We start from the raw sequence: 142,403 nt of genomic DNA, 5'->3' as shown, positions 1-142,403 counted from the left end.
GGAAGGTTACTTATTTATTTATTTATTTTATTTATTTATTACACTTATATGCCGCTCCCTTAGCCAGGGCTCTCTGGGCGGTTTACAGAAATTCTAAAATTAAGATAAAAACGAGTATACAAAATTTAAAATTCTAAAACACAGAACATACACACATAAAGCATTAAAAACCGTTAAAAAACTAAACATGTGGGTGATTAGGATGTGCCGCCATATCCCTGGGCAAAGAGGAAAGTCTTAACCTGGCGCCAGAAAGGTAGCAGCGTTGGTGCCAGGCGAGCCTCGTCAGGGAGATCATTCCAGAGTCTGGGGGCCACCACCGAAAAGGCCCTGTTACAACAGCTAGGATCATGTGGAGAGGGAGACATTTTTCTCCCCCTCTCAAAATACTAGAACCCAACCAGGTCATCCCATGAAGCTGATTGGTGGGAGATCCAGGACAAATAAAAGGAAGTCCTTCTACCACAAGACGTGATGGCCACTCATTTGGATGGCTTTAAAGGGGTGTTGGATAAATTCCTGGAGGAGAAGGCTCTCCCTGGCTACTAGTCCTGACAGCTATGTGCTACCTCCAGTAGCAGAAGCAGTGAGCCTATGTGCACCAGAAGCAACCAAACCAAATAAGCAATGACATATCTTTCTGAAACAGGAGTCCCCAAATGATCCTCCGTTGCTGTCTGCTCTACCTTCCTTCCTAACAGCAATCCAGATATAGGCGTGCGCCAGGGGTGTGCCAGGGGTGCCCAGGCACACCCTAATAGCTGAAGCAATAAGTGCCAAATTGGGAGAATGTTGAGGAGGGGTCCAGACACAACAGGAACTGTCCTCTGGCTGCTCCGCTGCCCCAACAGCACGCCGTTGAAAAGAAATAGCTCTACCAGGAGCCACACTTCAAAGAGGACATGAGGAAGGGCCCGGAAGGCTGATATCGCCTTTTAAGCCCCTCCTCTGGCCAGTGTCACTACAAGTCCCTACCAATGCTAGAGCTTGAGGAGTGTCTCCTTAACCCCGCCCCCCCCAACAGCCTTCCCATGGTCAGGCAAACCGAACGCGGAGTCGGGCATCAGCATCTACAGTGTTTAATAAATAAACGAATAATGTCCTTTATGGTTGAGTATTCAATAAATGTTCACCTTGCCGGGGGGAGGAATCTGGGTGTGCCCCCTAATGAAGTGGCCTATGAATCCAGAAGCAAAAGAGAGATGTGGGGAGGAAAGAGAGGTGTTTAAAAATGGTACTTGGGGGTCAGGGAGTTCGGATCTTGACTCGAAAGGAGCTGCCCACCCAAACTAGTTGCTGACCAGGCATTAAAACCTTCACACACACCTCTCCAGCTCCTGTTGATTAAAAATAGCAGCACGCACATGATTTTCAGAAAACGCACAGGCACATATACTTTGGCCGACCGAGAGAGAGAGAGAGAGAGAGAGAGAGAGAGAGAGAGAGAGAGAGAGAGAGAGGGGTGGGTGGGGATTGCAGACAAAGGGACTTGTTGAGGTGAGGGTGAGAGTGCTTTGCTTTCGGTGCCAGCCCTCGAGCAGGGTAAGGAAAGATTTAGGGCAGCAAAATGAGAGACGGTCTCAACAGATTCTTGGAGCATAAATCGACCGGCGTGTTCTCCTGGATGCGCATTAAAATGAACAAAGGCTGACTAGGACCACCGTGGTGCTCCACATGTTTTGTGCGTTAGGACTCTTTAATTAGCGGAAAGGGGGGGATAGCGTTTGCTGAGCCTCCCCTCACCCTCTGCAAGACCGGCACCCCACTCATTTCCACCCCTCACAGTCCAGATGTGCCAGATGTTCCAGCCCTCGTATATTACGGCCTTGAAGAACCGTGTGCATGTTTTGAAGAATTAACCCTGCGGTTCTTTGCAGAAGGAGGCAGATGTAGCCAGCCCCGGGGGGGGGGGGGGGACACCATTAAAAGTGGGCCAACCATTTCCTTTTTCCTCGCCTTGCAGTAAGTTTTAAAACAAGAGGTAAACAGCAAAGCAGTTTGTGGCTGTGCTTGTGGCTGGCCACAGTGAGAAACAATTTCCAGAGGGGATAGTCATATTATTGTGCTGCAGCAACGCAACGCCCCCCCCCCCCCAACAAAGAATCTTGTGGCACCTTAAAGGTTGACAAATTGTTCTGGTGTAAGCTTTTCGCTTTATCAGGTGCTGCCTTCCCAGCAGGCTATAAAAGAGCGAAGTTAGCAGGGTTATTCTACCAGCACTGCTGGGAGACAATATTTTTCCTCTTCCCTCCTCTTCTTTTTTCCTTGTGTGTCTTTAGATTGTAAACTTGCGGGCATTTAAACCCGCCATTATTATTTTTAACTGATTTTATATAAGCTGATTCAGAAGGCTTTTTGTCTCAGGAGGGGGATAAAGATACTTAAATAAATAAGCAAACGAACTGTGTTGTCAGTGGGTATTGAAATGCAAAAACTGCAATTATTACCTTAATGGTTGACACTGTCGGAAATCATCGGCGAGTCAATTAACATATGCAGAGGTATTATCCACCATGGAAGGCACCACATTTAGCACTATGGAGCAGAAATCTATCTGCCTCTTGATGAAATGCACCCCCAAACGCAGAAAAAATAAAATGAAAAAAGGATGCCATTCTTTAACAGACTGAAGGTGAAAACCCATTTAAGTCCACATTGCCACACAGACAAGAGTGGTTATGCCACACTCCCTCCAAAATAAAGGTACCAAATTAATGATTATAACAGGACCTAATAATCCCATCCACAATATCAAGGGTTCATATACCTGCTAATTTCCCAACGTGATATATGCCATAATTTGCCAGTAATTCCCATTTTTTAAATGGGGTTTTACATTGGACAGTCAGGCCTGTCTCTGTGCAAAAGGATAAATTAGGGTGACCATATGAAAAGGAGGACAGGGCTCCTGTGTCTTTAACAGTTGCATAGAAAAGGGAATTTCAGCAGGTGTCATTTGTATATATGGAGAACCTGGTGAAATCCCCTCTTCCTCACCACAGTTAAAGCTGCAGGAGCTATACTGGAGTGACCAGATTTAAAAGAGGGCAGGGCACCTGCAGCTTTAACTGTTGTGATGAAGAGGAAATTTCACCAGGTTCTCCATATATACAAATGACACCTGCTGAAATTTCCTTTTCAATACAACTGTTAAAGATACAGGAGCCCTGTCCGCCTTTTCATATGGTCACCCTAGATAAATGGACACAAAACTGACATCAGGAATGGCGAAGTTCAGAAACCAGAGGGGTGGGGTGGATTTCAACCTGCCCCAAGACATTTTGTCAGTGACTGTAAGGTGGTCATTCTTGAACAAGGAATTCCAAAGAAAGCTATCAATGGGAAACAGTTGAAATAAATCAGGAGATTCAATTCTATTTCATGTGGTTTGAATAAAGACAAAGGTCTGTTTTTAACATCACACTCTGTATGTTAATCATATGCTAACCATTTCAATGATCTCTGTGTTATCACTGAAGGTTTTGTGAATAGCAACCATTTCTGTATTGGGGCATTTAAACGCCCTCTGACAATACAGTTTTCACCCCTCATCCCAATCTGAGCTTCCACAGAAGTTTATGCCAAAATAAATTTATTAGCTTTTTTGATGCTGCAAGACTCTTTCGTTGCTGCTTATTTTGGAAAGAAGACACTCCATAAAAAGGCTTTGGGTTTGATCCAGCAAGCCTCTTCCTATGCTACTGGTGCAGCCAGGCACTGTGCACGTTTACTCAGAAGTAAATCCCACCAATTGACTAGAGTGGTGGTTGCACTATTGTCTTGAGACCTGGGTTCAAATCCCCACTCAGCCATGAATCCCACTGGGTGACCAGGATCCAGTCGCTACTTTTCAGCTGAGCCTACCTCCCAGGGTTGTTGTACAGTCAAGAAAAGAGCATGAAAAGCCGTGGGAGATGGCTCGCTGATGAATTCACAACAGCCTACCCCAACCGTTCACATGATAGCACTCTTTAAATACTTAAAAGATTGCCACACAGAGGAGGGCCAGGATCTCTTCTCGATCTTCCCAGAGTGCAGGTCACGGAATAACGGGCTCGTGACAGGAAGCCAGATTCCAACTGGACATCAGGAAAAACTTCCTGAGTGTTAGAGCAGTACGACAATGGAACCAGTGACCTAGGGAGGTTGTGGGCTCTCCCACACTAGAGGCCTTCAAGAGGCAGCTGGACAACCATCTGTCAGGGATGCTTTAGGGTGGATTCCTGCATTGAGCAGGGGTTGGACTAGATGGCCTTGTAGGCCCCTTCCAACTCCGATTCTATGATTACTACAACTCTCATCTTTCATGCTCAGTGGCCACGGTGGCTGTTGGTTGTGGGACTTGCATTCCAAGGCACTTGGAAAATGCCAGATTGATTCATATCGAGATCTGGGTTCTAGTCCCCACTCCACCATGGAAACCCACTGGGTGACTTTAGGCTGCACAGACTCCCTACCTCACAAGGTTGTTGTTGTGAGGATAACATGGAGAAGAGGAGGATTATGTACGCCGCCTTGGGTTCCTTGGAGGAAAAAAGGCAGGGTATAACTGTAATAAATGTAATCAATAAAAAAAATAAGTAATTGCAAGTAGCAATGACTAAAAATATTGTTATACCGCCTGATTGGGGTAACCGATTTGACCCAGCATACAAAAATGGCTTTTTAAATTTTATTCTTAAATGCAGAGCAGCGGAAGAAAACACACCAACATTTATCACGAGGGATGACTAGCAATTTACTATATATATATATATATATATATTGTCATGCCATCTGGTTGGGGGTGGGGAACCCACTCAGCCCGGCTTTTAGCACGCCCAACGTTGCTTTGTGTGTTTTATTTTCAAAGGCATGCGCAACATCTATCACGAGGCAGGGCTTTGCACATCATGCTCTCTCCATTCACAGAACATGGCCCTGAATTTGGGGTCGACTGGATTCCCTCTTCCATTGCCACAGAACGGGCCCCCCAAATCCCAACCTTCAGCCTCAAGACCTCCCCCCCACTGCCAAAGCCAGGGCTGTGGTTGATGTTGCATGCATGTGCTTCAAATATATTTGCATTGCAAGCATATTTGCATATATTAGCTGGTGGGGGGGAGGAGGAGGAGGAGGACCACAGGGTGGGGTTCCCCCTCCCCTTCCCAGTTGCTATGGAAACTGTCTGGACTTGCATTCCCCCCCCCCTCCTTTGCTTTGCTTTGCACGGCTGGTGGGGAAGGGAAGGGGGGTCCAGAGAGGGGCGGGGCGGGGCGAGAAGCCCGGGCAGCTTCTGCGCTGCCATTGGCCGCGGCGCGCACGTGACGCATGCTGGAATGCTAATGAGTCCTGGCATCGCTCTCGCCCTGCTCCAGCGCGCGCTTGTCTGGCGGGGCTGCTGCGGGTGCGCGCGCGCGCGTTCTCGCTCTCCTTCTCGTTTGCACGGGGGGCGCTGATTGCGCATGCACGCGGAGGCCAGGTAAGCTGGGGGGCCCGGCTGTCATGGGTGGGGTGGCAGCCCTGGGTGGGGAAGGGGGCGCCCACCCTCCGTCCCTCCCCCTCTTCCTCCTGGGCCTGAGCCTTGCAAGGACTGGGCTGTGTGTCAATTGCAGTGCTCCCGTGCGGTGCTCAGTGCTCCCGTGCGATGCTCAGTGCTCCTTTGCAATGCTCAATGCTCTCGTGCGGTGCTCAATGCTCAGTGCTCTCCTGCGATGCTCAGTGCTCCTTTGCAATGCTCAGTGTTCCTTTGCAATGTTCAATACTCTCGTGCGATGCTCAATGCTCAGTGCTCCCTTGCGGTGCTCAGTGCTCCCTTGCGATGCTCAGTGCTCCTTTGCAATGCTCAGTGCTCTCGTGCGGTGCTCAATGCTCAGTGCTCTCGTGCGATGCTCGATGCTCAGTGCTCCTTTGCAATGCTTAGTGCTTCTTTGCAATGCTCAATGCTCTCGTGCGGTGCTCAATGCTCAGTGCTCTCGTGCGATGCTCAGTGTTCCTTTGCAATGCTCAGTGTTCCTTTGCAATGTTCAATGCTCTCGTGCGATGCTCAATGCTCAGTGCTCCCTTGCGGTGCTCAGTGCTCCCTTGCGGTGCTCAGTGCTCTCGTGCGGTGCTCAATGCTCAGTGCTCCCGTGCGATGCTCAGTGCTCCCGTGCAATGCTCAACGCTCCCTTGCAATGCTCAGCTGGGAATGATGGGAGTTGTAGTCCGGGAGGGTTGCCAGTGAGGGCACTGCTGAGCTACAAAGTGTGCCTCGGTTGCAATTTGAGCATGGCAAGGGAGCATTACCTGGGCAGCATTGCACAGGGTGGGGGTGAGAGGGAGGCGGGCTGGGCTGGGGGCGGGGTGCAGCCAGAATTCTGGATGTCCTCGGAGATGTGATATAGAGGCACTCTGAAACACCCCCGCTTTTTAAAATTAAATTAATAAAATATTAAAATATTATTATTAATATTGTTAAATATTATTATCACTGAGGTCATCTGAGGGCCTGCTCCTGGTGGTTCCACATAGACCCATCCTCCGATTGGAATCCACCAGGGGAAGAGCCTTCAGCGTGGTGGCCCCCCTCCTGTGGAACTCCCTGCCTCTGGAGGTCAGGCAGGCGCCAACCTTGTACTCCTTTCGGCGCCTCCTGAAAACATCTTTATTCCAAGAAGCCTTTCTTTAACATGCAGCCTTGGATTTCTGTTTTTGCTTCTTTTAAATTTTGTTTTAACTGTTTTATTCTGTTTTTATTTTCATTTTATCTTGTGCACCGCTCTGAAATTTTTCAATGGGGAGCTGTATATAAATATTCTAAATAAATAATAAATAAATAATACTGATATAATAATTTAATTTCTTTGGGGGGGTCTCTCCACGAAGTGCAGGTGTGTTGTAGAAATGTTATGGTAATGGTTAGCTACCGCACAGTGTCCCTTTTTGAGTATTGTGTTAGATTGTAAGCTCCTTGGGGGCAGAGAATTCGATTCCATAGAAATAAATAACCCAGCTTGTTTAGAAGAGCCCATACTAGACCCAAAGTTTTCTCTAGCTCTGTGGGTGTTTTCTACTGGGACTCCCATATTGGCCCAGACTATTGTCCATGCTGGTTGGGGATGATTGGTTTTGTAGTATTAAAAAACCATTTGAAGGCTGATAGGCAAACTGATGTGTCCAGTTAGACCAGAGTTAGCATGGCTGGCTAGGTCATGCTGGTAGTTGTAGGCTTTTTTCCAGTCTAAACATGCATAGGATTGTAGGCTTTTCTCTGTCTAAACATGCATAGGATTGTAGGCCTTTCTCTGTCTAAACATGCATAGGATTATGGGATATTTTCTCTTTGAACATGCTTAGTATCTCACTTTTAATCATGGCTAAGAGCAACGGATAGATGTGTTGGCCGTGAATTTAAGTAGTATTTTGTAAGTGCGTCAGAACAGCACTGCCAGATCGTTTCGAAATGGCTCTATCTAGCACAGGTTTCCCCAACCTGGTGCCCTCCAGATGTTCTGGACTGCAATTCCCATCCTATCTCTCCTCTCTTATCTCACACTATTGCCCCGCTCGTGCTCTTCGCTCCTCTAATGCTATGTTTCTCGCATGCCCAAGGGTCTCTACTTCCCTTGCTCGGCTTCGTCCATTTTCTTCTGCTGCCCCTTATGCCTGGAACGCTCTTCCAGAACATTTGAGAACTACAAGTTCAATCGCAGCTTTTAAAGCTCAACTAAAAACTTTTCTTTTTCCTAAAGCTTTTAAAACTTGATGTTGTGCGGACTTTATACTGTTAGTTTTACCCTACCCTGTGCCTGTTTACCCTACCCTGTGCCTGTTTGCATTCTCTTCCCCTCCTTATTGTTCTACTATGATTTTATTAGATTGTAAGCCTATGCGGCAGGGTCTTGCTATTTACTGTTTTACTCTGTACAGCATCATGTACATTGATGGTGCTATATAAATTAATAATAATAATAATAATAATAATAATAGTCATACCTAGCCAACATGGCCAATAGGAGAGCAGTGGGTGGGTTGCTTGAGGTGCCAACGGAGTCTGAATCGGGACCAGGTTCGTCTCAGGCTCTTGGCAACTTGCAACTCAGAAATGCTGAGTGTTTGGAGAACCTAGAAGCAGTCCTTTCTTCTACTTCCATATACAGGGCCTCGCTTGCGCCTGGCACCAAAGAGAAATCTCGTAGTCCTTCACAACGGTACGGCATCCTCTCTTTTGAGTCTCACAACGGCCCTGTGAGGTGGATCGCATAAGTAGGGGCATGTTGTTCACGTGTTGACAATAAAAAGTATTACCGATTAAAGCTCAGTGTAGGCCAAGCTCTGCTATATGTCTCTCTGTGTTCATTCATATATATATATATAAATACATTCAGGGCTACGCCTGAAGAATGTCTGGAAGCTTCAATTGGTGCAAAACGATGCAGCTGGAGGCTGCAAATTGGCGCACGGTATTGGAACCATGTTGACACCTGCCTTGAAAGACCGGCATTGGGTGCTGAACGCTTTCTGGGCGCAGTTTAAGGTGCGAGTTTTAAGTTTTGAAACCTGAATGTTTAGGCAGGAAAAAAGTCTGGCATTTCCCAGCACGCCCCAGCCAGCGTTGATGTAAGAGTGGCGGGGAGCATTGACGAATTGCCCGGACCTGGAGCCGCTCCGCCTGGAAGGGAAAGGAAGAAGAGGGGGTGGGTATATTTAGGCCCCCATGCCTTCCCCAATTCTATATGGACCCCTGCTGCCTCGGGGCCTGGAACCGAAAGCCGCAACCGGCCCACGCTGACATCAATCACATGTAGCGCCCATAATCTTCGCCATGATCCCTTTAACCTAGAGAACAAGCGGAGAGGGCGCCGGGTGGGCTGACGCCAAATAAATGGATTCAACTGGCTTCGTGGTGTAGGGTGGCCAGACTAAGGACCTTCTGGGGTCCCTCCTCTCTTGCTGGGCCTACCTGGCAGGGCTGGTGGGTAGCAGCAATGCTGCAACCAGCACTGGGTGCTCTCACTTTTAATTTCCCACAATGCCCCTGATTGATGTCACCTTGGGGGCATTCTGGGAAATAAAAACGGCTGCTAGTCCCGGGTGCTTCCTGAATTTATTTTAAGGCGCCGCCGGTGTCAGCGCTGGGCCCTGCTAGGGTGTCGGGACCCAGACACTTGCCTAATGATGCCGGCGGCGATCTCCTGATTTTGGGAAGAAGATGGGAGGGGTGTTTACTAGCATGTTCCTGTTTTTCCTATTTTGTTCCAAAAACTGGAGACGGGTCGGCACCAGTCACTGGAGGAGAGGACATCGACACACGGGCTAGAACAGGGACAAATGTCTAACAAAAGGAGTTTGTCCGCTTCCAATTTAAAAACACACACACCGCACAAATATACATCCATGGAGTTTGCGGCTGGGATTTTCATCAGCAAACCAATCAAACTGTTTCTCACGTAAAGCCCGCTACATCATCGCTGGGGTATGTTGGGGAAATCCCTAGACGTTTTTGTCTTGAGCCCCCTTCTTTCCTCTTGGCAAAGGGCCAAAACATACTCCTTTCGGCAACTTTTGGCCCAGCCTAAACTGGGCTTTTTAGCTTGCTTGGAGTATATTGTGATGGTGTTTTTTAAAAAAAGAAACTGTAATTTTTTGACCATTTAAAAACAACCGGATTCCGAGCGTCGCCCCTTTAGGAGGTAACTAGGCCGAAAGAGTGGATAGCAATGTTTTTAGTAAATTTCCAGTAGTCCATGGGTTCATTTTAAAACAGAACGCGATGGATCAGTAGAACTCTTGTACTTCAGTAGGATTACCACCGCAATTTCATAGTTTACAGCTTTCTATACTAGTTGATTTAGGCTTTCTAGACAGCTAGTCACCTGTGGTGGGCAGAAATATCTTGTAGGTAACCAGGGAAGGAGAAGGTACACGTTTTGTGTTTAACCCCCCTCCCCACTTTAGTCTAAACCTGTATAGGGTGACATATGTATCTTTAACAGTTGTACTGTTAAAGGGAATTTCAGCAGGTGTCACGTATGCATGCAGCACCTGGTGAAATTCCCTTTTTGTTGCAACAGTTAAAGCTGCAAGAGCTCTGCCCTCTTTTGTATCTGGTTAAGAGGGCATGGCTCCTGCAGCTTTTAGAGGGAATTTCACCAGATGCTGCATGCATACAAATTTCTATATAACTGTTAAAGATGCAGGAGCCCTGTCCTCCTTTCCATATGGTCATCTAAACCTGTAGAAGTGGAGGCAGGCAGCCTGTTTAAAAATGATTGTCGATTCATTTTGCGTGGTTGAATTGAGATATAATGAAAGAGCATTCTAAAATAAAGAGGTATTTATTTTCTGGGCTCAACAGTGCCGTGTGGTGTAATGGCTAGAGCTTTGGACTTGGACCCGGGAGACATGGGTTCAAATCCCCAAACTGGCAGCCTCCAGACGTGTAGTCCATCTGGATAGGGGAAGGCTGCATAGCCCACCTCACAGGATTGTATGAGGATGGAAGGTAGGAGACGGTGGGTACATCGGACGCAGGAGGCTAGCTAGTTCGCTGTAATGTGGTTCCAAGCAGCAGCGGGGGCACTCTATTAAAGTGCTTATTACTGAAGAGAGAAGCGTCCCTTGTGGCAGGACGTCCCTTGAAATGGAGATGAGATTAGGAAGTGTGTGTGTGTGTGTGTGTGTGTCTGGGGAGGAATGCAGAATTCGTAATTTTCACTTGATACCTACACCCCCACTAAAATATGGCAGGCTGATTAACTTGCGTCGAGGGTCTGTCCTGGCTCCTTCACGGCTAATGATGAGCTAAAGACAGTCTGGCTGGCTGTGATGACCTGATGGCGCCGTGGTGGGTTATTATTATTATTATTTATTTATTTATATAGCACCATCCGTGTACATGGTGCTGTACAGAGTAAAACAATAAAATAGCAAGACCCTGCCGCATAGGCTTACATTCTAATAGAATCCTAATAAAACAATAAGAAGGGGAAGAGAATGCACCAAACAGGCACAGGGTAGAGTAAAACTAACAGTATAAAAGTAAGATCAAAATCAAGTTTTAAAAGCTTTAGGAAAAAGAAAAGTTTTTAGCTGAGCTTTAAAAACTGCGATTGAACTTGTAGTTCTCAAATGTTCTGGAAGAGCGTTCCAGGCGTAAGGGGCAGCGGAAGAGAATGGACGGAGCCGAGCAAGGGAAGTGGAGACCCGTGGGCAGGCGAGAAACATGGCATCAGAGGCGCGAAGAGCACGAGCGGGGCAATAGTGTGAGATGAGAGAGGAGAGATAGGCAGGAGCTAGACCGTGAAAAGCTTTGTAGGTCAACAGGAGAAGTTTATATTGGACTCTGAGGTGAATTGGAAGCCAATGAAGAGATTTCAGAAGTGGAGTAACATGGTCAGAGCGGCGAGCCAAGAAGATGATCTTAGCAGCAGAGTGGTGAACAGAAACCAACAGACTGATGTGAGAAGAAGGAAGGCCAGTGAGAAGAAGGCTGCAGTAGTCCAACCGAGAAATAACCAGCGCATGAACAAGAGTCTTGGCAGAAGAGACAGACGAAAATGATCGAATCCTGGCAATATTATACAGGAAAAAACGACAGGATTTAGCTACTGCCTCAATATGAGGAATAAAGGAGAGCGAGGAGTCCAATATAAAGCCAAGACTACGAGCTTCCTTGACTGGAGTAAGTGTAACATCATTGACAGTTAGAGAGAATGAGAGATGAGGAGAAGGTTTAGGAGGAAAAACAAGCAATCCAGTCTTTGCCATGTTAAGTTTCAAACGACGATGAAGCAACCAAGCTGCGATATCTGAACGAGATACGATCATGAACATCAGGAGAAAGATCCGGAGATGAAAGATATAATTGTGTATCATCGGCATACAGATGATATTGGAGGCCATGAGATTGAATAAGATTACCCAAGGACAACATGTATAAAGAAAACAACAACGGGCCAAGCACCGAGCCTTGCGGAACCCCTACTGAAAGGGGAAAAGAAGAAGACGAGCTGCCATTAGCCAACACGCTGAAAGAGCGACCCGCTAGATAGGAGGCAAACCAGCTATAGACGGAGCCACAAAATCCGAGGTCATGAAGGGAATCCAAAAAAGGTCGTGATCAGCCGTTTCAAAGTCTGCAGTAAGATCCAGGAGAATAAGTACGGAATAAAGACCTTTAGACTTGGCAATAAGAAGATCATTGGTAATCTTAGTAAGGGCTGTTTCAGTGGAATGCAAAGGATGGAATCCAGATTGAAAAGGATCCAGAGCAGAGTTACTAGAAAGAATATCAAGACAACGAGAGTTGTAGAACCCTTGGAAGGGCGGCACTTTCGTGGGCCCAGATGCATCTGGGTTAATAATAATAATAATAATAATAATAATAATAATAATAATAATAATTTTACTTACTTCTTACCCGCCTCTACCTTTGGATCGAGGCGGGGAACAACATTAGTGCAGGAATCAACACATTTTTTAAAAAATCTTGATTTTACATTAATCTGCGTAGGCCTGCCGGAAAAGGCTAGTCTTCAAAGCTGCCTTAAAATCACAGAGGGAGTTAATATTATGAATCTCCTCTGGTAGGCCATTCCATAATCCGGGGGTGACAGAAGAAAAGGTCCTCTGGGAAACTGATGTCAGCCTAGTCTTGGCTGACTGAAGTAAGTTCACCCCAGAGGACCTGAGTGTGCGGGGCGGACTATATGGGAGAAGGCGATCCCGCAAGTAGCCTGGACCCAAACCATTTAGGGCTTTGAGGGTAATGACCAACACTTTGTACTTTGCCCGGAAACTAATTGGCAGCCAGTGGAGTGACTTTAATGTTGGGGTAATGTGCTCACCCCTAGATGTACTGGTGACCAACCTGGCTGCCATATTTTGAACTAGTTGAAGTTTCCGAACTAGGTACAATGGTAGCCCTATGGAGAGTGCCCTATGTAGAAGTCAAGCCTTGAGGTTACCAGCGCGTGGTAACCTCAAGTTTTCTGACTCTAAGAAGGGGCGCAGCTGGCGTATCAGACGAAGCTGATAGTAGGCACTCCTGGCCGTCGCTTTTATCTGGGCTGTCATTTGGAGCGACGGATCCAGGAGCACCCCCAAGCTGCGAACACAGTCTTTCAGGGGGAGTGTAGCCCCATCCAGAACCAGTTGTCACTCTTCCAAACCTAGGTCAGAGCCCTTGACAGCAAGCACCTCTGTCTTGTCTGGATTCAGCTTCAGTTTGTTTCTCCTCATCCAGCCCATTACTGCTTCCAAGCATTCATTCAGAGGAGACGCACTGTCCTTAGCTGACACTGTTGTCAAAGGCATAGAGAAACATATTTGGGTGTCATCAGCATACTGATAGCACCCCGCCCCGTGCCTCCGGATGACCTCTCCCAGCGGTTTCATGCAGATGTTAAACAGTATTGGGGATAGGATGGCACCTTGTGGTACGCCATACAACAACTCCTTTTTTGAGGAGCAACTATCCCCAAGCATCACCATCTGGAATCTACCTGAGAGGTAGGACTGGAACCACCGGAGCACAGCACCCCTGATTCCCAAACCCCTCAGGCGTTCCAGAGGGATACCATGGTCGATGGTATCGAAAGCCGCTGAAAGGTCCAAAAGTACCAGCCTCGCACATAGAATCATAGAATAGCAGAGTTGGAAGGGGCCTACAAGGCCATCGAGTCCAACCCCCTGCTCAATGCAGGAATCCACCCTAAAGCATCCCTGACAGATGCTTGTCCATCTGCCTCTTGAATGCCCCTAGTGTGGGAGAGCCCATAACCTCCCTAGGTAACTGGTTCCATTGTCGTACTGCTCTAACAGTCAGTAAGTTTTTCCTGATGTCCAGCTGGAATCTGGCTTCCTTTAACTTGAGCCCGTTATTCCGTGTCCTGCACTCTGGGAGGATCGAGAAGAGATCCTGGCCCTCCTCTGTGTGACAACCTTTTAAAGATTTGAAGAGTGCTATCATGTCTCCCCTCAACCTTCTCTTCTCCAGGCTAAACATGCCCAGTTCTTTCAGTCTCTCTTCATAGGGCTTTGTTTCCAGATCCCCTGATCATCCTGGTCGCCCTCCTCTGAACACGCTCTAGCTTGTCTGCGTCCTTCTTGAACTGGACGCAATACTCTAGATGAGGCCTAACCAGGGCCGAATAGAGAGGAACCAGTACCTCGCGTGATTTGGAAGCTATACTTCTATTAATGCAGCCCAAAATAGCATTTGCCTTTCTTGCAGCCATGTCGCGCTGTTGGCTCATATTCAGCTTGCAATCTGGCTGCCGGATTCAACCGTAGCCTCGGAGCGCTAGTCATGTCCATTCTTGCATGGGAAGCGGCGTGTCCTGAAAGCAGTTGGGCAGTGGTTAACACGTGATGGAAGTTACGGGGATGTTGCTTTTCCCCCTGCGCACATTGTCCTGGACCTCCTGAGCCACCTCCATAAGGATCTTTTGCCTCCTTAAGAGTCCCACCTTCCTTCCTTTACCTTCCCCTTCCCAATATCATGGGGTTTTGGCTGTAGACATGGGGTGAGTAACACTCCGGACACTTTAGAATAGAATCATTGAATCATGATTCTAGGTTTAACACAACGGTTTATTAGTATATTAAACAATCAAATTACAAGTCGAAGTATTGTGTTGATAGAGATGAGTGATACAATGGGCATTAAAAGAAACATTGCAAAAATGCAAAATCTTTTACCCTAAGCTGCACCTAGACTTCTTCAGGCTGCTTCTTCCTGCTCGTTCCTCATGCTCTGGTCTCTCACCATCTTCCCCCAAATCAGAAAGTACTGTTTCAACCTTGAAGAAATGAAAATTAAGTAGAGATATGAAACTTAACCAGGGAAATGAATCTTAGCTGGAGAAATGAAACAACTGTTCTCAGGGATCCACCCCTCCAAACAGAAAAACTCCAGGCCTCTAAGCTTGACTTTATTAGCTTGCCTCTGCAGGCCTCAAACCTTCACAGCTTCATTCTGTAGCTTTGCTTTCATTCCTCAGTCCTCCAGAAGACCAGCGATTTGAGGGTCCATCCGATTTCACCCGGGTTCTCTTCGATTTATTGCTCTGGATCGTTGCATAAGCAGTCATTTCTGTATTCACGACAAGCTCTTATTCTTTGCCTGCCTTCGAGGAAACCAGTACTGGGCTCAGCTAAGAATGATTGTGTCTCTTGAAACCGTCAAGTTTAAGGCGACTGCTCTAAAATTTCCAAGTTCCCACTTCTTTGCTCCTGATTGAAAGCTGAAGTGCACCACTGTACAGTCTGTGGCTGTCCAGTATTCCACTTGTGCTGCTCAGTAGTTTGAATGTGTTGTACTGTGTTAGGCTGCAGGCAGCAGGGCCGTTTTGGATGTAACAATCCTGGGTTTGTAAACCATGATTTAAGAAGCTGGGTATTCATATTGAGCCTGCGTAGCCCTCTGTTGTCCTTCTCTTCCCCTCATGCATGGCAACTTCTGTACTTCAGTCCTGGTTGAAATAAATCTAAGCCATCTGAAATTGAAGATGTGGGAAACTGGGTCGCATGACAGGCGGAGAGACACGAGGGACGAGCGGTCAGGCCCAACGCTCGTTCCCAGCTTCTTTTTTTTGTCCAAACTAAATCATTGACAAGCAAAGATAACTATGCTGTACTATCTGACCTGATGCCCTCACTAAGCCTCTGAGCAAACTAACACTGGCTTTTCAGGCACTCTGCCTCACTAGACGAGTCTAGGAGCACCTTTGGTTAAGCAACTGGCTTGGTTCAAACAGACCGTAGTTAAGATTAACCATAGTTTAGTGTGCTGTCCAAACCCTAAACTTTTGTTAATCAGAAGCAGAAGACTGCTCTCCTCCTTGTGCCTGAAGCTGAGAGCAGGGCGCACTCACAAGCCACCCCCCACAATAAATTATTGTGATGTCTGAATGCAGCCAATGTCTGTTTGAAATCAGAAGACAGAATCTAAACACCCACACCCTCTGATTCTCCATTGCAAATGTCTCTCCCTGGTCCTTGTGTTAATTTTAAATAGAATGGAGGGAGGGAAACTGCTGGCATTTTAAACTCGGTTTTGCCCCTTAAGTTGACAGGCAGTTGATTCAGGTCAGCCAAAACACGTGTTCTTTGTTTCATAATTTACTTAAAGAATTGTCTGCACAAGATCCAGTGATGAGCATGGGTTTAAAGTGACTTTCAAAAAGCTGTAAACATTTCGGAGGCGGAGAAGAGATCTTTCAATGGCTATTAAAGCTAAATGGAACCTCCACCTACAGGAGCAGTATACCAGCGTGCAAGGATCCTTAGGGAAGGAGTTGAAAATAAAGTTGCCGGTATCATGCAATCTATGGTGCAAATACACTTGGAACCCTTCGTACAGTTCTGGTCACTGTGCCTCGGAAAGGATAGAGACAGAGGAAGTGCAGGAAGTGATCCAGGGCCTGGAGCATCACCCCTATGAGGGACGGTCACAACAGCTGGGACTGTTTAGCTTGGGGGGAAAGGAGGCTCAGGGGAGACAGGATAGAGGTGGACGAAATCACGCATGGAAATTATGCCTGGCGTGGAGAACGTAGAGAGGGAGACATTTTTCTCCCTCTCCCATAATACTGGAATCCCATGAAGCTGATTGGTGGGAGATCCAGGACAAATAAAAGGAAGGACTTCTTCACACAGCGCTGAGTTAAACTACGGAACTCACTACCACAAGATGTGGTGCTGGCCACCCATTTGGATGGCTTTAAAAGGGTTGGATAAATTCCTGGAGGAGGAGAAGGCAATCCGTGGCTGCTAGCCCTGATGGCTATGTGCGGTCTCCTCTATCAGGGGCAGTAAGCCTGTATACACCTGTTGCTGGGGAACATGGGTGGGAGGGTGCTGTTGCACTCATGTTCTGCTTGTAGGTCCCTGGTGGACAGAGTGCTGGACTAGATGGACCCTTGGTCTGATCCAGCATCAGGCCTCTTCTTCTGCATCAGATGTTGGGGACCTTTTGCTGTGTTTGTGAACTTCCTGGATGCATCTGGTTGGTAAGAGGATGGATCCTGGATGGATCCTTGTTCCGGCTCAGCAAACCTTGTTCTGATCCATTTGTACTGCTAACCAAAGTTTTCATTTTGTAAAAATATATATAAACATTCCTGGAATTGCCTCTTCCTTCCCTGCTCCCAAATCCAAACCTGCAATGGCAGTGGGATTTCCTACAGATCCATTTCATGCCCCCATTTTGGCCACTTCTAGGCTTTTCTAGTTGTTTGGGGTGTCTTGACCTGCAAGTATACCAAATTTCTGTTTTCCAGGTGATCTGGAAAGACCATTTCAGTTTAAGGGAATACATATCCCCCCTTTTCTTTCATAGTAATTTGGGGTGTTCATTTTGGGGTTCACCGGGGTATGCTGCCCTTTTCCTCCAGCTTCTCTGCAGCCTCTTTTTGACTCCATTTCTATCAGCACTGGCCACGTGAGTTTGCTATTAGAGGGAGATATTTAGGAACACCTAAAATTTCATACTTGCGGCGGGGACATGAACGATGAACGTCAGCTTTCTTGATGGCGTGGAAATACCTGAGTTATTTGCCAGGTATTCTGAAATTCCTTGTTTTCCAGATTTTATTATTATTTTTACTCAAAATCTTCAGTGTTTTTCTCCCTAGAGTCATAGAATAGGAGAGTTGGAAGGGGCCTACAAGGCCATCGAGTCCAACCCCCTGCTCAATGCAGGAATCCACCCTAAAGCATCCCTGACAGAGGGTTGTCCAGCTGCCTCTTGAAGGACTCTAGTGTGGGAGAGCCCACAACCTCACCAGGCAACTGATTCCATTGTCGTACTGCTCTAACAGTCAGGAGGTTTTTCCTGATGTCCAGCTGGAATCAGGCTTCCTTTAACTTGAGCCAGTTATTCCGTGTCCTGCACTCTGGGAGGATCGAGAAGAGATCCTGGCCCTCCTCTGTGTGACAACCTTTTAAGTCTTTGAAGAGTGCTATCCTGTCTCCCCTCAATCTTCTCCAGGCTAAACATGCCCAGTTCTTTCAGTCTCTCTTCACAGGGCTTTGTTTCCAGACTCCTGATCATCCTGGTTGCCCTCCTCTGAACACGCTCCAGCTTGTCTGCATCCTTCTTGAATTGTGGAGCCCAGAACTGGGCGCAGTACTTTAGATGAGGCCTAACCAGGGCCGAATAGAGAGGAACCAGTACCTCACGCGATTTGGAAGCTACACTTCTATTAATGCAGCCCAAAATAGCATTTGCCTTTCTTGCAGCCATATCGCACTGTTGGCTCATATTCATCTTGCGATCTACAACAACTCCAAGATCCTTCTCGTTCGTAGTATTTCTGAGCCAAGTATCCCCCATCTTGTAACTGTGCATTTGGTTTCTATTTCCTAGATGTAGAACATGGCATTTATCCCTATTAAATGTCATTCTGTTGTTTTCAGCCCAGCACTCCAGCCTATTGAGATCACTTTGAAGTTTGTCTGTCTTCCAGGGTATTTGCTATCCCACCCAATTTTGTGTCATCTGCAAATTTGATAAGCGTTCCCTGCACCTCCTCATCCAAATCATTAATAAAAATGTTGAAGAGCCCTGGGCTGAGGAAGTGTCTGATATTATTGGCACACCAAATTCTAGGCTCATTGGTACCCTAATATATATTTTTTGTAATTTCATGAGTGTCTTTGTGGGTGTGTATATAATTTGGGCAAGGGGGGCAGCCCGGCTTCTTCAGCCCAGGGAGAGGAATTCACGCCTCCTGTTTGGGTGAGGAGGGTTCTTTCCCCTTGGAGAGATGTTTCGTCTTATTCTATTGTCTGTCGGCTTAGAAACCCCCGTCTGCAATGGCCTTTGGATGGGTTTGATGGATGGCAGATGTCATCGGCAGATTCCTCGAAATATATTTACTAGAGAGCAGACCTGACCTTTGAGATGATGGGGGTTTCGTCCGTCCCCTGTTTCACATTTGTGTTTCCTCCCGGAAATGGATGCTTTTCTGGAACAAATACGTTTTTAAATGCTTGATAGATGGCATCTTGCAGGAAATTGCTGGGCCGAGATGCTGGCAGCGATCAGCAGGGTAGCCGTCCACTACACTTAAAATGTAAGTGAAACTTTGGGTATTTGGATGTTGAAGACAAAAATGGAGATCCTTCGGGATTTATTTAGTTTTTAAAAAGAACAAAGTTTCTAGTTCTTATGGGTACATAGACATCTGTATTCAAGGGTCAGGGCTTGCACATGTCTCGGATGGCTGCTCCCTGCCCTGTATGAGTCTTGGGTTTTTGCTCAAAACATGCTGATATTTTGTTCCTTAGAGTTCTTAGGGGTGGAGCGAAACGCAGCCTGGAATGCAGCTGTTCTGTACTCGGTACCCATAAAATAATAATATTTGCCCGCATCTGTTCAGCAATGTTAATTGAGGGGGATGGTGAAGGAGAGAGGCTCTGCATGAGTACACCCTGCTTAGAGGCCGGTACAACATAATCAGCAGTGCCCATGTTTTCTTGTTTTTCCTCCTCCCTCCCCGCCCCTTTTTCCTCTTGTGCTGTGTAAGCCTGTGATCTGGAGCTGTTGTGTTTTTGTTCATCGCATGTAAGCCACTCTGGATGCCTTTTTGATTGAAGAGCAAATCACCCCTTTAAATAAATAAATAATGTTGTATGTGGCCGGGCATCACGTGGGACAGCTAAGGGTTCCCCAGACTGGCCAAGGAAGTTCGCAGCGTCGAATGGGTTTCCGTGCACTGTCCTCCGCTCTGGTTGCAAGTGAATAATAATTATTTTCTCATTTAAAAATTGCCAGCCGGCTTGGGATCAGGGAGCTGCTGTAAATGTCCGTGTTTTTAATCATCATCATTAAGTTGCAAACGCAGCAGCTGAGGATGCCCACGTGGAAGGAAGGTCTTGGCTGTAGAGTACACCCGACAGAGCCTGCTCGGCTGTGCTCTTTCCGGAAGATTTACGGCAACGGAGCCTGTAAGCAGAAACGGGCTGTTGCTGTAGGCTCATGGGGGTTGCTCCGTAATTGCGTTTTATGGAAGCTTCCTGGGGGGAAATCCTACCTCCAAGGTTTTAAAGAAAGAGAAAGCACCCAAAGTGTGTTTGTCTGGCCATTGCCTGCTAAGACCTCAAAAAACCCACAGAGCAGATCATTGCTGGGTATCAAACGCTGGACTGTTTGCACGTGAAATATTTTCTCTTCTGCTGTTGTGGTTCTTCCCTGAAGGATCTAGGGTGTGTGTCTGTTATACGCTGGAATTCCTTGTTCGTATGGTTGGGGGTTGCTGGTACAGGAATTTCCTAAATGTTGGCTGAAATATCTAGACCATGATTGTGTGTGTGTGTGTTGCAAACCCTAACGCGCATGGCATTGTGAATTTTCCTTTCCTATTGGCTGTACCCCTGAGCCTATGGTAAGTAGCTTAGCGTAAGAAAATGGGCGAGTTCTCCAGTTGAAATCTCCCCCTCCGCTACTGATGACTGAAGTGACCACAGGATTTTCCTGTCTCTTAGCCTTGGATGTCTTCTTATCCCAACTTGGAAAGGTTAAAGTGCTTGGGGCTTTTTTTCATTTGGGGGAAATGTGGGGCAGGCAAAGACAATTTAAAAGGGGAGGCAGGCTGGAATCTATAAAATGTAATCTTGTTGGGCCGAGAAAGTGGACGGAGCGAACTTTTCTTCTCCCGCTTCCGTAATTCTAGAATTCAAGGCCACCTTGTTGGAAACAAGGTGATGGGCCTTTAGTTTCAGCACAACATGGTTCTTTTTATATTCTTACGACCTGCTAGATTTATAGAAGAGCTTTTGTTGAGGAACGTAGAAAGCCCAGGAATATGCTTTCTGCCAGATCATCACTATCAACCTTCTTGTCGATACATGAAGGATCCCAAAAAGTTAATAAGGCAGGGCTTCCCTTTGCAGAAGCCATGCTGATTTCTACCTAGCATGGCTTATCCTTCTATATTTCTAACAATTCTTGCTTTATTTGGTTCAGTCTCCTCTGCACCTTGATTAAAGAGAACTGGGTTTTAGGGCCTGGGACTTCCCAGTCTTATTAGATATTACAGGTCTCAATGGACCAATTAATGTTTTCTCCCTGCCTAAGCAAGCTACCTATGGATTGGCTAGATTTGAGCTGTGTTGAACAGTAACTGCTTTTTTTATCCAACAAAAGTCTGGAATACATCTCTCTTTTTCCTACCCTTTTGCAAATGGACTACTTACCTCCAAAGAGCTACCAAACTCTAATTAATTTGCGTCTAGTACGTCTTCTCTTTCCTCCTCTTTGAAATGGCTAATTTATATGCTAATTAGCTTGATGGAAATCGATGTTGCCTGCAGATCAATAGGGGATCTTACGGGCACCACTGACCAGCCAGCTAATGGAATCCTTTCGAGGCCCGCAATGAAAATGGAACAATTAAAGGAGGATAAATGGGGCTTGGGTGCAGCGTGGGGTGAGCATATGGTAGGGGGCCTCCTATTCCACATATTCTCCCATAGGACTGTTCATAGAATCAGAGAATAGTAGAGTTGGAAGGGGCCTACAAGGCCATCAAGTCCAACCCCCTGCTCAATGCAGGAATCCACCCTAAAGCATCCCTGACAGATGGTTGTCCAGCTACCTCTTGAAGGCCTCTAGTGTGGGAGAGCCCACCGCCTCCCTAGGTAACTGGTTCCATTGTTGTACTGCTCTAACAGTCAGGAAGTTTTTCCTGATGTCCAGCCGGAATCTGGCTTCCTGTCACTTGAGCCCGTTATTCCGTGTCCTGCACTCTGGGAGGATCGAGAAGAAATCCTGGCCCTCTTCTGTGTGACAACCTTTCAAGCATTTGAAGAGTGCTCTCGTGTCTCCCCTCAATCTTCTCTTCTCCAGGCTAAACATGCCCAGTTCTTTCAGTCGCTCTTCATAGGGATTTGTTTCCAGACCCCTGTTCCTCCTTCATTGCATTCTCTGTAAGCTCTCCCTTTTCAACGCCCCCCCCGGGGAGGGGGAGCTTTCCACAAAAACACGACCAGGTAGTGAACTGTGGCTCAGAAAAGCCTCCCAAAAATCCAGAAGATGCACCAGCTGCAGTAGCGGGCGCTGGATCTAATTTTCTTTGAACCTCCGTTTTCGTGTTAAAAAGAAGCCAAGTTTCTAGCCCTGAAGCTACTGCAGATAGGCTTGAAAGTGGAGGGGGGGGAAGGGGGGAAATGGAATAAATTCTGCGTGACAGCAACATTGGGTAGGAGAAACCGAACTGCAGCTTCTTTCCGGCATAATCTATGCAAGGGTGCAGAATTCAGTTTTTCCAAGTTCGGAACTTGGGTTATACTGGTGCAGGGTTTCCGAGTCCGAAGGTTTGCTCCGATGGCATGTGGCGTCCTGCTGGAACTTGGAGAAAAATCCTCGAGGGGTGTGTGTGTGTGTCTGTGTGTTCCGGCTTCTGGAGAATTGTGTGACTGGCTGTATGTACGCGCACCCTCCTGGAATAGGATGGATCACAGCAGCTGGTGGGGTATCCCTGCTTCTCTTCCCCGCAGCTGCGTCTTCCTTAGGCTGTGCTCTTGGCTCTCCCTGGACGGGATGCACGGAAAACTCCAAGGCTCATATCCCCTATCCCTAATGCGTCCCGAGGGAGTAGCGCTAAGCCGCTTGCTTGGCTGACCCTGTGAGATTAAAAAAAAAAGGGATAAAAAAGAGAAGAACCCAACCCTCCAAAACTATTTGCATGAAATACTGCAGGCAAAAAGCCAAGGCCCTGATTGGCCGTTGCTAAGCGACATCATAATCATCAGGAAATTAGGTCCTCTTCTTTATTTCTCTCTCTCTCCCCCCTTTTCCCTCCCAACCTTGGAGTCTGTGCGCGATTGCCGGCTATGCAGAGGGCGGAACAAAGGCATATCAGCAGGATGCGTTCCTTTCCCCCCAATGACATCCTCTGAGAGGAGCACAGCTCCCACGGCAGGCCGCCCGCGCACTGGCGCACCTCCGTAGCTTAGGCCTTCCGACCTGCGCCTTGCCCCACGGCCGGAAAGGGCCCCCTTCGAAGCCAAGGCCGAAGAGGATGCTTTTGCATGTGTTTGGGCACGTGCGGTTGACGGGATGGATGAGGGTCCTGCCAGCCCCCCGGTGACCGCGTTTGCCTTCCGTCGCGCGCCGCGGACATTGGGCCATGTGGAGGTAGCGGAGGTAGGTGAAGAGCGCGTGAGCCGAGCAGCGTTGGGACGCCACGAGCTGTTTTGCTCTGGAGAAAGATGGGGGTGAGTGTGTTCTGGAGAGCGCGCATGTGCGCCCGAAAGAGCAAGCTCGGTGTTGCCTCGCCACGTAAAAACTAGCTCGCATCCTTAATTGGACCAAACAAGTTTCTAGACCTGAAGGTCTCCGAGAACTGGATTTCCAGGCGGTTGAAGGGTTTTGAAATTGAACCGGGCTTTGTTAGTTTGGGACTTTGGGCCCGGGTAATGTTTTATTCTTCCCTGGGGGATGCAGCCTTTCCTGAGGTTCTGGAGGGCGATATTTTTGGAGGCCTTTAGTGTCTTGAAAGTGGCTTGTAAATGGCCAGACGTACCAGCCAGAAGCGGGTTAGAGCCCCTTCGCCATGACAAAAGGCTCAGGGTCTCTTTTTGTTCAGGAACAAAAGCGGGACGAGGAATATGATGAAGGTTTTAAAAAGTCATGAATGCTGTGAATAGAGCAAAATTATTATTATTATTATTATTATTATTTATTTATTTATATAGCACCATCAGTGTACATCAGCCTTCCTCAACCTGGGGCGCTCCAGATGTGTTGGACTACAACTCCCAGAATGCCCCAGGCTCGGGCATTCTGGGAGATGCAGTCCAACACATCTGGAGCGCCCCAGGTTGAGGAAGGCTGGTGTATTATTATTATTATTATTTATTTATATAGCACCATCAATGTACATGGTGCGGTACAGAGTTCCCCCCCCCCTTCCTTGCTCTCCAACCTGGTGGCTTCCGGACCTCTTATTGCTCAGCTCCTGTATCTCCTTCAGAATAATAGATGCTGAGCTGAGCATAAATAATAGGGTCTAGCCCTACTTGCTTTGCATGCCAATGGGCCCGGGTTCAATCCCCGCCGTCTCCAGTTAAAGAAGTTGGAGGACTCAGACTGCCCATTGGAGTAGACAGTACTGGTCCAAATGGACCTATGCTTAGAATCATAGAATAGTAAAGTTGGAAGGGGCCTATAAGGCCATCAAGTCTAACCCCCTGCTCAATGCAGGAATCCACCCTAAAGCATCCCTGACTTACGCTTGACAGCTGCCTGGAGGCCTCTAGCGCTGACCGAGCAAGGTGATTTGGAAGCAGTCTGTAGCTAAATAGAACCTCCCTAGGCAGATATGGTCTACCCCTGAACATTCGATGCTAGGGTCCAACGGGGAAGGGATGCCCTTTTCTTGTTTTGCTCCTGAGTATCCAGGAAGCATGTAGCTGTCCACTGTTGGAAACTGAGTTCTGGGAAAGATCAGCCGTCTCCAACGCAGGGCTTTCTCATCTTCCCAGAAATCGTAATCTGTAAGATGGAAGGACCCAGACTAGAGGAATAGAATCACAGAATAGTAGAGTTGGAAGGGGCCTACAAGGCCATCTAGTCCAACCCCCTGCTCAATGCAGGAATCCATCCTAAAGCATCCCTGACAGATGGTTGTCCAGCTACCTCTTGAAGGCCTCTAGTGTGGGAGAGCCCACAAGGTTCTTTTTTTAGTTTGATCTAGCAGCACAGGTCTTATGTGCACCCTTGTAAATAAGGCCTCTGCAAATCTACTAGCCGGCAAATTATTTACTTGTTTTTACCAACCTGTGCCTGCTCGCTTGCCTGGACAGATTTTCTGGTCACCTATGGCGACCAGGTTAGTGCCTTACTTTCTTCACATCTGTGAAGTTGTGCGTATTATTGGATGTTGCAGGTCAGGTTGGGGAAATGGTGTGTTTCCCCTGCGTTTATTTGTTTGTTTGTGTGTGTGTGCATGCATGTGCAATGGGCACCAGAATTATTCGGGGGATTTTACCTTCCTTTCTCTTCTAATTTTAGTTTTGCCATATAACAGATATGCAGAGCGACAGAGGGGAAAGAAAAATGTCATTATTGTAAAACTAGTGCAAATCCCGTGCCGGGGCTGGTAATGTGAGACTGATTAGATAACAAATCTGTTTGCCCATTTCCCTTGCGACTGGAACAACTTTGCACTTTTAAAATAAATGTACTTCAAATGAGCCAGCAAAGGGGTGTGTGTGTGTGGGGGGGAATATTCTTTTTAAAAAGATCATTCACCATTTCTTGAAGTTTGAGGTCAAAAACGAGTGATGGAAGGGTTTTTTTTCTTTCTTTTCCCTCTGGTGTCCTTTCAGCTCCTTCGCCTCAGCTTCTCTTCCTCACACTATCACCAAAACTGACTTTTTCTCAGCCTGTTTCCCAACATTCTCTTCCTGTCCTTTCATTGGCTCAGAAAAACGTGTTGTGTCACATGTTACATTACATGCACAGTGTGGCGCTCCTGCATTAACCTCCCCTTTGCCTCATTCCCTTCCCTTCCCCACTAGCTTTGAACTTTTTCGAACTTTCAAAACACCACCGTATTCTTATATAAGACATGTTTTTCCCTCCTACCCTTCTAGTTTTCATGCTCCTTCCACGAATAAATGGTATTCCTTTACCCTTTTTGTGTGTGTGTGTGGAATCGAATCATCCGATTTATCAACCATCCTTGACTTGATCTGACTTGTCATTGTGGAACTGGGGATACTGGGAATTGTAGTTCGACAAATACGGAAGGCACCGTTGTTAGAGAATGCAGCTGGATCTCATGAACGTGTGGCCCAGTTTTCATGTTGTTGGAGCTGAGCCTTCCTTCCATACTCTGGCCAGGCAGGATGGCCCACTCTCTGAAAGTGTTCTCTTTGGGGAAGGGGTGCAAGAGCCCTGCTACATCGCCCTTCAAGATCACCCGGGGAGTACATCCCCAGACCGGGATTTGCACTCAGGACTGAACCTCTTGGTGCCTCTGCTTCTGTCTCCTCACAGCTGTAGCCTGCCGACCGTCACCGCCCCCTCCGCCATCTTGGCCTTCTCCCTTGCTTCGTGGCGGGTTTGGTACCCTGGATGGTTACCATGGAGAACCAGCAGTTGCAGGCACCCACTCCTATCAGCAGCGCCAGCACCACGGCGACCACCAACAGCAACGGGCGCCAGGCCGGGCCTCAAATCTCCGTGTACGGCGGGATCCCCGATCGCCAAACTGTCCAGGTAAGCGGGAGAGGGCGGGTTGGACGGCTCTCCCGTTGGGAGTCCTTGGGAGAGTGACAATCTGGTATTTCTGTACCTCCACCCTGCGAGGTAGGCTGGGCTGCAAGGCACGCTTTTGTTTATACTCTTCTGAGGTGCTTCTAGGCTTGAGCAGAGAAGGCTGAAGGGAGATGTGATGTCACCTGAGGGGCTGTCGCACGGAAGAGGGACGCAACCTGTTCTCTTTCATCCAAGGCAGTGGCACGGGGAACGACGGCTTGGGTTACGCAGTGGTTCTCAACCTTCCTAATGCCGCGACCCTTTAATGCAGTTCCTCATGTTGTGGTGACCCCCAACCATAAAATTATTTTTGTTCTTCCCTACACGATCCATTGTCATGGGATGGTTTGCTAATGAAAATAATACATAACAATAGCTTTAATAATGCAAAAGATGATACAGGACATAGTTCAGTCAATACAGTTTCCTAAGACCATCGGAAATATGTGTTTTCCGATGGTCTTAGGCGACCCCTGTGAAAGGGTCATTCGACCCCCAAAGGGGTCCCGACCCACAGGTTGAGAACCGCTGGCGGTTCTCAACCTGTGGGTCGGGACCCCTTTGGGGGTCGAATGACCCTTTCACAGGGGTCGCCTAAGACCATCGGAAAACACATATTTCCGATGGTCTTAGGAACCGAGACACCACTCCTCTATCCGTCTCCATTAAGAGTGTTACCCATGCTGCACCATGCTTCAAGACAAAATTTCATTTATTTGTAATTAGAAATAAATATTTCACAATATATAATTACATATTGTTTTTGTGATTAATCACTATGCTTTAATTATGTTCAATTTGTAACAATGAAAATACATCCTGCGTATCAGATATTTACATTACGATTCATAACAGTAGCAAAATGACAGTTATGAAGTAGCAACGAAAATAATTTTATGGTTGGGGGTCACCACAACATGAGGAACTGTATTAAAGGGTCGCGGCATTAGGAAGGTTGAGAACCACTGGGTTACAGCCAGGGAAATACCAGCCCCACAGACCTGACTTTGGGTGGCCCGACCCTCATCGCCACCCATCTTTTCAGCTGCGCATGTGCTTCAAAGTGTCTGTGCAATGAACAACCACTACGCACACACGCACACGCCCGCACACACACACACACCGGTCTTTGACTTCGGTGCCTTTCGGCAGTCCTTCCCAAGTTCTGTCGCACCAAAGGTTGAGAACCACTGGGTTACAGGAAGGCAGATTTCGGTTGAACAGTCGAACCGGGGCCAGCTCTACCATGAGGCATGGAACATGGAATGAGAGGTGGGGGGCGCCGCCACCTCGTCAGGTAGCAAAAAAGTCTTTGGCGGCTGCAAGTCCCAACTTCCAGGCTAGAGAAGACAATCAAATCAGCTTCAGTTTCCAGTTCAGTATAAAGGAGGTTGGAGGGAGATTCAGGGCAGATAAAAGGAAGTGCTTCTTTACACAGCACATAGTTAAACTATGGAACTCACTACCACAAGATGTAGTGATGGCCACCGATTTGGATGGCTTTAAAAGGGGGTTGGATGAATTTCTGGAGGAGAAGGCTATCCATGGCTACTAGCCCTGATGGCTATGTGCTACCTCCAGTATCCAAGTCAGCCTGTGTGCACCAGTTGCTGGGGAACATGGGTGGGAGGGTGCTGTTGCACCATATCCTGCTTGTTGGTCCCTGGCCAGTGGCCAGCAGTGCTGACGTTCTAAAGCAGCCTTCCTCAACCTGGGGCGCTCCAGATGTGTTGGACTACAACTCCCAGAATGCCCCAGCGCTGCGGCATTCTGGGAGATGCAGTCCAACACATCTGGAGCGCCCCAGGTTGAGGAAGGCTGTTCTAAAGAGAGTAGTTGAGAAATAGCCAGTTGCTTTTTAAAAACAAAACAAAGCGTCAAATTACATGGAGGCAGATTTCAGCGATGCGTCCGCCCTCTGGAAAACCCCTCCCTCATGCAGCTAGGGAGGCAGGCAACGTCATATCTTTTAAACGCCCCCTAAATTCATACCTTTTTTCCAAAAGCCTTCCCCGGACTGTAACTTATTCTGGGTTAATGTGATTTTTAAAGTTTTAATTGAGGTTGTTACATTAGGGTTTTATTTGTAAGCTGCCTGGAGAGTCTAGGCTGTTGGGCGGTATAAATATTAAATAAATTAATAAATAAACTTGGAGCCCTAACTGTTCCCCGTCTTTACTATCGGCGGTGCCTGTGGGCTGCGACGGAGACCCCCTGCTCCTCTGTTCTTCCTCTGCTGCTCCTGCCTTTCCCCTGCCTTCCTTTCCACAAAAATCCTGCCCCCTCGCACAATAACAGCCCAGGTCCTTTTTGCAGGAGAGGGCAAAACCTATGGCCACCCCCCCACCCCCCAATTGCAAGCATGCCAGAGAATGCAGCGGCATCTGAGCTACGTGCAGTGTGGAAGCGTCGCCCTCTAGTGGCCCTTGCGAGCGGCGGCGGCGCTCCGCCGATGCGCCGGGCTGTGCATGTGTTTGCCTCGGGAGAATGGAAAGGCGGTTGGAGGCTGGGAAGTCAAGGCCTCCTTTCAGCCAGCCACTTTTGCCGTTAGAAGTTTGGGAAAGGATGAAAATGGCCCACCCTGAGAGGGTCTCCTTGCCGCTGTTATTTCTGCGTGAGTTACTGTCCTGAGCACACGTCTGCTGCTATGTCCAGTATTCAAGGCAGTAAGCCTGTGTGCACCAGTTGCTGGGGAACATGGGTGGGAGGGTGCTGTTGCACCATGTCCTGCTTGTTTGTCCCTGGTTGGCCACCGTGTGAACAGAGCCTTGGTCTGATCCAGCAGGGCATTCCTTACGTCCTTAAGAAAGATCTCAATCACTCAGCCTTTAGGTTTTTCCAAACAGCGTTTTTCCATCGATCGCGTTCGGTCGTAGAGCTGGGAGGGAGGCTGGTGGCTCCGAGGTCAGTGGGGCGTTGAATCCGCTCCGGGTTTCCATCGGAACCAGCTAGAACTCTAAAAAAGCTCTCCATGGTCCTTCTGCTGTTCTAAGCTAGGCTACTGTCTTGTGCAACTGTTGGTTCGTTGGGCTTCTGTGGGTGGAGTTGTTGGGGTGGGGGTGGAGGAGACACCTTATTCTTTGCCACAGGCAGATGAACGGCTTGGGCTGGTCCTGTGACCACTGCGTGAACCGGGATGGGGTGGGGTGGACCTATCACAAGCAAATACCAGAAGGAAGTCCTGGACCAGTATCCGAAAGGTCCAGCACAGAGGCGATTGCTACGTGTTTCAAAAAGTTCTGCAGTTGCTGTAATTTGGGAACGCTCAAAGCGACCCTAAGGCATTTCCTTGAGGGGGGGGGGCTGGGCTGGGATTGGTGAGCTCCAATCCGGATTCTCCTGAGCCAAATGGAAACCCTATCCCTAGACTTCCCTCCCCCTCCCCTCTCACTTGTGGGTTTCGGAGACAAAAGGCCAGAGGTCATCTCTTTGTCCTGCTCGCTCTCAGACTTGGGAGAGGCGGAGAGGACCCCAGACAGGATCCGGGAGTGGGGGAGAAACCTCTCTTCTCCTTGCAACATCACGGGCAGAGCCGTGTCCGTGCCTCCCTGCCCGCCCGGGCGGGCCACCTCCTCTCCCCGTTCGAAGTCTCTACGTCTCGCTGCCCTGTGGATTGAGACCCGAGTACTCGGCCAGGCGTAAGTGCCCCATTTTCAGTCTGAGCTTTTGGTTAGGGTTGGCGGAAGAAGTTCACGCCAGAAAGTGCTTGGTGGAGTCCAGCGTCCCCTGTTTGGGGTGGGCATGCTTTGGAGTATATCGCTTCGGGCCGATTGATATTAACTGCCCACCAAATCCTGCCAGGAGGGGTGTGTGTGTGTGTATGAGAGAGAGAGAGAGAGAGGTTGCAAAAGTTATCCCACTACAGTGGTGGGATTATTGGCCCAAGTCGGACATCCGTTCCACGCGTCTCCTTCTCCGATGCAAACATCTGCTTTGTTTTTACTCGGTGCCGGCATTTCACAATCCTCCGTGCAAGCACAGGAAAAGCACGGGAAACGGTGCGCGGGCTCAGAATTCTGCCGTGTGAGGATCTTGGCTTTGACTTTGTTTTTAAAGCAAATGTCTAGTCCCTGTAGATAGTGGGAGCATTTAGGGGTGACATTGAAGGGGATAATGATGGGTGAGCTATAACGGTTTCTCTGCAGCTTTCTTGCTCTCCCTGTTCCTGCCTATAATGGCACCCCCAAATCTGCTACTGCAGGCAGCCTCTATTAGGGTCTGGGAAGCAGGGAAAGACCTGTGAAGCCCTTATTCCTCCTCTACTTGGCACTAGTGAGACCACACCTGGAGTCTGGTGTACGATTGTGGGCACCACATTTCTAGAAGGACGTTGACAGGTTAGAAGAACAGGTTCAGAGGAGGGCAACGAAGATGATGCAGGGACTTGAGGAAGGGCTTATTTATTTATTTATTACATTTTTATACCGCCCAATAGCCGAAGCTCTCTGGGCTGAAGGAACTTGGCATGCTCAGTCTGGAGAAAAGGAGATTGAGGGGAGACACATTGGCAGTGTTCAGGTACATAAAAGGATGCCACAGAGAAGAGGGTCAAGAGCTATTTTCCACAGCCACAGAAATTAGGACCCGAAATAATGGGTATATGTTACAGCTACCTGGATTTCGATGAAATAGAAGGGAAAACTTCCTGACGGTAAGATTTGTACAACAGTTGAACAGTCTATCAACAGAGGTTGTGGGTTCTCCATCTCTGGAGATTTTTAAGGAGAGGCCGGACAGCCGCCTCTCATGGATGGTTTATTTTATTTATTTATTTATTTATTTATTTATTACATTTTTATACCGCCCAATAGCCGAAGCTCTCTGGGCGGTTCACAAAAGTTAAAACCATAATAAAACAACCAACATGTTAAAAGCACAATTACAAAATACAGTATAAAAAGCACAACCAGGATAAAACCACGCAACAAAATTGATATAAGATTAAAATACAGAGTTAGAACAGTAAAATTTAAATTTAAGTTAAAATTAAGTGTTAAAATACTGAGAGAATAAAAAGGTCTTCAGCTGGCGACGAAAGGAGTACAGTGTAGGCGCCAGGCGGACCTCTCTGGGGAGCTCATTCCACAACCGGGGTGCCACAGCGGAGAAGGCCCTCCTCCTAGTAGCCACCTGCCTCACTTCCTTTGGCAGGGGCTCACGGAGAAGGGCCCCTGTAGATGATCTTAAGGTCCAGGCAGGTACATATGGGAGGAGGCGTTCCTTCAAATGGTTGAATTGGTTTTCCTGCACATTGAAGAGGGTTGGATTAGATGATACTTGTGGTACCTTCCAACTCCACAGTTCTATGATTCTACCCTGTGATGGACGGAGGAGAAAGCAGAGGGGAAGCTGGTCTGATATTTGACATTGGTTTGAACTCACCAGCCTGTTTTCTGCCTGTAGGCTTCTACTAACTCTGGAGCCATCGAGTGTTTCTTGTTGCCAGTAGTCCCACTGGCTAATAATAGCAAATGTCATGGCTTCCTGAAATCTGGGCGTAGATTTTACTACTGAGTTCTTAACAGGTTGTCCAAAGGCTAACACTTCCTTTACGTTGATTAAGTTTGGCACCTAGCAGTTTTAATTTGTGGAGCAAATTGTCAAATAGAGTGGTTGAAACCCATTTACAAACAAGACATTCCATCGTTTTGTTATTGGTTCCAAAGTCGTCCTCCTGTTTCCAATTTTTAAAAATGTATTTATATTTATTGCATATGCTTATGGGTTTTTTTTTAAAGACTTTACACAACTTGTAGTTGTAAGGGAAGAAAAGCAAAACAAAAATACAGGTACCGCTCTTGTGATGTCTATAGCGGGAGGTGTATGCGTGTGTGATTTAAGGCCAAAAGAAAAGTCTAGAATTGGTTGCAAAAATTACAGATGGGGAAATCCATCCTGTCCCTTCTTTCTGGCCTGCTTAAAAAAGAACACGGAATATTCTCTCATCTCTTTTTTTTTTCAATGGCCTCTCTGCTGATTTGATAGGAGATTTTGGCATCTTTTTTTAAAAAAATCATAATTGAAGAATTAATGCTGTTTTAACTCATTGTGTGTGTGTGTTGTGGTAGTTTTTATTTTTATCCCCCCCCCCAAAAAAAGGAGTAGCTATGTTAGGCTAAGTCAGCCTTCCTCAACCTGGGGCGCTCCAGATGTGTTGGACTACAACTCCCAGAATGCCCCAGCCAGCTGGCTGGGGCATTCTGGGAGATGCAGTCCAACACATCTGGAGCGCCCCAGGTTGAGGAAGGCTGGGCTAAGTCATAAAGTGCCAGACTTTTTGCAACAAAACCTGGAAGTTCATTTCACTAGATGCATAAAGGGCACAGCTGGGTGGGATATTCCATCTGATGAAGTGAATGAACGCCTGATCTACACTACTGCCTTTAAAGCGCTTTAAAGCACTTTGAAAATGTTTGGACGACTGTATGTGCCGTGTGTCCTGGGCTCCCAACAGTTGTCAAAACTGTTATAAAGCGCTTTAAAGCAGTAGTGTAAATCCTGCCCAAACCTCTGCCATAATATATTTGTTAGTCATTCATGGTAAAGAACCGGGAAGAGGAAAAGGCACCAGTTCTATCCAAAAGCAGAAGACCCTCGTTTGAAACGGAAGGAAACATTTTTGCTCCCTTTGCAAAAAGCACAGAAAAAGACATATCCCCCCTGCCTCACCCCCTGGAAGCAAATATTTCTCTGAAACGCGTCGGGGATATTACAGCTCCCCCCTGCCCCCCCCCCCCAGCACGCTTCTGCTTTTGCCTTTCAAGGCCAGGAAACTTATTTGTTCCTTTTAATGTTTTTATTGCAAAGTGCCCTTACATCCTGCCTTTCAGGACACAAAATGGCTAAAACGAATACGGGTTGTTTCACAGGTTACCGGGTGGGGGCGGAGAAAGGGGGTGGGGGCTTACAGCTTGTATTAAGCGCCCCCCCCCAATTCCAACCCACCCCCCAGTATATCACACATGAGTGAAACTTTTCCCCAGGCTTTTCTCATAAACAGGTTCCCTTCCGGTAGCTTCGGAGATAGATTGTGCAGAAACCTCTTTTTGCCTTTTAAAATTGGGTTCTTCTGTGCCACACACACACACACACACACGGGGAAGGGGGCAGATCCATTTCAGAGACTTGGGGCACGTGTTTTTCCTGCCATCATGCGTGGTGTGAATGTGGGGGTTCCCCCCTCCCCACTGCTCCGTGACATCCTTGGGGTACCGCTCTGGTTGTGCGTCAGCCTTTAAAGCGTGGCCTCGTTGAGGCTCTTTGGGCCACTATTGTCTTCCTGAAGCAATTTGGGGCGGGGGCAGATTTCAGGAAAGGTTTTCTCCGGACCCCCCCCCGGGGGGGCACGAGGGAATGTTGGCAGAGGGCAGAAATGATGGATGAGTCCTTCGCAGCCTGCAAATTCCCCGCAAGGTCAAAGTTCCCAGACCCTTGCTGACGCCGGTTAACCTCTGACCTGACCCTCTTCTCCCACCCCCTCCACTTTTGGGGAAGCGGGGGGGGGGATGTTTAGACAGGGGCTTTCTCTCGCTCCTCCCCCCCCCCCCCGTCTTCTCTGAATGCCTGTGGATTCCCAACCCCCCATAGGCCAAGAGCTGCTTTATATAAATACAGCAGTGTTCCACATTTCAAGCGGCTGACAAAACCCATTATGCACGGTGTGGAGACAGCACAGAGGGAGGCGTTTTCCTCCCTCTCTCGTCATACTAGAACCCAGTGGGGCCGTTATCCCAGGGAGCTGATGGGCAGGAGATTCAGGACAGTTAGAAGGAAGGACTTCTTCACACAGCGCAGAGTTAAACTATGGAACTCACTCCCACAAGATGTAGTGGTGGCCACCAATTTGGATAGCTTTAAAAAGGGGGGTTGGATAAATTCCTGGAGGAGGAGAAGGCTAGCTGTGGTTACTAGCCCTGATGGCTATGGGCTACCTTCAGTATCAGAGGCAGTAAGCATATGTACACCAGCTGCTGGGGAACATGGGTAAGAGGGTGCTATTGCACTCATATCCCACTTGTGGGTCTCCCATGGGCAGCTGATTGGCCCCTGTGTGAACAGAATGCTGGACTAGATGGGCCCTCGGTCTGATCCAGCATCAGGACTCTTCTGATGTGATGTACTTGCTTTTTTAAGCCTTCGTTTTGTGACTGTTTTTCATAGAATCATAGAATAGCAGAGTTGGAAGGAGCCTACAAGGCCATCAAGTCCAACCCCCTGCTCAGTGCAGGAATCCACCCTAAAGCATCCCTGACCGAGGGTTGTCCAGCTGCCTCTTGAAGGCCTCTTAACAACATTTTTATTTTAAATTTTGGGTTTCATTATTATTGGCCACCGTGATGACTGTTTCCTGGGTGGAAAGGCGGGCTGTAGGTCAAACAGAGACAGTGTGGTTAGAGTTTCAGACTGGGAGTCAGGAGATCCGGGTTCTAGTCCCCACTCGGCCATGGAAACCCTCTGTGTAACTTTAGGCTGCACAGACTCTCAGCCCAGCCTACCTCACAGGGTGGTTGTTGTGAGAATAACATGGAGAGGAGGAGGATTATGTACACCGCCTTGGGTTCCTTGGAGGAAAAAAAGATGGGACATAAATGCAATAAAAAAATAAATATAACTACGTTCAGAAAAGGGTGGTGGGGGGAGTGGACAAAAATATAAAATAAATGAAAATTCGTTGGAGGGTGGGAGGGGGGGTTCAGGGTAGGACCGCTACACTGTCCTACGCTGAAGCAGGTTTATGACAGGGTGCTGTGCGCCTTTCAGGCCAACAACCGAATTCTGTTTTGGAGACCTGCTTTCTAGCCCTGGGTGGGGCTTAGTGGGAAAATGGGTGGAGCCAAAAATACAGAAATGTTGGCGTCTTGTAGCATCAAGCCCTGGCTGCCTGTCGCTGAGCCTTCGGAGAGGGTTTCCCAACCTTTTTGAATGGGGTCAGTGGGTGGGCGGAAATGGCGCAAACGCTGGGAAAGCGGTAGTGGAGGGGAGAAGGGGCGGAGCCAGGCAGAAGGGCGGAGCCATCGGGGCATCCAGGAGGGCTGGTTTGCGCCAGCCGTGCTGATGTCCAACGGCCGCCCGCTTTTCGGCTTGCTCTCCCCCTCCCTGGCAGGTGATTCAGCAGGCTTTGCACCGGCAGCCCAACACGGCCGCCCAGTACCTGCAGCAAATGTACGCCGCCCAGCAGCAGCACCTGATGCTCCAGACGGCCGCCCTCCAGCAACAGCACCTCGGGAGCACGCAGCTCCAAAGCCTGGCTGCCGTCCAGCAGGTACGTCTGTGGGGCGAAGAGGGAGGGAGGGAGGGGAGGCTCAGAGCCCCAACCACAGCAGGGCAAGCGTGCCCCGGAAACAGTCGCGATAACGTCAGCACGGCCGTGAACCTCAGCGGTTCACACGTCTCCATGTTAAAATCGCATTTAAATGACGGCGTTTAGAAGCACGGCCTTAAATATTAAAACCACGTTTAAAACACAATGTTAAAAACAAACTCCAACCACAGTAGAAGCGATAGGAGGAGCAGCCTGAGGAGAGCGTCGCAGTTCATTGGATGGTGGCCCAGGGAAAGCCTGGGTGGACAAGTGCGTTTTCAGGAGGCGTTTGGAAAATGCCACATTTCCCTGCCTCCTGAACTGCACGAGGGAGGGTTTTCCAAAGAGTGGGGGCCACTACCAAGAAGGTAGCGATGTTCTGTTCGTTTTGGAATGACCAGCAAGGCCTCCTCTGATGGTCTTGACTCTGTGGGTTTCTCTATAACTCCATGGCCCCTTCTTTTTGCAAATGCGAAATGTCCTCCTCTCTCAGAGATGGAGCCTTCCTCGCCATCTTCCTCCCCGGCGTGGCATCCGATGGGTTTCCTCTTTAATTTTCCCTCCCGCTGTTCCTTCCAGGCGAGCCTAGCAGCCAACAGGCAGAGCAGCACATCCAGCAGCAATGGCCCCACGCAGACCACAGCTCAGCAGCCCACGGTAAGGCACAAAGAGTCTCTGCACAGCTGCCTTGGTAGGTCCCCCTTGCCCCACAGTATTCAGGCGCTGGTGCAGTGTTAGGCTTTCCACCTAGGGCAGGGGTGCCCAATGCAGCACTTATGGCACCCGCGGGGAAAATATTATGGCAGTCTCCTTTCTAGCCTCTCCCCCTTTGCCTTGCTCCCCCTCTCCCCTCTCCCCCTTTGCCTTGCTCGCCCTCTCCCCTCTCCCCCTTTGCCTTGCTCCCCCTCTCCCCTCTCCCCCCTCCCCCTTTGCCTTGCTCGCCCTCTCCCCTCTCCCCCTTTGCCTTGCTCGCCCTCTCCCCTCTCCCCCTTTGCCTTGCTCGCCCTCTCCCCTCTCCCCCTTTGCCTTGCTCGTCCTCTCCCCTCTCCCCCTTTGCCTTGCTCGCCCTCTCCCCCTTTGCTTTGCTTTGCTCCCCCTCTCCCCTCTCCCCCTTTGCCTTGCTCGCCCTCTCCCCTCTCCCTTCTCCCTTGCTCTTTTTCTCCCCTCTCCCCCTTTGCCTTGCTCTTTCCCCCTCCCTCCTAGCCTCCAGACTCTTTAGCTCGCTGTGTCTCCCCTGTCTGGCCTCTAGCTTTGGCTCCCTTTTGACTAGCCAGGCCCTGTGACAGCTGTCATGTGACTAGCCACACCCTCTTGCCAGAGCCATTTTGTGGGGGTGCCCACAGCAGTTTCTCAGATTCCCAGATGTGCTCGTGGGTCCCCAAAGTTTCCAGAGCCCTGACCTAGGGGATGGCGCTTCCGGGGGAAGGGAAGGGCCGGCCGTGCTCCCGGCCTTCGTGGGGTTGTCCCAGGCTCGCCTCACCTGTTCTCCCATCTCCCTCTTTCTTCTCTCCCTCCCCGCCCCCCAGATAAACCTGGCTACATCCCCAGCTGCCGCCCAGCTCATCAACCGGGCCCAGAGCGTGAACTCTGCCGCCGCCGCCTCGGGCCTTGCTCAGCAAGCGGTCCTCCTGGGCAACTCCAACAATCCCACCCTCACCGCCAGCCAGGCCCAGATGTACTTGCGGGCTCAGATGGTAAGTTCTTGCGCCCTGCCCCACCCTGCCTTGGAGTGGTGAACGCTGAGATTGCCCAGGGCCCCCCGGATGCGTTGGGACAACAAACCTCATCCTGCTGCCTTGGAGTGATGGGAATTGCAGTCCAACGCATCTGGAGGGCACCAGGTCGGGGAAATCTTCCCACGATGAGTGATTTGATCCCTAGCCACCGAAAGCTGGTTGGAGGTAAAAGCATCTGCGCAGGCTCAGACTTTGGCGCACCTCCGGGGGGTGGGAATAGCATTCCGAAGCTGGGAGGCTGCCGCTGAGCATGCTCCGTTTGCGCTGCGTCTCCCGGGCCTCCCTCTCCCCGCCCCGCAGTGGTGTCGTTCGAGGTGCTGGTTTTGTCTTCCCTCCCTTCCTGCCAGTCGCCCTGCTGTCCTCGGCTGTGATTTCTCTGCTGGGACGGCCACGGGTGATGTATAAGGGGACCCCTTTCCTGTGATTTCCAGGCTCAGCAGAGCAGTCTTGTGCAAGTAGCTAGGACCCTAGGCCGTCCTGTCCCTTTGTCCCCCCAGCTCATCTTCACGCCGACGGCTACGGTCGCGGCGGTACAGGCTGAGGGCGCCCCGACCACCACCACCACCCAGTCATCGACCACCACGGCTCAGGTAAGAACTGGGAGAGAAAGGGTCTGTGTTGGGGGAGGCGGCAGAATCCCTGTAAATAAGCCGTGGGGCTGTGCGCGGTGTCCCAAGAGCCAACGTGGCGCAGAAACCGATGCAGAGAAAGCTGCATTATTAGGGCAGATCACGATTTTAATATCTGGTCTTGGGCAGGCTCCAATAAATTACGTGATTTTATTCTGTTAAGCAGTAGAATTTTAGAATTGAAAGGGGGTCTTTGAGGTCATCTAGACCAACCCAGGAGTCGCAGCGCCAACCCAAACGGGTGGCCTCCAGATGGGTTTGACTGCAGTTCCCGTTTCTGACAGATGGCCCCCGTTTAAATCCTTCCCGCAAAGGATAAGCCCGTCACCTCCCGGAACACGGTTCGCTGCCGGATGGGCTCTTCCCGTTACGAAATGTCTCCTAATGTTTAGCTGCAGTCCGCTCCCCTGCAGCGTCCGCCCTGTTTTCCGCACGCGGCAGTCAATTGGGATTTGGGGAAATCCTGGCTTGTTGTCAGGGCGTGCCGGCTGTTCACACCGATTTCTCTCATCCCGCTAAACTAACCAGGAGACTGAACTGCGATGTTTGAACCCCAGAACCTCCTTTGCAGTGCCCTTTCTCCAAGCTGGGATTCATAGCACTCCAACCTGGGAATAAAGCCCCTTACGCTCAAAAGGCCCCCGTCTGCATGTAATGGCAGCAAACACGCTTTTGAGCTCTTCCGGTCTCCTGTCCCGCAGGTACAAAACTCGGCTGTCCGCACCCAGCTGACAGCAACCCAGGGGCTGACGCAAGCACCGGGCCAGCAGCTCCCCACCTTGGCCATGAAGCCGGCCCCGAGCGGCAGCAACCATTCCTCCTCCTCCTCCTCTTCCTCGCCGGCTTCTCAGGGCAAGGCTGCCGGGCCGGCTCCTGGCGCCAAGGCGGGCACAGCCGAGCACCTGCCAGAGCACCATAGGAAGGGCGAAGGCGGGACCGGCGGCAGCAACGGGACCGGCGGCAGCTCAGACGGGCGGGGGAACGCCACCAGCCGGACGGTGACCCCCGTCACGACGCATCCATTGATCGCCCCGGGTAAGACGCTGGCGGTGTTGCTGCGGGGCTGGGAGACCCTAGTGGAGTGGGCCCGGGCCGGAGCACACATCCAGCCCAGGGTACTGCAGAACCTGAGTGGACTGTTCGACTTCTGCAACAGGACCGTTTCTGAACTCCTTTCGTTCACTAACGTCCTGTAGCTCAGGGCTGCTGAGCTTCAGATCCGCTGGCCATATCCAGCCATCCTGGGGGCCCTGATCCACCTCTCCGGGATTCCCCAAGCGTCCATGCCTCCCCTTCCCCGCTGGTCGGTGTTTCCGCCTTTTGTCCAATCCCCCTCCCAAAAGGCAGAAGTGCCTCTCCGAAGGCTTTAGCTGCTGACAATCAGAGCTTTCCACTAAAACAAGCCGGCGTTTCGGGTGATTTTGGCCCTACTTTTTTGGCCTTGACTGTCGGCCGCCTGTGCCAGCGGAATGGGGCCCACGAACGCTTCTCCGGTATCGAACCCCACCTTCGCAGCGAAAGCGGTTCGAACTCCCTGCTGCAACGTTGAATGCGTGAGGGCATAGATCTGGTGCCTGTTAAGTGAGCAGGAAACCCACCCTCTGGTTTTTTGAGGCTTGCCTTTACTTTTCACATCCTGTAAGGACACAGATCAAAAGCGCCCCAGGACAATGTATGTGTGTACAATTATTATTTTTTTAAAAAAACAGCCATCAAAGACTAGAACTGCAACCAGTGAACAAATTTATTTATTTAGTTATTGACAAAATTTATATACTGCTCCCCGTTCAAAATTTCGGAGCGGTGTACAAGGTGAAATAAAATAAAAACCAGAATAAAAACGCATGAAAACGGATTTTTAAAAGAAGCAAAATGCAAAGTGAACTGGGGCTGGTCATCAAGGGGAGGCAATGGTGTTTTCAGGAGGCACTGAAAGGAATTCAAAGTTGGCACCTGCCTGACCTCCAGAGGCAGGGAATTCCACAGGAGGGGGGCCACCGCACTGAAGGCCCTGCCCCTGGTGGACTCCAATCAGAGGATGGGTCTGCGTGGACCCACCAGGAGCCTGCCCTCAGATGACCTCTGTGACTGGGCAGCTTGATAGGGGAGAAGGCGCTCTTTAGAGCGTGGATTATTCCCGGCTGAAGCCATTTTGATGCCATGCAGTAAACCTCTACAGCATTTTGGTTTGATGCTATGCAGTAAATTTGGAAGTGCAAGCACTCCTCATGGTGATCACCACAGCTACGCCTCCAAGGAAAGTCCAAAGTTGCATTGATCCGCATCAGCCAACCAGTTCTAGCATTCCCCCCCCCTTCTCTCCACCAGGAGCCGGGCTTTTTGTCAAGCAAATGGCCCTCAACTGCTCATTCCAGCCCCAGCCAGCCCCAAATACTTTACATAACAACAGGAAACAATCTATTGTGGTTGAGGGAGTCCATTTCCCTCCCAGTTATGCTCAGAGGGAGAAGGGAATTCAAAACCAGCACTACTAAATTAGGCTGGCCTTTGTTTTCCCCGCCCTAAATTCCTGGGATTGTTTAGCTTGGAAAAAAGGAGGATAATGGGAGACCTGATAGAGGTGTACAAAATTATTCCTGGTGTGGAGAATGTGGAGAGGGAGACATTTTTCTCCCTCTCTCAAAATACTACTTCATCCCATGAAGCTGATGGGTGGGAGATCCAGGACAAATAAAAGGAAGGACTTCTTCTCACAGCGCAGAGTTAAGTTACGGAACTCACTGCCACAAGATGTAGTGATGGCTTTAAAAGGGGGTTGGATAAATTCCTGGAGGTGAAGGCTACCCTTGGCTACTAGCCCTGATGGTGGTGTGCTATCTCCAATATTCGAGGCAGTAAGCCTGTGTGCACCAGTTGCTGGGGAACATGGGTGGGAGGGTGCTGTCGCACCGTGTCCTGCTTTGTGGGTCCCTGGTCGACATCTGGTTGGCCTCTGTGTGAACAGAGTGCTGGACTAGATGGACTGCTGGTGTGATCCAGCATCAGGGCTCTTTTTATGTTCTTAAGGAAATAGTTCCCGCTGTACCAATTCAGAACCAAGATGCTCTGGGAAACCATTGTCTTTTTTTAGCATCTTCCTTGAGACTGAGAAACTTGAGAGTGTTTGTAACCCCTCTCCAAGTCCTTCAAGGCCAGACGTCTGGGGTTTCCCACGCATTGCTGACCTGTGTGGAAAAGTAGCAGGACGGCCCGTAAAAAGCAGGCCGGGAAAGGTGGCGTCGAAGCCGTAGCCTACAGGAGATCGAAGCTCAGTCTGGCATCTAAGGCCGTGCACAGCCTGCTTTGACTGGCATGCAGTTGAAGACGTGTTATTTTGGACTGGTGGTGGAGAAACATAGAAAACAAGACTGTGTGCCCGGCTGGATGCTGGAAACCAAAGTCGTGCGTGCTTGGTTGACACTTGTGCGCAAACCCTGTAAGCCAGGGGCGTTGACCCTCTTTTGGAGAAGCTCTCGGGATGTGCAGGGCCAAAGGGGAAAGGGCGGAGATCAAACACCCAAAAGTTCCAACATATTTTAGCTGAAATCTGTTACTGCTGGTAACTAAACCTTCGGAATTTTTCTCCGGTTTCACTGTCTGCACCTTTTTCTTTGCCTCCCATTACGGCCTCTCTTTGATATTGAATTTTGGGTTTTAGGCTCCTTGGGGTGGGGACCTGTCAAGCAGCTTTCTCCCACCTGACCCCTGCCAGATGCGTGGGACAACAACTCCCATAATCCAGCTGTGCTGGCTGGGGGATTATGGGAGTTGATGTCCCACGCATCTGGCAGGGGTCAGGTGGGAGAAGGCTGATGTCAAACTCCCTGTACATTGATGACAATATAGAAATTTAATACGCGTGTTATGTGGGTTGCAGAGTTTTGGGGAGGGTTACACGGGTTGCGGAATTTGTAGGAGGGTTACACGGCTTGCGGAATTCGTAGGAGGGGGTTACGCAGGTTGCGGAATTTGTAGGAGGGTTACATGGGTTGCGGAATTTGTAGGAGGGTTACCCGGGTTGTGGAATTCGTAGGAGGGTTACAAGAGTTGCGGAATTTGTGAGGGGGTTATGCCGGTTGCGGAAACTCTGGCAGGGTTATGCCCGTTGCGGAACTGAGCATTGGGTTACAGGCAACCTCTGGCATTAACCGTCTGTGTCCTGCTGCCTGTTCTCTCCCCTCCAGCCTATTCTCAGCTCCAAACCCACCAGCTCATGCAGCAGCAGAAGCAGCTCCAACACCAGTTTGTGATCCAGCCGCAGCTGCAGCCCCGTCCCCTGCAGCTGCAGCCCGTCCCCGGGCCCACCCCGAGCCTCGGGACCCCCGCCTGGCCTGCAAGCCCAAAGCCACCTGCCAAGCCAGGGCCATTCCGCCCACCTGTCGCCCTGCCAAGCCGCCAGCCAGCACAAGCCCGGCTCCAGCCAGCCCGCCCAGCACATGGCGCACCCTTCCGGACCCCTGGCGCTGGGGCCCCAGAGACCCGACGGCAGCCCCACTAGCCGGCCCACCGGCTGCCCGAACCACACAGCGCAGCGGAAGTTCCAGCACGCTTCAGCCGTCATCCTCCAGCTGCAGCCCTCCGTCGGGACGGTGAGTTTGGCCGGCCGTTGCGCCCCGCTTCCGGAGATGGGGGGGGGCCAGGCCCACAGGACACAACTCCGCATAAAATCTGCCTCTGCTAATGTCTAGCTATGCGTGCCAATTCCAGGCTGGGTTTGAATTTCACAAGGGGGCAAAGCCAGGGGATGGATTTCTTCTCTCTCTTTCTCTCTCTCTCTTTTAATTTCATTAATTTTCCAAAACAAAATCAAGTAAAAGAATGAATGAGAAATGTCCACGCGACATTTAACATTGCGTAAATGGGGGCTTTATGGCTGCCATTTTCCGCCGCTTTGAAAAAACACAATTTCCGGAGGGGTGGGGGAGTCCGCCAGACTCCCGGAGCTAGTCGGACACCTGCAACATCCGTGTGGCTGCATAATTCAGTGATGGATCGCAGCGAGTTCTAGGTTCAGCACTAGGCGTCTCCTGCTGAAACGCGAGGATCTTGGGGACCAGGGCTGAGACAGGCTCATCTCTGCCGCCCCCTCAGCCTAGGGCTTTGGCAGTTCAGTGTAAGCAAGGGTAAGGTGATGCCCGTTGGGGCAAAAAAACCCAATTTCAAGTATAACCTAATGGGATCTGAGCTGGCGGTGACCGAGCAAGAGAGAGATCTTGGGGTTGTGGTGGACAGCTCGGTGAAAATATCCGCCCAAAGTGCGGCCGCTGTAAAGAAGGCAAACTCCATGTTAGGCATTATAAGAAAAGGAATTGAGAATGAAACGGCCAGTATCGTACTGCCCTTATACAAATCTATGGTGGGACCACACTTGGAATACTGTGTACAGTTCTGGTCATCACACCTAAAAAAGGATATTAAGGAGCTGGAAAAAGTGACTTTATACTGTTAGTTTTACCCTACCCAGTGCCTGTTTGCATTCTCTTCCCCTCCTTATTGTTTTATTATGATTTTAATAGAATGTAAGCCTATGCGGCAGGGTCTTGCTATTTACTGTTTTACTCTGTACAGCACCATGTACATTGATGGTGCTATATAAATAAATAAATAAATAAATAAATAAATAAATAAATAAAATAATAATAATAATAATAATAATAATAATAATAATAATAATAATAACTAAAATGATGAAGGGGCTGGAGCATTTCCTGTAGGAGGGAAGGTGTCTGATCAGGGGTCTGGAAACAAAGCCCTATGAAGAGAGACTGAAAGAACTGGGCCTGTTTAGCCTGGAGAAGAGAAGACTGAGGGGAGACATGAGAGCACTCTTCAATGACTTGAAAGGTTGTCACACAGAGGAGGGCCAGGATCTCTTCTCGATCCGCCCAGAGTGCAGGAAACGGAATAACGGGCTCAAGTTAAAGGAAGCCAGATTCCAGCTGGACATCAGGAAAAACTTCCTGACTGTTAGAGCAGTACGACAATGGAACCAGTGACCTAGGGAGGTTGTGGGCTCTCCCACCCTAGAGGCCTTCAAGAGGCAGCTGGACAACCATCTGTCAGGTATGCTTTAGGGTGGATTCCTGCATGGAGCAGGGGGTTGGACTGGATGGCCTTGTAGGCCCCTTCCAACTCTGCTATTCTATGATTCTATGATTCTAAGGTTACGTCAACTGGGATTGTTTAGCTTGGAGAAGAGGAGGCTGAGGGGAGACATGATAGAGGTGTACAAAATTATGCCTGGTGTGGAGAATGTGGAGGGGGAGACATGTTTCTCCCTCTCTCAAAATACTAGAACCCAATGGGGTCATCCCATGAAGCTGATGGGTGGGAGATCCAGGACAAATAAAAGGAAGGACTTCTTCACACAGCGCATAGTTAAACTATGGAACTCACTACCACAAGATGTAGTGATGGCCACCCATTTGGATGGCTTTAAAATGGGGGTTGGATAAATTCCTGGAGGCAAAGGCTATCCATGGCTACTAGCCCTGATGGTTGGATGCTCTCTCCAGTATTCGAGGCAGTAAGCCTGTGTGCACCGGTTGCTGGGAAACAAGGGTGAGAGGGTGCTGTCGCACCGTGTCCTGCTTGTGGGTCCCTGGTCGGCAGCTGGTTGGTGGACTAGATGGACCCTTGGTCTGATCCAGCATCAGGGCTCTTCTGATGTTCTTATGAGAGCACTGAAGTAGGCAGGCCTCACTTGCTACAAAGGTGTCCTGAAGATCCCGTGGCTCAGCTGCAGAGCGTGTGGTCTTTACACTTTGCATCACTGGTTGAAGGATCTCACGGAATCAGGACGGCCAAATTTCTCTCTCTGCCTGCCCGAGACCTTTCTCACTGTTTTTTCTCGCTTCCTCCGTCCACCTGCAGCCGCCCACCGGTGTCCAAGAGAACTCCAGGAAGGATGCCTTTCCTGTCGAGAAGCTGCCGGCGGAATCCCGGGCAGCTCAGCCGGTTCTGCCACCCCAGGGCACCGCCGTGACAACGACAACGGCTCCTCCCGAACCACAGGCCTCCGAGTGCATTGGGAGCCCGCCCCACGGTAAGCAACATCCCTTAAGTTGGGGCAGGGGGAAGAGGAAACGGCTTCTTTTTCACGTCTGGCAACCCTTGCATCTCTGCCCCGCCAGTCTTGTGGGGAACAGCCTCCGGAGAGGTGGGTTGTCCCATCAGAAAGCCTGGGAGGACCATTAAGGCTGCCATCTTTTGGGCGTCGGGTTAAGGCTGGCCTCTACTCCCAGGCACTTATTGCCACGCGAAGGGGCCTTCACCCCAGCTGCCTTCATCAGGTCTAGTGACTTATTGAAATTGTTTTGCCAGTTTAAAATTGCTTTCAATTTTGCGTGTGTGTGTGTCAACTGCTTTATACCGCGGTTTATGATCTTGCGTTTGCGGTTTGCCGTTTTTGTGAGCGGCCCAGAGAGCTCCGGCTTTGGGGCGGCATGGAAATAATGCATTGGAGTTGATTGGATAACAACAAAGTGCACTGATTTGCCCCAGAAGGTGTTTTTTGGGGGGGCCGTGCTCAGCAGGGGGTGCTGTTGTTTTGTTCGAGGAATGTCAGTCCTTGCTCTAAATTGGAGCAGGACGTAGAGGCCCTACAGAGAGGTTGTGGTCAGGGGAGGGGCCTCATTCTGCGTGTCACCCAGCACAGTGGAACAGCCAGGAGCACTCTTCCGTCACCTCAAATTGGCTGTGTCTCCTCCCTGCCCCAGTCTCCTTCCTTCCCCTGTAGTCTTCTTCCCTTCCGCCCGTGATGTTCTGCACCCGGAGACGGCCCCAGACCACAGACCCAGAATAGCTTGCTGGGTTTGAAAGCTGCATCCCATAATTTTGCTGTTGCATGTCTATCATTTTCTTCTCCCCACCCCCCACCAACACTGTTCAGTGGCCGAATGCGCTCGGCTGTGTTAGGCTGCAGATGCAGTGTCACGGAGAAGCTACCAACAGCGATACTGTTCTTCTGCCTGGCCCAACGCCCTCACTCTGAGCCAGCTGGAGTTCGCCTTTTTTCATCCTTCTTCAAAACATGAAAATAGGCCATGTCCCCAATCTGGCGCCATTCAGGCGTAGTGGGCGACAACTCGCTGGCTTATAGAATCATAGAATAGTAGAGTTGGAAGGGACCTACAAGGCCATCCAGTCCAACCCCCTGCTCAATGCAGGAATCCACCCTAAAGCATCCCTGACAGATGGTTGTCCAGCTGCCTCTTGAAGGCCTCTAGTGAGGGAGAGCCCACAACCTCCCTAGGTCACTGGCTCCATTGTCGTACTGCTCTAGCAGTCAGGAAGTTTTTCCTGATGTCCATGCACTGACTTCCTATAACTTGAGCCCGTTATTCCATGTCCTGCACTCTGGGAGGATCGAGAAGCGATCCTGGCCCTCCTCTGTGTGACAACCTTTCAAGTATTTGAAGAGTGCTATCGTATCGATAGGCTAACGTGAACTCTTCCCAGTGGTCTCTTTTGCGCCCCTGTCCTGGGTGCATAATGGAATGACGGAACTCACTACCACAAGATGTAGCGTTGGCCAACTATTTGGATGGCTTTAAAAGGGGGTTGGACAATTCCTGGAGAAGGAGAAAGCTGTCCATGTCTACTAGCCCTGATGGCTATCTACTACCTCCAGTATCAGAGGCAGTAAGCCTACATGCACCAGTTGCTGGGGAACATGGTTGGGAGGGTGCTGTTGCACCATGTCCTGCTTTGTTGGTCCCTGGTTGACAGCTGGTGGGCCTCTGTGTGAACAGAGTGCTGGAGTAGACGGACCCTTGGTCTGATCCAGCATCAGGGTCCTTCTCACGTACACTTTTCCCTGCATCTCTGGTCCCTCCTTGCTGGCAGCCTGACTAAGATCAGAGCTCTATAGGTAAAAATTCCATGCTTCCAAGTTTCTCTTAGAGCTCACTTTTTTACAGCTAGAAGCGCAGGAAACGCAACCAAAGGATGCAGCTAAAACCAAGAACAGGTCCACACGTTCCTTTGGGTGGAGGAAAAAGAGGCCGTACCGTCTGGAGCTAATGTGCCGTTCATGCTTCTGTTGGGGAAGGAGGGTGCGGTTTCTCTCCCCCCACCAAAGCATGGGGGAGGGAGTCCTGCCCCAGGCCTTTTGTCTAGCGGTGGGCCCCCACGAAAACTAGGTTTCTCTGCACTGGCCTCAGGGCACCATATGGTCATAGGAGACCGTAAGTGCTTCCATTTAGGGACTCGGCTCAGCGTGGCCAAAGACGGTGCCACACCTCTGGAAGGCACCAGGTTGGGGAAGGCTGAAGGATTGTTCCTTCCAGTGGCTTGCAAAGAACGCTGCTGTAGAACCTCCTTGCTCAGGAGCAGTGTACCTCCGAACAGCAGATGAGGGGAGAGACCCGTTTTCTGCCTTGAGGCAACGGTTGGCTTCGGAGCCCTCATCCCGATGCATCAGCTGGTCCGGGAGGCGGGGCGGAAAGTCCGTCCCCCGCGTTGCGTGCTTGCGCTGGGCGCCGGCTTGCCTTTTCATCCCCGTTCTGCGGGGGCGGGCTCTCCCCGCTCCCTTTATTGTTCTCTCTCGGGAAGTTCGGGGCGTGGGGGGGGGCGCCCACTCCGGAGACAAAGGGCCGGGCCGCCCCTCGCCAGTGGATCTTTGACCTGGCTGCAAATTCCCTTCAATCAAGTTAAATGGAGCAAACCTTCCGCCCCCCCTCTCTCTGGGGACCGGGAGGGGGGATCCTCACATCTGCATTGGGCGGGGTGTGGGCGGGGGGCTTGCTAATCCCCCAGCTGGGGCCCACGTTGCCGCTGGCCCTGCCTTTCGCAGGCCCTTCCTCAGTACCCTTTGCCCCTTTGTAAGGAGTGCAGGGCCCCCCGCCGGGGAAGGAGGAGGGGGGGTCTTGGGCCACACAGACACACACCTGCTTCTCTCCACGCCCCCCCCCCTCCTCACAGCTGCTGGCTTCTCATGCAAGCTTCTCACACACACCCCTCCCGCTCGGGCTTCCTTTTCTGTTAGGTCCCGAGCAACCAAGAGCCCGCCTCCGGAGAGGAGGAAGCCGCGAAATAGCTGCCCAGCAAAAGATTCCGGCCTGAGGCTGCAACTGACACAGTTTCCTTTTGGTTAAATAAGGAAGGGAGTTTACATGCCTCCAAACCCCCCTCCCCAATTAATTTTTCAGGGGGAGGGCTATCCCGGATCCTACACCGCCAGGACCGAGAGGAACGGAATTTACACACCTCTGAACGGCTGCCCCGATCCTACCTGCCTCTGAACCCCCAAAATTAATTTTGGGGGGCTACCTTAGCTCCTAACCAAGCAGATTGGAAGTTACATGTCTGTGAACCTCCAGAAATGTTTTTTTTGGGGGGCTACCTCAGATCTTCCACTTCCAGGATCAAGAGGAATGGACTTGACACACCTCTGAACCCCGCAAAATATTTTTTAGCGAGGGGCTCTCCTAGATCCTACACCACCAGGACCGGGAGTGTGTCCCCTCGAAGGTGTGGCACTTTTAACATGTGATTCCTCCACCCAGCCCGGAACATTTACGGACAGAGAAGTGGCTGTGGGTGTTTTTCATTTAATATTTCAACTCTAAAACCAAAGAATTGGTCTGTGCGTAACGAAGTGCCTCTTCTTCTAAGAAGGTGGCTGCTGCCAAGCATGTGCAGCCTACCCAAACCCAGCACACTCCAGATGTGTTGGACTACAACTCCCATCGTTCCCAGGGGCCCTGCTGGGTCGTAATCCGACACACCTGCAAGCCACCAAGCCTGTCCGAGGCTGTGTTTGTGTGTAGCCGTTTGAAAACAGCGAAAGTTTGTGCTTCTTCTGAATTCATTGGGTTTGTTAGCGCATCAAGGTATGAAGATTTAATCCATTAATCATCAGAGCTTTTAATCAATTCCCTCATCGACTTAAGAGCAAGAGGTGAGAGAAATGGAAGGAGGAAAGGGAAGGAGAAGAGAAAATCCAACTGATAATATAGAATCATAGAATAGTAGAGTTAGAAGGGGCCTCTAAGGCCATAGAGTCCAACCCCCTGCTCAATGCAGGAATCCACCCTAAAGCATCCCTGACAGATGGTTGTCCAGCTGCCTCTTGAAGGCCTCTAGTGTGGGAGAGCCCACAACCTCCCTAGGTAGCTGATTCCATTGTCGCACTGCTCTAACAGTCAGGAAGTTTTTCCTGATGTCCAGCTGGAATCTGGCTTCCTTTAGCTTGAGCCCGTTATTCCGTGTCCTGCACTCTGGGAGGATCGAGAAGAGATCCTGACCCTCCTTTGTGTGACAACCTTTTAAGTGTTTGAAGAGTGCTGTCATATCTCCCCTCAATCTTCTCTTCTCCAGGCTCAACATGCCCAGTTCTTTCAGCATCTCTTCATAGGGCTTTGTTTCCAGACCCCTGATCATCCTGGTTGCCCTCCTCTGAAATGTCTTTGTGAAGCCTTCTAACCAATGTTGCAAAATGAACAGTGCTATCCTATGTGTCTTACACAGAAGTAAGTCCTGGTGTGACCCCCAGGTTGTGGTGTTGTGATGGGGGTGGGGTGGTAATTTTCCACCTACGGTTTTCTATATATAGGTGGGATATAAATTGAAATAATAATAATAGGATTGCCTCTCTCCGTACCAAGGCTGCCATCCTATGCATGTGTAGACAGAAAAAAAGTCCTGGTAAAGAAACTGGCAGCTTTACATGATTGCTTGCAAATGCAGTTTCCTGTATTTAGTCTTTGGTTTGGTTCACACATACTGCTAACCCATGGTTTGTTTAATCCATGGTTTGTTTCCTTACCCAGGGTTTGCCTGGCTTGTTTGCTCAGTTGTTTTCTCAATTGGTTTTCCCCTCCTCCTCCTCCATGCCGTCCATCCCTGTATCCCAAATGCCTTTGCAGCGCATTTTAGAGTGACATTTTTTATTGGTTTGTTTGTTATCAATGCTCTGGCCTGCCGCCTTTTTAGCCTGGCAAAATAACCTGCAGTTCTGGATTCACACGTAATGACAACTCTTGCTTTCAAACAACCCAGAGTTCACAACTCAAGGACCAACCCATGGGCTCTCATTCTGGGTGGTTCGTGGTGCACACAAACCATGGTTTGTTAGCGCGGCTGTGCACATCAGGACAGGCCAGAATCCGGCAAGCCCTGCCATGGGTCCGCGTTCTGTGTGCACCAGGCCTTTGATTTCCTTGGGGATGAAATTGAAAAGCCTTTGCAGGAAATTTGGGTTTGGAGGTTAGGTTTGAAAGTTGCCAGGAATTTTGGCGTTTGTGGTTGAAGCCCTTAGAGCCAGAGATGAGTTTAAGGGAAGGCTTGTAGCCAAAGTTAGTTTAACCAGGCCTCAGCCCTGGATGCCTTAAACATTTTAAAAATTTGTAGAGTGCTTCCCCGTGAAACGCTGGCTGTGCTCGATATCAACAGCGACAGCAACACCCGAAAGCAAACTGTAAAATAATACCGTTTCTTAGGCCCAGCTAAAATGTCACAGGCATGAATGAGCAAGCTTTCACGTTCTCAAGATTTCAGCCAAACAACAAAAGATTTGCAGTGGGGAGGGCGGAGGGGGGGAGAGAGAAAGCCGGACCTGATGCTGAAGCCCGAACGGCTGCCTTCTAGGGAGCGCAAACAGCACGAACAGCAGACTTAATGAGATTAAGCAGGCAGCTGGGACAAAGGAACAATAACCGCCGTTCCACCCCATCCCCTTATTTATCTTATTTTGAAAATGGCAAAACCGGTCGCCCAGGCCTCGGTCTAGCACAAAGCCAGACTTCCAGATCCAGAAAGTAAAAACGGTTTCAGTATGAGCCCTGGAAGACGTGATCGCGTCAACCATTTGGACAGCACCGCCAGCAATCAATCCCACAGCAGAGACGCTCGGTTGCAGACCGCCCAGGTGCGCAAAGTGCCATTTCCCTGGGGTGAGCAGGTGAGCGGCTCAGAGCGGCTGAGCGTTCATTTTTCTCCCTGTAGCTTTTAGACTTGAAAACAACCAACGCTTAGATCAGCCTTCCTCAACCTGGGGCGCTTCCAGATGTGTTGGACTACAACTCCCAGAATGCCCCAGCCAGCTCTGCTGGCTGGGGCATTCTGGGAGATGCAGTCCAACACATCTGGAGCGCCCCAGGTTGAGGAAGGCTGGCTTAGATGCTCCTGCCAATATTGAAGAGGCAGAGGGCACAGTTTAGGACAAAACGCAGACGGGCATATTTTAGACTTTTATCCCGCTGTTCTACCCCTCCTTCCCGTGTTTCTGCCCTCACAACAACCTTACGAGGTAGGCCGGGCTGAGAGAAGGCAACCCACGTAGTGTCACTTCAGGGCAGAGCGGTCGGTGTGTGTCTCAAGATGTACGTTTGTGTCAAAATTAAAGGTGGGGAGGTTATTAAAGCACAGAGCAATTTCTCCAAACCGTCACTTTAGTTTGACGTTACCCAGGGAGCCGTTTTTACCTCGTTTTAGTTCATGACTTCCGCACCAATTAGAGTGACCATCTGGAAAAGGAGGGCTGGGCTCCTGTGGAAAAGGGAATTCCAGCGGGTGTCATTTGTACGTCTGCAGGCACCTGGTGGAATTCCATCACATCCGTTAAAGCTGCAGGAGCCCTGCCTAGCACCACCAGATGCAAAAGAGGGCAAGGCTCCTGCAGCTTTGTGATGAAGAGGGGATTCCGCCTGGTGCTGCACGCGTACCAATGTTGCCTGCTGAAATTCCCTTTTGTATACAACCGTTAAAGATGCAGGAGCCCTGCCCTCCTTTCCAGATGGTCACCCTAGCACCAGCGCGGTGCCCACCAAAAAATTAACCCCCCAGGTGGTGGTGGTTTTAAGTGTGTAGCACGATCTATTCTTTCTCCTTATCTCTCAAATTTCACTGTAACCTTAAGGGGACCTGGGAAGCAACTGCAGGCCCCCCAGAGTTTATAAAAGTAGCCTCCTCTTAGGCTAAGGGTAAGAAGTCTGCACCTGTAGCCGCTTTTTTGGCCCCCAGGCAGGTCAGTCTGTCTGTCCGTCTCTAGGGCTTCAAAGTCCCTTTTCACAGGGACTTGGATGAAATAGTGTTTTCGACCAGTTAGATTGCCGGAGATCTAGAGCGAAAGGTCCCCATTTTATAAGCTGTTATGCCCATCTGTGGCCTTCCTCCGCCCTCAACTCTCTGTACCTTTCAGCTGTGTTGGACTAGAGCTCCCCTCATCTGTAAGAGCCGGGGATGCTGGGACTTCTCGGAAACATCTACCCCAGCCCACCTTCCTCTAAGCCAGAGAATCCTGCGATTCTCCTAAAAAAAAAAACCTTCCCCAACTTGGGGCCCTCCAGCGGTGTGGGGCTGGGGAAGGCAGGACCCTTCCTTCCAGTGACTTGGAAACTGGACCTCAATTTTTGGTGGGGGAAGGGGCTCCCCGTCATCCTTGCCGGTGCTGCGGGTGATGGGAGTTGGAGTCCGACAGCAGGGAAGGCTGTCCTAAAGCAGAGCTCGTTTAAAATGGGCAGGACCCTCCACTACTGCTTTAAAATGGTTTATAACGGTATTGACAACTGTTTGGGCCCAGGACACACGCCATAGACCAGTGGTTCCCAAACTTTTTCAGGTCACCGCCCCCTTGGTTCCACAAACTCGTGTCCAGCGCCCCCTGCCCTACACTATAAAAATCATTATTCAGAATAGCGGTTTTCAACGACCCACTAAGGAAGATAATAACAATAAAATTCAAAACAGTAACAATTAATTGAATATTTATTCAAAATCCGAAGCACCCGCCACAGGCTTGCCGAGGGAGGGAGGAAGGGAAAAGAGAGCGAATGCCTCTGTTTTGCAGCCGGCGTGGCGGAGCACACCCAACAGGGTATGTCTCTTCATTCGCGTTTTGGTGCTTTTGAAACATTTCAGTTCACCGTTAAAAGGACTCTTCTTAAATGGTGTTAATACATGTGTGGCTTCTTCCCCTATATGGCTTGGGACCAAACTACCTTCTCCCATAAAAATGGAGAGGCGCTTCTCGGAAAAGGCCACCTCGAGCGCCCCCCTGCCGCCCCCTTGCCTCTGAATGCCCCCCTATGCAATCCCACCACCCCCAAGGGGGCGGTACCGCCCACTTTGGGAACCACTGCCATGGACAGTTTTCAAAGTGTCATATCCCTGCTTGGTGTAGATCTGGCCATGGTTTTTCTACCGCCGTGGACCTTCCACGGCCAGGCCGCCTCTATCTGCCCGCCTGCAGCGGGCAGGGTGACTCTCCGAGGCGGGCCTCCCCCGCCGCGGCGCTTGGAGAGGGTGGGCAGGCGGGAGAGGCGGAGACTCCTGGCGCAGCCAATCGGAGGGAGCGGGCCGGCCCGGGAGCTGCGCCGTCCCTCGTCCCGCCTTCCCTCCCTCGGCGCGGCGGGCGGGCGGGCGGCATTGTTTGCGCTCCTCCGCTCCTCCGGCCGGCGCGCTCCGAAAGCGCCACCACCGCCGCCTCTTCTTCTGCCTGCAGGGTTGCAGCGAGGCGCGCCTTTGGCACGCGCCCAGGGCGCCCGGGCCGCGTTTTGGCACTGGCGCTGCGCCTCGCCTGCGGGCCGAACAGGTGCGTGCAGAGGCGGCGGGTGAGGCAGAGCGCGGCTCCCCCTCCCTCCCTCCCGGCCCCTGCGCTTTGTCTTGGCCTCTCTGATGCTGCTGCGTGGCAGGAGCCCCGAGGCTGCCTCGGCCTGCCTGCCGCCGGCCCAGCTGCCCTCCCGGCCGTAAGGCGCGGCGCCCGCCTCGGGACAGGGTCGGCGGCCCTTTGTTCGCGCGCTGATGGGGCTCTGCCGGGGCTGCTTTCGGCCGCTGGAGTTGCTGGTGGGCTGGTGACTCAGGTAAGCGCAGCTAAAGGGGGTCGGAGTCGTTTCCCTGTTTATTATTATTATTATTATTATTATTATTATTATTATTATTATTAACAGTCTTCCAGGATTTAAGAAAGCCATAAAGACTGAACTCTTCCGGCAGGCCTACCCAGTTGAATTTTAAGATGCCTTGTAATAATGTATTAGTCTTCGATGTTTTTAATCAATTATATATACTTTATGGTGTCTTGTATTTGTGTTGTACCCCGTCTCGATCCAGAGGGAAATAAATTGATTATTATGATTGTTATGACCCCCACCTTTTGCATGCTGCCTTTCTCCACTTCATCGGCACCCAAAGTCCCAACCAGCTGCACCCCATCGCCAAGCAAACACAGCCCCAAGCAACGGCGAATGGGGTTTAGTGGGGGGGGGTTTGGGGGGTGCCCCCGAATTTGACCACTGCCCCCCGGGGTGACAGTGGCGGAGACGGGTGTTGTTTGAAGGCAGGGAGGCGCTTGGCTGTCCGTTGGGCGCCTTCCAATGCGCGGGAGTGCAGCTCCCATCGTCCCCAGACAGAATGAGGGGGCTTGTAGTCCCAACGTATCGGGCAGGTGCTTGGTTGGCTGAGTCGGTAACGGACCGTTTTTACCCAGCGCTGGATGATCTTATGGAACTCACTGGCACGTGGTGTCTCACACCTTTGCAGCGTGTAAGGTTTGCACTCCTGCGTGCACTCACGGGTCCCCATGGAACCCGTGCGAAGGGTTTCCTAGTGAATGCTCCTAGCGCTGTGCTGCATGGTTATCTCATACTCCTGGCCCTGATCTTCCCTGTTTACAAGTAGGCAAGGCTCCCTCTGGCGTGCCAGATATGGGGACAAAAGGCCGCCTCTTTGCTGCTCCAGAGCTTTCCGGGGCATCTGGCCGACCGCAGTTGGAAGATGAACGCAGGCCTAGAAAGGCCGGGGCTGCTGTCACGTCCCTGTTTTGGGAGGGCCCCGTTCTGGGATTCCCCGAAGAATTGGCGGGTCTTGTGGGGCCGAGGTTGGGCGCGCCAGAATAATCCGGATGTGGGCAGGGCAGAGAGAAAGATCTGATGCCAGCGTGCGGGGAAAGTCCCGGGAAGGCTGGCTCACGTCTCTCTCTTTCCCCCCCCCCCTCTTGAAAAACGCACGTCAGATCTGCGTTCCTTCGCCACTGAGCGTTTCACACACCCCTGTTTGACAACAGCAATATGGGATAAAGCGCTTTCGGGCACTTGTTTTTTTCCTGGCGCCCTGACGTTGCGATGGGAGGAGGCCCGATTGAGCGCCTTGTGTCGGCTCCGTGGCTGAGCCAAAGGCGGATCCAGCTGAATGGGAAGTTGAGTTTCAAGAGGATGCAGCCTGAGTCTGGATGGTTCACAGCTGAATGTGTGAACGTCTCCCCCCTCCCCAAAAAGGATTCCGTTTGAGGTGGCATCGAATGATGCACAAGTTTGACCTGTGGCGTTGGCTGGGTGCGTTTCACGGGTGCCTTCGACTTGGGGCTTGATGTGGTCTTAGGCTTGTAACGTGGAGACTTTCTTCCAAAATTATCCGTGGGTTTTGTAGTTCTGTGCTGGACGTTGGCTTTGACCCCAGCTCTTCTGTTCGTTTGCATTTCAATTTTCCATTGCATTTTATTTTTTAAAAATATGAGGTTGGGTGATTTGGGGGAGAATTGACAAGTCTAAGTTGACCAAACAGCAATCAGACTTTTAAAGCGTCATGCAAGCATCAAAGAAGATGCGTGAAAGATCAGCCGCTTTGGAACGTGATACCACAAACCGGTTCACGTGGAATAAAGGAAGGATCCTTTAAAAACAACTACGACAACAGGCCTTCAACGATGTGAAGTTAAGGTGCCTATAAGCTCACTTGAACAGATCTTTGGCTTTTATCCTGAAATGCCAGGGTCAGGCTATGGTTCAGTTTCTCGTGTGTGTTTAAAAATAAAGTAAGAGCAAAGCGCTTGGCAACAGTTCAAAAGCAAAAGTCATGGCTTAAAGGCATTGCTAAAGAGGTATTCTTTGTGGGATTCCAACTCCCATCCTCGCCCAGCTGGAATGATGGGAGCTGCAGGCTCAGAATATGTTCAGGGGCCTGGACTGGGTCAAGACCTGAGCTAAGGTGAGTTGTAAAAAACGGAAGTTCTGGGCTGGAGCAGGCAGTGAGTCAGCCCAGTGCTGTCTGCGGTGACTAGCCACTACTCTCCATGGTCTTGGCCACAGAGTCCTCTCGCACGCCCACCTGGAAATCTCACCTGTAGATGCTGCCACAGATGTAACCTGGCACCTGCTTCTGTTGCACCTGCTTTCTGTTTGTCTCCTGCTTTTCCTCCCGGGGGTGGGTGGGTGTTTTGGTCCGGTGCATTTTAGCTGCACAACAACCCTGTGGGGTAGTTCAGCTTGACAGCCTGACCGGCCCAAGTTGACGTTTATGGGTGTTGGGGTGATTTTGCCCGGAGCTCTCCCCTGTTGAAGCCCGAGGCTGATAAAAGGACGCACAGCAGTAAAACCTGTTTTAGATATGGATTTAGTATATCAATAATGTTAATAACAACAACTACAACAGACTAAGATGTGCAAAATTAAGAACAGTTGCGTTCTATTTTAGATCCTTCTTACTGGTTATGGAAGCCGGCTTTTCTGGGTACACCACCTCTGGGTCCCAGAATTTTAATCTGCCTCCCCGGAATTTAATATTTGAGGCCAGTTCTTGGAGGTTGATTGGATGGTCTCCTTATTTCTGTGTAATACCTTGTAAAAATACGTGGGGTACTGCAACGAAATGTTGCAGTATGGTAGCTGGAACCAGCCCGGCGGCTTCCAGAGGTGTTGGACCACAACTCCCAGCATCTCCCAGCCAGCATGGGAGTTGTAATCCAATACCTCTGGAAGGCACCAGGTTGGGCTCGCTGAGCATAACCACTCTTTATTAGGCTTGGGTTTTTGAAGGGGCGTGTGTCCCTTTAAGGGTTTCTCCGCTACGGATTTTCTGTACTTCTGCAAACCTTTGGGTACCCCAAAACACATTGTCCCCCACCCCCCGGCTCGGCTACGTAGCCATTATTACTCATTTCCCTGACTTCACTATTAGTGTGTGTGTCAAATTTATTCTTCGCATTTGCAAGTGCGATTTGTAGTATAATATCTTTTTTGCGCTCGCTTGAATGCTGGCAAAGGCTGTGAACATGCAAAGCCTGACCTTACTTGACCTCACAATCTTTAATGCTGCAGAAGGAGCTGTTTGAATTTTGGATTGTTCTACTTCAGACTGCGGTTGATGGGATTTCCCCCCCCCCCCAATTTCCTCCACCCCCCTGTAATAAAAGAAGAAAAATATATGGGTGCAGGTAGAAGATAGCACAGAGGGAGGGAGGAATATTCTGCATAGCCTGCTCCCTGATGTGCTAGTTGACTACAAGCGGGGGCTCGTTTGTTTCTGCACGAGTCACTGTGCTGGATGGGTGCCCCGATTGAAAAGGAGCAAGAAGCTCATGCAGAGATGCAACAGCCAGCCCCTTCTGACGTCAGGTCGTTCTGCTGCGTCTCTCAGGAGCAGTGAAATGATGGAATCGCATTGTGCACGTGCCTCTCCAGCGCACGCAAGGGCAGAACACTGAGTCGCGCAGGGACACGGCAGGACAACTTCCTCTACAAACGGGCACTTGGGGCGCTGCTCCTCCGGACGAGACGGAGTGGTTGCTGCAGACACAGGGAGTGGCGTTTGCCAGTTGTTTTTAGTGCATGAAGCTTGGCTCACTCCTTCGAGCCATCTGGATTATTCGCAGCACTGCTCCTTTGGAGAAACATCCAACGCTAGTGGCAGAGAGTTCGCTCCTTGCGTTTCCTTGGCAGGCTGTAAGTAGGATGAGGTGGGCTAACTTGGGGGAGCAATTAAAAGGAGATGGGTCTGGCTGTGAGAGCAGAAGGATTTAGCCACAGTGGTGTAGTGGCTAGAGTGTTGGGTTCTAGTCCCCACTCAGCCACGAAAGCTCACTGGGTGACCGCAAACTCTCAGCCCAGCCTGCCTCACAGGGTTGTTGTTGTGAGGATAAAATGGAGACGAGGAGGATTATGTACGCTGCCTTGGGTTCTTGGGAGGAAAAAACGCTGGGATATAAATGCAGTAAATAAGTGTTGCTTGCTCCATCTGTGGTCTGGCCCTGCTTCCTCCTCAAACCTGCTAGGCCAGCACACACACACACACACACACACACACACACACTTCCCTGAAAAGAACAACCCCACCTAACTAGATAACTAGACTACACTACAGGGTTGTCGTACCTCCCCCTCCGTGCAGTAGAATGTCTTTAGGACTTCTACCCTTCTCACTGGTCTTCCTTGCTATTCCTGGATTTGGAGGTCTTATTTATGTGTAGCATCCCTGGTCCTCTTCCTCCTCTGCTTTATCCCAGCAACAACCCTGCGGGGTAGGCTAGGCTGCGAGCCACTGGGTGTCCCCAAGTCTCCCAGTGAGCTTCATGGACGAGCGAGGACCAGAACCCGGCTCTCCCCAGCCCCGTGCTCTGGCCCAGGTGTGTCTTGGGACTTCCTCCTGCAAGCACAGAATTGGGCGCCTAGTTCAGGATGGGAATCTTGGTTTAGGCTGATGATGGTTGATAAACAACCCAATCGCACGCGGGGCTGCTGCTTGCAGCTGTTCAACAGGGGAAGTTGTTCTGCTTGGGGGGAAAGGGAGGCGCAGGGGAGACAGGAGAGAGGTGTGCAAAATGTTGCACGGGGTGGAGAATGTGGAGAGGGAGACATTTTTCTCCTTCTCCCATAATACTAGAACCCAGTGGGGTTCATCCCATGAAGATTCCAGGAAGGACTTCTTCACACATGCATAGCAACTATGGAATTCACCGCCACAGGATGACCACCAGTTTGGAGGGGGGTGGATAAATTCCTGGAGGAGAAGGCTAACAAAATCTACTAGTCCTCATGGCTCTGTGCTGTCTCCAGTATCAGAGGCAGTAAGCCTGTGTGCACCAGTTGCTGGGGAACATGGACTGGAGAGTGCTGTTGCGCCATGTCCTGCTTTGATGGTCCCTGGTCGACAGCTGGCTGGCCGCTGTGCGAACAGAGTGCTGGACTGGAAGGACCCTTGCTCTGATCCAGCATCAGGGCTCTTCTGATGTTCTTAAATTGAGTTCAGTTTTAATCTAGGTTACGGCTAAAATGGGGAGGAGGAGGAGGAAGGTAATGCACGCCGCCTTGGGTTCCTTGGAGGAAAAAAGGCAGGATAGAAATGCAGTAATAAGTAAGTAAGTAATAAGAGTGAGGCCCAGAAAACAAGAGATCCCATCGTATTTTAGCTTCAAGCTCTTCTACTGCCAGTCACTTAACTTTAGGGGAATTTTTTCCAGCCTTTTAGAATGGGAGCGGAATGTGCAAGAAACCCCGGCAAAGGGTGGTTGGTTGGTGGAGGGAAGGGGGGCGCAGTCATTTGGGGGAGGCCTGGAAGGCAGGATGGGGCCCCTGGGCTGGAGGTTCTCATGCTAACAGGAATTGCCTTCACTCCCCGACGGTTGTTCGACGCAACGGAGATTGAACTGTGGTGCTTTTCTGGAGATGGTGTAGAAAGTTCGCTGCATGTCCGTAAGAAGAGCTGGGTTTGTTTTTTAATCTTCGGGATTACCGGAATGCACTGTGATAGGAATTGGGGAGGTGGGGGGGTGGGGGGGTGTAATCCTGCTTCATTGCTCAGAGAAAGTGTGCAAATCCATTGGTGTTCTCTCGCCTCGAACACGCGCAGCGGCCTGGGAAGGGCCCTCCGCTGAGCCCCGGATTGTCACAGAACTTGGGGAATCAAAGTCCGGCGCTCCTCCATGCCTCCCGTGCAGAGGCCTTATCAACTCTCCCCCCTTCTTTCCCTGTTCCGTCGGCAGAGGGGTGTGTGTGTCCGGTTTTAACACACGTTTTCTGGCCGTGACACTCCGGAAGAGCTAAATCCCTGGACCGGGCAGATTCATTTCGGCAGCTCCCCCTCGCGAGCGCCGTCAGCGGAGCGCCGATGCCGTTTCCTCGCGCCTCCTCTTTCTCCGGAGAGCAGCTGGCGGCCCTCCCCGCTGGGGCCTTCCCAGAGCTCTGGGCCGCTCACTGGTTGCGCCGTTGCTCTAGATCCCGTGGCGTGAGTGGGGCGTGGACCGCGGGGGTGGGGGCGGGGTGGCAGGGCTTGGAACAGGCTTCGCTTTGAGCCTCGGCACATGTGCGAGCCAAGATCCTTGTTAGCGGCTCGCGGTCCTTGGGGAACAGGGTCGGGGGGGGGGGGTGCGCCTCCTCCAGCAGCTGCTGTTCCCTTTCCCGCTGCCCCCAACGCTGCTGCACACTCCCCCTCCCCAGTGTGCAGCGCGTTGGTCTGCCTGAAGCTGCGCGTCTCTGCTCTGGTTTCTTCCCCCGGCTGGAGAAGACAAAAAGTTTCCGTCTTCCCAAGCACAGGAGGTTTTGCTGCCCTTTCTTTGAGCTGGTGGCACTGTCTGGCATCTCTTTCGGGGTTCCACGTGTCCCTGCCGTGAAAGGTGACCCCCCACCCGTGTTCCACGGGCGGTCATTTCCTCTTCTCCTTCCTTCTTTTTGAATTGATTGGCAGGATAGGCTGGAGGAAATGCTGTTTGCAGGCTAGGCGTCACTGTCGGGGGGAACTCCCCGGCCACGAAATGAGGCGAAGCCCCCCCCCCCCAGTGTAAGCACCCAAGACACTAACACCACGAGGATCCCTTGGTTGTGGAGTTGATCTCCTTGGCTAAAGCAGCATTTAAAGGCCTACAGTCATCAGGACTTCCTTATGGCCAGTTCAGCGAGAAAGGTCCCACGAGTTCAGCCACGCCTGCGTGGACCCATAAGAACTACATAGTTGTTGTGTAATGAACCCCAAGAAAAGCAGTCAGATTAGAAACTAACCAACAAAGGATAAATGAAATAGGAAAGGTCTACTGATGGCGGTTAGCTGTGATTGCTGAATAGAACCTCTGTCTGCCGGGGCAGTCTACCCTTGAATGGAATCATAGAATAGTAGAGTTGGAAGGGGCCTAGAAGGCCATCAAGTCCAACCCCCTGCTCAATGCAGGAATCTACCCTAAAGCATCCCTGACAGATGGTTGTCCAGCTGCCTCTTGAAGGCCTCTAGGGTGGGAGAGCCCACAACCTCCCTGGTTAACTAGTTCCATTGTCGTACTGCTCTAACAGTTAGGGAGTTTTTCCTGATGTCCAGCCGGAATCTGGCTTCCTTTAACTTGAGCCCGTTATTCCGTGTCCTGCACTCTGGGAGGATCGAGAAGAGATCCTGGCCCTCCTCTGTGTGACAACCTTTCAAGTATTTGAAGAGTGCTCTCATGTCTCCCCTCAATCTTCTCTTCTCCAGGCTAAACATGCCCAGTTCTTTCAGTCTCTCCTCATAGGGCTTTGTTTCCAGACCCCTGACCATCCTGGTTGCCCTCCTCTGAACACGCTCCAGCTTGTCTGCGTCCTTCTTGAATTGTGCAGCCCAGAACTGGATGCAATACTCTAGATGAGGCCTAACCAGGGCCGAATAGAGAGAAACCAGGACCTCGCGTGATTTGGAAGCTATACTTCTATTAATGCAGCCCAAAATAGCATTTGCCTTTCTTGCAGCCCTATCGCACTGTTGGCTCATATTCAGCTTGTGATCTACAACAATTCCAAGATCCTTCTCGTTTGTAGTATTGCTGACCCAAGGATCGCCCATCTTGTAACTGTGCATTTGGTTTCTATTTCCCAGGTGTAGAACTTGGCGTTTATCCCTATGAAATTTCATTCTGTTGTTTTGGAAGGCAGGACTAGATCGGGCCTTGGTCTGTTGCAGCGTAGCAAATCTTGCGCCGTCTTAAAGGCAGGCCGGATTTGATGATCTCCGTTTTGCAAAAATGGCAGACGGGAATCCCGTACCCACCGCTTGCGAGCCCTGGGAACAGGAAGGCGTGCAAAGACGGGGTGTGTCATTTGCATGAGAGGTGCGTGGTTTTGTGCAAATCATTGAAGAAGAGCGAGTGAGCATGTTGGATCTAGACCGCCCCAATGGGTGCACACCGCAGCTGGCACAGAGGTGGTGAAGCTCAGACTCAGGGCCTCAAAATGGTTCTGCCCCCTTTCCCCCTTTTTTCCCCTTTTCCCAACTGCTGTGCAGTTTCCCTGCCAATTCTAAAAAACATCGTCACGGCTGTCTGACAGCGCAGTTCCAGGCTGTAAGAGCTTTATGCTACATCACGCTGGTTATTTCTTTATTGCATCTATGTGTCGTCGTCGTCGTCGTCCCCGGTAGCTGAAGTTCACTGGGCGGTTCACAAAAATTAAAATCACAAAGCACAGCATTAAAAAACAACAACCCAGCATAAAATATAAAAGCTGAAAGCTGCAGTTGTGGCTCAAATGGATAAGGCGGATTTAGGGCCGAAAGACCCAGGAAAAAGCGTGGGTGCCTGGAGGGTAAGTTGTGAGCAAGCACGGTTTGTGACATTGCACAATGTCATGACCGATCGCGGGCCTTCCAGTTCGCTTCCAATTTCCTAGCTTTGTGGAGTTTGAACCAAGGTGAGAAAGCCTTTTCTATTAAACCGGCGGGTGGTTTGTTTGTTTTTTGATAATTTAATAAAAGAAATGCAACCGGAATAAAACCTCGCAGCAGTGCGGAGATTTAAAATACAGATTGAAAGTGACTAAAATGCTGGGAACGTAACAAGGTCGCCAGAAAGAGCGTAACATAGGCGCCAGGCGAACCTCTCCAGGGAGCTCATTCCTCAGCCGGGGTGCCACAACAGAGAAGGCCCTGCTCCTGGTAGCCACCTGCCTCACTTCCTTTGGCAGGGGCTCACAGAGAAGGACCCCTGAGGAGGATCTTAGCATCTGGGCAGGTACATGCGGGAGGAGGCATTCCTTCAGGTAACCTTCTCCTAAACCATTTAAGGCTTTGAATGCTCATACCAGCACTTTTTGTACCTTTGGCCTCGGGTACCACTGGAGCGTGGCCCCCGAGAGGCTCTCGGAAACTAGATCTGGCCCGCCCCACCCCTGAGCTGCAGAGCTCTGGCCCGGTCCCCTCTGTTCTGTTTCAAAGGATCTCTTGAGATAAGCCTCCCCCCCCTCCCAGATCGTTTGGACTGCAGTTCCCATCATTCCCAGCAGGGGATGATGGGAGTTGCCGTCCAACCCACCTGGAGGGCGCCAGGTAGGGGAAGGTTGCTCGCCATCCATGCTTCCTTCTTGCCCGCTGCTGGCGACATTATTTGCGCGCTGGGTTGCAGAGAGCTCTAGGAGCATTGCTTGCGAAACTAAACTGGACGTGGTTGACCGGGTTGTCCTGCTGTGACGTGCTGGATCTGTGCGCGGGTGCATCTGGGATGGGGACCCTCTTACCGTCAGCTGGCTTCAAGGTGACAGGGCCGCTGTTGCCAAATATGCCTGCTGCCCCGTTACCTTCGCTCGTCCCGCTACAGTGTTCGAGGGCTCCTCTCCGGCTTCCCGAGGGCCCCCGTGAGACGCGCACCTCGCTTTCCGTCCTTCAGACCCCGCCGTAAAACCCCGTACTCGCCCCTCGTGCCTGCGCCCTGCCGCAACTCTGCCGAAGCGCGTTTAACTGAAAACATCGCCTGCTAGATTGTAAGCGCCTCGGAGGCAGGGACCTGTCTGCTCGGCCTCTGTGAAGCAGAGCGCCAAACTGACGGTGCCGGATGCACGCAGCGTGAAAATAAAATTGTGGCCAGTTTTTTATTTTAAAAGCCGTGCGCTGTCGAGCAGCAAAAAGGGAAAAATGTTTCATCATGCACAAGATTGATCTGGATGCTCATTGCAAAAATGCAAAAGGGGGGTGTATTTTGAGGCAGGGACATTAGCAGTGGCACAATAAGGGTGATAACACTCAACCACAAAAGTACTTAGAAGTGTAAAAAAGACGCAATATATTCGAGATATGAGTGATATATACAACATATATACAGTTTGTAATCAATCTACAGAACAAATTCTCATAGCTAAATCCCTTTAAAACAAATCCACCAGTGCAAAACCTCCACAATAACAATTAGTAAAGAAAAGCAGAAACAGAAAAAATGTCCAATGTTACCAGCACTGAAGTTCAGTGTAGTATTTTACGTTTTTACAAAACTGCCTAAGAGCAAAAAATTTAAAACAAATAGTACAAAAGTATTTCACAAATGCACAAAAACAGGCGCATAGATAACATTCACAAGGTGTCCTTCAGACATTCGTAATGAAGCCTCCAATAAATAGGGCATCTATTAAACATTCATGACAAGACATCCAATAATCTCATAATAATGCGTCTAATAAATAATTTCATAAGGCGTCTAATAAACAGTTTTCCGGTACATGTCCTGTTTCGAAAAATCTTCGTCAGTTGGATGCAACTTGTTCACAAAAGGAGCCGTGGCTGTACATTTAGGGTGGAACCCTCCAACATCGTCACCGTATCGTTTTCACGTATTCAAACCGCCAGATGATGCTCTCAACTACATGTACCGGACAACTGTTTATTAGACGCCTTTTGTGGTTGAGTGTTATCACTCTTATTGTGCCATTGTTATTTTCAGGGACATTAGCAGAACATTCCCATGTGGGGTCCAGGAATAGGGTGTGGGGCGGCTCCAATGGGTACGATTGCCCCCTTTATGAAAAAAAAATGGTAACAAGCAATCATAATTCTTAACAACGTTACGTAACGTCTATAAATGTGAATAATTCACGGAGTGATTTTTCTCACGCTGCTGGGGTGATCCGACAGCACCCTTCTCCAACTTGGGCCCTTTCAAATGTTTTGGGCTGAAACCCCCAGCATCCCTGACTGTTGGCCATGCAGGCTAGGGTGGATATCCTATATCAGGAGGGAAGCAGGCTGGGCAAAGCCGGCCGAGAGTTAAGAAACAACCACAAAAAAAGAGGAGTAAAACAAAATGAACAGCAAATATTTTTAAATACGGTTTTGTTCATTTATTTACAAAAATCCTGTCCTTACTCTGAAGAGCTGCTAGTGGCTGGGTTCACACAACACGCTAACCCACCCAGTGTGGGTTGTTGTTGAACTATGACTTACTCTGTTATCCGAATGCAGGTGGAGTCACGGCGTTGCCTAAACGCAGTGCTTTTTCCACAGGACAGGTTAGCATGTTGTCTGAACGCGGTGTGTTTTCTGCGGGATTGCTTGTTAACCATTCCAGACAAGCCAACAACAAGCCATGGTTTCTCAAGGTGGCTTGTTCGAGACAAATAAACCACAAGCTGCCCTGGGGGAAACGCGCTTTGTTCGAACGACATGATGGCCCCTAAGGGGTTAGCGTGTTGTGTGAACCCGGCCTCCGGTTTACAAGATCCTACTCCCATTTTCATGGCTTCACGCTCTTGAATAGTTGGCGTTCTTTGCCCACAGTCAAATAAATGTTCAATGTGACCGGACAGATGACAAAATTGACCAGCCAGTCTGCTGCAGTGCCAGGTCTACCTCATATATTTTGCCACATCCTCCCGGATGGCTGCCTGGCTGTGTCTCACCAGGTTCCTTTCTCATCAACATCAGTCCTGTGTAACTTTGGAGGTGGGCACAATCCCTTACCACTGACGTTTGTCTGTGACTGTGTGTGTGTGAGAGAGAATGGGGCCACATTGGAGGATCGGAAGAATTGCTTTTCTTTTAGTCTCACCGGTTTGCCTTCTGGGAAAATGGGTGTGTTGTGACTGGCCGTGGCAGCCATTTTGTGGAGGGCCAAGCCCCTCTTGTGGCAGCCATTTTGCGAGAGTGCCCACAGCACTCTTCCAGATGCCCTCCCCTGATTGAAAAAGTTGGAGACCCCCGGCGTAGATTGAGTGGGAAAGACCAAAGTCATCAACCCTGGTTGCTATATGTTCGCACGCACACACTTATCCCGAGCACTCTGTACTTGTACCATAGGAAACAAATCTTGCACTGTTTTCTGTGCGCATGTGGTTGGCGGGAGCATGTTAAGAAAGAAGTAAAAGCCAGGCTTATCAGTCTATTGCAAAATACTACAAGTTTTGCTTAAATTTGAAGTTGCGTGCGCATGCGCATGACCAGACGTTCAGAAACGAAACGGAGCTGTTTGAAGTGCCGTTTGAACGCCTTATTTCTAAGACGATTCTTCTTGCTGTGACCCAGAGTAATCAATGTAATGACCAGTGTAAATGGGGAGAGAGGGTCCCAATTTCCAGATCCCAAATGAGCCTTGGAGACGCTTACACCTGGACGGATTAACGTGGAGAAGAGTTCAAACATGCCTGCTGTGCTTCTGGATGAGTTGCTGATCTGGACCTGCCCCCCTGATTGGAAGGTGCTGGGGCCCAAGCATGGATTCGTGCAGGGGTGCAGCGTGCACCCTCCTCTGAGCCCACAGGAGCCTTTCATTATAATGCAATGGCCATGAGCCACAGTGGATTCTAAGCCACGCATGATGGCGCCTGAAGAAGCTTGGCTTTTCCCCTTCACTGGGTCTCGCGGGATAACTCCCAGCATGCCTCGCTTTGAATCCTTGGGAGTTGCGTCCTCCCACGGCGGTTAATATTTAATGCTCTGCCGTCCGCGGCCGTGAAGGAGGGGCGGTGGCTGGAACAGCGGGAGATCCCCGAGGTGCAAAATGCCGGCTTCTCCGAGGCCTTGAGAAAGCCTTGGTGGGGCAGTCGGAGCGGAGGAGACGGCCCTGCGCCCCTGCAGCTGAGGAGCGCGGGCCTCGCAGGGAGCTGTGGCGTGCCCCGGGGGCCGTGCGCTCCAGATAATTTTATCCGTGCAAAGCCGCGACTTTGCATTGTCCCTTCTGGGTAATCACAACTGCGCTTCCCGGGGAGGGGGATTAAAATTCTGGGACCCAGATGGTCCAGAGGGCGCGAAAAGCCGGCTTCCGTGACCTCTACAGAGGATCTAAAATGGAACGTTTTTTTAAGTATTTTATGCTTGCCGCTGTTCCCTGCCTTGATCCAATCTGAGAGGCGATAAAAAATAAATTATTATTGTTGTTGTTGTTGTTGTTCTTCATTTTGCAGAGCTTATTCTGCTGTTTTTACTACTCTGCTGCCTTTTATCGGCCCTGATACCAAACTGGTTCTCTCCTGGCAAAGGTTTCGCTATTCTTCGAGAGGGGCAGAGAATTACTGTGTAGACTATGAACATCAGAACATCAGAAGAGCCCTGATGCTGGATCAGACCAAGGGCCCATCTAGTCCAGAACTCTGTTCACACAGTGGCCAACCAGCTGTCGACCAGGGAACAACAAAGCAGGACACGGTGCAACAGCACCCTCCCACTCATGTTCCCCAGCAACTGGTGCACACAGGCTTACTGCCTCTGATACTGGAGGGAGCACACAGCCATCAGGGCTAGTAGCCATTGATAGCCTTTGCCTCCAGAAATTCATCCAACCCCCTTTTAAAGGCATCCAAATTGGTGGTCATCACCACATCTTGTGGTAGTGAGTTCCATAGTTCAACTGTGTGAAGAAGTCCTTGCTTTGATCCATACGGAATCTCCCACCAATCAGCTTCATGGGAGGACCCCATTGGGTTCTAGTATTTTGAGAGAGGGAGAGAAATGGCTCCCTGTCCACGTTCTCCACACCGCTACAGGGTGGGGAAGCTACTTTGTATGTGTTTGGGGATCTTGCAGAAGACCTCGGCGTACGCATCATTGGGGTTACGATTCCGATGCCGTGTTTGGAAATGTTTCGGCAGTCTCCTCAAGGGGGTTGGGGACAAGGGAGGGTACGGAAGAAGAAGCAGAACCATGAAAAGAGAAGGAACGCTTTGCGGGGCAATCCCAAAAGTGGTTCCAAGTCCGCCTTGTCTCTCCGGCATCCTCCCTAGTTTTCCTTCCGTCTTCTCCTGCACACTTGAAGCTTTTACTCTGCACGTCATGAGATCTAGGAACTTGGTATGTTTGCTTAGCAAAGGGATTCCGAGTACGTGTTCAGGAGTTCAGCTGGGATTGTTTAGCTTGGAAAAAAGGAGGGTAAGAGGAGGCATGATAGAGGTGGACAAGATCATGCACGGTGCGGAGAATGTGGAGAGGGAGACATTTTTCTCCGTCCCTCAAAATACTAGAACCAGGGGACATCCCATGAAGTGGATCGGTGGGAGATCCAGGACAAATAAAAGGAAGGACTTCTTCACACAGTGCATAGTTGAATTATGGAACTCACTGCCACAAGATGTAGTGATGGCCACCCATTTGGATGGCTTTAAAAGGGGGGTGGATAAATTCCTGGAGGAGAAGGCTATCAATGGCTACTAGCCCTGATGGCTGTGTGCTACCTCCAGTATCCGAGGCAGTGAGCCTGTGTGCACCAGTTGCTGGGGAACATGGGCGGGAGGGTGCTGTTGCACCATGTCCTGCTTTGTTGATCTCTGGTCGATGGCTGGTCGGCCGCTGTGTGAACAGAGTTCTGGACTAGATGGACTCTAGTGAACCGCCCAGAGAGCTTCGGCTATTGGGCGGTATAAAAATGTAATAAATAAACAAAAATTGGCCTGATCCAGCAGGGTGCTTCTGATGTTTTCCGTTTCTAGTGCAGAGAGGTCTGGACTCTGTGTTCTTTCGGCAGATCTCACGTAGTTGAGTTTGATTTTGGAAGAGGCAGATGACGCAGCCTGTGGGTGGTCTCCGGGACGTTGCCGGACAGTTTGTGGGTTCAGTCTCTTCTCAAATCCAGCCCTCCGACAGTTCAAAACTTTACATCCGCCTTTATACCGGCCGTTATGCCTTTCCAATGTGTTGGACTGTAGCCCCTGTTCATATGGTGAGGATTTTCCCCCCCAAAACTCATCCCACAATCGTAAACCTGCAGCCGCGGAGGGCAAAAAATTCTGGCCACGCAATCAGATGCTACGAAAGTTCCCTTTTGTACACCCACCGTGGGAAGTTATCCGTCAGAATTTCAAGTTTCTAGACCTAATTGTTTAGAGAGAAGCCCATCCGTCTGTCTTTTGTGATCTTTCCCTGACTTTTGTGGGAAGGTGTGTTCGCACGATACTTTCTCCCGCAAACGTGGCCACCGAAATCTCCAGCAATCCGTTCCCCCCCCCCCCCCGCGTAGCTCCCTGAATCTGACTTTCCTTTGTATTGTGAATTGCCTCCGCCCCAGCTAGGGTGGGTTCTAGCCACCACGATAGGACTTTACACGGCTGATCGCTGCGAGGCAGGAGACACGTTGGAATAGACGGCTCCTCAGATGGCAGCGTGTGCCTCAATTACTTGCTGCTTCGGTCGGTTTCTCCTAAATTCCAGCGCTTCGTTTGCACTCTGGTTATGCTCAGTGGCGGTCTTGATTTCAGCGACTGGACAGGGCCTGCTATCTTCGGTTGAACTTTGCGAGGGCTCCCGGAAACATTCCGGATTTTGAGGTGGGCGAAAGCCATGCTTGCAGGTGACGCTTTTCCCTCCCTGACGCGGCTTTTCCTTCAGCGCTCACGGTGGTCTTTAATCCAGCTGCCAGCTATTTCTCAAGCCTTAACTGACTCAACGGACGGTGGCCCGGTGTTCTTCAAACATCAATAAATCCGTTGAGCGTCCTGCACGGCAAATTCGGCCGGGCTCTTTTGGGGGCGTGGGGCTGGCAGCATTAGTTAGCTGGTGGATGCTGTGGGTGAGCAAATGCTTTTAACTACGCATTAAAACTGACACTCAGGGTTCCAGTTCTCTCTGTTCTAGCGTCGGAGGGAAGTCCAGTTTAAAAGAGCCGGTGTGGTGTAGTGCCTAAAGTGTTGGACTGGGAATCGGGAGATCTGGGTTCTAGTCCCCACTCAACCATGGAGGACTTTGGGCCAGTCATGGACTCTCAGCCTAACCTACCTCACAGGGTTGTTGTGAGGATAAAATGGAGCAGAGGAGGAGGATGTATGTATGCTGCCTTGGGTTCCTTGGAGAAAAAAAGGCGGGATATAAATAAATAAATAAATAAATAAATAATAGCCCCCGTCTCATTCCTCTCCCAACCTCAGATAACCTACCAGCTTCCGACAGTCAGGGGGGCTCTTGAGAATTCTAAACACTGCCCCACCCACTCTGGCCGCTGTTGCACCTAGACTCCCGGGTGGGGGGGCTGTACCACATGGTGTTGCCCCTTGACGGGCCCTACAGAAGCTGGAACACAGAGCACGTGAGCCAAGGGCTTTATTTTTTATTTATTTCCCCACCCCGCCGGGGTGACCCTAATGCAGCCGTGTGTGTGTGTGGGGGGGTGACGGTGGTGGAGTGCGCATTTAAAACCGGGGATGCTTCGGAGGTCTCTGGAAAGGCTGCGAGCCGCGTGGGGTTCCCTCTGCCCCCTGCGAAACCAAGCTAGGTAGCGCCAGGTCTCTGGATTGCCTGGCAAGATACCCCCCGCGCCTCCTCTCCGGTACAATCGGCCCTGTGTGCGCTCCCCCCCCCCGCCAAGGGGGCCGTCCCACGCGGCTTGGCCACCGAGAGCTCATTCATGAACAGGCGCAAGTCAGCTGTATGGTAATGGGGGGGAGGTGGGGGGGCCGGGGGCAGGGCAGGTCCTCCCTCGGCGCCTCTGCCTTTGTCTGCCGGCCGCTCATCCCTCTCCACTCTCGTCCCTTCTCCACTCTCATCCCTTCTCCACTCTCGTCCTCCCATGCAGAGGCCGGCCAGGAACGGGTCCGCTCGCCGCCGGAGACCAGCGCCCCCGGCATGACATCGGGGAACGGGACCGCTGCCTCCACCGTCGCCAGCGCCGCCCCCCACAACGGTGAGAACAAGCCGCCCCAGGCCATTGTGAAGCCGCAGATCCTGACCCACGTCATCGAGGGCTTTGTTATCCAGGAGGGGGCCGAGCCGTTCCCGGTAGGCGGTGGGCGGGGGGGTGGGAGGGGGCAGGGGGGAGAGGACTGGGGCTTGGCGGGGGCGGGGGCACGGCTTCTTTTGCCGGGCGCAGAAAGCCCAGGGCAAGCGACTTGTGCGTTTGGGCGGCAGGTTTGGAGGGAGGGAACGAGCCGCCCTGCAGCGGAGACAAGGCAGTAGGGGAACCGGTTGGAGAGCGAGGCGGGAGAGGAGCCGGGGGGGGGGAGTCCTCCCTACTTCTCCCTACTTCTCCCCCAGTTCCCAAAGGCTGATCCCGCTTGTCAAAAGTGTCGTTCTAAGATCCCCGGGAGGCAGACGTTGCTCTAGGACGCGGCCGGGCGGGTGGGTGGGCGGGCAGACAGGAGCTCTCTCCAGGTGTTTTGGACTCCAACTCCCAGAAGCCCCTGCCCAAACACCTGGCGCCTGAAGCATTCTGGTTTCTGGTGTCAAGAAGAGCAGCTGAGGAGTTTTGGGCCCCAAAGGCAGACAGGAAGAAAGCCGTCTCCCAGGTTATCTCTTTTTTAAGAGCCAGCACGGATGAGGCCCTGCGACAGTGGGGCCACCACTGAGGAGGCTGTGTTTGAAGTCCCTGCCTTGTCCCTCTCTCACCAGGTGGGGCGCTCTTCGCTGCTTGTGGGGAGCCTGAAGAAAAAGTATGCGCAAGGGCTCTTAGCCGACAAGCCTCAGCACCAGGACAACACGACCACCACTGACTCTGAGATGGAGGACCCCTATTTGCAAGGTGGGCTCCGGGGCCCCTCAGCCCTGGGAATTGTGCAGGAGTCTACAAACGCGCAGGGTGAGAGGGACGCAGAGCATGTGCAGAGTGCTGCTCCTTCCCTCCCTCACTGGGGAGGGGCAGCCTGCTTAGAACATGTCCACGTCATCGAAATAATTGCACAGTCACCTCCTAATTGCCCTGCCTGCACCTCCTCCCTCACCTCCTGGAGTTGAGTGTCGGATTGTAACCTCCTTGGGGCAAGAAGCCGCGCTCTGTATTTTGCGTGTTTTGGCCACTCAAGTCTCCGCTGTATAATACACCTATGGAACTCACTGCCACTGGCTCTAAAAGGGGATTAGACACGTTCATTTTGAGGGGCCTTCTAGCCACGACCGCTGGATTTGAAACCTCCCTGGCCTGGGGCAGTATACCTCTGAATATCAGTTGTTGGAGACCGTAAGCAGGGGACACGACTCGCCTTTCTCTGCCTGCTTGCATGTTCCAAGAGTTTGTCCCCTGTTGGAAGCAAGATACTGGGCTAGTTCCGAGAAAGCGTTGGCTGCCCTTCTTGCCAGCGCGCAGGGTGGCTGCATTAAGGCTCTGCAAACTACTGTTCCCTTTAATATGGGAGGCGGAGCTCAGGGGCTACTGAATTCGTTCCGCCCCTCCCCTTTTTAATACAGGCCTGCTCCATACCTGCAATACAGGAAAGGCAGAACACGGCAGGTTGAGGGGTGTGACGTCCAACGGTGTCGTGGGTGAACATGACCACTCCTGCCTCAGACGGGGGGTCAGGAGGTCCGGGTTCGAGTCCCCACTCAGCCGTGGAAACCCACTGGGTGACTTTGGGCCAGTCACAGACTCTCAGCCCAACCCACCTCACAGGGTTGTTGTGAGGATAAAAATGGAGAGGAGGATTATGTACACCGCCTTAGGTTCCTTAGAGGAAAAAAGGCAGGATATAAATATAATAATAATAACAACAACAACAAATGTATCATGTGGTCTTCCGTCCCGGCTGGCTTCCTTTTGTTCCTCACCTGTAAAATGGGCACAGCGGCGTTGTGTGTCACTGTTCTCCAGGCCCAGAACTGACCCAAGAGATCCCCAAAGTGCTTTCCAGCACGATCCTGTGCCTACTTCCTCAGGAATAACTTCCGCTACACGCTGCTTTTATCTGAGTTTTCGGCAAGTGTGCGCAGGGTTTGTGGCTACTTAAACGCATCCCTCCCCTTTACAAAATGGCGGCTAACAGTTATTAATGTACACGTGCAGTATAAAAAGGAGCACCAGAAACAAATAAAACAACAACCTTAAGGGCAAGATTTTTTAAAAAATAATGCAGTGAAAGTTAGATTTTTCTCTGCTGTATTTAGTCCTAGAACGCAGGGTCTGAGCCAATTAAAATACAGCAGGAGAGATCCAAGGGAATTTAAATACTAGAACCTGATGGGCTCATCCCATGAGGGTGATTGGTGGGAGATTCAGGACAGATCAAGGGAAGGACGTCTTCGCACAGCACATAAATTATGGAACTCACTACCACAAGATGTAATGATGGCCACCAATTTGGATGGCTTTAAAAGGGGGTTGGATGAATTCCTGGAGGAGAAGGCTATCCATGGCTACTAGCCCTGACGGTTGTGTGCTCCCTCCAGTAACAGAGGCAGTAAGCTTATAGGCACCAGTTGCTGTGGGACATGGGTGGGAGGGTGCTGTTGCACCGTGTCCTGCTTTGTGGGTCCCTGGTCGACAGCTGGTTGGCCCCTGTGGGAACAGAGTGCTGGACTAGATGGACCCTCGGTCTGATCCAGCAGGGCCCTTCTTATGTTCTTAATACTTTTTCACACATTGCTTAATGTGTTAGCTTACGGAACTCACTGCCACAAGATGACCAGATGGTTTTAAAAGGGGATAAGGCACGTTAAGGGGGGCAGATCTGTTTGTGGCGGGCACAGATTCGTAGTAGCTTTTTATTCGAAGATGGTAAACTTGGGGGGAGGCAAACAGGGGGTGACATTTCACACCTTCTGCTTATATCCTTCTGTCAGGAACTGGGCAGGATGTACCTTGGGTCGGATCCAGAAGGGGAATTCTTCGATTCTTTAACAATTTTATTATTTTCTACAGAGGAATAGAAAAAGAAAGACAAGCAAAGAAAGAAAGCATAACAGAACATCACACACTTAACTAACAATACAATACGCTACATCTAATAAAAACACATATGCAAAACATATAAGGCCATATTCCCTTTGAGGCAATCTTCATGTCAGACGTATAGGCTGTCAATAATTTCACCTTAGCCAGCCCAGTGTTATGTAAAGACCACAATTATATATAAAAACCACTAACAAATACATCATTCTTTTGCAACTCTTGTATATACTCTATCAGAGGTTTCCAGTCCAATATGAAAGAAGTTGTTGATTTTTCTCTTACTAACGCTGGAAGTTTCGCCATCTCTGCCATCTCCAAAACCTTCAGCAGCCCTTCCTCCATTGATGGTCCTGTGTCTTTTTCCAGTATTGCGCATAAAGTAGTTCTAGCTGTTGTCATGTACAAAAACAATGTTCCTCCTTTTTCTTTATTTCTTTATTTCTTTATTTCTTTATTACATTTTTATATCGCCCAATAGCCGAAGCTCTTTAACTTGATCATCTCTAAGTCCCAACAAGAACGTTTCTGGTTTCATTTGTAGATCTGTCTTTAATATTTTTTTGCATTGACAAATGGATCTGAGTCCAAAAAGATTTTGCTTTTTTACTTATGACCCCCACATATGGTAAAAAGTTCCTTCTTGTTCTTCACATTTCCAACGGTCTCCCAAACAACCCCTGTACATTTTTGCTAAATTTGAGGGAGACATATACCATCTATATATACACCATCTTGTTGAAATTCTCCTTGAGTCTGGTACTTAACATATATTTTAAACCTTTTACCCACGTATTTTTCCATAATTCCATTGGTACAGTCTACCCAAAGTTTTGATCCCATTTTAACATACAGTCCTTTGTTTCTTCATTCTCTGTCTCAAGCTTTCACAATCGCTTATATACCTTAGAGATAACATATTCGTCATTAGTACTTGGGTCAGATTCAGGGGGGGGAATTCTTCGATTCTTAAAGGCAGCATGACTCTGTGTGTGTGTGTGTGTGTGTGAAACGCCCAGAGAGCTTCGGCTATTGGGCGGTATAAAAATTAGGTGTGTGCACAGACCCCCCCAATCTGCTTCGTGGCCCGATCTGGAAAATCCGGATCGGGCCCGATCCTCTTCGCGCTGCTCCGCCCGTCTCACGCTCTGCTTCGCGGAGCGAGATCCAGCCTCGCCACCGTCACTACATGGACGGCAGCAGTGGCCGCAGCGCAAGCTAAGCCATCCCCCTGCCCCCTTACCTGCATCCGTCACGGGCTTCAATTGAGGCCCCGGTTGAAGCTGGAAGAGGCCTCGGCCTTCACTTCCACCTTCAACCGGGGCCTCAATTGAAGCCCACGCCAGACACAGGTAAGCGTCCTTCCTCCCTGCTCCCTTACCTGGTGTCGCCGCCGCTGCATGGATGGCGGCACCGGCAGCGCCAGATGAGTCCCCCTCCCGCCCCACTTACCTGCAGGCGAAGCTCCGGATTGAGGCGATCCTCTTCACCTCAATCCGCAGTCCCCCTGACTCTCTTCGCCTCCGCCTTATCCGGAGGCGAATTAGGCCGCCTCACTTCTGCTTCTCTGAACTGAAGAGAAGCGGAACACATCCCTAATAAAAATGTAATAAATAAAAAAAATGTAATAAATAAATAAATAAATGTGTGTGAAACTGCGCTATAGGATTCCCAAAATCTGGCATCCGTCTCTTTGGGGATAAGTGGGTCCGCTGTGGATCACCCTTATTGAAAACTCTGCTTTTCCTTCTCCAGAATCCAAAGATGAGGGGTCACCCCCGAAGCTGAAGTGTGAACTCTGTGGTCGCCTCGACTTTGCGTACAAGTTCAAGCGGTCGAAACGCTTCTGCTCCATGGCCTGTGCTAAGAGGTGCTTCCCTGACTGATGTCCCAGATTCTTGTGCCCCCCCCCTCTGCCCCTTATTAACTGCATGCTAGCGGGATGAGATCTCCCCCCTCCGCGCTCCCACCTCCAGGGTTCGAACATGGGCCGTGTACAACCTTTGACCCGTTCTCTGGACTCTGGGGTTGGACTTGATGGCCTTGTAGGCCCCTTCCAACTCTGCTATTCTATGATTCTCCCCGCTCTCAGGTACAACGTGGGTTGCACAAAGCGTGTGGGGCTCTTTCACCCCGATCGTAGCAAGCTTCAGAAGCCGAGCGCCCCCACGCATGGCCGGCGCCGGACCTGCAAAGGTAGCCTCCCCCCGCTCAGCAAAGAAAGCAAGAAACAGGTAAGGGCTGAGAAAGTCTGTCTCTCTGGAGTGCTGGTTTCCCAGAGACGCAGTGGTAGGAGAAGGGAATTGGCACCAGCAAGGAGGTGGAAGAAAGAGAGGCGAGCTCTGGTGCCGTGTATAGATAAACCATGAACTTTTTACTTTTGTAATGATGTGAAAACGCTCGACGTTTCGGATTCACACAACCCAGAAAATCTGCTAGTTCTGATAGCAGGACGCACAACAGACGCTGCAGCTTCTTAATCAAGCGAACTGTGTTCGCAGTTTTGCAGCTTGTCCGTCCTTTTTTCTTATTACAGCTCCTGAGGAAGGATTCTTCTGAATCCGAAACGTCGAGCGTTTTCACATCATTGCAAAAATAAAAAGTTCATGGTTTATCGATACACGGCACCAGCGCTCGCCTCTCTTTCTTCCACTTCCCAGAGATGCAGAACGTTTTGACTTTGTGGGAAGCATGTAAGCACCCCGGGTGGTTTTTTTGTTTTTTTACCTGCCTGCAGGTAGAAGGGATGCAAGGGCCAAAGGAGAGACCGTGTAACATGTGTGGGGATTTCTGGATGAGAATCTCCCTGAACAGTCAGTTCCCCCACCTGTAAAATGGGTATAATTGGGATCTCGCACGGATGGAGTGAGACGCCGCCGATTTTGGTCTTGCAAATAAACTCCGCGTGTGTGTTTATATGACGTGGTGTTTGGTTTGGTGATGCAAGCTGCTTATCAAATAGTTTTGCATACACATGTATGTGTGTTTTAACCAGCCTCGGGGTTTTTTAACCGGGGCGGTGTGCAGTACCCTGCCCAAAGAAAATAAGCCGTCTGTACTAAGACAGGATGAATTCTGCAATTCGTTCTGCAATCTGTTTTCTCCCAGCCTTCCTCAACCAGGTAGTGATATGTTGGATGTGTCCAGCCCAGTTTCCAAGCCCAACACACCTCAGGACCTGAAAAATCCTGAAGGAAAGCAATCGAAATCTCCTTCCCTCCGTTTTGTGGTTAAGCGGCGTAGTTCACGGTGTCATCTGACACGCGTTTTCCCTAACTGTGTGCACCTGTTAACCACGTTGTGTTCAGCCTCGCTAACCACGTTACGCAGCGTGGCTAGCGGCACAAAATTTGGTTTAAGGTGTCGTCTGACACATCCCTAATATGTGGTTAACGGGCCGAAATCATAGAGCTTCCGAGACAGAGTGGCTGAAATGGCCCCGGCCGCTCTAGCCTGTGGCCTCGATCGCTGTTTCAGCCTGCTCATTGGTTGTAACGGGTGCTGCAGGTCCCATTTCGCTTAATCACCCCCTGGTTTTTGTGTGGTCCGTGTTCTTTGAAGAGGCGCCTTCTGGAAATAGTCCTTTTTACCTCCCCAAACCTCCCCCCCCGACCCTTTCTCTGTTACGATGTTAAGTGAAATGGCGCATGCAGCTGCCAGGGGTCTTAGCACATGGACTGCTGGGATACGGGGCAGAGCATTCGGAGGACTCAGGCACTCACTGCTTTGTGGCTAGCGTGTGGTTAAGGAAAACTTCACCACGAAAGGATTCACAGTGTCGTCTGCCGGCGTTCCGCCTGTGGTTTGCATTAACCACAGCCAAACATGGTTCAGCTAACCACAAAGCACTGAATGTCATCTGAACGGGGTGTATGGGACACCCAGCTGAATTCTAATCTTCACATGAAACACCTGCCTCATCGACCCCCGCTTTGAGAAAGATAGTCTTTGAGAGGCAGTGGGGCCCGTTCAGAAGACACCTAAAACCAGTGGTTCCCAAACTTTTTCAGGCCACCGCCCCCTTGGTTCCACAAACTCATGCCCAGCGCCCCCCTACCCTACCCTATAAAAATCATTATTCAGAATAGCGGTTTTCAACGACCCACTAAGAAAGATAATAACAATAAAATTCAAAACAGTAACAATTAATTGAATATTTATTCAAAATCCAATTGAATTTTTTTTAGTTTATTCAATTAAACCTAATTGATGAACTTGATCCAGTGATATCATCTTTTCAAAGTCTGATAGTCATTTTGCAAGAATATTAGATACCACATTTAGTAACTAGGGTAGATAGAGTACCTCACTATTCTGTAAATTCTTAACGCTCCTCTGGATCCTGCTGGTCTGGGTGCCCGGGCTGAGCAGCAGTGGTGGGAGCCGGGTGGAGGAGCTGAGAATGAAAAAGGGGCCGTACTGCACGCGGCCCCTTTAAATGGGAAGCACCCGCCGCAGGCTTGCTGAGGGAGGGAGGGAAAACAGAGCGAATGCCTCTGTTTTGCAGCCGGCGTGGCAGGGCACACCCAGCAGGGTATGTCTCTTCATTAGCGTTTTGGTGCTTTTGAAACATTTCAATCCGCCATTAAAAGGACTCTTCTTAAACGGTATTAATACATGTGTGGATTCTTCCCCTATATGGCTTGGGACCAAACTACTTTCTTCCATAAAAATGTCCCTGGGTTTTAAGACAGGGATAACCTGGCTTCAGCTGTCCATGCTCTGGTAACCTCCAAGTTAGAGTACTGCAATGCGCTCTACGTAGGGCTGCCTTTGAAGATGGTTCAGAAGCTGTAGCTTATGCAAAATGCAGCGGCCAGATTGATTTCGGGAACCAGAAGGTTCGACCGTATAACACCTGCTCTGGTCCGCTTGCACTGGCTGCCTGTATGTTTCCGAGCCCAATTCAAGGTGCTGGTTTTGACCTATAAAGCCTTACAAGGCTTGGGACCACAATACCTGTTGGAACGCCTCTCCCAACGTGAATATACCCAGTCACTACGTTCAACATCTAAGGTCCTCCTCCGGGTGCGTACTCCGAGAGAGGCTCAGAGTGTGGCAACAAGGGAGAGGGCCTTTTCGGTGGTGGCCCCCAGACTGTGGAATGATCTCCCTGATAATGCTCGCCTGGCACCAACGCTGCTATCTTTCCGGCGCCAGGTTAAGACTTTCCTCTTTACCCAGGCATATGGCGGCACATCCTAATCACCCACATGTTTAGTTTTTTAATGGTTTTTAAATGCTTTGTGTGTGTATGTTCTGTGTTTTAGAATTTTAAATTTTGTATACTCGTTTTTACCTCAATTTTAGAATTTCTGTAAACCGCCCAGAGAGCCCTGGCTATGGGAGCGGCATATAAGTGTAATAAATAAATAAATAAATAAATAAATAAGACCTTCTGGAGAGGCGCTTCTCGGAAAATACCACCTCGAGCGCTCTCCTGCAGCCCCCCTGCCGCCCCCTTGCCTCTTAACGCCCCCTATGCAATCCCACCGCCCCCAAGGGGGCGGTACCACCCACTTTGGGAACCACTGCCTTAAACCATGGCTTTAAACATGGTGGTTAAGCCAGGAAGCCGGGCCATGTTCAGAAGATACCTTAAATTGTGGCTTTAACCACGGTGAATAAGGCCTTTTGCTTTATTCACCCTAGTTTAAGGTGTCTTCTGAACACAGCCCAGCTTTCTGGCTTAACCTCCATGGTTAAAGCCATGGTTTAGGGTGTCTTCTGAACGGGGCCTATGAAGCTGTTCCGTGCTTTGGAGACTCCCTTTTTAAATCCTGCTTCCCCGGGCCTTGGGATTCTCCCTCCCTTTGCAATCTAAACAGGGTGGAGGGTGGGGTGGCGTGGGGAAAACTGGAAGCCTAGGTGGCGGTAAGGTAGCCAGGGGCTGGCGCAAAGCCTACCTGGGAAAGGTGAGTTTTGAGGAGGGTCTCGAAGGAAACGAGAGATGGTTTCTTTCAGGCAGTTCCAAGTATAACAGGCAGCAAGCGAGGAGATCTTGAGATGCGGAGGGTTGTGGAGGGGGGATGTTGGATTCAATATCAAGCTTTGAGGGCTGGGAATATTTATTTATTTTATTTAGTTATTGCATTTATATACCGCCCCCATAGCCGAAGCTCTCTGGGTGGTTTACAAAAGTTAAAAACCGTGAACATTAAAAACAAATATACAAAATTTAAAACCATCAAAAGCATAAAAACAACAATGTCTTTTTAAAACAATTATTCTGGGGTCAATTAAAAACAAACTAACTCAGCATATGTGGTGAATTGCCTGGGAGAAGAGAAAAGTCTTGACCTGGCGCCGAAAAGATAACAATGTTGGCTCCAGGCGAGCCTCGTTGGGGAGATCATTCCAGGGTTGTGGGAGCCACCACTGAAAAGGCCCTCTCCCTTGCTGCTGTCCTCCGAGCTTCCCTTGGGGTAGGCACTCGGAGGAGGACCTTAGATGTTGAGCGTAGTGTACGGGTAGGTTCATGTCGTGAGAGGCGTTCCATCAGATATGGTGGTCCCACGCCGTGTAAGGCTTTATAGGTTAAAACCAACACCTTGAATTGGGCTCGGCAATGAGGGGAGAGGTGTTGCGTCAGGTATTGTGGCATGACCCCTCTGTACCAAAGCCCCTGGTCAGCTGCTGCCGGTCAGTGGGGACTGTGCTGGGCTAGGTGGAGAACCGCCCCCCCGCCCCGCTAGAAGACCAATTCCCGCGCTGCTTGTGTCCACAGGCGCCGGTTTCGCTGCCGCCCGGCTCGGGCCCCATTTCGGTCAGCGGCTCGCTGCAGCACGCCCACGCGCAAGAGGACTCCAGCCGCTGTTCGGACAATTCCAGCTACGAGGAGCCCCTCTCGCCCCTCTCGGGCAGCTCGTCCGCCTCCCGCCGGCGCCAAGGCGAGCGAGACATGGAGCTGCCCGATGTCCGCGTCCGGGACCTGGTGGGCATGGGGCACCACTTCCTGCCCAGCGAGCCCACCAAGTGGAACGTGGAAGACGTCTACGAATTCATCCGGTCCTTGCCCGGTAAGGCCTGACTCGCCGGTGCCACTGACGAGAGCCGGTCAGTTTCATTCCTCTTCACAGTTCGCTGCGCTTCTGCCAGGCTGCGGAGCGTTTGGGGAGGTGCTGATGAAGCACCCGGCTCTTCCCGTGCAGTTGCGGAAGGCGGTCTAGAGTTGGGGAAAGGGCAGCTAAAGGGATCCAGGGGCTGGAGCGTCTCCCCTTCGAGGGAAGGTGACAGCAGCTGGGATTGTTTAGCTTGGAAAAAAGGAGGCTCAGAGGAGACAGGATAGAGGTGGACGAAATGATGCACGGGGTGGAGAATGTAGACAGGGCGACCTTTTTCTCCCTCTACCGTAATACTAGACCCCAAAGGGTTATTAGATTGGTGGGAGATTCAGGACAAATCAAAGGGAAGTGCTTCTTCACACAGCGCAGGGTTAAACTCTGGAACTCACTGCCACAAGATGTAGTGATGGCCACCCATTTGGATGGCTTTCAAAGGGGGTTGGATGAATTTCTGGAGGAGGAGGCTATCGATAGCTACCAGTCCTGAGGCCTATGTGCTACCTCCAGTATCCAAGGCAGAACGCCTGTGGGCCCCATTTGCTGGGGAACATGGGTGGGAGGGTGCTGTTGCACCATGTCCTGCTTTGTTGTGTGAACAGAGCGCTGGACTAGATGGCCCCTCGGTGTGATCCGGCAGGGCACTTCGTATGTTCTCAGAGGCAATAAGCCTATGTACGCCAGCTGCTGGGGAACATGGGCAGGAGGGTGCCGTTGCAGCGTGCCGTACTTGCTCCATCTTGCCTGCCCCGCGTGTGTCGGCTAAACGGACCCCCCCCCCCCTCCGTCTTTCTGGTGTTTCATGGTTCTCTCCCGCCCCTGCAGGTTGCCAGGAGATCGCGGAGGAGTTCCGGGCGCAAGAGATCGACGGCCAGGCCCTGCTGCTGCTCAAGGAAGACCACCTCATGAGCGCCATGAACATCAAGCTGGGCCCCGCCCTCAAGATCTACGCCCGCATCTGCATGCTGAAGGACACCTAGGGGCTCACTGGCCGGATGCGTTTTCCAAGGGGCCGGGGGGGGGCGGGGAAGGCGGAGGAGGAGGCCTCCGGGCCGCAGCAGCAGCGCCCCCCCGCTGCCCCCACCCCACAACAGAACCTGAGCACAAAGCCCCCTGCCGACGGAAGGGGTGAAGAGAGACAGACCCCCGCCCCTCTTAAGGGACTCGATGTCCCGATGGCCAACTTAGGGGGCTGTACATAATATGTAGCGTTAGCGTCCCTTTCCACTCTCCCCCCACCCCCCCGTGGTGGCAGAGGGGGTGGTGTGTCCTGGGGCCGGGCAGGAGTGTGTGTGTCTGTTTCGGGGCGGGGGGGGGACACACGCCTCTCCTCCTCCTGAGAGTCTCTCCTGCTTCCCGGAGGCACCGGACCCCCCCCCCTCCTCGGATCGGACCGATTGACTTGAAACCTCAAAGCCAAACAGGATTGTTGCCTTAACTTTTCTCGTGTAGGCGTGCGTGTGCACGTGTGTGTGTGTGTATGCGTGTGGCGCCACTTAGTGCCCTACTCCCCCCCACACCACCCGCGTTTCCCGTGGGAATTGCCTCCCCTCCCATGAGCCCAGGAGCTGCCGGAGGCAAGGCGCCCCATCAGGGACGTATTGCCTCCCTCCCGGCGGTTTCTCTTTTCTTGGAGCCAGGTCTTCCGCGGGAGGCACCTCCTCGCACTCGAGGCCCGTTCTTCATCTGCCTCCTACGCTTCGGGAGCTGATCTTCAACTGCCTTAAAAGACCCTCCAACCCCTGCCACAAACATTGACGCCCACCCACCCCCGGACCCCATCCCATTTCAAGGCAGGGCAGGAGGGGCCGGCCCTCTCCCTCGAAGATGGGGCTGGCCTCCGACGACGCGTCAAGAGTGGCTGGTCTCTCCTTGGGCGATCAGCGGGGCAGGGGTGGCGAAGGGCCGGGACCGCAGCTGAGCTGCTTTTCTCCCCCCCCTCACAACTTTTTTGTGCGTGATGCCCCCCTCCCCCCTTAACCTCCTCCGTGCTGGCCACTCACCGCAGACTTCTGGGCTGCAAACCAAGGACTTTCTACTCGTTTTCCCCACACACACCTGTGTTTTTAATAAATTCCTTTAAAAACAAATGAAAAGTGGCCTCTCTGTTTGCAAGGTACACGTGTTGTTGTTTTTCTCGGTGGTGCAGTTTGGAAATCTTGCCCTCAGCTTGTCCATTATCGGAGGAAGAGAGAGGTGAGCCCAGAGCTAACGCGAGAGGGCAAAGCCGGCGTGTTGAAGTTTCTCTATAGGGTGGAAGAGTTTGGCTCAGGGCTGTGAAGTCAAATCAACCAAATCTCTGCAAGCTTTTTCCTTTAGGCTCTCTCTCTCTCTGTGTGTGTGTAATTCTTTGTTCCAGCCCACAGGCCCAATTGACTACAACTCCCATCAGCCTGAGCAACAGCCTCTGGAGGGTTCCCCACCCCTGCTCTATGGTAGTCTCCCAAAGCTTTCCATGTTTGATGAGAATTCTGGGAGGCTTTCTACATTCTGGGGGGCTTTCTACATCTGCTTAAATTCGCAATGGCCGCTGCTAGCCCACGCCTAGGAGCCCTGAAGTTGTGTGAACGGCGAGTTGGCCCCGACACCCGCGACTCCCTTACTCGCCTGGGAAGAGGTACTGCTGTCCTCTGAAAAACCTCTCGAAATTCTCAGGACTCCTGGGTCTAATAATAATGGATGGATAGATGGGGAAAAAGGCTATCCGTGTTTTTAGAGTGAAAAAACAAGCCGAAAGCAGGGGTGGAACCAAGGATAATCTTGCAAAATATTATTAGGGCCAACGTAGCACTCGTGTTGTGCATTACAGAGTACAAGCGGGCAGGTCCCTGCCCCACAGAGCTTACAATTCTTGAACTAGATGCATGGCAATTGGTCTCTTGGCTCAAGGACGTAAAAGCCTTCTCCAAAGGCAGCTGTGCAGGTTTGGGGGAAGAGGTTAAAACCCATTTGCCAGTGTGGGCCTCTTCCCAGGGTGCATTTTAATTCAAAAACTCTTACTGCTCTAACTAAACCTTTAAGGGAGGCATTTCAACCTTTTAAAAAAGTTGAGAACCAATTTGAGGAAAGAGGTGATGACTCCACTACAGCTATCTCTTCCAGGGTGGGCGCTTGGTTCCTGCTCCAGAGTCTTAGTCTTTCTTGCAGATCAAAATAACAACCTGGACAGCAGACCGCACAATTTTTAGCAGTTGCTATTAAAATAAGACCTGTTTAAATCGGAGTCTTAATTTCACAGTCCCTTCGACTGAACAGAAGTGCATTTATTTATTTCATGTGCAAAGGGCTGCGTCTTCATCTTGACTTGATGTAATTGTTTAGAATGCAATTCAGGTAACGTTCGTCAATTATCACCTTGATTTTTATTCTTCGTACATTTCATTTTTCGATGCAAAGGCCTGTGGAAGATGCAAATAAAAGGAATCACTTTTCATCTCTGGGACAAGGAGGTGCAGGGTAGACTTATCAGATTTGCAGACAACACAAAATTGGGTGGGATAGCTACTACCCTGGAAGGCAGAAGCAAACTTCAAAGTGATCTTGATAGGCTGGAGCGCTGGGCTGAAAACAACAGGATGGAATTTAATAGGGATAAATGCCGAGTTCTACACCAAGGAAAAAGAAACCAAATGTACAGTTACAAGATGGGGGATACTTGACTCAGTAATACTACAAACGAGAAGGATCTTGGAATTGTTGTAGATCACAAGCTGAATATTGAGCCAACAGTGTGATGCGGCTGCAAAAAATGCAAATGCTATTTTGGGCTGCATTAATAGAGGTATAGCTTCCAAATTGCACAAAGTACTGGTTCCTCTCTATTCAGCCCTGGTTAGGCCTCATCTAGAGTATTGCGTCCAGTTCTGGGCTCGACTTCAAGAAGGATGCAGACAAGCTGGAGCGTGTTCAGAGGAGGGCAACCAGGATGATCAGGGGTCTGGAGAACTGGGCATGGTTAGCTTCTCGTTATTCTCTTCTCGATCCTTCCAGAGTGCAGGGGACAGATTAATGGGCCCAAGTTACCGGAAGTCAGATCCTAGCTGGATGTCAGGAAAAACTTCCTGACTGTTAGAGCAGTACGACAATAGAACCAGTTCCCTAGGGAGGTTGTGGGCTCTCCCACACTCGAGGCCTTCAAGAGGCAGCTGGACAGCCATCCGTCAGGGCTGCTTTAAGGTGGATTCCTGCACTGAGCAGGGGGTTGGGCTCAATGGCTTCAGAAGCCCCTTACAACTCTACTATGATTCTATGGTATAGTGGAGGTTGGTGGCTTTGATGTCAGTGGGGCGGTCAATTCGCTCCAGGTTTCAGTTGGAACCAGTCAGGAAAAACTTCCCGACTGTTAGAGCAGTACCACAATGGAACCAACGGCCTTGGGAGTCCTTTAAGAGGCAGCCCTCTGTCAGGGATGCTTTAGGGTGGATTCCTGCATTGATTCCTGCATTGAAGGACTTGATGGCCTTCTAGGCCCCTTCCAACTCTGCTATTCTATGATTCTATGATCTCAGCTACTAGCATCTGCGATGCTTGGAGCCCCGCCCCCTGGAAGCAGCCAGCCCCGCCCCGAAACAGAAGAAGCGCTACTCCTTGTGAGTCTGGCCCAAGGTTGCAAAGACGTTTTTATTCATTTTTTTTCCACAACAGAGAAATACAAAGCAATTTTGAATTTTTGTTTCCATTTCATTTTTTTTAAAACAATGCAAAACGGCTGTTGGGAGCCAGGTAGAAGAACCTTCCCCTTTACCTGTCTTCAGTAACCACAATGCAAGACTTGAGAGAAAGAGTTTGGGGAGGTGGGGGGGACCCTTTTTAAAAGACTTCCCCCCCCTCTTTTATTTTTAATTAATAAGGTAATAATAACTAGGAATCTAGCTAGGTGTGGCCTGGGCTTTTATATAGAAAACAAAAAGAGTTGTTAACATTATGTATAAGAGTCCTATTTACACAGTTATTAACATGCTGACCAAAAAAAGGAAAATAAAAAGGCTACAATATTGAATATCATACAACATCAATTCAAAACCGAGGGAGACACAAGGGAACGGGGAACCCAAAAAATAAAAAAAGAAAGAGAGGAGAGGTTCAAATCAATATAAACAGCAATAAAAGAAACCCGATTTAAAAAAAAACAATAATGATAATATTTTTAAGGCTTAAAAAGTGTTTTCTCAACAAACAAAAAAATACAGTTAATTCATATCCAAAAAAATGGAACTGAAAAGTATATAATATAGAGGTGGTTTTTTAAGTTGTTGGTTTTTGGGAGGAGCTGGGGGGGGATCGAGCCCCTTTCTGCCCAGGACAGGGGGTGCGGCTTTTACAGACCTGGCAAGGTGCTGCGTCGTTGCGTTGCGCCGTTGCGTTGCGCGCCCAAATGGCTAAAACAAAAACGTGTTGTTTTTTGCTCTCTGCGTTTGATGTGGGGTGGGGGTGGGGCATTTTGTGGTTCTTCGCTTTTGGGGGTTCACGGTGCGGGAGACCGTGCCGCGCCCCAGAAATGCTTGTGGAGGTGGTCACCCCGTCTTTCGGAGCTGTGCATTCGTGTTCGGATTGAAAGAGGGGGGATGTCTGCTGCGTTGGCTCGCGTGGGCCTGGCGTATCAGTTTTGACTTCCCAACACAGCCAGGAGAAAGCTGCTACAAGGTATACTTTCCCAAGTTGGGACGACCCCGTTGACCCATCCGTTCTTTTGATGGTGGGGAAGCCCACCTACGCGGGATCGAAGCACCAAAGCAAAGTAAAAGTCGGATGGAGGTAGTTAGACTGGGGTGTTTTATTTTAAGCGATAGTTTCCTGGCCTTTGTCGCCCCCTGCTGCTGCTGCTTCTTTCGGGTAGCGGAGCGCTTCCAAGAGTTCTGGGGAAAAGGCGCATGTACAAAAAACCGGAGGTAAAGAAGAAATCACGCTGTTGCGGTGTTCAGGTTTCCAATGCCATCGTACGGGTCTCAATATAACTTCCACGGGCCGCTTGCTGGCGGCCAGGAGGTGCGGGGCGTGTAATAGGGTGCGCTCAGTTCTGGGGCACGTGAGTCATGGACCAGTGGGCCACCCCACACCCTGCAAGCAGGGAGAGAAAGAGAGTGTGTGTAGTCTAGAATGCGCCTGGTGCTGTCTTTATAAATTTGGCATGGCGGGGGACGTTGCTAACATTTTCGTTGCGGGGGGGAGAACCTCCCTGAACTCTGTGGAATGTGGTTTGAAAGACAGTACCCTAGGAGATCCTCAAAGGTCCCACCTTCAACTCCCCCAAGATCTGTCCAAGGGCTCATATTCGTTGACGCCATAGCAACTGGAGACAAAGCAGATCAGAGACTGAGGGCACAATCCTATGCATGTTTGGACAGAAATAAAGGCCTACAACTTCCAGCATTCCCTAGCCAGCTACAACATGCATAGGATTGCTCCTTGAGAGAATCCTGTCCTGCATTTACGCTCGCCTGGCTCCACTGGTGCCCCAAACAGGATCCAATTGGTACTGGGGTCCTGCCCGGGCAAGACACATTTTGCAGCCTGCGGCCAGGCGGCTGAACTAAAAAGGCCGGGGCAGCTAGAATCTGGAAGGCTGCGCAGCACCGACCACGTGGTCAAAACGCGTCTGGCCGAAATGTGCCTTTCTACCTGTTGGGGACCCGGAGATAATCACCCGGAGTCACGCAGCGGAGCGTGCCAGGATGGGAGAGGTCGCCCAGGCGAGCCAAACGCACATGACAGAGGATGGAGGCGGAGCGCCAAAGGGAAACGGGGTCACTTCTGGGAGAAGCTCCTTCCGTTGGCCTCTTCGATCGTCCTCTCTGCTCCTGCCTCATCGGAGCGCCCCTCTTCCGTTCCCCTCAGGAGCAGAGCCAGGGGGCTACCCTACACACACTTCACGGCCCTCTTGACTCGAGGGAAGCCGTGTTCAGTTGCGAACGTGGCGGTCCATGAAGTGGGGATCAAGCGCCACTTGCTCAGGTGCCACAAAGCCTTCGATGACAGGACCCCAGCATGGATGGAAACGGAGGTACGCATTGCACATCTGCCTGCCGCTCGCACCCTCTCGGTTCCCGGCGTGCGCTGCAGTCAAACCAATGGTACAATCTTCCAGAGGCTGCTCCCCCCTCCGTTCCCCGCCTCCCGTTTGCTCTTCCTGGCGCAAGAGCACCCCCACCCCATCCGCCACGTCACTGAGCAGCGGTGTCACCCCGCAAAGTCCCCCACCCCACCCTATCCGCCACGTCACTCTGAGCAGCAGTGTCACCCTGCAAAGTCCCAGTGGGGTGGCTGTGGGTTTACAACACATGTCACCCTTTGCAAATAGCACCAGATACCTCGCTGCCCCGTTCTGGTCCGGAAGAGTCCGGAGGCGGCTCCAACGGAGAGTCCCGAAGGAGTCAGGGGCCCGTTCGCACGGCATCCCACCGCGCCTGCCCGTAGGCTGAATGTTTTTGTATCCGAAATCAAAAACGGAGAAGGGAATCAAGGCGATGGCTGAAAAAGAACCTCTGAGGAGACCCCAAAGCAAGGAGGATGTCCGTGGGTGTTCCATGTGCAGTGCGGGGAGGGAAGAGAGTGCTCTGGAATCGTCTTTGGCTGTCACCAAAACCCCAGCCCTCCCGAGCATGGACAGGGAGCCAGGTTGCTCGCTGGGCTAGATTCGGTCTCTTTCCTCCTGGCTGCAGCGAGGGAGAAGCGCTACGGGCCAGAAAGGGCAGGGAGGAGGCGGTGCGCAGATGGTGGTTCGTGGGATCATATTCCAAGCCGTCCTGTCTTTTCCCCCCACCGGTTCTGGAATTCGAGGGGGGGGGGCGCCGCACAAGGGGAAGGTCTCCCCGAGGTTCAGATGAGAGAGATCCGTACAGGGATGCCGGGAGACTCCGTCCTTTGAGGAGAATGCTGACTCACGAGGTGCTCCACCACCGTGTGTTTGGACATGTGCTTCATCAAATAGGTCTCCTGCGAAGAGGAGAGAAAGGAAGTCAGGTTGGATACTTTTGGGGGAAGACGGGGAGATTAATTGAGCCCGCAAGGAGTCGGCGGAGGTGACGTTCCTGCCCTTCTCAACCCTGCGCAGAGAAAAGTGGGAGTCCGGAATGCTGCAGCGCACAAGATCGGGCGTGCGGGGAGCAAACCCTTCCCACTGAGCTGCAGCGAAGGAAACCCTTGTGAGGAAAAAGCCCGTATTCCTCAATACCGTGGCCATCACCAATGGCCCCCGCCAACAGGGAACCAACTCCACCCAGAATTTTAGGTTTTGGGGGGGAGGACGAACCACCCTGGCCCAACTGGAGCGCAATTGGCACATGGGTTCAAACACAAGCAAAAGGTAGAGTATGGGTGGCTGGTAGTGTAGGCACTCCTTTAAAACCTTCCATCCAGGAAAGAACCCTAACGGCCAGGGTCAGGCCAACCCCCGGGCGCTCCGGTTGCCAGCAAACCCAGCGCTGGCCCACGGCACGGGCAGGCAAATGGAGCCAACGCTCGTAGCCGTTCATTGTTATTTTGTTAATTTAGGGCCTCGTGTTGAAAAGGGAAGCGCCAGGCCCAGCGGGTGGAAGCTGCCGCCACCTTGGTTAACCCCAGGACCTCTGGATTCCCAGCAAACACTGGCCCCATTCAGACAACACGCTAAACCATGCTGCTTAACCACAAAACGCTTAATGGAATGCATTATTAGTGTGTTGGAGCCCCGGGGCATTCTGGGAGAAATAAAGATGGTACCTGCCTGCCCCAGCCCTTCTACTCTCAGCCCTGTCGTCTGCCTCCGCTGCTGCCCGTCACTGCCCAACCGGCGCCGCCCACCCTTCTGCCCACTGGAAAACATGGTTTCGCGCTGGGGAGGCGGGGTGGGGCGCCCCTTGACCATGTCCCTCCTCAAACCCGGGAAAAATCTTCTCCTCACGCCTTCTCCTCACAGAAGTATTAGCGCCCAGGGCTCCCCATAGGGCTGAGAAAGCTGTCTGACTAGCCTCCTGGTTTTAATTGTATTTCTTAAGATTTTTGTTTTTAATGACTATTTTTAATGGGGAGACTGGCACATGGCAACGCATTTTTATTTGGAGATCCATTTACACGTCTATTTCTCAAACCACTTGCCATTGTTTTAGTCTCCCCCGCGTATCCTTCTGGAAATAAAAAATGTACGCCTTGCGACTGGCCCCGCCCACTAGAGCAGCCATGTTGCAAGAGAGCCCACGACCCGCTCCGCCTTCCATTTGTGCCCACCGACCCAAAATGGTTGTGGGGACTCCCTACCCTGCGGAGAAGGCATAACTCCTAAGCCAATGGCCGGGCGGCCCTTGGCGGGTCTAGGGCAGGCTACCGCAAGCTGGCTGTGGGATTCTGGGAGTTGGGGGTCCAACGCGTCAGAGGGCAATAGCTTGCGGAAGGCACGCCAGCTTGCGGAGAGCTTCAGCTATTGAGCGGTATAGAAAGGCAATAAATACATAAGGCCCGCGTTGCCAGGGGGCGACTTCTTGTCTGCCAGGGGTCCCTTACTCACTGAAGTATAGGCTCGGCCGCACATGCTGCAGCAGTAGGCTTTGGCGTGCTTGATCGCGTGTGCCGAGAGGTGGATTTGGAGCGAGGCGGAGTCCGTGTACGCCCGGTAGCAGTTTGGACACTTGTACGGCTTGTCTTTGTTGTGCTGCCTCTGGTGAGACTGGATGGAGACGGAAAAGGGAGACAGCAAGCAAACCATAAGATCGGGGCCCTTTGTCGTGGGTAGAGATGTGAAGGCCTGGAAAAATTTGGGGGCAGGGGGAACATTTTTTCCCCAAAGCCTTTTTTGGTTCCCCCCCCCAAAAAAAATTATGGGGAGGGGAATGAATTAAAAATGGATTCTGAGATGTTTTATTTTAGCACGATGAATAAAATGGTTAAGACAAGGTGTTCAGATACTTACTTCTCCAAATGATTTCTAAAAACTATATACAGTATCAGATTATTACAATTTCTGTGCACCCGAGGACAAGCAAGTCCTGGGTTGCAAACTGAGACTACAACTCTCAAACGCAAGAGCAAGATGCATTTCTGCCTCTAGGGGGCAGCACTGCCACTGAAGCAGAGACGGAAACTGATAGAGATGGCTATAGCTCAGAAAATGAGTCTGATTAAATTTCATGCACATTCATTGAGTCTTTTTCTCAGTTCTTTTTATGGGAATGGCTGCTTGATGTCTGCTTGACACTGTGGAGGACTAGCGGAGACATAAATAATTGTCTTTGTTACGAATGTTGATGGTTTCTTCCGGGTTTTTGTTAGTTGTTTTTTGCCTGCTCCTCATAAACTGGCAAAACCAAAGAGGTTCCTTACAGTCCATTTGTTACCAAAAAAAAAAAAAGTAAAAATTTTAAAAAGTAAATTCGATTTGTAATAATCGCTTGAATACACTGTACTTTTAATATACCAAATGTGATAGTTTTACATCCAACCAACTTGTACATAGTTACATTTTATGTTCCTAAAGTTACAAAAGGATTTGGATCTGTAAAACGTGCTAATATTGCATTTTTTTTCCAATTTTTCCAAAAATTTGTTTTTTTCCAGAAAAAAAAAAAAAAAAACGGGGAAAAACGGGGTTTTTTTCCTCCATGGATTCAAAATTTCCAGAAACTCTTCATCTCTAGTTCTGTCAGAACCTGCACTCTGCCCCGCCCACCAAGTTGGAAAATCAGCTGCTTTGTAACATGTCAGAAGGTGAAGGACGCCAGTGGATTTGGACGGAAGCAAGTGCCGTGCCGTGTGTGTGCGCACGCGTTGTTCCGTATCTGACACACACATCCCTGGCCCCCTGCAATGTCCTCACCGGCTCACCCCCCTGTCCTCGAGGCAATGGTGTCCAAGGCATTTCCGCCTGCACTCCTCTGCAAGGCGCTGGGGAAAAAATGGTCGTTTCACCCCCAGAAATCAAGCCACTAACCCCTCCGGAATCTAAAGTGCCCAAATCTCACTTGTTTCCCGGCGAGATGTAGTCCCTTTATTTTTACTTATTGATTGTCAAAATTTGTACATCGCTCCTTATCAGCCACAGAACTCAAAGCGGCGAACGTAAAGCAGTAAAAGATAACGAACGATTAAAACACCATTAAAATTATAAATCTAAATTTCTTTTAAAAGAAGTCTTTGGCTTCCACAGTGTCATCAGCAGACTGCTACAGAAGCCTTAAAAGCAGGGGGGTGCACGGACCACCCGATCCTCTTCGCGCCCGATCTGCAAATTGCAGATCGGGCCCGCTCCGCCCCGCCTCGATCTGCCTAGGGGCCACTCCGCTCCGCTGCGGAGCTCCGGCTCCAGATCGGAGCTCCACAGTGGCGGGGAGTGGCACCAGGTAACCCCCCCCTCCTCTCCCTTACCTGCATCCGTCCACGGTCCCAAGGCTGCTTCAACTGAGCCCGAGGGCCTAGTCTTCCTGTTTGAGCCCTCAGTTGAAGCAGCCGCAAGACCGTGGACGGATGCAGGTAAGACCCCCCTCCCCCTTACCTGGCTCTGACGCCGTCGCGGCATGGGCGGCAGCGACAGCGGCAGGGCCAAGTAAACCCCAGTTACCTTTTTTGCGGAGCTCCGGATCGAGGCGAACTCGATCCGCTCCGCAATGCTCCGCGGCCCCCCCCAATCCTCTTCGCCTCCACCTTAACGGGAGGCGAAGCCCCCCGATCCGCTCCTGCTTCTCCAGTCCGAGGAGAAGCGGAGCACATCCCTACTTAAAAGGGAAAATCTTCCTTCAAAACAAGGGAGGTTTGAGATGCTTTGACTTCCTTAGTGCTTGTGGGGGCGAACTGGAAGGGTTTTAGCCACTGCTGCCGCACCAGGACCGTTTCTTCGCTGCTTGGAAGCTAATGAATTTTCAGCCGGGGCATAAAGAATTTCCCTATCTGGTAGCTGGAAGCAATTTAGGGCATACTATCTCCTGTTGACACCCCCACGGCTCTTGACGGCATGCAGTGACTTGAAAGAATATACGTCTGAGGAAGTCTGAAATTAACTGACGAAACGGGAAAAGATAGATAACCGGAATCCTGCCATATATAATAATACAGTATATTAGTCTGTCGTTATATCTTATTGCCAAGGTTTTACAAGAAGCAACTATTGCCTTGTCCTGCCTTGTTTTGCCTTGCGTTGTCATCTTTATAATTTTGAAAACTTGAATTGTTCTATTTGAGAGAACTATATAAAATAGAAATCATCACTGTATTGTTAAAATTGTTACACAGTTGTGTGCCTGTTGGCATTCCTGATATCTGATCAGCTGTTAGCTACGACAGCTCAATTGAGCCTCCATGGCTGGTGACAGTCTACCTCTGAACGTCAACAGCTGGGGACAAGCAGGGGAAGGCCTTCCCCTTGGGGCCCAGCTTGTGCGCTTCCAAAGGGATCTGGCTGGCCGCTTGTGGAAACCGAGAACCACGCTAGATAGAGCCTTGATCTGATCCCGCAGGAGTTTTTGAGTCGGTGGCATCAGCTGTGTAAATCCGGCAAAAAAGAAACCTCGGCCACAATCCGACAGTCTCCTGGTTGCATATACACACTCTGCATCTTACTCGTGCTCTCAGACAGTTCTCTCGCCCCCTTTTCCCTTGCTCACCTGCAGGTTGGAAAGCTGTGTGAACGCCTTTTCGCAGCCAGCGTGAGGGCACTTGTAGGGTCTGTCTCCGGTGTGAATTCTGAAAGGCAGCGACGAGAAAGCCGTGAGATGTGATGTTATGAAATCAGACCCCACGGAGAGTGGGGAGAGATTTTCGGGGGGGAGGGGGACCTGTTCCAGGAAACGTCCCAGGATGGAACAGACAGAACGTCAAAGAGTGGAGGATAGAAAAAGGTGCCCCCACATCACTCTGCCCATGCTCAGCGATCCTCAGAATCTCAGAGCCATCAGATGTTTAGGTGGGTGGCAAAACAAAACGGGGGCTTTTTAGTGGTGGCTCTCCCGTTTGTGGAATTCTCTCCCCAGGGAAGCGCCAACCTGGGGCTTACTACTTTGCTAACTTTTCAATACTAGGCAAATGTCCTTTTAAATTCCCTGTTTGTGAAAACTGTGATGATTTTATTGCTGCCGCTTGTGATCTGCGGTTTGCGCTTTTTAAAGAGGGGGATTATCTTGTTCTACTCTTTTTTAATTGTTGTGTACTCCTCCTTGCTTACGTTTATATTGCATAAAGGCCTAGGACTGTTAAAAGAAAGAAAGCTGATGTAAAGAGGTACAGTTATGAACTTTAGTGTCAGTATCCAATGGAAGAAATTTCCCAAATGGTGGCACCCAAATGGTAATTTTAAAATATTTTGTTAAGTGCCTTGTGGATCCACATGGCTAAAAGTGGGGCATAAACAGAGATTTGAATGCTTGGGGAGGGGCTGGAGCCAGCAAAATTGGGGAGCTGGGAACAACTTTTTTTTAAAATTATCAATTTTCTGGTTTTTTCCAAGGCGTTTTGGGGTAAATTAGGGGGAAATGTTTTTTTTCTGACCCCCCTCTCCCAGTTTTCCCCCAAGCCTTCGCATTTAGCCTGGAGAAGAGAAGATTGAGGGGAGACATGAGAGCACTCTTCAAATACTTGAAAGGTTGAAACACAGAGGAGGGCCAGGATCTCTTCTCGATCCTCCCAGAGTGCAGGACACGGAATAATGGGCTGAAGTTATAGGAAGCCTGATTCCGGCTGGACATCAGGAAAATCGTCCTGACTGTTAGAGCAGTACGGCAATGGAACCAGTGACCAGTGACCAGTGTGGGCTCTCCCACACTAGAGGCCTTCAAGAGGCAGCTGGACAACCATCTGTCAGGGATGCTTTAGGGTGGATTCCTGCATTGAGCAGGGGGTTGGACTTGATGACCTTATAGATCCCTTCCAACTCTGCTATTCTAGGATTCTATGATCTCTACGCATAAAGAGTTAGATAAATAAAAAACAAAAACAAATCCTGCAACCTCAACGCTGGGTGATCCCCTTTCATTACCGTTCCTAGTATAATGTAATACACCTTTTTCTCTCTCTTTATTTTTATGGTATGTGGCCTCTGAATCTTGATACAGCTCAGGGACCCAGCATGTCTTAACTCGACCCCTGCATAGATTTTTTTTTAAAAAAAGGTATCATGAAAAGTAGGGTTTCCATTTCCCGAATTATGGGACCACCTTCCCCCGATGCACGTGCCGAGACAAATACGCGGAAGCCGGGGGGACGGACGACAGACCGCAAGCTTACCTGGTGTGTTGCTGGAGGTGGGACAGCTGGCGGAAGGACTTCTCGCAGTAGGAGCAGTGATAGGGCTTGACGCCCAGGTGGATGCGCAGGTGTTGGGCCAGGTAGGAGGCGTTGGCGAAGGACTTGGAGCAATGTGGGCACTTGTGCGGCTTGGCCTCCGTGTGGGACTTGGAGTGGATCTGCATCTCCGACTTGGTAAAGAAGGTGAGCGGGCAGACCTTACACCTGGAGAGGAGGAGGAGGAGGAGGAAGAAGAGGAGGAGGGCGTTGGAGGACTCTGGGAGTCTCCACACATGGCAGCACGCTTGCGACAATGGACTGGTTGAGGGCTCACAAACTAAGATTCAATCCAGACAAGACTGAGATGCTGCTGGTGGGTGGTTCTTCTGGCTGGATGGCGGGTGTTCAACCGGTTCTGGATGGGGTTGCACTCCCCCTGAAGGAGCAGGTTTGTAACTTGGGGGTCCTTCTAGAACCATCTCTGTCCCTTGAGGCTCAGCTGGCCTTGGTGGCACGGAGGGCCTTCTACCAGCTTCGGCTGGTGGCCCAGGTACGCCCCTCTCTGGACAGGGATAACCTAGCCCCTATATGGCTTGGGACCAAACTACCTTCTTCCATAAAAATGTCCCTGGGTTTTAAGACAGGGATAACCTGGCTTCAGCTGTCCATGCTCTGGTAACCTCCAAGTTAGAGTACTGCAATGCGCTCTACGTGGGGCTGCCTTTGAAGACGGTTTGGAAGCTGCAGCTTGTGCAAAACGCAGCGGCCAGATTGATAACCGGAACCAGAAGGTTCGAACATATAAGACCGATTCTGGCCCGCTGGCATTGGCTGCCAATTTGTTTCCGAGCCCAATTCAAGGTGCTGGTTTTAACCTATAAAGCCTTACACAGCTCGGGACCACAATACCTGACGGAACGCCTCTCCCGACATGAACCTACCCCTACACTGCGCTCAACATCTCAGGTCCTCCTCCGAGTGCCTACTCCGAGGGAAGCTCAGAGGATGGCAAACAGGGTGAGGGTCTTCTCAGTGGTGGCCCCCCAATTATGGAATGATCTCCCCAATGAGGCTCACCTGGCGCCAACGTTGTTACCTTTTCTCCCAGGCAGTTAACAATATATGCTGACTTTTTAACTGACCCCAGAACAGTTGTTTTAAATGGATATTATTGTTTTTATGCTTTTGATGGTTTTACATTTTTGTAAATTTGTTTTTAATGTTCACTGTTTTTAACCTTTGTAAACCACCCAGAGAGCTTTGGCTATGGGGCAGTATATAAATGTAATAAATAAATAAATAAATCCCTGGCCCTCCCCTTTGGATTAACCCGATCCTTACTAGGGGTGTGCATGGACCCCCCACTCCGCTTCACTTTCAGATCCGCCATTTTCGGATCGGGCCACTCCGCCTGTGCCCACTCCGCTCCGCTCGGAGCTCCGGATCCGGATCGGAGCTCCGTTCCCCCCCCATAGGGGGGGTTACCGGGCCCTGCCGCTATCGCCGCCCATGTGGCGACGGCGGCAGAGCCCAGTAAGGGACCAAGGGAGAGGGGGACCTTACCTGCCTCCGTCCGCGGTCCGTCGCCGTCTTCAATTGAGCCCGCGGTTCCACCAGGAAGTCTGGGCCGCAAGCGGCCCAGACTTCCTGCTGGAACCACGGGCTCAATTGAAGACGCTGACGGACCGTGGACGGAGGCAGGTAAGGGAGAGGAGGGCGGGGGGACAGCGGCAGGGCCCGGTAAACCCCACTTACCTTTCCGGCGGAGCTCTGGATCAAGGCGAAGGATCCGCCTTCACCTCGATCCTCTTCGCCACGCTCCGCCGGCCCCCCAATCCTCTTCGCCTCCGCCTTTAGGGCAGGCGAAGCCCCCCGCTCCGCTCCTGCTTCTACGGTCCGATTAGAAGCGGAGCACATCCCTAATCCTTACATGTGAAAGGGAGGACTGTGGCCAGGAGAGGTGGTCTGTTTCAGGGCAGGCTGGGTGCTGTTGGACGTTTTCTGCCTAAATGTGCCCAGGGTTACCCCCTTAAGTGGGGCACAGGGCAGAGGCTTCTAAAATGGAGAATGCAGGTAGGGAGAAGTTTGACCCGTAACATGCGGGACGCTTCCAGGAAAAGGGTTCCAAGCACTGCCCAGCCAAAGGCACCACGAGGCTTTAGGAAGTTGTTTCGGGCAAGAGAGAAAGACGGAAGCAGCATCGAGAAGGCGAGGGGAGGTTACGAAAGGGGACGGCACAGTCTGAAGCCCCCTGTAAAACTGCGCGGTTGCAACATCTAAAAAACAAACCCCCAAAACTCTCGACTCGAAGGACCCCAGGAACCAGTGAAAGAGATGGGCAGCAGATTCGAGACAGGCCAAAAGGACTCCATGGGGCAGCATCGGTGTAGCCCCGGCCGTGATGGCTCAATGGAGCCTCCCTGGCTAGTGGCACTGTAGCGCTGAATACCAGTTCCTGTGGGAGTAACAAGAGGAAAGGCGCTGCAGCTTTCAGCAGCTGGCTGTGTGGTTTCTGGAAGGATTTGGCTGGAAAGTGTTAGGGAAAACTGACCTGTGGGAGGGGGGGGAATCTCTTACGAATACAAAATTGACGAAGCTGTAGTATAGCGGGTTGGGAAGAGCCTGGTATAAATCCCAACTCTTCTACCAACTCCCTCTCTGTCGGTTTTGGCCTCCTCTGCAAAATCTGCTCTATGTGGGATAATACGACTGACCTACCTTACAGGGTTGTTGTAAGGAGCACGAGATAAAGGCCGTGATGGGCTTTGAACATTAAATAAATCCAGGGTGTTGAAACCCTTTCATCTTGGAAGCCCTCCAGTTCTTTTGGGCTATAACACCCATCAGGCCCAGCCGGTGTGGGCAATGGCCAGGGATGATGGGTATTGTAGTCTAAAACACCTGGTTAGGGAAGGCTGCTCTGTGGGCCTTCCTTGCACCTGCTGGAGACATCTGGGCTGACTGCTCTTGGAAACAGGCTGGCTCTGATGATATTATGGGGTGCCGGCAGCTGATGTTTGGGGAAGATGAAGATCTAACAAGGAGAATGGAAGGCGGCGTGGGTGGGGACCCTATCAGAGCCTGACGGGGTCCCCCAGGACACCTACCAAGGGACGGGCCCCTGCTTCTAGAAGCGTCCCCACTCAGTACCAAGAACGTAACGATCCATTCTGAAATAACAGGTAATGCAGGACTTGGACCGGATCACTTCAAAACACAGGCAAGGGCTCTTGGGCCTGAAAGCTGCCCTATGTTTAAAAAAATGCCTTGCCCTTAAAAATGAAGGTGGGGGGGGGGATTCCCAGCACATAGAAAGGTAGCACCTCAGAGAGAAGGGTTCAACTAAGCATTCTCCTTAACATGCTGGCTTTCTATGTGCAGGGAGGGGTTGTTTTTTCCAAATGATTTTTAAAATTACATAAATTTTAAGTCCTCCTATGTGCTGGAGGACTCCCAGCACATAGAAAGCTAGCACCTCAATGAGGATTCCAACTAAGCATTCTCCTTAACGTGCCAGCTTTCTGAGTGCAGGGAGGGGTTGTTTTTTAAAACGATGTCTAAAATGACCTGATGTACCTCCCGTCTTTCCTCCAAGAAGCTCATGGCGGGACACGTGGTTCTGCCTCCCCTCTGTTATCGTCACAACAACCCTGCCAGGTAGGCTCGGCTGAGAGAGAGTGCATATGGCAAGATCACCCGGCAAGGGCTTCTTTGTGTTGAGATGCAAAATTGTTCTACCGTTTGAGATGCAACATCCCCAGCCCGCCTACGCCCCCTCGCCCTTCCGAGACCCACCTGTACGTCTTGCCCTCTTTGCCAATATCGCCCGAGGCAAGGATTGGGTAGGGCACCACGAGGACCGGAGGGCCCGACGGGTTCTCCGCCTTGATCTTCTTGCGGCCCCGCTCCGGCTTGGGCGCTCCCAGCAAGCTGTGGCCCTGGATGGTCTTGATGGATTCCAAAAGCGGGGGGCTGGTGATCCCTGAGATGAGGGTGGGCGAGGAAGCAATGAGGCGACTCTGGCTAGTGGAGGTGGGCGTGGAGGGGGTACTGGTCCCCGTCCCAGCGCTGGATTCCGAGGTACTGACGGCCGGCGCGCGGGAGCCCAGGCCCAGGCCTGCAAAGGAAGAAGGGGAGGGAAAAGGCACAAATCTCAAAACTGGATGCAAGGATCAAAACTGGACAACCCTCGGTCAGGGATGCTTTAGGGTGGATTCCTGCAGGGGGTTGGACTCGATGGCCTTGTGGGCCCCTTCCAACGCTGCTATTCTAGGATTCTAGGATTCTACGAAAACACAAATTGCAAAACTGGCACGTGGGCAGACACGTCAAAATGATAAGGGGAAAAACACTCCGCGAAACCAAAAAAAATGTATTGTTGTTACAAGACTTTCTGAATAAAAGCTCGACGTTTCGGATCTGCCGATGCTTCTTCAGGAGCTGATATAACAGAATAACATGAACTACCGAAAAGTCCAAATGAAGCCGTCAAAAGTCTTCAGGCAAAAAGAATGCAAGGAAGTCTTTTGACGGCTTCATTTGGACTTTTCGGTAGTTCATGTTATTCTGTTGAAGCATCGGCAGATCCGAAACGTCGAGCTCTTATTCAAAAAGTCTTGTAACACCAATACATTTTTTAAACCGTTGAGACATCTGTACAAAGAGATTAAAACTTTTCTGCTTTTTAACACGTGGGCGGGCAGCCATCTTGTGAGAGCGCGCCACCCAACATCGTCAAAGGGGGACGACCCGGCAGGGTTGTCGTACGCTGTACCGCCCCTCTCCCCTCCGGCAAAATGTGTCGGATAACACTGGGGTGCTTTGACCCCCCCCTCCACTAAATAGCGCTGAACCTCTTGCAGCCCAAAATGTCCATTTTGGAAAAAACGCTTGGGAGGGGCGGCGCGTTCCGGTATAGTGGCGGCTGGTGGCTCCAATGTCAGTGGGGCGGTGAATCTACTCTGGGTTTCATTAGGAACCAGTCAGAACTCTAAAGGAGCTGTCAAAATTGGTGGAGTGTTGATTCCGCTCTGGGTTTCGGTTGGAACCAAAAACCGGAGCGGATTCACCGCCCCACTGACCTCGGAGCCACCACCACTGCGCAATCACCCACATTTCAAAACAGCCCCCACTCCAAACATCCCTCTGCCACGCTCAACTACCACATCACTGATTCTCAAAATTCCTCCTCTCAAGGAGACCTTTCTACCTTTGTTTTTCTGCCCCGGGATCCTGGGCGCCCCTGTACCGTGGCTCTCAGAGCACATTCCGTGGGGGATCCTCTCTTGCAGTGGGCACCAGGGAAATATATTATATTATTTTCTCAGTATTTTAACACCTAAATTTAAACTTTGCTGTTTTAATTCTGTATTTTAATCCTATATCAATTTCTGCTGTGTGGTTTTTATCCTGGTTCTGCTTTTTATATTGTATTTTGTATTTGGGTTTTTAGATTGTTGGATGTTTTATTACGTTCTTAATGGTTTTAATTTCTGTGAACCGCCCAGAGAGCTTCGGCTACTGGGCGGTATAAAAATGTAATTAATTAATTAATTAATTAAGAAGGGACGACAAGCTGGAATCTCCCCTGCAACAAACACAATTTATTTATTTATTTATTTATTTATTTATTCCATTTTTATACCGCCCAATAGCCGAAGCTCCCTGGGCGGATCACAAAAATTACTGTCTGGATTTATTAGCTCTATATAGCATCATTGCTGCGTGTGGCATCGGTACAAAATTTAAGAGGGCGGCAACCAGGAAAAGGGCCTTTTCTGCTGTGGCACCCCGGGTATGGAATGGTTCGCCTGGCCACCTACGTTGTGCGCCTTTCTGGCGCCAGGTGAAGACCTTTTCATTTCCCCAGTATTTTTGCATCTTACTGAGTCGTTGAGCTCTGCTGTTTCAAATCTGTCTTTTAGATCTGTATTTCAAACCTCTCCACCGCTGCTCGGTTTCATTCCACTTTTATAATGTGGTTTTAAGGCTTCCATATTTCATATTTTATGCTGCGCCTTCTGGTTTTACATTTTTGTGAACCACCCAGAGAGCTTCAGCTATGGGGCAGTATGGAAACGAAGTAAATAAATAAGGGAAAGCTGAGATGTAGATCTCTCAAGTTTCTGGTCCTCATGTTTTTCTTTTCACGAATTGTTTTGTTAAATTCACAATAAAAAAAACGGGGGGAGATTAAAATAAAATAAAAAATGTTTTGGCAAGGCCAATAGTTGCGTCCTTTTGGGAGGAGGTTATAATATGGATAAACTTTGTATTGGAACAGTCTAATACTGAATGACATGCATGTCCTTCTAAACTATTTCCCGGCTTCTTGCAAGTTAATGTATGTTCAGCCAAATGGATTTTCTTAGCCTTTATGGCAACCAAAAGACTGATATTACATCGTTGGGAGGATAAATGTTCACCTCCCATTATGCAATGGACTGAGGACCTAAAACTGCTAGGTATATAGGTGCCACCCGCGAATGGATAAATATACGGATATTTAGTCTGCTTTTCTTGAAACTTATGCAAAACCTCCCCTGCCCTTCTTTTAAGAATGTTATACTTGAGGGAATATTGATATTTCTATGCGTACCATTTCTCTGTTACATTTGCAACAAGAGAGAGGGCTTTTTCTGTGGTGGCCCCCCAATTGTGGAACAATCTCCCTGACGAGGCCCGCCTGTTGCCAACATTGTTGTCTTTTCGGCGCCAGGCATTCTCCCAGGCATTTAGCAATATGTAATTAGCCGGGGTCTGTTTTTGTATGTTTCTGTGGTTTTAAATTGTATGTTTTTGTGATTTTAAATTTTTGTATATTGTTTTAAAGTGTTTTTATTCTATGTAAACCGCCCAGAGAGCCTCTGCTATGGGGTGGTATACAAATGTAATTAATAATAATAATAATACTGTGAATAATAATAATAATAATAATAATAATAATTTTCTGTTTTGTTTCGTTGAATTCACAATAAAAAGAAAGGCAAGGTTAATATAATAATAATGTTTCTGGTCCTCATGGCCAATCCGGCACCAGTTGTGCCAACGCAGGCCTCGATGCCCGCTGCTGCATACCTGTGACGGTGCTGGTGGCTGGGCGGGCGTGGAGGGCCACGTCAGGCTGGGGGACGGCCTGCGGGTGCAGCCCAGGGACTTGTTGAAGTTTGGGAATGGACATGATGGATTGGTTGCTCTCAGCGGGCGAAGGGGGCACCAGGAGAGGCTGCTGGGAGGACACCGAGGTCGGGGGCAGGTGGGGCGGCCGGATCTTCTCTGCCATGAGCTGCTCCTTGATTTTGTTGATCAGAACCAGGTTGTCCAGCTGGTGGAAAGAGGAGGTGGAAGAGGGTTAGCAACCAACGGAGGAGGAAAACAATCAGCCCCTCCTAACCCTCGCCGATTTCCTGCACCAACATTGGAAGCAGGACTGGGTTAAGACACTCTGAGGCCCGAATTCATATCAAGATCCAGCGGCCCCACTTCATAAAAATAAAGAGAAAAAAGCATATCCCCTTATAATAGGAAGGGTAATGAAAGGGTACCACCCACCGTTAGAGTCAAACAGTGTTAGATAGCTTTCTCTGAAGACATGTATAAAAGGACTAATAAAGTAAGTGGATTTGAACTTCTTTGGAACTGGCTCTAGTTTGCGCTTATTGCCTGCAATACTGAAAGCTGCGTTGCTGCGCTTTCTCGGTATACGGCAACTCTGCTGTATTTCACACTAGAGCTTAGGACGTATTTAAGCCAAAGCAATTGTTATCTTATATCTTAGTTATCTCGAGCATATTCAGAGGCCCCTTGTAACATGAGGGCCTAAGGCATGGCTTACTTGGTTTGTTATTAAACAAACTAAGCAAGGGTGGATCCCTGCATTGAGTGGGGGTTGGACTCGATGGCCTTGTAGGTCCCTTCCAACTCTGCTATTCTATGATTCTATTTGGATAGGTTGAGGATCAAACCTGAAACCTTCTGCAGGGGCTCTACCTCTAAGCTACGGGGTTAGACTGGATGGCCTCTAAGATCCCCGATTCCAAATGGAATAAGGCAGCTTCCGATGAAGGGAATCTTGCTTTATTTGAGACTCCTTGTAAGGGAGCCTCCCTCATATAAGGAGGTGCCTTATATCAGCCTCCCTCCACCAGGCACCCTCCCATCATCCCCAGCCAGTTATGATGGGAGTTGTAGTCCAACATATCTGGAGGGCGCCGGGTTCAGGGAGGCTGATATAAGACACCCCCCTATTTGGGCTTTTTTTTAAAAAAAGAACTAGAAACTTTAATAGGCTTCTTTGCAAGTTTAGGAACATATCATGGGGACTTTGAGAGGCAGCTGGACAACCACCTGTCAGGGATGCTTTAGGGTGGATTCCTGCATTGAGCAGGGGGTTGGACTCGATGGCCCCTTCCAACTCTCCTATTCTATGATTCTATGACCCGAAGGGACCTTACCTGACTTGGCATGGTGGGTGGGGGCGGCCAGAAGTATGGGTTGTTAAAGCGCGGTTCCGCCATCCTGAGGGGAAAAGCAAAAGAAGGAGAAGAAGAAGAGAAGAGACGGTTATGGGTCAGAACTGGCCACGAGGCCCTGAGAAATCCTCACAACCTTGGGCAGGGCCTCCTCTTCTCTGGCCCCAAACTGCACCCTATTACAGACAGGCCGAGGCTGCATCCGAGAACCGAACCAGGCGAAAAACCAAGGAGGGTGAGAAGCAATATCTTTATGATTGATTTGTTGCATCTATATCCCGCCAAAGAGCCCAAAGCGACTCACATAGGACCTCTTCCTCCTCTCCATTTTATCCTCACAACAACAACCCTGTGAGGTAGGCTAGGCTGAGAGCCAGCGCCAGGCCCAAAGCCACCCAGTGAGCTTCATGGGGACTCGAACCCGGCTCTCCCTAGTCCAACACTCTAACCACTACGCCGCAATACCCTATTTCACGAAGCGGTTCTTAACTCTCTTGATTGCCCCACTAATTTGATGGCGGAAGCCAAACAGTAACCAGTGAAGTCCAAGCTGGAAAAGCAAAAATATGACGACTGAGTTGTGTTTAACAACGACTCCAGTTTCACATAAAATGTATGAAATTATATTAAGGCTACCATGGGGTCTCACGGCCCCCGGATATGTGGTTCATCCACCCCGCTTCTTCAAAGAAAAAACCTCCCAGAGGTATGAATGTAAGAATAGCGGCGAAATATTAACATCTCCTTGGCTGAACCATTAAGACATTAAAACTAGCTGGTGCAAAATGAGAGCTTTTACTATGTGGGGTTTACATAAATCTCTGTAACTGGGCCCAGTGGAGGCTGCAGCCACCGATGTCAGCAAGGGGCCCTCCAGAACCCTAAAAAGGTGGTTCTGGTTCTGACTGAAACTCGGACCGGATTCACAGCCCCACTGACATTGGAGCCACCAGCCTCCCATTGGTGCATTCTTAGCAACAGAAGAGAAATGTACACTGCAGGAAAGCAATTAAAATGGAAATTAGGAGGGAGGAAAACGTGGGGCAGATTCCTCTCCTAAGGCGATCAAGGTAGGTGAAGGGGCTCTTCTCCTCCCCGCCCCACGACTGCACAGCGCCACGGATGTGGGTCAGCCCAAATCGTGTCCCCGGCTACAGATCTGAGAGGGTTAAAACCTGTAAGGAACTCTCTCCTGGGTCACTCCGGAGGAGAAAGCACTTTCCGATTGCGGCGGCATCTCAAACAACGTACCCCAAACGTCTCGGATCTAAGCCACGTCAGTCAGCTGAAACGTATAAACCACACCGGCAAAGTAGCAGGCGGGAGTTCAACAGGAATTGGCGCAGGCGGGCGGCGGCAAAGAAATAGCGGCATACCAAGGAGGACACGTATAATCAAAGGATCTCATAGCCAAGATGGAGCAGCAGACGCACACGCTCACAAACACCACAAACCAATTTAGCGTTACCCTTTCACAAGACCATGCGACAAATTCCAGAACTCACGGGCGGATGTCAAAGCCCCAGTGCCCTGGGAAGGACCAACCACTGACCCCTTTCTGGGATCCCTCTGCAACCATTTGGGTTTTGATAGTCTCCGGCTGCTATCCATAATAACGATGTTGTCTGTCCGTCCTCACCCTAGGACCAAGACCATAAAACCTAGTTGTCCAAAACTTGGATGCATACTAAGGAGACCCCAAGGGCGTGTACCTCGGGGTAAGGTGTTTTTTTTTTAATGCACTAATTTTAATTCATTTTAATTCGTCAGTGTTTGAAGCCTGCGGTGACATCTTCAGGCACCAGGTGGCACTAGACCTCCCTAACCGGCACACAGCTTGGCAAGTCAGGACAGGTTGAAGCCGGGGAGGTTTAGTAGGCTGAGGGACAGAGTTATATGCCTGCCCCTTCTCTGGGGCAACTTCCCCTCAGGGGGGATGGAGTGGACAGATCCCTCCCTCAGGGGGCGCTAGGGGTGCACCAACGCAGGTGCCGTGCACTGGGGTGCCAGCAGGCACAAGGCGCCCATCTCTGACAGCTCTGAACAATTGCAGCGTTTGCTCTATCGAACTAAGGGCTAGTCCCACCTGCGTGAACTTGGGTCTGTGCACTAGTTTTGAATAATACCTCCGACACAGGAGTGCCCTGGGGCATTGTGGGAAATGGAAATGGTGGCTCCCGGTCCTTTACTGCTGCCACTACGTAAGCCCACCAGGGTGGCCCACTGATATAGAATCAGGGCTACCAGAGGGCGTTATTCCAAGTAGCCCCAGAAACCTGGCGTTGGCCCTGATCTTGACCAGCAGCTGTGACCTAGCTGGGGCTGCAGGCAAAGTCTGCACAACAGCCATGCCAACTTGCACACTAATGTTCACCTGTGGCGAGCCGGAAGAGCCTGTGGGCGACCAGCTATGAAAACATTTGTCAATTGGGAGGGGGCTGCAGTCATATAGAGAGCCAGTGTGGTGTAGTGGCCAGGGAGGACTGGGAGTCGGGAGATCCGGGTTCCAGTCTCCTCTAGGCTGTGGAAGATCACTGGGTGACTTTGGGCCAGTCGCAGACTATCAGCCCAGCCTACCTCACAGGGCTGTTGTTGTGAGGATAAAATGGAGAGGAGGAGGATTATGTACGCCGCCTTGGGTTCCTTGGAGGAAAGAAGGCGGGATTTAAATGCAATGAATAAATAATAATATATTACACACAGATCAACGGAGCAAACGGCAGCCTCAGCCAGTGCATGAGAATGCTACGTTGGGGAAGCCGTCTTTCTACACGCCCTTTGCTCACACGCGTAAGTAATATTGGGATGGAGCTCTCGGTAAAATCACCGGGGCTGCAATGGATCACACAGCACATAATTAAAACTGCGGCATTTGCTACCACAAGATGGGGTGATGGCCACCAATTTGGAGGGCTTTAAAAATGGGTGGAACAATTCCTGGAGGAGGAGAAGGCGATCCATGGCTACTAGCCCTGATGGCTAAATGCAACCTCTAGCATCAGGCAATGTGCACCAGTTGCTGGGGAACATGGGCGGGAGGGTGCTCTTGCACTCATGTTTTGCTTGCGAGTTTCCTGGTCAACAGCTGGTTGGCCGCTGTTTGAACAGAGTGCTGGAGAAGATGGACCCTTGGTCTGATCCAGCCTCAGGGCTCTTCTGATGTTCAATGGAAGCTTCCGGATACCCCCATGGGAAAACGGCACCAGCGATGCATGAGCACAATCTATCCGGAAGGTTGTTGAGCAGGTTAAAACTATAATCAATAAAATAAAGTCAGGCTACAAAAGCATCGACCCTGTAGCCAGATGCAAGACGGTGTTGAGAGTTTCCCAAGGCAGCACTGAATCTAGGAGGGCCCTCACAGGCTTATGAACACGACTGACCGTGGGAGACGAGACCAAATCTAGGATGAGGGCCCCCCGCCTCCCCGTCCGTCCCCCAACGAAGTTACAAACCCTCTGGACTACTGCTACTTCATTCAAACACTTGATAGGTTGAAAACCAGCCATTACTCGTTAATTTGCAACAGCGGCTCCCGGCACGTCACAGGACACACTGTTATTATAAGGAATTAACAGCAACTGATTGATTAAAGCTCCTGTGAGCTGAAAGTACCCACCCATCGAGGAGTCTGCCTACTGCATCTCTGCAGGAGTCACTGCCCTGGGTTTGCCTCCTTCTAATCAGCCTCCACTGGTGGCCAGTAATCCTGCCCCATCTCTGCCTCGGCCGCGCCCGAAGCATTCAATCACTCTGCAAGCAGAAATGCAACAGAAGGATCCGCGGTCAGAGGAGGATGCCCGCCGCATCCCTGAGTGAGTCAGGGATCTGGGCTCGTCGTCTTCCAAGGCGATGAGTGTGAATGGGCAGAGCAGGTCGAGGACACGTGCTTCGAGCAAAGAGATCAGGGAATGATTCTGCATCGTTCGGGGAAACCAAGAGCCAAGGTGCTGTAGCCCAGTGGTAGAGCATGGGTTTTGCCTGACCTATAATCCTGACCTACCTTACAGGGCTGTTGTAAAGCGTATGAGACTAAGCCCCGTGAAGCGCTCCGAATATTATATAAATCAGGGGCGCTGGGCCTCTTACAGCAGCTCCCGCCTTCTAGCAGTGGGAGGGGCCAAGGCAAAAGAGGTGGGGCAAAATGCTGGCCTGCTTGAGGTTAACCCTCTCCCTACCGGTAACTCAGCCCTGGGAGAGGCGTTTCCACCTTTTCAGAGAGAGGAAAAATGGCAGAAGCTGGGTAACCACAAATGCTCACCGGGCGAAGGAAAGAAGTGTTGCCTTCCGGGAAATCCCCGAAGGCTGGATTGGGGCCCCTGCGGGCCACATTTGACCCCTGGGCCTGAGGCTGAACACCCCTGGTGTAGAGTGCACTGAGCGAGATGAGCAAATGGTCTGACTGGGTAGAAGCGTCCCACATTGCTACTTAACCCTCCGGGTCACGTCCAGCGTCTGTTTTCCAGGCATCCAGACGGCCTCACGGTCTCCACGCGAGCAAACGTGCGACAGTCAAAGGCCCCTTTGCCTACAGCCATCACTTCACTGAACCCAAGTGGCGGAGTGACCTTTGCATTCACGTTCTCAAAGCTCTCGGTCGCTCTCGGTGCTTAGCTGCCAAACTCTATGGGCCAGAGCCCTCTGTGACATCACAGCAGCTAAGCCAATGGCAGCAGCGGAGTGGGACTGGACGCGGCTGCCTATGCAGACCTAATATCACAGCAGGGCACCTCCTCAACACTCGTAGCTGAACTTGACGATTGCTGTCCACGATTGCCTGCAAGTCCCCTGCGGCCGTTAACCCAGTTCACACAATCCCTGCAGCCCGCCGTGGTTTCATTAATTAAGCCACGGTGGATTGCTGGATATGCTGGGTGACTCTGGAATATTCAAGCCACGACCATGGCTTGTTGTGTTGTCCAACCCCAGCAAGGGTGGGCTGTTGGCATGGTGACACCCAACCAAGAGCCCACGGGCTGTTTTACGGTTACCCACGCCGACAACTCAACCTTGCCAGGTTCAGACAACCTGGCAAGCTGCAGTTGCAGCTTAAATATTCAAGATGCCTGCCCGGCCGGAATGAAGCCCACCCACAACAGGCCATGGTGGGCTGCTTGAGTTCCATTGCCTGAGTTCCTGTAATGCCACAGAATGTCCACAAACATTCTAACCTCTGAGAAAGAAGGGCTAAAGACAAAAGTTTGAAAATCAGTGATGGGCGGGGCCGAACGCAAAGGGATGAGGTCAAAATACCCCCAATACTGGCATATTTTCGCTTCAAGCTAAAACTGCCAGTAACTGAGTTTTAGGAGAGACGTTAGGCAGGGGACGTGCCCTTCCGGGGAACTCCAGCAGGCAGGATTGGGAGCAGATTTGGCCGGTTCAACACCCCCATGCTACACAGTCTGGGGCTAGAAAATATCACATCTCAGGCGAGACAGGGAATGAAGAAGCAAGACTGTTGGAGGATAAAAAATCCCTGCTTCACCAACATAACCGGCAGGGTGAGAGCTGGAAAGCGATTGGGAATTCTGGGCGGGGGGGGGGGGGAGGCTCATGCAGCAGGCTGCAGCCGCAGAAAAAGGCACATTCTATTTCATGCAGCATCCGTCGAGCCTCCACAGGCAGAAGCAGTATATCTCGGAGGCAGTGGAGGCTGGTGGCTCTGAGGTCAGCAGGGCAGTGAATCTGCTATGGGTTTCGGTCGGAACTAGTCAGAACTCTAAAGGGGGTCTCCAAGGTGCTTACGTACCTTGGAGAGCTTTTTTAGAGCTCTGACTGAAACCCAGTGGATTCACAGCCCCTCGACCTCAGAGCCACCAGCCTCCACTGCCTCTGCGTCCTGGATGCTTTGGGGAGGTTGGCGGGGGGGGGGGGAACAAATCACCTTCACCCCCCTGCTTGAGATCTTCTAGGGAGGAGTCTGGCTGGCCACCCAAACACTGACTAGGTAAACCATGGCCTTGTCCGGCGTGGCCCCGTGTCCGCTCTCCCGCCCGGCCGGGGCCTGTCGGAGCTCCACGCAGCTGGGGCAGAGAGCAGCTCGCAGCCCTGCAAAAGGGAAGGTGTTAGCAGTGTGCTGCTTCGGTACTCACAGGCTGGCCTCGGAAGCCCGGTAGCCGCAGCTGCCTGAGGGGACGTGAAGATGGTGCTCCAGGCTGGCGGGCGGCAGGCGGGCAGGTCTAAGCACCAGTCCCCGAGGCTGGGGAGGGTGGCTCACCGGCCTTCACCAGCTCCTACCAAACTGCTGTTAATACAAGCTAGGCTCACTGGTGGGACCGTCTGTGCTTTTGAGTCCCCCTCTGTCTCGCCTGGCTGAAATAGAGAGAAATAAGACGTTTTTCACACAGAAATAGCCCCACAGCCGCCAAGGGGAGGGCATACGCCAGCAATATCGCCTGAACCCCTGGAGAGGGCTAAACGCCGGCCGGGATGCAGCCGCGACAGAAACCTTTACAACATAAGAAAAGCTCTGTTGGATCAGACCAAGGGTCCCTCCAGCCCAGCACTTTGTTCACACAGGCAGGACATGGCGCAACAGCACCCTCCTGCCCATGTTCCCCAGCAACTGGTGCACACAGGCTTACTGCCTCGGATACTGGAGAGAGCACATAGACATCAGGACGAGACTTTTCCTCCAGGAATTTATCCAACCCTCTTTTAAAGCCATCCAAATTGGTGGCCATCACTATATCTTGTGGTAGCGAGTTCCACAGTCCTTCCTATTGTCCGTCCTGAATCTCCCACCCATCAGCTTCATGGGATGATCCCCTTTGGGTCCTAGTATTATGGGAGAGGGAGAAAAAGTCCACATTCTCCACACCAGGCATCATTTTGTCCACCTCTATCCTGTCTCCCCTCAGCTTCTTTTTCCAAGCTGAACAATCCCAGCCCTTGTAACCTTTCCTCATTGGGGAGATGCTCTTTTTGACCAATTCAATTGCCCGTTTCCGCACTTTTTCCAGGGCGGGGCACTCTATGAGCTTCCCACAGACTTTGGTCCATTTTCCGCAAACCAGTCTGACTCGATCTACAGTTTGCAGGCCAGTTTGCAGATTTTCCCGATTCATTTTTGATTTGCGCAAAGACAGGTTCAATTTGTGCAAGGCGTGCCTGCGGTTTGCCCAAATCTCTATTTGCACAAATCATTTTTAAAAAAGCAAAAAAAAAAGCTACATGTTTCTGGACCTTGGGAAAAACCCCGTGGCTCAGCTTGGAACAGCAAGGCAAGAGCACGGGAGAACTCCCCCAAGTCCCAAATGAGATGGGTTTCCCAGCAATGGACGTCTTTGGACTGGACCTCCATGTTCAGGGACATTCTACCTTTTGAGCGCCAGTTGTAGAAGGAGAGCAAGCTACCGGGGAAACAGTGTATGCCCGAGCTGGCTCAAGGCGGATTTTAACGCCACCCAGCCATGCCTGTGACCACCCCCTCTTGCATTCACAACCAAGGCATTTCAGCGGTGGTGAAACTTCCCCCTACGCTTTCAGCACATGCTTAGGGGAGTGAAGCGGAGATCCCGATGCAAAATAGCGCCATGGGTACAGAACTAGAGAGGGACGGAGGAAGGTGGAAAGCTAGGGGGTATGGCGGGCGTGTAGATCGCCTGAGGTCCTTGCAGGACTAGCATCAGGCATTGCTAGGCACTTGAAGAGGCCCACGTCCTTGCAGGCCCCCCCGCTACTGATCCTCAGAACCTCCACTTTGCTCTCCCCCTCTGGCAAGGCCGTGTGTGGATCGGGCCCAGACAAGGAGGGCAAATTCGCGGACAGTTGTGTCAGTGTCAAAGAGGAAGCAGCAGCTGGGAAGGCCGGATATGAAGAGTAGAGAAAAGCTTTCATTTAAAAATGGCTGTCAGCTGGACCCCCTTTCTCCACAATATGTTTAAAACCTTCAAGAGGACTCGATTCATGGGTCAGAGAGAAGGTAAGTAGGCGCAGCAGGGAAGGATCCAATAACAAGAGTTAAGCCCCTGATTTTTGACACAGAAGAACACGGATGTCCCTCCGGTAAAGGACAAGAGATCTCACGAGATGGCATCTGGAACTCTACTCGTCTTCATTTCAGAGCACGTACAGGCAGTGTACTACAAAACAGCCTAGAAAATAGCATTTTACTCCTCTGCCCCTGGGCTTGGAGAAACTCCAGTTTCGTTGCAATTACAAATCCAAACCAAAAAAAAGGAGATAAAAGACAATGGAATGTATTTGATGTGGACTCAAATTTAATGTAAGTATTATAGAATTGTACTAAGGATTACAGAATAACTCCATTCTGACTGGTTCTGACTGAAACCCAGAGTGGACTGACTGCTCCACTGACATCAGAGCCACCAGCCTCCACTGCCTTAAAACAAGTGTTAAATTACCACCACCACCCTGTCCCATGAGTAAAATGCCAGGGTTTGGGTCTTAAAACCTCATCATACTGAGACCTGCTATTCTGGTTCATTACGTTTGAACCATCACATCTTCTCAACTTACAATCACTGTGTAAGAGAACACATGAAAAATCCCCTTCCAAATCCCTTCTCACATTAGAACCCAATTTCTTCTACTCCATTCCATCTACTGAGTGAAATTGACACGGTGGCTGTTTCAGTGAAATTGACCTGTTGTTTGTGGCTGTGTTTCAGTGAAATTGACATTGTTTGTGGCTGTGTTTCAGTGAAACTGATATGTTGTTTGTGGCTAAGTTTCAGTGAAATTGACGTGTTGTTTGTGGCAAGTTTCAGTGAAATTGACGTGTTGTTTGTGGCTGTGTTTCAGTGAAATTGACATTGTTTGTGGCTGTGTTTCAGTGAAATTGACGTGTTGTTTGTGGCTGTGTTTCAGTGAAATTGACACACAGCTTTGTACAACACTGGTGTTGTTTGTAATGTTCTGGTATTATATTGTCATTGTTTTCTCAATGTGTTCCATGGTGCTTACTTTCTAGTAAGTGTGTTTAAACTTGAAGCCCAAGTATCTAGTTCTTTCCTCACTGAGCAGCAGTATGATTAAGTAACTTTAAGCATACCAGGCTACCTGTATTTCTGTTCCAGGTGTTCTGCCATGAATTCCTGAACTTATACACTTCTTGTCACGACATTTTTAGCTACAAGGACTGCATGAGCAGCAGCTTCCAGAATATCTTTAAGGATACCTGTACACTGCCCTGAGATCCCCATGATATAGGGAGGGAGACAATGTTTTTAAATAAATAAATAAATAAATAAATTCCCATATCCAGAGAGCCCATTGCAGTAACCAAGAAAAAGAGGGGACAAATTCCTCCTTCACTTCACACTTCCTTGATCTCGGTAACGATTATTACTCAATCTCCCTAGCTGATGTTCACCCTCCAACATTCTCGGGTGTTCCGTGCAATGCGAGAATGGTCTCATGGCTGGGGATCTGTAAAAAGTGCGGGGAGGTTGGCTCGATCAGCACCTCTTCGCCAGAAACTGAAACCCGGGTTAGATGGATCTTAGATCCAAACTAACCAAGTTCCTGTTGTGCTCCGAATGACAGCAGACACTGTTCGTAAGGTCCCATTCAGAGTCGGAGTTTTGGCTTCTGTAGTCTCCGTGTCCTCTGGCAGCATTTTAACGCCTGTTTCTCCCTCCCATGAGCAAGTCATGCCGGAAATAACCACCCAGCTGACCCTGCTCTCTGGCGTCGCTGTTTCTCGTTCGGCGCACTTGAATCTCTCCGTTCCTTGAGTCTCAAGGAAAATCTCCGATTCCGTCTCGAGTACCGAAAGCTCAAGGCGAGAGGCTGCACGCGTTTAGCATTAGTCTCGCCCTGAACAGGCCTAGCCTCTAAAGCGGGCATTCCCAAACGGTGACGCAAGAAAGAACCAAGGGCCTTGGGGAGCCTCACATGCCCACCCACAAAGGAGCCTGACCGCCATGTCTCTGACTGATACACTGCTCCGGCAGTTAGCTAATTCTGCCACGTATCTGCACTGAGTGTGGTCAGATCCTTCGCAGTGCTTGGAAATTACTCCCAGCGAGTTCACTGAGATTTAATCCGAAGTAAGCGGCCCCAGGATTGTGGCCTCAGTCACGTCCAATGCGGGGTGCGACGGGATCTCTCATCGCCCAGGCAAAACAAGCCATGACTGGTGCAGAAGCGCAGAAAATGTACTTCTTTGAAGTGGGGACTTCTTGCTCTTTCCCACATGGGAAGTACACTTCTGGGGCGGAAAAATATACCTTGGCATTTTAAAGAATCTTTCCACGGCTTTCCAAATTCTAACGCCGACATTCCGGTTGCCGCAGTCCCAACTTCCACCCGTTTCTCCCGTTTTTTGACCAGCAAATGTGTTATTACAGATGGTTTTCAAAGGGGCCTCGCTACATCCATGCAGGAGGACGCGTCTCCTGGGGGGGCGTTAGTCATGACAGCTAAATCAAACCACCAGCCAGGGAGGTCGCGTACCTCGGAATCCAGCTTGCTGGGGAACACAGTGAGTCTTACTTCCGAGTAAGCACGTCTCGGACTGGAGTGTAAATGGACCTTCTGTTATGTGTAGGTTCTTAGGGAAGACAGTAGGAAATTGATGACAGCTCTTAAAGATAATCTATTCCAAACAAATATTTGCTCAAGACCAAGGCCACAGCTAGACCTAAGGTTTATCCTGGGATCATCCAGGGTTCGCCCCTGCCTGAGCACTGGATCCCCTGTGCATCACCCAGATGAACAGGTCTGACCCCTGGACGATCCAGGGATAAACCTTAGGTCTAGCTATGGCCCAAGTTACTAGTCCATCAACATTAAGAGCGCTACATGCCACCAGAGTATCAACAGGCTGGTGGGAAGAAAGAAAAAGAACCACCACCAGCCCAATTTCCAAAAGTTTCCTTTGCCTGGTCGCCTGCAGGGGAGACCGTTTCATCATAGGCGAGCGCCCCAAACCAGCTCAAGTTTCCAGCTTTTCTCCAAACGAACCACTTTGGTCATGACAGATACGTTATAATGAAAGTCTCCTGCAAGCTCAGAGTACCCACCTGCAGAGGAGGGTGCACACCGCATCTCTGCATGAATCATTCTTCTGGCCCATCGGCTTCAAATCAGGAAGCTCTCACCCAGACCAGGAACTCGCACAGAAACACAGTGGAGTTGAGCACCACTGCTGGTGGGTGACTCTTCCACACGTTAGAAACAAACGTGTCCGAGTATAAGAACAGAATATCTCCAATTTTAATTCCAGAAAGAGTATGTCTCATCTACATACCATTTCCCGCTGCCGTATTTGCCAACAATTTTTTTTTCCATTTCGTATTGTTTGATCAAAACGAAGGACTAACATAACAAATGCACACAATACAATAGCCGGTGTGTGTAGTTAAGAGCGCTGCTGGGCTGGAATACGGGAGTCCTGAGTTCAAGTCCCCCTCAGCGATGAAAGTCACTTTAAGCCAGTCGCTGACTCTCAGCCTAACCTACTTCACAGGGTTGTTGTGAAGATAAAATGAAGAAGTGGACATTATATATACGCCACCTTGGGCTCGTGGGAGAGGAAAGGCAGGATATAAATGTAACAAATAAACAGATAAATAAATTAAAACAAGTCAAAGTGGAATTGATACATTAGACTTGTCAAGTCCAAAATCAAAGTTGAAATTAACTTTTTTTCAGGTACACACATATATTTATTCAGAACTCAGGCCTGCAAAAATTTGTATGTTAACGGATTTCGATCTTTGATTTTTCCCCATCCCTTAAAATCTAAATAATGAAGTATATACTGCTGAGTTGTAGCCTTAAAATATTTATAAGTATTCCAATAAAAGTAATTTCCAAATAAAGTTGGAATATAACACCTTCTCCCAGAGTAAGTGAACGTTATTAATTCCCACACACTCTACTCAAATATTTCCACGCAGGTATGCTTGGCTGTCAGAAAAAACTTTTCAGATACACATTCAGCATGTAAAAGTAACATTATACACTATTTTAAAAGTTTTGTTTACTAAATGTAAGTGAAATTACCATGGTAAATCACATCTTTGATGGAGGGCAGCAGGAATAAAACAATACTAAAGTATATGCTTGAGTTGCCACGTCTCCAAATATTTATACGTGTTCCAATAAAAGTAATTTGCAAATAAAGTTTGAATATATAGAAGCAAAAGCCTAAAGAAACCCTAACAGATTTAAATTGCAACATGCTTGAACATATTCAATCACCTTTGTTAAATTAGAATATCATTTAATACGTGTCTATTTAAAGCACGCCAAATTCACACACAAGCAAATGGGGATATGAGGTCCTGTCGATTTTGCCTTCTTATCTCTCAGTCTGGCACAGAAGTCCAGAAAAGCTGCTAGCCGAAAGAGGAGGGGGAATATTGCTAGCCTGTTAGCCCACAATGGAAGTCACTTTAGACCAGAGCTTTCCAAACTGTGTGTTGTGACATATTAGTTTGTCGGCTGCAGTGTGTAGGTGTGTCGTGCGAACGTAACGAGAAACCTCTGAGTCTATGTGAAATAAGCAATACCAACTTGCATGCATTTTTACCCAGCAAAGGTGCCAATTAGTATGGTGCTAATTTATCGTTGGTGCGCTCCTGCGCACATGGCCTCTTTAAGATATAAAACAAAATGGCAGATGCAACGGGCCCGGATTTTAAGGTAGGTCTAGCAAGGCCCTTAGACAGCTTTTGGATTTGCGTTTCAAAAATGCATCCGAACATAGGTAAAAACGCATTAAAAATTCTTCTGCAGTTTTCTACTACGTAAGTATCCTTTTCAATGATGACAAACTTAAAGACACTGAAACGTAGAAGCTTAAAAATGCTTGATGACGAAAGGCGAGTGTCTTTATCTAATATTCCACCAAATATTCAAAAGCTGTGTTCATCCCATCAACCTCATACATCTCATAAAAATGGTAAGTAGTTATTGGTGTTATTCAATTTTTTAAAAAATTCTTGCACATGTTTACATATTGTTACTCATGACAACAATCTTGGAAATGTATGTTATTATCTTACAAATCATATATTTTAAAAAATATAAATGAAAGTTTTTCATGAGATATGTTGTGTCCCCATACATTTCGTTATTACAATTTATGTATGTGTCCGTATCTCGTATAAGGGGTTAGTTTAACCTCCGGTTTGCTAGTAAAACTGAATTACTGTGCTGCGAAATGATGCATGTCTAAAAAGTGTGTCACCAACATGAAAAGTTTGTAAAGCTCTGCTTTAGACTGTAAACTCCTCAGGGCAGGGAACTGTGCTCTTATATTTTGTAAAGTGCTATGCACATTGAAGATGCTATGTAATGTTTTAAATTTAATAATAATGAAGATGATGATGTTGAAAAGGAAGAGAAAAAGGGAGAAAGATATACACCACTGGCCATGGAAATCAAAGAAATATGGCAACAGAAAAGGTCACAATTATTCCGCTAGTCATATCAGTCACAGGCATCACATCAAAAAACTATACAGAAACCCTTCAGAAACTGGGCCTACTAAAATACATCCACACCACCATCCAGAAAGCAGTCATACTAAAACATGCTCAATTGTCAGGAAATTCTTGACTCTGTAAAAGACTTGGCAAAGCCCGTCACGTCTGTCTAGAAAAACCACCATGAGCGAGAAAGATATAATAATAATAATAATAATAATAATAATAATAATAATAATAATAATAATAATAATGATGTCACAATTATTCTGTTAGTCACATCAGTCACCGGTATCACATCAAAAAACGATATGGAAAACATTCAGAAACTGGGCCTATCAAAACGCACCCTCACCAACATCCAGAAAGCGGTCATAATTAAAACATGCTCAATAGTCAGGAAACTCCTGAATCAGTAAAAGACAGCATGACTTGATGAAGGCCGTCGTGTTCATCTACAAAAAACGTCACGAGCGCAAAAAGAGAGGTAATATTAATATAACAGCAGCACATCAGCAGCCAAGAGGTGAAAATGGGCCAACTCTGTTCCAATTTACTCGCATTTCTTTCGTTTGGAAGGATTAGCACAGTCTTCCTCAACCTGGGGCGCTCCAGATGTGTTGGACTACAACTCCCAGAATGCCCCAGCCTGGCTGGGGCATTCTGGGAGATGCAGTCCAACACATCTGGAGCGCCCCAGGTTCAGGAAGGCTGGCAGAAGGCACTGCCAGTGAGCCAACTTCACGTGGTTATTCAGGGGCTACCTATGGGCACATAAGCACATTATAGCAATGCGCCACTGTCTACACCAGCTTTTCTGTTTGTTTCCGGACTCAAAATTGCCCCAGGTCACACGGAGCTCCAAGCGGACCTGGAACTGGCCAGAAGGTGGAACCGCAGGCAAAGAGACACACCTAACAGCCCATAATCCTCCTGGCCTGAAACGTCAGGTGATACAAGTGGGCCAATCCAGCATTAGCGGGTGGTATAAAGACTCCTCGGCCTGTGGCCAGCCCATCTTTCAAACATCTCTAGCTGTCTTGTCCACCTCCTACATACCTCTCAGTCCTCAAGCCTGAAAACCCAACGCAAACATCTCTCCCCTACCAATAAAGGCGTTCTCAGAACACTGCCATTTATTATTACTATTGTTATTTACAATATTTATATACCGCTCAATTATATAACACAGATTCCACAGCGGTGAACATAGGAATAAACAATAAAAGGTTAAAAAAGCAAATTAAAATTGTTCAATTTGAAAACAAAGGAACCGGGAAAAACTGTGGCTAGTTGGTTGAAGAAGGATTCTTGAAACAGAGTTGTTTTTAGGAGGCACCAGAAGCAGCCTAGTGTTGGCAACTGCCTGACCTCCAGGGGCAGGGAGTGCCACAGAGAAGGGGCCACCACACTGAAGGCTCTTCTCCTGGTGGATTCCAGTTGGGCCACAGGTCCACGTGGAACCACCAAGAGCATGCCCTCTGACAACCTCAGTGATTGGGCAGGTTGGTAATGGAGAAGGCGCTCTCTCAGGTATCCTGGTCCCAAGTTGTTTAGGGCTTTGTACACTAGTACCAAAACCTTAAACCTGGCCCAGTAGCCAATAGGTAGCCAGTGCAGTTCCCTCAGCAAAGGAGTTATATGCTGAAAAGAGGCAGCTCCTGACAACAATTCATGTGCCAGGCACGGCCACCAATGTGTCAAGAACAGATCCTCTCCTTCAGAGACTCTGAATTATGGGTCTCTTGTCCTCTGGAGTTTGAAGCATCATAAGAATGTTCTGCTTAGTCCCCAACGCCAAACCAAGTAGGAAGAGGTTAACCTGGTAATCTCACACTCAATCTGGTAACCAAACACAGCAGTGGATCAAAAGCGTGTTTGCACATCGATAGCACACCCATGCGCCCGACCAGAGGCCACTCACACTTTGGATTCATGCGTGGGCTCCGTTACCAGATCAAGTGTGAAACCAGCTGGCCATAATAAATGTGTTCGCGTTGGAGAAGTCACAGTTGTGCTGTTGTGGTCCAGCACTCTGTTCACACAGTGGCCAACCAGCTGTTGACTATAGACCCACAAGTAGGACACGGTGCAACAGCACCCTCCCGCCCATGTTCCCCAGCAACTGGTGCACACAGGCTTACTGCCTCTGATACTGGAGACAGCACAGAGCCATGCGGACTAGTAGCCATTGACAGCCTTCTCCTCCAGGAATTCATCCAACCGTCTAAATTGGTGGCCATCGCTACGTCTTGTGCTAGTGAGTTCCAGAATTTAACTCTGTGCTGTGTGAAGTCCTTCCTTTGATCTGCCCTGAATCTCCCACCGATCAGCTTCATGGGATGACCCCGCTGGGGTCTAATATTTTAAGAGAGGGAGAAAAATGTCTCTCTCTCCACATTCTCCACACCGTGCATAATTTTGTACACCTCTATCATGTCTCCCCTTAGCCTCCATTTTTTCCAAGATGAACAATCCCAGCTTCCCTAAAATGACCCAGTTCCTTGATCATTTTTGGCCTTTTCTGTGCTTTTTCCAGCTCTACAATAACTTATTTGAGGTGTGGTGACCAGAAGTGTGACCAGAAGTGTGGTCACACCATCGATTTGTATAAAAGCAGCATAATACTGGCTGAAACATCTGATTTCCAGCAACAATTAGCCATATTCATGAAGGATAGGCCTCTTGCCACAGGTGGAGCCTCCATGTACCCAAGCAGTCTACCTTGAAATACCAGGTGCTGAGAAACACTCAAAAAGAGCTGTAGGCTTTTTAGAAACATCTGGATAGTTACTGCCAAAAATGGGATGCTGAATGACACCCCCACCCTCGTTGGTCTGATCCAATGTGACTCTTGTTATATCGTGTACCATTCAGATACCACTGGAGCAAAGGCAGGGAACCGTTGGGGCTACAGGTGATGGTGAACTCCCACCAGCATGAGCCAGCATGGCCAATTCTCAGGGATGATGGGAGTTGCATTCCAACAATTTCTTGACAGGCTCAGGTGATTCATCACTGATCCTTAGAGTGATGCAGTACTTAGAAATGTGATTTTCCAAAGATTCTCAGTCTAGGAGATGGGGTCTCTGGCTATATAACATGTGTTCTTTATTCTTTTAAGGGTGCAATCCTATGCATGTTTAGACAGAAAAAAGTCCTACTACTCCCAGTATTCCCCACCAGCTGGGAGTTGTAGGACTTTTTTGTCTAAACGTGCATAGGATTGTAGGACGTTTTCTGCTTAAACATGCACAGGATTATAGGACTTTTTCTGCCTAAACATGCATAGGATTGTAGGACTTTTTTCTGTCTAAACATGCATAGGATTGTAAGACTATTTCTGTCTAAACATGCATAGGATTATAGGACTTTTTCTGCCTAAACATGCATAGGATTGTAGGACTTTTTTCTGCCTAATCATGTATAGGATTAGATTACATTTATACCCCACTTTACCAATGTCTTTTTTAAAAATGCTTTCCAACTAAAACCATATAATGCTAGAACCAATGAATAAAGTCTAAGAGAATCAGCAAAACCCCGTTAAAAAGCCTCGGCGCACAAAAAAGTTGTTCATGCGAGCCCCAGAAGATTCCGATCTTGGTGGCACATGGGTATGTCTGGGGAAGATGCTCTAGAAATGGGGCACCACCACCAAGAAGTCTCCTCAACTGGTCCCCACTCACGTAATCTCTCGATGGAGGGGACAGGTGGAGGAAGGCTCTCAAAGAAGACCTTGCAGAGCAGGCCGGCTCAGATGGGTCCGCAACCGCTAAGAGCTTATTCATGAGAACTAGAGCCTTGAACTGGGCCCATAAACACACTGGCGGTCAAATGGAGATCTTCCAGTAGAGCTGACGTCCGTTTAGAATGAAGCGTTCCGCTTGGCTGCCATGTTGCCAACCACACAATCTCCAAGGGCCACCCTGTCTACAATGTCCTGTAGCCATCTAACCTGGGCCTTGGGAGTGCAGGGATAACAGTACGAAAAGTGGTGCTAAATTGGGAACATGAAACACGTCTCTCTCTGTAGCTTGCAGGATCTTAGGGGGACAAATACTTAACCGAAGGCAGAACGCGAGGCAAAACAAGATGCAGCCACAGCATTTCCTTAGATTAGGCTGCCAGCTGTGATGGACTGCAACGCCCAGCCACAACAGCTGGGAATGATGGGAGTTGTCCAACACAGCTGGAGGGCATCAAGTTGGGAACTGCTTTAGATGGCAGACAGCTGTTTTAAATAGTTGCTCCACAGGTTGCAAGTGGCCAAAGGGGTGAGAGGGGAGAAATCATATACTTGAATGCTCCCTGTGTAAATAAATCCCTGAATGCAGAAAACTGGCACAGCCAGAAAAACACTTTTAGACTAGCCTGGTCCCTGATGAGCTAGCTTTTCGGCATGCGGGGAGTTTACGCTCAACTTGGTGATTTTTTAAAAATTATTTATGTATTTTAAACTGCCCTGTTTGATTCCCCACAAAGTGGTACAGTTTCCAGGCCAGATATTCTAGGAGGTGGGCTAGTAGATACTTCGACCGCCTAAAACCAAACTGGAAGCTACTCTTTGCAGAATCACTGGTTTGGAATCCATGCCCCTGAGAGATTTAGCGGAAATGCACAAAAAACAGAACTGGGGTAGAATGGAGAAGGAGATTTGAATCGCCGCCTCCCGCCTTTCCTTATAGCACCGAGGCTAAGGCAGCGTTGCAAAGCAACACATGGAAAATGCAAAGCCTACAAAAATAAATGGCCCTACGTTAGGGTGGTTTTCTCTCAGCCCCACCTGCAATAGGGAGATAATGCTACAGGCCCACCTTATGGGGTCGTCGCAAGAATCATGCAGAGGAAGGTCTTTGAACCTTCTCTCATATACATTTGTTGTTTATTCGTTCAGTCGCTTCCGACTCTTCGTGACTTCATGGACCATATAAGATCAAGGGGTTACCATTCTGTTCATCTATGTTTCTCTCTGCCTCCTACATCCACCCCACGGCCCGATCAACCTACTCCATGCCTAGGCAGCCAAATCACACACTGCTAGGGGCGGGTAAAAAAACAAAACACATCTACAAGTGTCCAGGGTTTCTCTCCAACTTGACCGAAGCAGGAAGGACAGGGCATTTCTTTCTGAGTGCAACGACAGGAATTAAGCCGCCAATAGAACAAGATGGGTGTCATGAGTTAGGGAATATAATTATTTTATATATTTCTCCTGCAAAGAGCTCTTGAACGCTTGTCGCCTTAGGGTAACAAGGAAGGGACGGAATTTTCGCCCCCTTATGTGGCCAGGAGGCTGGTCGAGAAGTTTCTTTTTCTTTTAAAAATAGAGAATTCAGCAAATGCGGGGCGACCTGGCTTGCCTTGAGCGAACCACGCTGCAAGCCGAGATGCGTGCAAAGGGCACACTCAGATCCTCTCCCAACAGAGGCCTTGGATCGTTTTCTCAACCAGAGCAAAAAGCAACAGAGTGTGTGCTCTTATGTGCCTTGGGCTGTCTGACCGGATCCGCCTGGTCAGGTATTGCACCAGCTGCACTCTGTTGGTTGACGGCATTAAGGTGCCCTTTGCATGAATCATAGAATAGTTGAGCTGGAAGGGGCCTCTAAGGCCATCGAGTCCAACCCCTTGCTCAATGCAGGAATCCACCTTAAAGCATCCCTGACAGATGGTGGTCCAGCTGCCTCTTGAATAGCTGGGAGAGCTCATGACCTCCCTAGGTCTTTGGTTCCTTTGCCTTCGGGAACCCAGGTTGTCTATTCCTACCACTGGGAATAGAAAAAAATAATATTAATTCTCATAAAAAACACAGCGCACCCACGCCCGAGATTTGTGACTTTGACTGGCATTCTTCCACTAAGAGGTGTGTGTACGAGACCGTGGTGAGATCTGCCTCCAGTAGCAGGAACAATTCTTGCCATAAATTAATTGTGCATTGCCCAGAGGATGGGCAGTATAAAAATGCAATAAATAAATAAATAAATAAAACAAAGCAGTGTTTCCTAAACTACAAGGCACTATTTTTTTTTAAATTATAACAGGAGGCACACTTCACTGCTATACCCAGAAAAGCTTACATTTAAGAGCATTAACACATCAGGATTGCACACCTGGGAGGAGTCCGGTGCCTCTGCATGAGTCACTGTTCTGGAAGCAACTCCTCATTGGAAGGAGGTACGTTCCAGAGTGTTGAGTCAATGCAGGGAGGCGGCACCCAGCCTCCACGGAGTGCAGGTAATTTGGCTATGTGGCTGCGTTGTGAGTGATTGAATGATCCCATCACACAATGAAGAGGCACGGCAGAATTACCTGCCCCCAGTACAGTCTGACCAGAAAGAGGCAAGGCCAGAATGGTACATCGCACAGAGACGCAACGGTCAGCCTCTTCCCTAGACTGGCTCGCAGGGGTTTCCGATTTTCTAGCAGCGCACGGCCCGTTCTCACATGGCACATAGTTTGGGAATTGCTGTGTTACCAGACCACTTCCTTTTGGCTCCTTCCCATGATGCTGCGGTAGCATGGGGATGTCCAAGCCACATGGGAAGAACGATATCCCACCCACCCAAATTCAGCCTCTGATGTTGGTGTGGTTCATAAGAACATAAGGTGAACATTCCTGAACCAGACCAAGGGTCCATCTAGTCCAGCATTCAGTGGCCAACCAGCTGCCCACGAGAAACCCACAAGCAGGACATGGTGGAACAGCACCCTCCTACCCATGTTCCCCAGCAACTGGTGTACATAGGCCTACTGCCTCTGAAACTGAGGGTAGCATATAGCCATTGGGGCTAGTAGCCATTGATAGCCTTCTCCTCCAGGAATTTGTTCAATCTGCTTTTAAAGCCATCCTACTTGGTGGCCATCACTACATCTGTGGGTAACCAATTCCATAGTTCAACTTGGCATTCTTCGCCTGTGGCTTCGTCATTAACCACTCCCAGAACCTGAGAGCCAGGGCCAGATTTGTGCACGAGTAAGTAGCCAGAAACCAGACCCCCCCCAACCTGCCAAATATGAAGGACACATTTCCCAAAGATGGATTCCCCACCTCCAAAGATCTGAAACTTAACATGACTTATCAGCCGAATGAACGCAGAACAGGAAATGTGGCACATCACTCTCTCTGGTTGTGTAGCATTTGGTATCAGACAGAAGAGTTCTGTGTGATCTGAAAGCTTGCATCATTCCAGCACCAACAGAAGTTAGCCTTGCTTAAGGGGTGTGTGGGGGGGTATAACCCCAAACAAATTACCTCTAGAGATATAGGCTTATCTGTCCTTGTATTTCTTATTCTCTGCCACCAATGCCTCATGTACCGAACTGATAAACCAAACACGTCTACCCGCTCACACACGCACATGGAGGAGCGCGAAAAGCCCTCTCCCAGTTTCAAGAGCTGCCCCAGCATAGCCAAAACTTGTGCACCGTCTCAAAAATGTCTCCACCTTTTCGAGGCCTCTCTGCAGGCCCAGTTCAGAGCAAGCAACAAATCAAACTTCAACCCAAACCGGGGGAAATCTGGCATTTTTTTGGATAGAAAGCTTCCAGAAAATCCACTGCAAAATGCCACCGAACAAAAGGAAATGTACTTTATGCTCTGCAGATTAAAATACAGCAAACCACACCGCTGGAGAAGGGGGGTTAAAACCCCCAAACCTCCACATTTTCTAACCAGCACTTTCCTCCAAAAATAAATTCATACTTGTCTTAGCACACATTGCTTCTTGTACATCCAATGGTGAAATGGTTTTGACAGATCATGCTCTAATCAATAAATAAAAAGCTTTTAAAGTTATTTACATGGGAGGAAAACACACAGAAATCTGCAAAATGCCATAAAAGACAGACCTCTTTCTCTCTCTCTCTCTCTCTCTCTCTCTTTACAGAACTGCCACCACAGGGAAAGAGGAAATCTCACCATGTTTTTAAAGTAGCAGATTCCACACTTATGAACACAACGCATTCCAGTTCAAAGAGCTAATTTCAAAACTATTTCTCAGCAAACCCGGCATTGCTAAAACTCTCATTTTCAGGAAGGAAGGAAAAAGCACACCATTTTCCACCATTAAAAAAAAACAAAAGGTACATTTTAAAAAATAAAATGAAAAAGAACCAACAGATTCAATTAACTCCTCCCCCCCACCCCATAAACACAATTAAATACACCAAAAGGAGAAAGAAAAAAATGGAAGATTTTTTTTTTTTTTTACAAATCAGGGTTAGTTGGGTGGGGGTCATATTTACACAATATTCCCATGCTAAACTTTTGCATAAGTTAACTTCAGATCTTAAACAGAGGTTTCATTCATATATATATATATATATATATATATATATATATATATATATATAATATAAAAGTGCAATATGCATGCAATTCTCAGTGCAAGACAGAAAGAAAAATACATCCCCTGAGCCAACAACATTGCAACATCTCTTACACACATGCAAATGCAAAGCAAGGAAGATTTACAAATAATAATAATAATAATGATTTTTTTAAAAAAAAAATAAAAAAACAAAACACCCCTTTTTAGGTGCCCCTTTTAAACCCGCTCAGCTGCCTCTCCCACATTCCCAGATAGTTTTTATTAAAATTTGCAGACAAAAGGGAATCAAATATGGCAGCCTCGCTTATTTTAAAAACAGAACTGGGACGCCATGTTCTGCAGATCTGAAAAAAAAAAAAAGTGGGGGGGGGGGGAGAGAAATCTGAAGCTTGTCTGCTCCAAGAGAGGAAGGAGGAAAAAAAATCCAGGCAGCCAGAAAAGTACAAAGTCGGAGGGGAAGAAAAAAAAAAGCTCCTTTTTGGCCTCTCCTTTATTTGCATTCAATTATTCTTGGCCGGAAGATTGCACCAAAAGGGGTCTTTTATTTTTATTTTTATTTTAATTTTCTCCCCCTATTTGAATAGCCCGGCTTTTATTTATTAAAAAAAAAAAGACACTTCCTATACCAATACACATGCTCCACTTGCAAATTGCAATCCCAGCCAGCGATCCGTCTGCAAAGGAAGAAAATGGGGACCCCCTTTTCGCTTCCTCTTCCTCCTCCTCCTCCTCCTCATTCTCCACCCGCCCAGGCTTCTGTACGTCGTTGGGGGGGGGGGAGAAAAAGAGGAGGAGAAGGGGGCACCTAGAAGACACCCCCCCTCTTCCTTTCTCCGATCGGCTGCAAATACATGCATGCATCAAATTTGCAAAGATGCCACCCAACACACACACACTTCTTTTTTTTTTTTTGCAAGCTTCGCCTGAAACTGACATGCATTTGCAGAAAGCTTCGCCTGAAACTGACATGCAGTTGCAGAAAGGAGAAAGGCAAGCATTAGAGGCATGCAACTTTGCTACATTGTCAATCTGTTTCTTCCTTCTCCCCCCTCACCCACCGCGTTGACACCCCCACCCCACCCCACCCCACAAATCCCTGCCTAAAACTGCCCTGAGAGTTCAGCCTTTCTTTCTTTCTTAGTCCTAAGAATATACACACCTTAAATTGCAGAGTGTTTTGGAAAAATCGGGCTTTTTGGATTCAGTTTTGCAAATAGACATTGGAGGCGCGGGGGGGTGGAGGGGAGAAATAATATTTTAAAAAACAAAATAATAATTAAGCCATTCAAGTTTATTAGGGGGGAGGGGGAACACAGCAGTATCCCCCCTAATAAACCCCTCCCGACCAAAGGGGATAGGTCTGTCTAGCTTAGGGACCCCCCCCCCCCCACTTCTCTTTCTTTTCTTTTCTTTTCTCTTTCTTTCTCTCTTTCTCTTTTTTTCCTCCTCTCTCTTGCTGGGTGGTTAGAAAACGCTCAGTTCAAATCTTCCGGGTCGCCTTGCAGTTCACTTCTGGGTTCTGCAAACACCAAAGCTACAGGGCTCGGTTTGTACAAGATCCATCAGAACAACAACAATTAAAAGAAAAAAGAAAGGGAAAAAAAGTCGTCTTCTTTGCCTCTCCAAAAACTATTTTTTTAAAAAAATAAAAATCCTAATAGGATTTTTTGGGGGGAGGATTTTCTTTTTCTTCCTTCAAGATTTAAATCCTTTTTTTTTCTTTTCCCCCTTTCTTACTTGGCAAGGTTTCCCCCCCCACTTCCCTGCAAAACATTCACTTCTTTGGAAAGACTTTCCAAAATGGGCAGATACAGTATTCGCATGAAAGATATGGGGGGGGGGGGGAATGGGAGGAGAAAAGTGGGGGTGGAGGGAGCCTCTGGAAAAGAAAACCTTGGGGTGGGAAAAGGGGGGGTTGCCGTGGAGGAGGAGGCAGAGAGGGAGCGTCTGTGGGATTTTGGCTGGCTGCAAAATGTGCCCAGTCTGCTTGGAAAAAAGCACAGAACAAGAACTGGGCTGGCTCACCACACGGTGATGGTGGTGGGGTGTGTGTGTGTGGTTGTTGTTCTTCCTTTTTATTTATTTTTAACAAATCCCTGATCCTCTCTTTCCTACCCCCTTCACAACCCAAGCTGTCCTAGGTGACTTTAATTTCCTGGCCAGGCACCAAGATAAATCCATGTGCACCTCTCCGCAGAAAATAAGGCACCTGTGCGGGTTTAATCCCAGTCCTAGAAAGCGCACTTTCCCAGGAGGAAAGCGCTGCCGAGCGGGCCCGACTTCCGAGTATACATATTTAGGATGGCGCCGGATCTCAAGGATGAGCTGCCATGAAAGGGGGCAACCATTAGGTAGCTTTTGGAGGTGTGCATGTGTGTCCCGGGTGGGTGAGGTTGCTACATCTAGAGGGGAAGTTTTGTCAACAGCTGTAGGCCATTGTGGCTCCATAGATCCTCCAGGTTTAGAGGAAGTCTACCTCTGAGTAGCAGATGCTGGATTTGCACCCTGCTTGCGGGGTTTTTGAAGGCTTCAGGCTGGGCACTCTTGGCCCCCGATCCTAAACGCTCCCCCCCCCCGTCTCCAAAAGTTGGACACAAGCAAAGGGCTCCTTGCCTGTGTGATCAGTTGTGGCAGAGCCTGTGTAGGCAAAGGGCACGAACTCCTTCCTCCGCTGAGAGATCAGCAACAGAGGCCTTGGAAGAGGCACGTGAGAGGAGAGATTCTGGCACGTTCGCTGCTTCAAGAGCCCTTTGCCCTGTGTCTTGGCTCACACAAGAGGGAGACCGTGGATGGAGCCAAGGCTGCTAACCTCACCGCTGTGCTTAGTGAAAAATGGGGCCCATGAAAAGTACTCACGAATGGCTGGCCTTTTTCTTTGTCCCTAATTATTAGGTTTTGGGTGGGCCCTTGCACACGGCCTTTGCAAAGGCCTCGTTGGATCAAAGGTGGGAGGCTTCAGACAGGTGACAAAAGCAAGAAGGATTTTTGAAACAAAACAAAACCCCCTGGGAGCCATCTTTGCCCTTTCCTGCTATGTAAGGGTCTCTCTCAGCTGAAATGCAGGGTGCCACCAATTGCTCTTTCAGGGGGCCCTGGGCTAGTATTGGGGAGACCTGAGTTCAAATCCCTGTTCAGCTCTGTGGCTCACTAGCTGATGCTGGGCTGGTAACAGCCTCTAGCCTATCTCACAGGGTTGTTGTGAGGATAAAAACAGAGAGGAGGAAGACTCTGTAAAATGCCTTGCAAGAGAAAAAAGGACAGGATATAAATGTAATAGTAATAATAATATTAATTAATAATATAATGAAAATAAGGGTAAGCAGAGGTTTTGGCAGGGCTGATCAGAGTTGATCACTGAAATATCCTTTGTGTACAGGAATGAGCAGATCAGGTGTGTAAAAAATGTGGAGGTATGTACCAAAGACTTTCTTGCTGTGCCAACTGCAGGCAAGGGGATTAAAGAGCCCTTTGCCTGCATCTCAGGTTCGGAGGAGCTACATAATAGGGCAAAGGGCTCTATCCCAAGCCTATCTTGCTGTTCACACTGCAGGAAAGAATGTTAAAGAGCTCTTTGTTTCTGTCTGAGCTTTGGAGAAATTGGCCAGGGTGCATAACAGGGCAAAGGGCTCTATCCCAAGCCTCTCTTGCTGTTTGCATTGCAGGAAATAATGTTAAAGAGCCCTTTGCCTGCATCTCCACTTGGGAGGAGCTATATAATAGGGCAAAGGGCTCTTTCCAAAGCCTCTCTTGCTGTTCGCATTGCAGGAAAAAAATGTTAAGGGGGATTTTGGGTGTCAGGACATCACATCTCTTACGATTTGCAGTAAGATGTTTCCAAGGGATGTGGGAGAGACAAGGCCGACGTGCAGGATCGATGGACGATTTGGCCTCCATGCTGGCCAGCCATGTGCTAATTTCTGCTAGGAATTTTGCTGTTGCTTCCTCCATTCTGGTTCAGTCGCCCCAGCCCGAAGTTTCTATCCAAAACCATCCCAGCGTTGACACCAGTGTTCTGCTCTTCCGACTTGCCCAAGCAAGCCAGTTTCCAGCTTTGTGGTGGGGTGGGGGGTCATTCCAGAGGCGAGAAAGGGCAACAACCAAAATGTTTCCAAAATCGAAAAAAGAGGACGGATAAATGGCAGTTGCTTTGTAGAAATAGAACGTATCGGGTCATTCTTTTGTTAGTTGTACCTATTCTGAACTTGCTAGGCAGGATAATGAAGAGATGGTAGGTGGCAATTCTGTGTGAACAATTTGTTTTCCAAGTCCGTATCTCACTTATGGAAACATTCAAGACTGGGAAATAAAATCAATTAACTAAAAGGATTTGTTTTCATTTTATTCACCACATTTTAGGTAGGACATTGTCACAAAGTATTTCTCAAAGGCTCTATTGGAGCATGTCCAGAGGACAGCAACCAGGACGGTGAGGGGTGTCCTATGTGGAACAGCCGAAAGAGCTGGGAATGTTTAGCTTGGAGAAGAGAAGGTTTAAAAAAGACATGATAGCCATCTCCAAATATCTGAAAGGCTGTCGTACAGGAGATGGGAGCAGAGGACAAGTGAACATTTCTCATCTTTGCTTATTTATTTATTCGTTGCATTTATATACCGCCCCATAGCTGAAGCACTCTGGGATGTTTACAATGCTTGTCTGTATCATCCTGTTTTTACCTTGAAATTTGTCAGCTCCGTTGTCTTGTTAAGTGATTGATCTGCTGCCATTGCATTTCAATTTCGTTTCCCTGTTATAGCATATGCTTTATCCCAGGACATTGCTGTTTGTGGCCCTCCTGACGTTTTGGCCTACAATTTCCATCAGTCCGGCCAGCATAGCCAACGGTGGGGGCTGATGGGCCGTGTAGTTCAAAACACTCCCTCTGGTGCGCTCGTAATTCAAGCAGGCCTTGGGCGAACTATTGGGTTCGATACTGTTTTTATTCTGTTATCGTTGCGTTTTGAATTGTGTTTTAATGCATTTATTGCATTATTGTTTTTTTAATCCAGTTTTATTCATGACTGTAAGCTGCCGTGAAATGCTGTCGTACCTGGGAGAACTTCAGGGTACTAATCAAATCTATAAATAACTCCGAGCACATGACATCAATTCTGGCCTGCTTGCACTGGGTGCCTGTATGTTTCTGAGCCCAGTTCAAGGTGCTGATTTTGACCCTATAAAGCTTTACACGGCTTAGGACCACAGTACCTGATAGGGTGCCTCTCCTGGTACGACAAACCTACAATATATATCCTGTACAATCACCTGTAGCCCTTCTCCGAATGCGTCCTCCGAGGGAGGTTCGGAGGATAGCAACAAGGGAGAAGGCCTCCTCAGCGGTGGCCCCTCAATTATGGAACGATCTCCCCAGTGAAACCCGCCTGACGCCAACATTGTCATCTTGTCAGCACCCGGTCAAGACTTTTCTCTCCTCCCAGGGTCTTTGACGGCATACGATGGGGCATCTTCTTTTAATTGCTTTCCTGCATCTTGGTATTTTAAATTGTTTTAAAGCGGTTTTAAAATGTTTTAACTTTTTTGGTATATTTTAATGCTTGCTGTGAAATACCTGGAATCTTTTTTTTTTTAAAAAAATAGAATATAAGGGCGTTTCTTTAGGGTGCTGGGCTCAAGCCGTTCAGAGCTTTATCGGTCAGTACCTTGAATCTTGTTTCATAACGTTTTCAGCCCCACAAGGAAGGCTGACATTATAATCCCTCCTCTTGCAGAATGTAGGTGGGGCAGAGAGTACAAAGTTTTGCTAATTCAGGTTGGGGTTGAGCTGAGAATCGAACCCAGAACTTCCCGCCTTAACGCCCTTTATTTGCTCCGTATTTCTCCCTAATAAAAAATGATGAAAAGGACTACATCTTCCATAGTGCTGGCTATGCTGGCTGGGGGGATTGTGGGCGTTGTAGTCCAGGGGGTTACCCGCTTGGGTTTGGCTCCAAAGGGTAAACTCAGCCCTCTGCCTTCATAGCCAAGAAGGACGTTTTCAATCAATGCTTTTACTCTGCCAAACGTGCTGCCCGTAATTACATTTCATCACGTTCTCATTTGCGCTGATGAATTACCATATGACTAATGCATGGTTAATTAATTCCGGGGCAGGAAGCAGGGAGGGATGAAGCAGGGCCTTCCCGGCTCGGAGACTGGACATCCCAGACATCTGTGCCAAGAGCGTGAGAAAGAAGACTGCGTGTTGGAAACTGGCTGCATTTCCCCGACCATCTGATCCGCTCAGCCTCCACGTCGTATGTTTTGGGGACAGCATTTCATTTATTACATTTCTGTGCCGGTCAATAGCCAAACTTCTCTGGGTGGTTTACAAAAACTGAAACCTCAAAAATACATTAAACCATTTACATACAAACAAACGAACTGACAGCAGACACACGCGTATCGAAATGATTTTAAATGACACTACGAAAAGTCCATGTCCTGCTTAAAACCTCATCCTATGCTCCCAAATGCCTGAGGGAAGAGCATGGTCTTAACCTGGCGCTGAAAATATAACAATGTTGGTGCCAGGCTGGCTTTGTCAGAAAGATTGTTCCATAATTGGGGGGCCACCACTGAGAAGGCCTTCTCCCTTTTCACTGCCTCCCACGTCTCTCTTTGAAGAGGCACCTGGAGGGGGTCCTTAGATGGTGAATGTATTATTATTATTGTCTCTTTCGCTCATGGTGGTTTTTCTAGACGAACTCATGCTGACTTTTACAGATTCAGGAATTTCCTGGCAATTGAGCATGCTTTAATTATGACTGCTTTCTGGATGGTGGTGTGGATGTATTTTGGTAGACCCAGTTTCTGAAGGTTTTCTGATGTGATGCCAGTGACTGATGTGATTGATGGAATAATCGTGACCTTTTCCTGTTGCCAAAGTTCTTTGACTTCCATGGCCAGTGGTGTATATTTTTCTCTCTTTTCCTCTTCCTTTTCAACAACATTTTTGTCATTCAGTATTGCTATGTCGATGAGGTATGTGTTGTTGTTGGTTTTTTTGAAATGGTCAGAAGGCTTATTCAATAAAGGTATTCATTCATTCATTCATTTTTGTCTATGACTGTTATGTCTGGTCGGTTGCAAGGTATTGTTTTATCAGTATGAATTGTTCTGTCTCAGTATATTTTATGATCTACATTATTTATTATTATTATTGTTGTTGTTGTTGTTATCTTCATTTGTATCCTGACTTTTGCCCAAGGAAGTGTACAGGTTGGTTCATGCTGGCGCTCTGCCTGGTATTGCAGTCCAGAGCTGTGTAAAGCTTTATAGGTCAAAAACAACACCCTGAATTGGTGCTGGAATTGGTGTTACATATTCAGACCTTCCTGTCCCTGTTTTCAATCTGGCCGCTGCCTTTTGCACAAGCTGCAGCTTGTGAATTGTCTTCAAGGGCAGCCCCATGCGGAGCACGTTGCAGTAGTCTAATTTGGAGATAGAATACTAGGTTAGAATACTGCTCTTGCCCTCAGTAGCAAAGGGTGCAAGCAACTGTGCTAAACAGTTTAAAAAACACGTAACACCTCTTTCTTTCGTTCTTTCTTTCTAATAGACAACCCCATATCGCTGCAGTCTCCAAGGATGGAAGAACCAGCCATTTTTTAATTTGCCCCAATTCTCCAAAACCCACTTCGAAGCCTTTTTCAGCTCACTTCCATTTTCGACCTGTTTTTTGCTTGTTCAAACAGGAAATGTGCCCATGTTACGCATATTTTTCAAGAGCGCCCACTATTGACTGAAGCGTGAAAATCCGTAGTTTGGGGGGAAATGTGCCTGTCAAAGGGGGCATTACCCACCCACCCCACATTTTTCTAACATGATTGCAAATTGGGGGATTTGCTAACGTTTCCTGAAAAGCAGCCCTCCTGTGCATATTCACGTTCAAGATTGTGAACACGACCTGTCGGCGAACAGAATTGCAGCTCTCGTCTGTCCCTAGCAGTCACCAGTCCCGCTCGATTCTCTGGGAGGTCTCAGGGTCTTTTGATTCGAATCAGCCCTGGTTTCCTTCTGGATGGGCTTTCAGGGCTGGGAACTGGAGGTGCTACCTTGTGGCGGTCCCATTCCTACTTGGACGGCCGATTCCAGAAGGTGGTGCCGGGCGGTTTTTGCTCTGTGCCGTGAAGGATATGCTATGGTGTTCCACAGCGCTCTATTCTACCCCCCATGCTGTTCAACATCTACATGAAACCACTGGGCGAGGTGTCACCAAGATGCGCGTGACACCCATCTGTCTCTCCTTTTCATGAAATCCAGGCGAGGCAGTAGCTGTTCTGAATCTGGGCCTGGGTGCAGCAATAGTCTGGATGAGGGCCAATAAACGGAGACTCCATCCAGACAAGGCGGAGGCACTCTTAGTGGGTGGTTCATCTTCCTGGCTGAATGGTGTTCACTCTCTTCTGGCGGGCATTGCACTCCCCCTAAGAGAACAGGTTCGTAGTTTTGGAGTGATCTTGAACCCAGAACTGGTAACCGCTGGATTACCGCAAGGTGTTCTATATGGGGCTGCCTTTGAAAATGATCGGAAATTTCAGCTGGTCCAAAACAGCCCGCTGGGGTTGTTAACAGCGACTGGACCAAGCAAAGGTTGTCAGTGTGTTATGAACTGCAATCTGGGCTCAATTAAAACTGCCAGTAGTAATCTACAAAGCCCTAAATGGCTTGAGGCCGAGATTACCTGAAAGACCGTCTCTTTCCCTATGTACCTGAAGGATAATCTATTGCCATATATCCCCCCCAAGATCATTTTCAGAGGGCCTTCTTTGGGTACCCCCACTAAATGAGGACACGGGGGTAGTTACTGAGCACAGGGCCTTTTCCGCGGCGGCACCCTCATTGTATGATGCCCACCCCAGAGAGGCCCATTTGGTACCAATGCCGTGGTCTTTTTGCTGCCAACTGACCTTATTTCCCCAAGCTTTTTAGACCTCTGCTTTAAAAATTGTGCTAGCCCACAATCACATGCGTGTTTAGTGCAAGAAAACTCTTACAGTTCCCAGAGTTCCCCAGCCAGCCAAAACGGCGGGGGGATTCTGGGAAATGTAAGACTACCCCTTCCCCCACCCCACCCCGGTCTAAACATGCATCCGATTTCACCCTTCCTGCATTGTTAGAACTTTGCACCGCTGCTCTGCTTTAAACATAAGGTTTTATATCATGCTCCATGTTCTTGTATTTTACGGTTTTAAGTTTTGTTTTTTGAACCCGCCAAAGGAGCTTTGGCTAACAAAGGGTATGGAAAAGTATTGTAATAAATAAATAAATCTCAACGCAGGTTCAGATTACTCCTTTGAATAGCGACCTTGGGTGGTAAGAGCCAATAGGATTACAACTCACACGAGTAAAGTTTTAACATGGCAGAAACGGGTGGGGGAATTGGAACCATGATTTACCACGACCAAGGGCTTTATTATTATTATTGCATTTTTTTTAATTATTGCATTTATATCTCACCTTTTTTCCTGCAAGGAACCCAAGGCGGTGTACATAATCCTCCTCCTCTCCACGTTATCCTCACAACAACAACCCTGTGAGGTGGGTTGGGCTGAGAGTCTGTGACTGGCCCAAAGTCACCCAGTGGGATTCCATGGCCGAGTGGGGACTAGAACCCAGATCTCCTGACTCCCAGTCCAACACTCTAGCCACTACACCACACTGGCTCTTTCAGACAGGGACAGCAGACGACCACAAAACCATGGCAGAATAGACACATTGTGAGTGGTGCATATGGCCATCTCGGCGCACCCATGCAGCATAACTGGAAGGCGTGGTGGTCAGAACCACAAGAGGGAGCAAATACATAAGGGAATGAGAATATAGGGGGATATTTATCCAGTAGGTTCCAAGTTTCGTCTTTGCTTTGCATGTTTTTGTTTTTTGGAAGAATGCACATCCCCCTCCCCCTGCCCCCGAGGGTCACTGCCCTGGGTGAGGATCAGGATGGGAATTGTATGAGAAGTCCCTGGAATTGGAGGTGGGGGGGGAGCCCCACCTTTCCCATTTTCCCATTTTTGTCAGTCCCATGCACTAGGCTGAAAACAATAGAATGAAATTTCATAGGGATAAATGCGAAGTTCTACACATAGGAAATAGAAATCAAATGCAGTTACAAGATGAGGGATACTTGGCTCAGCAATACTACGAACGAGAAGGATCTTGGAATTGTTGTGGATCACAAGCTGAATATGAGCCAACAGTGCGGTATGGCTGCAAGAAAGGCAAATGCTATTTTGGGCTGCATTAATAGAAGTATAGCTTCCAAATCGCATGAGGTACTGGTTCCTCTCTATTCGGCCCTGGTTAGGCCTCATCTAGAGTATTGCATTCAGTTCTGGGCTCCACAATTCAAGAAGGACGCAGACAAGCTGGAGGGGGTTCAGAGGAGGGCAACCAGGATGATCAGGGGTCTGGAAACAAAGCCCTATGAAGAGAGACTGAAAGAACTGGGCGTAGTTTAGCATGGAGAAGAGAAGATTGAGGGGAGACATGATAGCACTCTTCAAATACTTAAAAGGTTGTCACACAGAGGAGGGCCAGGATCTCTTCTTGATCCTCCCAGAGTGCAGGACACGGAATAACAGGCTGAAGTTAAAGGGAGCCAGATTCCAGCTGGACATCAGGAAAAACTTCCTGACTGTTAGAGCAGTACAATGGAACCAGTTACCTAGGGAGGTGGTGGGCTCTCCCACACTAGAGGCCTTCAAGAGGCAGCTGGACAACCATCTGTCAGGGATGCTTTAGGGTGGATTCCTGCATTGAGCAGGGGGTTGGACTCGATGGCTTTGTAGGCCCCTTCCAACTTTGCTATTCTATGATTCTATGACTATAAACCCACAAGTAGGACATGGTGCAACAGCACCCTCCTGCCCATGTTCCCCAGCAACTGGTGTATAAAGGCTTATTGCCTCTGATACTGGAGGTTGCACAGAGCCATCAGGGCTAGTAGCCATTAATAGCCTTCTCCTCCTCTAGGAATTTATCCAACTGCCTTTTAAAGCCATCCAAATTGCATGGGTTTTTTTTGGGGAGGCGTGCACATTTTTTCTGAGCGTCACTGCCCTGGATGGGGATCAGGGTGGGAATTCAGTGTGAGAAGCTCCACCCAAGACGTATTTATTCAAGGTTCTCTAAAAACAGTGAAATGATTTAAAGTAAATACTAAAATCAGAAATCGCCAACTGTTCCCTAGAATCCAAGCATAGTAGAGTTGGGAGAGACCTCTAAGGCCATCAAGTCCAACCCCCTGCTCAATGCAGGAATCCACCTTAAAGCATCCCTGACAGATAGCTGCCTGGCTGCCTCTTGAAGGCCTCTATAGAATCATAGAACATTTCGTGAGATGCTGGAAGAGGCTGCACGTCTTGGGGTGCAGAAAAAAAGAAAGGGGTCTTTGGATTTTGAAAAGAACAACTTCTTTTGTCCATATTTCAGGAATCACAGAAATCAGGTTCTCTGCTCCCAAACTCTTCAGAGGGAGTTTGCTGCGCTTTGCGGGCAAAAGTCGGTTTACTATTTCCAGCTCAATGGCTTGGGTCCCCCCCTATACACACAGACTTGGGTCAAATGACAACCCTTATTCAAATAAGGACCCCTGGGGTGATGGAGGAGCTACCAATAGTAATGAGGAAGGATGAAAAGAAACCCTGGCTGGAGCCCTGTTTGTTCTGAAAATATTGGGGGGCAGGGGAAGAGAACCAACTTTTCAAGAGGTCCGACCTCCCATATCCTCCTGCTCTCAGCTGCTGCCAAACCGAGCTTCAAAACCAAAGAGACATAAGCTTCAAAAGGAACACCAGGGCCTGCTCCAGTCAGACTACTTCTCATCACCCCCCCGAAGATGAGCTGTCCCACTAAGCCTGCTAACGCTCTTCTTAATTCCTCCCTCTTCCTTTGTTTTCCTCTTCTCTCCTCATTCCTTTTTCCTCGTGTGTCGTGTCTTTTTGAGATTGTAAGCTTGCAGACGGGGGGTGCGGGGCTTTTTGGGGGGCTCGATTGCATGCTGCCGTAGGAGCCGTTCTATTTTTTGACTGAGCGGGATAAAAACAATACTTTAAATAGTGAATAATAAAACACTTTGGTGGGGAGGTGACTGCTTCAAGCCAGAAGGGCGAGGAATGGATTCAGGATCTTCTTTTTTTATAAGCTTGACTTGATGAATGGTTTAATTTGTTTTTAGCTGTGCATATTTATTGTTTTATATTATATGATCTTATCTGTACGCCACCCTGAGATCCTAGTGATATAGGGTAGGAAAAAATGTTTTAAATAAAATAAACAATAAAATAAGCAATAATTTGGATTTCGAGTCTCGCACAGGCCTTGTGCAGCTATTCCGTCCTCTCTTCCTTAACAGAGGCCAGATCTGTTCAGAACACTTTGAAAGCAGTTTGAAAACTGTATATTGAATGTGTCCTGGGCCCCAACAGTTGTCAAGATTGTTATAAACCGTTATAAAGCAGTAGTATAGATTCTTCCAGAGGTTTTTTTTTTTTCTGGGAAGGAAAAAAAGATAGAAGCAGTGTGAAAACACAGAAGGGCTACGAATTGAAGCCTTCTAAAACTCGGCAAACGGGACAGTGTGAAGGCACAATAAAAGCTTCGTCTGGAACCACTCTTACGTTGCAGCATTTCTTGATCAGAAATAAGTCTCTGCACCCAACTAGCTTCCAATCTAAGCTGGATATAGAAGAAGAAAGTGTAACACATTAAAAAGGAAGCCAAGAACCTCTATAGCCTCGGTTCCTTATCCCATATTTCCAGGGCTGTATCACATTCTCACACGGGCTCACTGTTTTGAGCATGGCAGCTTTTATTCTTTCGAGCAAGTTCCTGGCCCTCATGGTCGTATAGAAAAGCTGGGAGGTGAATTCTATGACCGGCGGAGGGTTAGAAAATAGAGAAAGAGAAGGGCTGGAGCAGGCTACGTGTGTGTGTGTGTGTGTGTGTGTGTGTGTGTGTGTGTGTGTGTGTGTGTACACTCGTGTGTTTTCAGGACCCTATGAGAATGAAGGGCAGTTTATTTCAAGGATGTGATGCAATGCCGACAAGTGCAAATGTAAATCAGTCGTTTTAGATGTTCTGTTTTTAGGGAACATTTCCCACAGCAACTTGGGGTCTCCCATGAACAGCGATGGGGCTATGGGAGACCACTGCCCCTCCGATTTTTTATTTTATTTCTTAATATTTTGGGTAATTAAAAAAGAATAACTTCCAGGCTCAGTGCCGCCCCACATAATCTGTGAACAGTACAAACAAAATTCTCTCCTGTTCACTGCAGCTGGGCCAGCTGTCCAAGGTGGTCATGTTTTTGGAGGTTTCGGCATGAAACTATATTTAAATGAAAGTAGTTAATTAATCCATTAATAAAATACTACTACTACTAGCAGATTACAACCCTAAAGCTAAATTAGCCTTTTTTCACTTTTGCAAAAAGCACCTTAATAAACTGAGAGTCAAAGTTGAAAACCAAACCCAAAGGGATGTTTGAGAAATTTGCTGCAGTTCGTTTTTGATCAGAATTTGCTCATTTTGCACCTTTCGGACTGAACAAGGACTCGGAGGCAATCTGCCCTGGAAATCTTTCAATTTCTGAGTTTGCAGACCCCCCTCCCCACAAATGTGACTGGCAGCATGCATCCGTTTCAAAGACACGCATGGGGGGGAGGCATACTTCTCAAAATGTGCACAAATACACTTTAATTGATGAGAAATGAATGTGCCCATTTGAAAGACGGGCACAGCTGATGCATGCATTTTGAAAAACATGCACGGATTTTCATGCAAAAAGAAAACACACACGCACATACCCTGAAGTGCTGGCATTAACATTCAAAGCCCTAAACGGCTTGGGGCCAGGCTATCTGAAGGAACGCCTCCTCCCATATGTACCTGCCTGGACCCTAAGGTCATCCTTAGGGGTCCTTCTCCGTGAGCCCCTGCCAAAGGAAGTGAGGCAAGTGGTTACCAGGAGCAGGGCCTTCTCTGCTGTGGCACCCCGGCTGTGGAATGAGCTCCATAGAGAGGTTCGCCTGGCACTTACATTATACTCTTTCCAGCGTAACCTCCAGTGAAGACGTATTTTCCCAGTATTTTAGCTCTGCTGTTTTAAATCCGTATTTTAAATCTCTGCTTTGCTGCTCGGTTTAATTCCGGTGGTACTTTTATACTGTGGTTTAACTTTTACACTTTAAATTGTACCTTGTGGTTTTAATTATTGTGAACTGCCCAGAGAACTTCAACTACTGGGCGGTTTAGAAATGCAATGAATAAATATAATCTTTGAGATGGCTGGAGAATTTGCGCGAACTCTAGCATCTGGGTGCGCCAGAGACAAGCTGCACCCATTCCTCATCTCAGAGACGAAACGTCTAGGCAAGAAGGAGAGGGCTAGGTTCCCCACAAAGCAAGAACTCTAGCAATTCACACCAACGAAGTTTTCATCAGCACCCCCAAAAGGCAGAAATCTGGAGTGATTTACCAGCCCCACTCCCCGTTTCCCAGGAGGGGCAGCCAACCCACACTGCTGCCAAAATGAGATGGAAAACAAGAGAGAGCAGCAGAAAATAATAATAACGCTGCCTCCCTCCCTCGTTTCAAAAGACGAACAGATCCAGCCTTTCTGATCCGAGGGCTTCGCTTCTGCCAAAGTAAACAGCAGGGGAGTCTGGCTGCGGGCCAAACGAAGCAAGGGGGCCCTCCGAGACGCCCACCCTCGGATGTTGGGCAGGCAGAGAGCGGAGCGAGACTCCTCCGCGGAGCTTTGAACGCTGCGCCAGGAATGCCGTTGCTACAGGCTCCCACGGCACAGCTGCGCTGCGTGTTTAGATAGCGTCCTTCGCGCAGCTGGAATGTCGGGGCGGGGAGCTGGCAGGAGGGGTCCCCTCCCTCCCTGCCTCCCTCCTTCCACAGAGCGGCACACAGCATTCTTCAGAAGGAGGGACGCAGCGAGCGGGACTTGACCGTTGGCTGGACGCAAAGTTTGGAGACACGCCAGGGTCCTGCGTGAAATCGACTCAAGAGCCTAACTTGGGGCCCTCCGGGTGTGTTGGACTACAACTTCCAGAATGCCCTGCCTTAGCCACACTTCCCGAGCAGGCAGCTGGTCTCAGAATAACTCTCCTTAGAGATTCAGTACATGCTGATGGGTGAAATAGGGCCGCTCGGCCGCCTTTGTGGTCACATGGGCTGAAGCGTTTCGCTTCGGAGGTGAGAGAAGCGGACGCCAGTGTCTGCTCATCCATGAAACTGACTGGGTAGAGCGGGGGTGTTGAACCTCTCCGAGGCCGAGGGCCGTATTCAATTTCGGAGACGCTCTCAGGGGCCACAGTCCAGGGGTGGGCGGAGTCAAAGGCAAATGAGGAGGGGCCAAAATACCGATTGGAACATAAAGCTCTTCTCACCGGCCCTAGGAGAGGCATTTCGGCTGGTTAGAATGGGGGAAAAGTGCAAATGCTGGAAAACTACCCAATGATAACCAGGGGAAAGTAGCGTGGCTGGGAACAGGGTACATAAATATCTGGGGAGCCCCAGAGGGATGGATTTGGAAGCTGGGAGGGCCCCTTGCCTCTGGGGTAAAGGAACCAAAGGTCCATGCCGTCTGGCATTTTGCAATAGTCCACTCTGACGGTGGCTCTCTTAGCAGCGAGGATCTCGTGGTGTTGTGCCTCTGAATCTGGAGCCTCCGTTCATTCATTTATTCAACACACTTTTGCCTTCAGGCAAAAGAAAAAAGGGGGGGGGCGGTGTTTCCTGCTGCAGCTAATGAAGATCAGTGCGAAACAGTCATTGTCCTCAGGCTCATGACGTAAAAGTCATGACGTGAAAAGGAAAGGGCACGGGGCAGGAGGAGGAAAGAGGCGAACGCAGCTGCTGCCAGTGTTCCCTTTTAGCTACAGAGCTCAGCAGATGGGAACACTTCAGCTATTACGGCTTCATAGTTATTGGGAGACCTCTCCTGTGCGGTGAATTCGTCTATTCCCCTTCCAAAGCTTCACCCCCCGCATCTCATAGGAGGTTCGGAAAATGCAGTACGGGTCGTGGATCCTGCATTTACTCCCAACCGATCTCACCGGCTGACCCCCAAGTACGAGAGAGGGCGGAAATCCAGAGCATTCTGTTCCGGGCCACGTTGATGGAGACGCAGCTCTGATCTTGCCGCAAAACAAAACCGGGGTAGTAATTCGATGTAAAAATGCCAGCGAGGGGGCGGTGGCGGTGAGGTCATGGACAGAACCTTAGAGCACAGCCAGAAAGAGGTCTGAGAGTCCCGGAGCAAAACGGCCTTCCTTGTGCAAGTTGTGCCCAGGAGTCGGTAGACAGGGACAGGCCGTCCGCCTAGTCCCCCTGGTAGACAATTTTGATGGACGTGTCGGTCTCTGCGTCCTGCCTGAAGCCACCGCTCAGTGGGGCGAAGAGGCTCCGGTTCACTTGCTCCAGCCAGTCCAAGATACGCTGCTCCGTTTCGGGGTCAAGCAGGTTCTCCCGAGAAGTGCCACCGCCCGGCTCTTCTGCCCTTCCCGTGGCTTGATCTCCCCGTGGCTCTTGCGGGCTGCAGGGAGCCTGGTGCAGTGGAGGCCTCCTGGGGCGGAGGCCTTCCCCGAGGAGCAGCAGCTGTCCCCCCTGGCCACATGGGGCCGACCGGCGCCCGCTGCTCCTCGGCAACGGTGGCAAGAGGAGGCTTCGAGAGAGCACACCCTCGCCAGGGGGCCTCCCTGCACAGGAACAAGCAGACAGGCCGTGCCGTACCCCTGGGGCAATCCGGGGGGGCCTGGCGTGCCCCTTCCTTTGCTCCGCCCAGGCCTGGAAGGGCAACGTGGGCTGCCGAGAGATCCCGGGGGTCAGCGAGTCACGGGCCGGGAGTCCCTGTATGCCCCTGCGAGACGCAGCGGGTAGGAGTCTCCCTGTAGCAGAGGTCAAGGGGTGATCTTTCCCAGGTGACTTGGCCATCCACCCCTCCACTGGCCAGTTCTGCAGCTGCTCTCTCGCCTTCGACTCCAGTTACAGAGGCAGAGCCTTAAAAGGGAGAGGAAGAAACCCGAGAGCCCGGCTGCCTCTCCCGGTGCTCTTTCCTCCAAAGCATCCCAAGTGGGAACCTGTCTTCCGAAGGCCCGAGCTAAGCTCTGGTGACCTATTAAGCTGCCAAATAGGCCGAGGTGATGGCTCTCCGCGCCGCATGGCTGCACATGCAGGAACTCGCCGCATCACAGGACCTTGGGGCTGGAAAATGACACCGACACTTGACCGACTGAGCCCTGTCCTGCAGGGGTCAGCCGCAAAGCTCTCCTGGTAGCGCCGTCGCCGGCCGCTCCAGAGGAAAGCGACGTGCGCGGTCACGTTTAATATTTCAATCGCAATGGCATGCAGAGCACTGAACACCTTCTGAATTGGGCTGCCGACATAGCAGCCATGCAAATCCATCTCTGAACTCTGGCATTTATTTTTGTTAAAGCAGCCAAACAAATCCAAGTTTCTAGTTCTCATGGGCACACAGGTAAGTTTAAAGAAGAAAGAAAGGAAAAAAGAGAGCTCAGACTGAAAGTTTCACTAAGGCTTCAAATCT

General features: G+C 49.7%; 2 protein-coding genes across 4 annotated transcripts; one reads left to right on the top strand and one right to left on the bottom strand.

Moving 5' to 3' along the window:
- The first annotated feature begins 26,001 nt into the window (after positions 1 to 26,001).
- On the top strand, positions 26,002 to 82,553 carry PHC2 (polyhomeotic homolog 2). The gene is given in 15 exon segments (XM_063145309.1): positions 26,002 to 26,197; positions 35,340 to 35,498; positions 36,117 to 36,194; positions 37,064 to 37,231; positions 37,705 to 37,863; positions 38,604 to 38,937; positions 42,087 to 42,223; positions 42,225 to 42,491; positions 44,776 to 44,947; positions 70,319 to 70,521; positions 71,131 to 71,260; positions 75,152 to 75,266; positions 75,489 to 75,630; positions 80,124 to 80,415; positions 81,283 to 82,553. Coding segments are annotated over 15 exon segments (2,655 nt in total). The 5' UTR covers positions 26,002 to 26,053; the 3' UTR covers positions 81,438 to 82,553.
- Positions 82,554 to 87,790: 5,237 nt separating this feature from the next.
- Positions 87,791 to 109,325, bottom strand: ZNF362 (zinc finger protein 362). Of its 3 annotated transcripts, XM_063145120.1 has the most exons (9): positions 109,202 to 109,325; positions 106,726 to 106,859; positions 103,089 to 103,152; positions 101,713 to 101,959; positions 98,431 to 98,752; positions 94,636 to 94,860; positions 93,021 to 93,099; positions 89,936 to 90,094; positions 87,791 to 88,389 (listed from the first exon to the last, which is right to left on the bottom strand). In XM_063145120.1, exons 2-9 carry the CDS (start codon positions 106,848 to 106,850, stop codon positions 88,273 to 88,275), a joined length of 1,338 nt encoding a protein of 445 aa, XP_063001190.1. In that variant the 5' UTR covers positions 106,851 to 106,859; positions 109,202 to 109,325; the 3' UTR covers positions 87,791 to 88,272. The 3 variants fall into 3 exon arrangements, with proteins under 3 accessions (XP_063001190.1, XP_063001193.1, XP_063001192.1); XM_063145123.1 differs by lacking the exon at positions 106,726 to 106,859; XM_063145122.1 differs by lacking the exon at positions 109,202 to 109,325 and having other exon boundaries at positions 106,726 to 106,973.
- Between the last annotated feature and the right edge of the window lie 33,078 nt (positions 109,326 to 142,403).

The sequence above is a fragment of the Elgaria multicarinata genome, chromosome 20 (genome assembly GCF_023053635.1).
Source record: "Elgaria multicarinata webbii isolate HBS135686 ecotype San Diego chromosome 20, rElgMul1.1.pri, whole genome shotgun sequence".
Lineage (NCBI taxonomy): Eukaryota > Metazoa > Chordata > Lepidosauria > Squamata > Anguidae > Elgaria > Elgaria multicarinata.
Note: the sequence above shows the minus strand (reverse complement) of the source record. Positions and strands in the feature narration are given on the sequence as shown.

Coding starts and splice junctions, on each gene's coding strand:
- ZNF362 (XM_063145120.1), bottom strand. CDS start 106,850: ATGCTTCGGGCGCGGCCGAGGCAGAGATGGGGCAGGATTACTGGCCAC. Junction 94,861..98,430: donor AAAGAGGGCAAGACGTACAG/GTGGGTCTCGGA, acceptor CCTCCTCTCCAG/GTGTAAGGTCTGCCCGCTCA. Junction 88,390..89,935: donor GCGGCCGAGCCTATACTTCA/GTGAGTAAGGGA, acceptor TCCTCTTCGCAG/GAGACCTATTTGATGAAGCA.